This window comes from Prionailurus viverrinus, chromosome A2 (assembly GCF_022837055.1).
Source record: "Prionailurus viverrinus isolate Anna chromosome A2, UM_Priviv_1.0, whole genome shotgun sequence".
Classification (NCBI taxonomy): domain Eukaryota; kingdom Metazoa; phylum Chordata; class Mammalia; order Carnivora; family Felidae; genus Prionailurus; species Prionailurus viverrinus.
This window is the reverse complement of record NC_062562.1, coordinates 60,588,943-60,705,417: the sequence shown is the minus strand read 5'-3', so window position 1 is coordinate 60,705,417 and position 116,475 is coordinate 60,588,943. Positions and strand designations below refer to the sequence as shown.

Sequence of the window (116,475 nt, the reverse complement as noted above, 5' to 3'; positions counted from 1 at the left end):
CACAATGATAGAAGTAAGTCCCTCCATATCAGTAATTATTTTTTTTTAATATTTATTTTTGAGAGAGAGCATGAGTGGGGGAGGAGCAGAGAGAGAGAGGGAGACACAAAATTCGAAGCAGGCTCCAGACTCTTAGCTGTCAGCACAGAGCCCTACACAGGGCACGAACCCATGAACCGTGAGATCATGACCTGAGCTGAAGTCAGACACTTAACCAACTGAGGCACCCAGGCATCCCAGTAGTTACTTTAAATGTAAATGGATTCTGGGGCATCTGGGTGTCTCAGTCATTTAAACATCTGACTCTTAATGTCTGTTCAGGTCGTGATCTCATGGTTTGTGAGATCGAGCCCTCTGTTGGGCTCTGCACTGACAAGGGGGGAGCTTGCTTAGGAGTCTCTCCCTCTCTCTCTCTCTGCCCCTTCCCTTCTTGTGTGCTCGCTCTCTCTCTCTCTCTCTCTCTCTCTCTCTCTCTCTCTCTCTTAAATATAAACAAACCTTTAAAAATGTGAATGGAGAGGCACCTGGGTGGCTCAGTCGGTTAAGCATACGACTTTGGCTCAGGTCATGATCTCATGGTTCATGAGTTCAAACCCTGTGTTGGGCTCTGTGCTGACAGCTCAGAGCCTGAAGCCTGCTTTGGATTCTGTGTCTCCCTCTCTGTCTGTTCTTCCCCTGCTCACACTCTCTTTCTCTCTCAGAAATAGTTTTTAAAAATGTAAATGGATTAAACTCTCCAATTAAAAAACAGATTGCCAGAATGGACGAGAACACATGATTCAACCATATGTCTGTCTACATGAGACTCACTTGAGATTGAAAGATACAGACTTGAAAGTGAAATGATGGAGAAAGATATTCCAGGCAAATAAGTAACCGAAAGAGAGCACAAAACACTATACAAAATTCAGATGAAATAGACTTTAAGTCAAAAAAGCTTACAAGAGACAAAGATGTATGTTAACAAATGTTTTAACAGCAAGAAGGAATTGTAATTATAAACATTTATGCACCTAATCGCAGACCATAAAAATATATGAACCAAAAAGTGACAAAATTGAAGGAAGAAATAGTTCTGTAATAATAGTTGGAGACTTTAGTACCCCACTCAAAGTAATAGAACAACCAGACAGAACATAAGGAAATAAGGACTTAAGCAATACAATAAAATACTAGTTCTAGCAGACTCTATACATATAGGGTACTCTACCTACCCATAACAACATACACATTCTTCTCAAATGTACATGGGAGATTTTCCAGGATGGTCCATATGGAGGGTCACAAATTAACTCAATAGATTTTAAAAGATAGTTATAATACAAAGTGTCTTCTCTGATCACAATGGGTAAAGTTAGAAGTCAGTAAAAAACTAAAATACACAAAATTTTGGACACTAAACAACACAATTGTAAACAACCAACAGATCAAAGAAGAAATCATAAGGGAAATTTAAAAATACTTAGAGACAAATGAAAAGAAAGACACAACAGAACTCATGAGATGCATTGGAAGTGGTGCTAAGGGGGAAATTCATTGGTATAAACGTCTACATTAGAAACAAGAGAGTTCTAAAACAACAACCAAACTTTACAACTTGAGGAACTAGAAAAAGAATACACTGAAGCCACAGCTAGCAAAAGGAAAGAATAAAGATTATACCAGAGAACAATGAAATAAAGAGTAGAAAAAATGGCACAGAAAATCAAATGAGACCAAAAGGTGGTTCTTTGAAAAGATCAACAAAACTGACAAACCTTTAGCTAGATGACTTAGAGAAAAGTCTCCAATTACTAAAATCAGAAGTGAGAGTGGGGACATTACTATTAATTCTAGAGAACTAAAAAAAAATGTTTATAAGGAAGTACCTTGAACAACTTATGCTGACACATTGGATAATCTAGATGAAATGGACAAATTTCTAGAAACAAAAACCTACCAAGACTAAGTCATGAAGAAATAGTCTGAATAGACCTATTATTAGTAAGGAGATGGAATCAGCAATTTAAAAAATCTCCCAACAAAGAAAAGCACTGGTCCTGAGAGCTTCACTGGTGAATTTTACCAAACATTTAAAGAAGAATGCTTTTCAAACATTTCCAAAATATTGAAGAGAACATTTTGTAGCTCATTCTATGAGGCTAGCATAACTCTGATGGCCAAAGCCAGACAAAGACTGCAAGCAAAGAAAACTACAGACGAATGTCCCTTATGAACATTGATGCAAAGATCGTCAACAAAATACTAGTAAACAATTCAGCAGCATTTTAAGAGGATTTTACATTATGACCAAGTGGGATTTATCCCTGGTACGCAAAGATGGTTCAAATTATGCAAGTCAATCAATATCACGCACCACATCAATAAAATGAAGGGAAAAAACACATGATCATCTCATTTGGTGCAGAGAAATTATCTGTCAAATTCAACATCCTTTTATGATAAACACAACAAATTAGGAATAGAAGGAAACTACTTCCATGTAATAAAAGCCATAAATGAAAAACACAGCAGATGTAACACTCAATGGGGAAAGACTGAAAACTTTTCCTTTAAGGTCAGGAATACAGCAAGGATGTTTTCACTACTTCTCTACAACATCGTACTAGATGTTCTAGCCAGAGCAATTAAGCAAGAAAAAGAAATAAAAGGCATCCAAAGTGGCAGGAAAAAGTAAAATGATCTCTGTTGGCAGATGATAGCATCCTAACGATGCTACAAAACTGTTAACTAATAAATGAATTCAGCAAAGTAGCAGGATGATGTATTTTTACTGATTGTTATTTCTTTTCATTATTAGTGTTTGTTTTATATATTTTGAGACAATGCTATTAGTCACATGCAAATTAGAAATTGTTATATTTTCCTGGTGAAGTTAACATTTCATCTTTATGATTTTTTTATCACTACCTAAAAATAAGTATTCTGAATGAAAGAAGCCAGACCCAAAGGGATATAAATTATATGAGTCCATATATATGACATACTGGAAAGGGCCAAGTCAGAGGAATATATAAAGATCAGTGGTTGCCATGGGTTGGGGATTAGGAGAAGAGGCTGACTACAAACTGCAAAGGAAATTTTTGAGTGGACTGTGGTGAACGTACAACTCTATTCATTTTTCAGAACTCATAAAACTATATACCACAATGAACACATTTTAAGTTAAAATGGGAACCTTTATGTTATTATATTTTGCCAACAATTAAAAAATTTTTTTTGAGAGAGACAGAGACACAGCATGAGCGGGGGAGGGACATAGAGAGAGGGAGACACAGAATCCAAAGCAGGGTTCAGGCTCTGAGCTGTCAGCACAGAGCCCGATGTGGGGCTCTGACCCACGAGCTGTGAGATCATGACCTTAGCTGAATTTGGACGCTTAACTGACAGGGTCACCCAGGCAACCCTACCAACAATTTTAAAATTGCATATAGAGTTCATACTGGTACGTCAGAATCTCATCTAGCACCACAGGGTAGCATTCTTCCTTTGTGTATCTGTAACTTCTTTCTCTGATGTTGGGAAACATACTCTCATTATCTATATTTTCATATTTGTTATACTCATAATTTCAGAATTGCTAACCCATATCCTGTGGGTTACAGGATGTGTGAAACATTTACTAATCAGTCTGTTTATGTATCATTCTTTTTGTCATTAGCCTTATAGTATCCAGTGAAAAACACTTTTCCAAAGTTATGTAGGTTTTAGTTCCTTCATTCCCACCCTTTTCAAATGTGGTATGCTATATATTTATAATACAATTATGTTATTTGTCACAATCTGCTTTCCACACTGGGTTTCCCCAATAGCATGGTACCATTTTTAAGTGTACAGTTCAGTGGGATTAAGTACATTCACACTGGTATGCAACCAACATCGTTATCTATTTCCAGAACTTTTTTTTCATCCTAAACTGAAACTCTGAACCCATTAAACAGTAACTCCCCATTCTTCCTCCCCACAGCCCTGGTAACCTCTGTTCTACTTTCTGTGTTTGTATTCAAGTATCCTTATATAAGTGGACTCATACCATATTTGTACACTAATACCAGACTTTTTTTGTTTGGCTTACTTCACTTAGCATAATGTCTTTAAGGAACATCCATATTTTAGTATATTTCAGAATTACATTCCTTTTTTCAAGGGATTACATTCCTTTTTTCGATATTTTATCATATGTATATACCACTTTTATTTATCCATCAGTGGTCATTTGGGTTGTTTCCACCTTTTGGCTATTGTGAATAATGTTTTTATGAACACTGATGAACAGATATCTGTTGGAGTCCATCTTTTCAATTATTTTAGTTATATACCCAGAAAAGAAATTGCTGGATCAAATGTTAATTGTATGTTTAACTTTGAAAAAAAATTTTTTAATGTTTATTTTTGAGAGAGAGACAGAATGTGAGCAGGGGAGGGGCAGAGAGAGAGGGAGACACAGAATCCAAAGCAGGCTCTAGACTCTGAGCTGTCAGCACAGAGCCTGATGCAGTATTCAAACCCACAACCTGTGAGATCATGACCTGAACCGAAGTCGGACGCCTAACTGACTGAACCACCCAGGTGCCCCTTTATGTTTAACATTTTGAGGACCACCATACTTTTTCCACAATGACCACCATTTTACAATGCCACCACCAATGCACAAAGGTCCCAGTTTCTCCACATTCTTGCCAACATTTCTTATTTTCTGCTGAATACACACACATACATACACACACACGCACACATATACATACACACACACTCATATATATTTGTAGGTAGATCAATAGAGATGTGTAGATATGACTTGGTATATATACACAGGTTTTCCTGATCTGTCAGCTGAGGGCCTAAAAACAATGACACACTGATAGTGATGAACACACCTAGCTCCCAGATCTTGGTTTCTAAATACAATTCTTGAGTCCAAGGGGCCAGGGCCACTTGGAGAAGTGCTTGGTTCCAGGGCTGAGGCAAGGAAAATACAAGCTGATTCTGGAGTTTCTTTGCTGGCAGAAAGTAAGGAAGTGCTAGGTAAAAAGAGAAAAGGATGGGGGCACATAGAAAGACACAGAAGCCAACCTGAAAAAGTTCCCATTGGCCACAACCAGAACAATTTGGAAAACATTTCTGTAGTATAGTTCTCCAAAATCTATAACCTTAGTCTACTTATGAGATAACATCAAACAAACCCAAAATGAAGGACGTTCTTCAAAATACCTGACCTGTACTCTTCAAAAGTTTCAAGGTCATAAAAGACAAGGAAAGACAGGATCTGTCACAAATTAGAAGAGAATAAGGAAACATGACAGCTAAATTGGAGTGGAGCCCTGGATTGGATTTTGGGACCAAAAAAACCATTAGTGGGATAGCTGATGAAATCTGAGTGAGGTCTGTAGTTTATTTGGTGACATTGCAATAATGTTAATTTCTTACTTTTGATAATTGAACTGTGGTTATATAAGATGTTAACATTTGGCTATAGTGGGTGAAGAGGATAGGGGAATGTTGTACAATCATTGTGACTTTTCCATACATCAAAAATGTCCCTTAAGTCAGATTTATGTTTGTATATCCCATGTGCTTAATTGATTGTGTGTGTGTTTCTGAATGATGCTAAAATCTCCCACCATGATGTTAGATTAGTCTATTTCCTTTGTTAAAAACAAGACAACAGGCCCAAAATGGAGTCACTTGTGCTAAACCCCACATCACCAGATTGAGACTTAGACTCGTCAATCAGGAACCACCTGGTCAGCACTAGTGAGGTCATCTGCCTGCTACACCTTGCCATCCCCTAAAGGGCAGTGACCTTGCTAGAACCAGTCCACTTCCTTGTCCTTGCTCTTTCTGCCTGTCAAAGTCTTTCATTGTGTCCAGCTCTTCAGAGCTTCTTTCCATCTGCTGCATGGGATGCTGCCCAATTCACGAATCACTGAGTAAAACAATAAGACCTTTAAAATGTACTCAGTTGAATTTTTTAAAATACTCTTCGTCATTTTATCAATGTTTATGTTTTATGTATTTAAGGTTATATTATGAGGCACATGCAAATGTAAAATTGCTTTATCTGCCAGGTGAAATAACATTTAATCTTTATGAAGTTTTCCTCTTTATCCTTTGTAGTGATTTTTGCTTTGAAATCTCTTTTGTCTGGTATTAGTGTAGCTATAGAAACTTTCTTTTGGTTAGAATTTACCTAAATATCTTTTGTATCCTTTGACTTTCAACCTCTCAGTATACTTATGCTTGAGAAGTGTCTCCTTAATACCAGCATGACAAACTGTCTTTTAACTTGAACATTTAGCATATTTACATGATTGTAATTACTGATATGTTTCAATTTATAACTGTCCTCTTGTACTTTTTCTTGAACTACCAGTTTCATGTTTCTTCTTATCCTCTTTTGTATATATTTGGTGTTTTTTTCTCCTCTCCCACTGTTAACCCCTCTCCCCAAATACTTTGGAAGCCAAGTTAGGGTGTAGTACTTTCATTGTTTACTCCAAGAATTCCAAATGCTCTTTCTCTTAAAAAGTAACACATTTAGTAAATAAAAGTTCAATTTGTAACACTTGCCTATTTCTGTGATGTAAATACTTCCATCTGATTTCAGGCTACCTTCAGTGAATGTGCACTTGGAAAGAGAGGTGCAGAAGTGGCTTGTAAGAAGCTGCTTCCAGCTAGTTTCACACCACTTATACCCTCGATAAAGACTCTTAAAATACTTTAACTCTATTTTCCAACTCTGAAGCTATTGTGGACATGTATTGTAACTCTCTATTAGTTTTCTATTGCTCTGTAACAAATTATCACCAGCTTAGTGGCTTGGTATAGCACCAATTCATCATCTTCCAGTTCTGTAGCTTAGAGGTGCTGACAAGGCTGTGTTCCTTGCCAGAGGCCCCTGGTGAGAATTCTGTTTCCTTTCCTTTCCCAGTGTCTGTCGATCTTGTCTCGTGACTCCTTGCTCATTCTTCAGATCTAGCGACAGCCGGGAGCAGTCCTTGCATCTCCTCATCGACCTTCCTGGACCCTGGTAATGGCATTGTCCCTTCCCCCAATCCAGATAGGTGCTCCACATTAAAGTCAGTTGATGACCATCCTTAATTCCATCTGCGCTCTTAATTTTCCTTTGCCATGTGACACGAAATATTCCTAGGGTATGGGGATTAGTATGTGGGCATCTTTGGGAGACCATTACTTTGCCTCCAACTCTTGCTTTAAACATTTTTAAATTTAACCCACAATACATTATTATTGTTTTTAAGGCCAATGTTTGTTTAAATTACTATTTTCTGTGCTTTTTATTACTTCTTGAAGCCCAGATCCATCTGCTAATTTCCTCTCACCTAAAGTACAGTCTCTTATGCATTTCATTCTTATAGAACCTGGTGTGGATTTCTTTTTATTTGTCCCACTTGAGATTTGTCTAGCCCTTTGAAGCTGTGAGGCAGTATCTTTCATCAGTTCTGGAAAATTCTTAGTAACTGTCTTTTCAGATATTGCTTCTCCATTTTCTCTGTTCTCCTGTCTGAGTCCATAATTATACATATGTTAGACCTTCTGACATTATCTTGTGTGTTTCTTAGCCCTTTTTCATCTTTTCCTTCACTTTGACCTGTTCTCCATTACTGATAAACTTTTCAGTACTATTTTCCATTTCACTAATTTCAGTGTGTCTAATTTGCTATTAAACCCATCTGTTACACTTGTAATTTCAATTCTATTGTATTTAAATTTTGATTGTTTTTCAAATCTCATCCTTTTTTAATATATTTCAAGGTTATCTTTTGTCTATTTCAAAGTGTTAAACATAGTTATTGTAAAGTCTGTGTCTAATAATTCCATTTATCTGAAATTCTTAAAGGTCTGTTTGACTTTGTTTTTTGTTTTTGTTTTCTCATTCATGGTGCCATGTTTCTGTTTGTGTTATTTTTGACTACCAAAATTTTATTTGGAATTTTTCTTTGGAATTTGATTTTTCTTGGAATCTTATTTCATAAATTCTCTGATGCCCCGAATAAATGTGGATTCTTTCAGAGGGGATTTGTGTTGGCATCTGCCAGGCTCTAGAAGCACTCCAAACCCAGGATCACTCTAAAGTTCCTTCTAATTTTCAGGTTACCCAGGTGGTAGGAGTTCAGGCTGCACAGCCATGAAAGGGCTACTCGTGGTTTTCATATCCTCAGAGGGAATCCTCTTCCAAACCAAATTGGAGACACTCTCCTCAGGGGTGGAGGCCAGTTATTTCTCTTTCACTGGGTATGACCCTTTGGAATCCTAGCCTTAGAGACAGAGGCTACTCTTTTACAGCCCCTACCTTGGATGGGTCCTGAGGGCTGGTTTCTGTTCCTCAAATGCTGGAAGCTGTGAAATCTCGAATGCAGGTTCCCTGGTGTGGTGAAGGTCCCCAGAAGGAAGCTGCTGTCATTCTCTAGGCTCACCTCTTTGCTTCTGGGACCTGACCAGAGAATGCCCAGCTTTCTTACCAACTCATTAGATAATTATGATATTAAAATAAATTTTCAGTGCTTTTAACTGTTTTAGGATTAGCTCTGATTAGTGTATAGTTTGCATTTTCTGATAATTAAAATCCACTCTTTCAGACCTTTTATTTCAACAATATACTTTTTAAATTTCTGAGATGTCTAGATAGATTCTCTTCAATTTTTTTTTGTTTTGGCAAAATATATACAACATAAAATTTACCATTGTAATAATTCTAAGTGTACAGTTCTGTGGCATTCGTTACATTCCCAATGTTGTACAACCACGACATCAGTTTTTCTAAAACTATCATTCCATAGAGACTCTGTAGCTACTAAGCAGTAACTCCCCATTCTCCCACCTCTGGACCCTGGTAACTGCTAATCCACTTTCTGTATCTGTTAGTTTGCCTGCTCTGGGTTCCTCACGTAAGTGGAGTCCCACAATATCCTTTTGTGTCTGGCTTATTTCACACAGTGTGTTTTCAAGTTTCATCCGTGTTGTAGTATGAATCAAAATTCCACCATTTCTTGTGAATGAATAATACTCCATTTTATGTTTATACCATATTTTGTTTATCCATTTAGTTGTTGATGGGCATTTGGGTTGTTTCCACCTTCTCGCTATGGTGAATGCCTGCTACTTTGAACCTTAGTGTACAAGTATCCGTTTGAGTTCCTGCTTTCACTTCTTTGGGACATATACCCCAGAAGCATAATTGCTGGATCATATGGTATTTCTGTGTTTAGCATTTTTAGCAACTGCCAAACTGTTTTCTACAGTGATCAAACCATCTTACATTCCCACCAACACTGTACTAGGGTCCCAGTTTCTCCACATCCTCATTGACACTTGATATTTTCTTTTGTTTGGTGGTAGTCATTTTAGTATGTGGGAAGTGGTATCTCACATACTTTAATGCATTTCTTTAATGACTAATGATGTTGAGCATATTTTCATGTGCTCATTTGCTGTGAATATATCTTCCTTGGAGAAATGTCTATTCAAGCCCTTTGCCCATTTTCTAATTAGGTTGTTTGTTTTTGTTTTTGTTTTTGTTTTTTTTTTTGTGGTTGAGTTGTAGGGTTTCTTATGTATTTTGGATATGAGTCCATTATCAGATATATGATTTGCAAATATCTTCTCCCATTCTGTGGGTTGTCTTCACTCTTTTGATAATGTCCTTTGATACACAAAAATTTTTAAACTTTGAAGAAGTCTAACTGATCAAGTTTTTTCTTTTGTTGCCTATGATTTTGGTGTCATATCCAAAAGAATCAGTGTCATGAAGCTTTTCCCCTATGTTTTTTCCAAGAGTTTTATTGTTTTAACTTGCATGTTTGGGTCTTTGACCAATTTTGAGTAATTTTTGTATATGATGTAAGCTATGGGTCCAACTTCATTCTTGTTGAAAAACTGTCCTTTCCACATTGAATGGTCTTAGCACTTGAGTCAAAAATATGTTGGACCATGTATGTGAGAATTTATTTCTGGGCTCATTTTTCTATTCCATTGGCCTATATGTCTGTGTTTATGTACTACACTATTTTGATTACTAAGTTTTATAGCTAGTTTTGAAATTCGGATGTATGAGTCCTCCAACTTTGTTCTTCATTTTTAAGAGTGTTTTTGTTATTCAGTGTTCTTGAGATTCCGTATAAATTTTAGGATGACTTCTTCTATTCTGTAAACAAATGTTTTGAGATTTTGATTGGAACTCCATTGAATCTGTAAATTGCTTTGGGTAACATTGACATCTTAACAGTATTAAGATTTCCAATCTGTGAACATGGGATATCTTTCCACTTATTTATATCTGCATTAGTATTTTCAACATTGTTTTTGTAGTTTCCAGTGTCACATTTTTTGTCATTTTGAGTAAATGTATTTCTTTTTTTAAAAATTTTTTTCAATGTTTATTTATTTATTTTGAGAGAGTGACAGAGAGCTTGAGTAGAGTAGGGACAGAGAGAGAGAGAGACACAGAATGCAAAGCAGGCTCCAGGCTCCGAGGTGTCAGCACAGAGCCCGACGTGGGACTCAAACCCACCAACGGTGGGATCATGACCTGAGCCAAAGTCAGACACCGAACCGACTGAGCCACCCAGGTGCCCCTGAGTAAATGTATTTCTAAAGATTTTTTCTTTTTGATGCTAATGTAAATAGAATTGATTCCTGAATTTCTTTTTCGTATTGTTCATTGTTAGTGAGTGGAAGTGCAATGGACTTTTCTCAATCTCTTTGAGTATGACTGAAATTCAAAAAGCTGTACATACATAATGTATACACTTTGATAAGCTTGGAGATCATAATATCCCTGTGAAAACATCACAATGAAGGCCATAAACCTATCCATCACCTCCAAAAGCTTTCCTCTCATTCCCTATATGTATTGTTATTATTTATGTTTATTTATTATATATATATATATATATATATATATGCGCTTGTGTGTATGTGGTTAATGGCACTTAACATAAGATCTACCTTCTTAGCATATTTTTAAGTATACCATTGAGTGTTGTTAATATAGACCCTATATTGTACATTAGATCTCCAAAAGTTACTCATTTTGCGTAACTTAGACTAACCAACACCTCTCCGTTTTTCCCTCCTCCCAGCCCTGGTAACCACTATTCTATGTTGTGGTTTTAAATTTACTATTTTAGATTCCTCTTAAAAGTGGGATCATGCAGTATTTGTCCTTTGGTCTATTTCACTTAGCGTAATGTTCTTCAGGTACATCCATGTCACTGCAAATGTCAGGATTTTCTGTTTTAAAGGCTCACTGATATTCTATTGTATTTATACACCACATTTTTCTTTATCCATTGATTCCCTGATAGACAGTTAGGTTGTTTCCATATCTTGATTATTATGAATAATGCTGCAGTGAATATTGGATAGATATCTCTTTGAGATCTTCAGTACTTTTGGATATATACTCAGATGTGTGATTTTGGATCATATGGTATTGTTTTAATTTTTCTTTTATTTTTTATTTTTATTTGAGAGAGAGAGCCTGTGACTGGGGGAGAGGGGTGGGGAAGGGGGGGGGGGAGAGAGAGAGAGAATCCTAAGCCAACTCCATGCTCAGTGCAGAGCCCAACACGGGACTTGATCCCACAACTCTGGAGTCATCACCTGAGCCAAAATCAAGAGTTGGATGCCCAACCACTAAGCCACCTGGGTGCCCCGGATCATATGGTATTTCTATGTTTAGGTTTTTGAGGAACCTCTATACTGTTTTCCACAGTGGCTGCACCAGTTTGCATTCCCACCAACAGTGTACAAGGTACCCTGTTTCTCAACATCCTTACCAACACATATGTTTTGTTTTTTTGACAATGGCCATTCTAACAGGTGTGAGGTGATATCTTATTGTGGTTTTCATTTGCATTTCCCTGATAAGGTTATGTTGAACACCTTTTATATACCTGTTGGCCATTTGTACGTCTTCTTTTGAGAAATGTCTAGAGGTCCTTTGCCCATTTTAAAATCAGTCTTCCTTAAGTTTATTCATTTATTTTTGAGGGTGGGGGAACAAAGGATCTGAAGCAGGCTCTATGCTGACAGCAGAGAGCCCAATGCGGGGCTTGAACCCATGAACCCTGAGATCATGACCTGAGCCAAAGTCCGAAGATTAACCGACTGAGCCACCCAGGCACTCCTAAATCAGTTTTTAAAAAATTATTATTGAGTTGTAGGAATTCTTCTATATTTTGAATATTAACCTCATATGGGATTTGTGGTTTGCAAATAATTTCTTCCATTCCTTAGGTTGCCTTTCTGTTTTGCTGATTGTTTCCTTTGCTGTGCATTTGTTTTTCAGTTTGATATAATCTCATTTGTCTATTTTTTGCTATTGTTGCCTGTGCTTTTGGTGTTTTATCCAAGAATTCATTGCAGAGTGCAGTATTTAGCTTTTTCCCTAGGTTTTCTTCCAAGAGTTTTATAGTTTCAGGTTTTAGGGTTGTCTCTTACCCATAGTGCCCTGCCATTTCAATCGGAAGGACTCCCTTTACCGTTTGTTCTAAGGTAGTTTGTGAATAAGGCCTGTTGAAGGCAATGAGTCTGTGGGGACTGGGAAACTGGATACTACCTGTTGAAGGCCAAGGCCACTGCTACTGTGGGGAAGGGGTGGGACAACGCAATTAAAAATGCCACTGAACTTTCCTGCAATTTTAAATATGATCTTTTCTTGCTTGAGTGTTTGCTTGGTTGCTGTAAATCTTGGGTGTTCAGAGCCTCTACACAATTAGTTCAGAGAGTTTCAGGTGGTTTTCTTCACGTTTCTGTGGGGATATGAGAACCGGGAACTTCCTAGTGACCCATTTTGCCAAAATACTGTTTTTTTTTAACCTATCACACTGGCAATAAAAGAAATTGTGAAATTTACAGAGTGAGTTTTGGGAAACTGGCACTATTACCGGTGTTGGTGACTATGCTGGGAGAGTAATCTGTAGGTTTGTGTATAGGTACGTTTAAATATGTAAGTGTATGTATATGTGTTGTCCATATGTATATATGTATGTGTATATATGTAAGTGCATATATACGTTATCGGCACGTATATGTGTTTTCATGTGTGTATATATGTGTGAATGTATATACGTGTGTATTAGTATATATGTATGTGTTTGCTTGTATGTATATATGTATATTACATATTTATCTGAAAAGACTTAAAATACTAATATCATCTGACCTAGAAATACAGCTCCTAGAAACTTGGCTTAAGGAAATAATCATGGATGATTACTGGATGAAGTAATCATGGTTGGGGAGTTTTGGCTATGAGGACATTTATTGTCCATATTCCTTATAATAATGAATACTGCAGCAGTATTTATGTCCAACAATATGGGCTGGTTAGAACAGAATCATCCACCAGGCAGTGAAATGGCACACACACTAAAACTTATGTTAAGGAAGAATAATATATCGGAGACCTTGTATATAGTTATTACTTTAAAGTATTATTTATGTATTTATGTATTTATTTTTGAGGTGAGGGAGGGGCAGAGAGAGAGAGGGAGAGAGAGAATCTTAAGCAAGCTCTATACCCAGCACAGAGCCCAACGAGATGTGGGCTCTGTCTCACTACTATGAGATCATGGCCTGGGCCAAAATCCAGAGTTGGATGCTTAACTGACTGAGCCACCCTGGTGGCCCATAAAATATATTTTAAATTTAACTACGTTTATTTAAAAAAATTATCTGACCTCCCTCATTCTAGTAGCAATCATTACTGCCTTGAACTAGGCCATTTAACAGTTGTCCGCTCCCAAACTCTTCCTAACCCCGGTCCTCTGAGATTTCTTCCGATTTGGGGTCTCGAAGCCCCTGTGGATTTACTTAACTCCCTTTACAGAGCATTAATTACCTTCTGAACTTAGGGCAGCAATTCCATGAGCTTCCATTTTACTGAAGGGAACACGGATCCTCACAACGGTATATGGATTTTCAGGAAGGGGAAGAGACCATGCACCAGCCAATGTATTAGTCACTGTACAAATATTAACTCATTCAACCCTCAGAGAAAGGCACCTATTTCTACCTGATTTTTCAAATGAGTAAACTATGGCCCTGAGAAGATTCTATCTTGCCCATGTTTCCAGAGTTGGTAATTGGTGGCTCTCAGATTTCAACCCAGATATTCTGGCTCCAGAGGCAAGGTTTTCAGTCATTGCTTTGCTATCTCTTATTCTTATTAGCAGTAAAAACAAAATATTGATTATCAATACTACCGAATATAACACAGAAATGTGATCAACAGTGGTTTATATTTTCCAGAGCTTTTTGTCAGGCGTTTTCACTTACAAGAGCTCATTTATTTTTGAAAACTCATTTTGCTGAAACAGCAACTGAGGCTCAAGCACTCACAGATGGTGCCTGTGAAACCCACTGTGGGAACCCCAGACTCATTATTATTGCTTAATAACACAACGTAAAGAATAATAAAAGTGCTCCATGGTCCTTAGAGGTGAACAGTGTACTTTTATACACATTTTACACGGGGTAACTGGCTCAGAGAGGCCAGCAACTCATGCAAGACAGCACTTAATCAAGTAAGAAATAGCAAAGTTACCACTTGTTTAATAGTAGTAACAACGCCTTGCTCTCCTGGACTAAAGAAACGCTTTCCTTACAGAAATTAAACTCAGATCGCAGGGAGGTGTCCACTTCACCCAGTCCCGCCGCAGCTTCGTGGCCCCGGGACAGGTGTTCGGTTGGTTTGGCAACCTAGGCACCCGTCCGAGAGTCCTGGCCCGCGGGCACCCGGGCAGGTGGGCCGCCGCGGTCGCCCTGCTCCGGGTCCAAGCCGGTGCTGTGTCGCCCCCACCCCCGCCCAAGGCCGCTGGGAGACGATACTGGGCCCTCTTCCAACACCTCCAAAAGCTCGGCGAACCCCACCGCTCCCAGGCGCGCTTCCAACGAACCCCTGCGTTCCTCCCCAAGCGCCCCGATCCACTGTCCCGGGCCCCCTCCCCGAGCGCCTCCCTCTGCTGACCCGCGCCTCCTCCCGGATCGCCCCCCGCCGCCCCGGGACCGCTCCCCGAGCGCCCCCCATCGCCCCGGACTCCCTCCCCGCCGCCCTGGGCTCCGTCCCGAGCGCCCCACCACCACCCCGGGCCCCCTTCCCGCCGCCCCGGTACCGCTCCCCGAGCGCCCCCCATCGCCCCGGACCCCCTCCCCGAGCGCCCTGGGATACCTTCCCGAGCGCCCCACCACCATCCCGGACCCGTCCCCGAGCGGCCCGGGCCCCCTCCCCGCACCCCTGCGGTCCGGAGCGGCCCCGGGCGGGCGGCCGTGGCCGGCGCGAGGCCCCTCCCCGGCGGAGGCGCTCGGCGCGGAGGAAGCGGAGGCGGCGGCAGCGCCGAGACCTCACCGCGCTGATGGCGTCGCCCGGGTGAGTGAGGCGCTCAGGCCGCGCCGGGGAGGGGTCTGCGGGCCGCGGGATGGGGGCGTCCGGGTGCAGGTGCGGGCGCGGGCCGCCTTCACTGCCCCTGGCCCGCAGCCCCCAGTCCGGACCCCCGCCCGCCGGGCCCCGCGGGCCTCCAGCAGACCTTGGGCGGGCGCGGCCGGGCGGGGGGAGGACGCGGGGGTGCGGGTCGGGGGCGGCCGGGCGGGGGACTGGGAGCAGGGCGGGGGCGCGGCCCGGAATCCGGGAGCCGCTGGGCCCCGAGGGCCCGGAGCCCGGTTGGCCGGCGCCCCCGCCCTGCCCTGCGCAGCTGTTTTCCACTTGCTCTCCGGGAGCGGATGCCGGGCCCTCCCCCCACCCCGCGGGGCGCAGCCCGAGGGTCCCCGAGGGTCCCCGTAGGGGGGGAGGGTCCCTGGGGGTAGGGGAGGCCTCTGCCCGGCCGTCTGGGGCTTCGGGTCGGGACTCGGGTCAGGCCAGGGCCGCGGGCCCCGATAGGGTGGCAGCCCCTGTTCTGACATCACCGCTTTCCACCGCCTGGGTGCTAAAATGTTCTTTCTTGAGGAAAAGATGGTGACACACAGAGTTTGTAATTTTTGAAAAAATTCCTTACTTGTGAAATAAAACCTCAGCAATGAACTGTAATTAGTTTTTGCTTCCATAATATAAGTGGTCATGAAAGCTGGGAATGACAGTTAATCCAATACCTCAGTTCACAGAGGAGGAAAATTAGCCTCAAGGTCATTGCTTTAGTTGGTAAAATTCTTTTTTTGACTACTGTCTACATTCAGAGGGTCTTAGACCTGGTGGCTGTGGTAGCAGCTCCAGTGGGGTAGAGACGGTGGGTGTCAGGCCTCTTACAGGTGGGGCCTGGCTCTGTCCTCAGCCTCCATGGAGCAGGGGGTTTGTGATAACCAAGTGGTGGATCTTTTCCATCTACCTGCAGGCTTTCTAGGTCTGGGGAGCTCTGGTCATAAAGTGCCCAGGACTCTTGAGTTCATAAGTAGAATAAACACTGGCCCATCCCTCAGAAGGCCAGACTGATTCCAGAGGGTTCAAGGTCCCACCATGTTCTGGCCCCTCTTGTTGGGAGCAGGCGAGGCAGGGTGATGTCTGAGCCTGAGGTGCGGCTGCTGTCTGGTCTTCCAAACGTGATGGCCCATTTGGTGTCCCAGCACATTCCTTTTAGACCTGGGTCAGAGGTGGAGTTTATGGTGGCCTGGTAAGCCCTCTCAGAGCCAGCAGGCTCTACCTAAGTGGTGTCCCTGTAGCAGGTGGCATTAGTTTAGATTTGATATTGTACCATAGCGGGTGTCCCCATGAGTCTGCAGTTAGTACTAAACTGTAGTTTTCTGACATGTACTCGTTGCAGAGCTGAGGTCACAAAACTTTAATTTTGCTTTATTTTATTTTGTAGAGAGAACTGTCACTCATTATGGCATATACGCATTTGGGGACAGTCGTACTTCCAGATATAACCCCTGGGTGTCTACTCTGCAGGTTTCACTGGTAGGGCAGAGTCCAGCCAGGAAGACCTGACTTCCTGGGACTTTCTCGCCTGTCTCAGTCAGCTGACCAGCAGACGTCCAGCCTGCTGGACTCGGTACTGTGGAAACTAGTCCAGGGCATCAGGGCAGGGATAGGAAGGGATCTGTGATTTCTCCTGGGCTGTTCATGGAGGCACCTCTGAATCCCATCTTTTCTCCTATGTGAATCTCTGCAAGAGAGCTGGGAGAGAAGGAAGAGACCCTTACTGATGGGCTGGGCATTTTGCAGAAGGAAATGGTGAGAAAGCGGGCATCACAGGGAAGGATACATCTGAGGTGACCCCCAGCCCCATGAGTTTAGAGCTATGCAGAGACCAGGGTGCCTGGCCAGACTGTGGGCCTGGCCTCGTTTGTGGGCTCGCTGCCCACTGCTCACTGAGGGGGAGTCCATGTGACAGCAGCGTGGTGGGGCGGAGCTCCTCACCCTGCTACCGTCAGCTCCATCCTGCTGGCCTTCACTCCTTGCTGCCCCATGGCTAGTCTTCTGTGCTCTGCCTGTGCCTTTGCTGTCAGGACTCCCGGGGGCCGGGGAGTCTGTAGTCCATTTCTGCTAATCCCAATGTGTTCTCTGCCAGATTGTGGCGTTTCTGTGGTGTTTTTTTTTTTTTTTTTTTTTTTTTTAAGTTGATTTTTGAGAGAGAAAGAGAACATGACTGGGGGAGGGGCAGAGAGAGAGGGAGACAGAGATTCCCAAGCAGGCTCCACCCTGTCAGCACAGAGCCCAACACGGGGCTCGATCCCACAAACTGTGAGATCATGACCTGAGCTGTTGTGGAGAATCAGATGCTTAACCGATTGAGCCACCCAGGCGCCCCTATTTCTGTGGTTTTAAATGTTGTCTAAATCAGAAGTTCTTAACCTGGGGTCCATGATTCATTGGTGGGCTTTCAGCGTTCCTGTGCAGTGTCGGGGGTCAGCGAGTATGTTGGTGGGACCAAGGTCTGTAGCCTTTGTTGTCCACAGCCCATCTTGAAGGGGCTCTTACCTCAGGAGCCTTACAGCCACTCATCTACACTCACTTGGAGGGACAGCAAACCTGGATTACATGGGCTAAATATATTTACATTTGATTGTTAATGGCATATAATTTAAAAAACAAAAAAAGTATAAAACAAAATCAAAATCAAATGTAATCCAAATTTCCATAAACTACCACTTTTAAATTTTTGGTGTATTTTTTTTTTAATGCTTATTTATTTTTGACAGAGAGACACAGAGCATGAGCGGGGGAGGGACAGAGAGACAGGGAGACACAGAATCTGAAGCAAGCTCTAGGCTCCAAGCTGTCAGCACAGAGCCCGACGTTGGGCTTGAACTCACAGACTGCGAGATCATGACCTGAGCCAAAGTCGGACGCTTAACTGACTGAGCCACCCAGGCGCCCCAAGAATCTTCTTTTTTTTTTTTTAATTTTTTAAATATTTATTTTTTGAGAGAGAGAGAGACACAGAGTGTGAGTGGGGGAGGGGCAGAAAGAGAGAGAGGGAGACACAGAATCTGAAGCAAGCTCTAGGCTCCGAGCTGTCAGCACAGAGCCCGACGTGGGGCTCGAACTCACAGACTGCGAGATCATGACCTGTACCGACTGAGCCACCCAGGCGTCCCTGGTGTATTTTTAATTAGGCTGTTCTTATCAGAGAGACAGACTTCCAGAGACGCCTGAAGTGTCGTTCCCTGCCCCCCACCCCCTGCCCCTGTGTCTTACCTAGGCAACTATTCTGACATTTTCCTGTGCATTTACACATTATGCTTGTTCTTTGCTCTGTCCCCCCCGCCCCATTTTTTTATTGTGGGAAAATATACATAACACAGTTTGATTTTCAGAGCATGTATTTGTTCTGTTTTTACTTAAATGCTCTCATGCTATTCTGCAGTTTGCTGTCCTCAGCCAACATGTCAGAACCAGGATCAGATCTACCTAAATCTTGACATTTATATCATATCATGTGACATGGTCATGTTACATAGTTAGGGAGGTTTCCAGTTTTCTCTGTAAGATGATGCCACACATCACGTCTCCCCTGGACATGCACATACCTTTTTCTAGAGTAGGTTCAAAGAACTGGGTGTTGTGGTCAGGGGGCCTGAAACTACTGAAGTGTCCTCACAAGGGGTCACACCACCTTCCCTCTCTGCACCTCCCAACACACGACATCAAACTTTAAAAGTTTTGCTTGTCTGATGGAATTACTGAGTTAAGAAGTAGGAAGCTGGGGCGCCTGGGGGACTCAGTCAGTTAAGTGTCCGACTTCAGCTCAGGTCGTGATCTCACAGTTCATGATGTCGAGCCCCACGTTGGCTCAGAGCCTGGAGCCTGCTTCGGATTCCGTGTCTCCCTCTTTCTCTGCCCCTCCCCTGCTCATGCTCTCTCTCTCTCTCTCTCTCTCTCTCTCTCTCTCTGTCTCTCTCTGTCTCTCAAAAATAATAAAATCATTAAAAAAAAGTAAAAAAAAAAAAAAAAAGAACTAGGAAGCTAATGGCATATTCACTCACTGGGTCTTTAAAGATAGAAACTTCCTACCTGACTGCTTGTGTTCCCTCAGAAATAGTCCCAGTGGCTTTGATCCCATTGTTGACATTGGGTTCTAGCCATGTACACCCCGTAAGTGAGATGTAACACAGTGAGGCCTGTCCCCGGACAGAAGAGCAAGAGGTGAGCAAGTCTGCTGGGGTAGGTGCCCCCCCATCATGCACCACACATTTAAAAGTATCTGAGACTTTATTTTAACTGTTTATCATTCCTATCCAGGAAGATCCTCTCCTAACACCATCATTTTGTGGGGAAGGAAAGGATCTGGGGCTTCACCTTCTGGGACGGGTTCAGCTTTCCTGCCAGAGCCTGGCCTGGTCCAGATGGGCTCTTCACACCAGGGGGGAGGAGAGGACCCACAAATGCACTGTGGGGTGGAGACACTGAGGAACTCAGGCAAGGTGTGTGTCTGCTCCAGGAGAAGTCTGTGAGGAGCTCTTTGCCTGCTCAGTGGCTGCTGTCGTTCCTGGGGAAGGGATGCGGTCTTACCATCGGGCTGCAGACTTTGCCACCTCCTCCCCCTGCCCATTCCCCAAGGAGCCACACCAGCCCTCAGGGTGTCCCCCACTGGAGAAGAAGGGAGAGCGACGAGGGGCGTTGTAGGCAAAGCGTCCCTGGCTGTGCAGAGCAGCTCAGCAAAGCTCACCTAGTCGTGGTGGGGGGCCAGCGCTTGATCGGGCGGGATGGCCGTGCTGCTGGCCTCTGTCCAGCTTAGGGAAGGGCATCCTACCCAGGACCACGAGTGTCAGGGGCTTTCCAGTCAGGGAGTGTTCTTTTTTTTTTTTTTTTTTTTTTTTTTAATTTTTTTTTTTATTTTTGGGACAGAGGGAGACAGAACATGAACAGGCGAGGGGCAGAGAGAGAGGGAGACACAGAATCGGAAACAGGCTCCAGGCTCTGAGCCATCAGCCCAGAGCCCGACGCAGGGCTCGAACTCACGGACCGCGAGATCGTGACCTGGCTGAAGTCGGACGCTTAACCGACTGCGCCACCCAGGCGCCCCGGGAGTGTTCTTTTTTAAAAAAAATTTTTAAAGTTTATTTCTTTATTTTGAGAAAGAGCATGAGCAGGGGAGGGATAGAAAGAGAAGCCCAGGCAGGCTCCACACTGGCAGAACCTGACACAGGGCTCTATCCCACGAATTGAGAGATCACAACCTGAGCCAAAATCAAGAGTCGGACGCTTAACCGACTGAGCCACCCAGGCACCCCATTAGCTGCCTTATCTCTCACAACAAGTAATGCACACACGGTACAAATCTCAAAAGGTGTGAAAGGACTTTTGTGGAAATGCAGGCATGGTGCCCAGGTCCCACCCAGGAGGCATCCTTACCCCCCGACTCCAGGGCACAGCCGGGCTCTGGGTCCTCCTTGTTTTGTTTTAAACCTGACATGCATTTTGGAGATGTCCTGTCTCACTTTTCTCTTTGGAGTCTTGGCTTTTTCTTGTGGATTTGTAGCTTTTCGTACATGGAGAAAACCAGCCTTTTGCCATTTGTGTTACAAAGACTTCTCCTATTGTCGTTTGCCTTGTGACTTTATGAAGCCTTCCGGGCTCTGATTTTTAAGTCTTTAATATTTCCTTTGAGTGCACTTTTTGTTTCCTTTTCCAATTTAAATCTTAGGTCCAGTTGATACTTTGGTGAAGGGAGTGGCCAGGGTTTGCCGTTACCTTTTCCAGGTTGTTTTTAGCCCCCAGACACTGTGAGCTCCCAGGGTCAGGGACCAGATTCCCTGTGGGTTTGGGGCCTGCCCCTGGGCCTCCTGCCACCCAGCGGCCTGTCTGCTCATGAGCCGGGCCTGCAGCCTTCATTTCTGGTGGCTGGTCCTGTGTCCTACTCTCCGGCAGGTTTTGTCTCTTTCATTGCTGTTCTTTTTCAGAATTTTCCTGATATTGTACAAATATTTCTCCATAGAATCAGCTTATCTGTTTTTCAGCCTAGATGCACAGACAGGTTAACTCAGGGAGCATTGACTTAGAAAATCACGTTAAGCCTTCCTTTCTCAAATAGGATACACCTCTTCATTTGTTCAAGTCTTTTATGGTCTTTGGGATCTGAAAGTTCTCATACAGATGCTGCCTGTTTGCTGTGTGGATACTTCACCCCTCTCATTGACGTTGTAAATGTACATTTCTAACCTGCTTGTCTACAGGGCGTTGGCCGTGGGTTTTGATTCTTTTATTTGCAAGTAGATCTGGAAAACTGCCGCCCCAGTGAGAGAATTTGGGAAGCTGGGGACGCACAAATAGTTTCTTTACACGGGTCTCTTGAGATGCGGGCAGCTGTCAGTCCGGCTGTCTGCTGCCTGCACTGTCTGTCTCACACGTTCTGCCTCGTCTGCTGAACCCTTCACAGAGACTTTGAGTCCAGCCCTGTGTCAGTGTCTCTGGTGCTGCCACCACCCAGGTATGACCTTTGTCACTGGACAGGCGTGCCACCTACACTCAGCACTTCCCCCCTCCCTCCTCCCTTCTCCCCTGGAATAAAAGTGGATCTTGTCTGTGGCCTGAAGAGCTCAGCCTCACCTGTCCTGCTGCCTCCTTCTGCTCACCCTGCCCTCCCGCTCATCCTGGGCCCCCTGCCCTGCCTGAGCTCTCCTGTGCCCCCCCTCCTCTGGGGCCCCCCTGCCCTGCCTGAGCTCTCCTGTGCCCCCACCCCCCACTCCGGGAGTCCTCACCCCCTTTTACCCACAGCAGCCCCAGCCCAGGCCTCAGGGCATCTTCCAGTGTGCCTTCTACTTAAAAGTTATTACTTGTCCATCTCCCCCAGCTGAGAGCGAGGATGTCTGTGTCCTTCACAGAATGATCCGAAACTCCTAGGGAAGTCCCTGGCAGGGACTAAATGTGAGGGTAAGTCCAGGAGAACATTGTCTTATATGAACTTGTTTCCCACATGTAAACCTCCCCAGACCCTCACAGCACCCTGATGAGCTGTGTGGGGCGGGGACGGCCAGCCTTGGCTCAGAGGTCAGCCCGTGTGTCTTGTGGGGTGTGACACGGCTCCTGTGTGAGCTCTCGGAGGACTCAGAGTCACTTCCTCTCGCTCAGTGAACCCAGGACACAGCCTCGTTGCACGCAGCCCCGTTCCTGCTCCACTTGGGGGTGCGATGATTATGGCCCCGGGAGGGGGGCTGCTGAGGGGGTGTGCTGTGATATCCCACATCCGCTTGTGTCCCCGCCCCCAGGCGCTGCCACAGACCCAGGTCCTCTGTTTTCTCAGCCAGTCATGCTCCTGCACATGATGAGAGTTGAACACTTCAATGTGGGTGGTCCCTGTGGAGCTGGGATGGCCTCTCCTGTGGCTTGCATGTTGTTAGAGGTTGAATCGTGTCACCTCCAAAACGTGTGTTGAGGTCTAACCCCTCATAGCTGTGAATGTGACCATTTTTTGGAAATAGGCTCCTGGCAGCTGTGATTAGTTAAAATGAGGTCATGCTGGGCTCGGTGGACCGTCCTCCAATGACTGGTGTCCTTGCAAGTAGAAGAGAAGGGACGCACTGGGGAGAATGCCGCATCCAGCCGTCAGGAGCCACAGTCGTGCTCTATGAACTCTGTTGGGGATGCTGTCACAAGGGCCACAAAGAAGAGAGAAGCGTATTCCGCCACCATTCCGGACACCAGGAGTCTGGGATGAGGGTGTGGGCCCGGTTGGTGCTTCCCTGTTCCCTGGCTTTTGGTGGCTGCTGGTGATCTGTGGATTGTAGACACAGCACTGCGGTCTCTGCCTCCCCTGCCCACGTTTTGCTCGCTGTGGACCAACCACACTTTCCTAATAAGAGGACCCACCCTACCCAGTATGATCTGGTCTTAATTTAACTAATTATATCTGCAAAGACCCTATTTCTAAATAATACCACATTCAGTACTGGGGTTAGGGCTTGAACATACCTTTTTGGGGGACACATTTCTTTTTTTATTAAAAAAATTTTTTTAACGTTTATTTATTATTGAGAGACAGACACAGAGCATGAGCAGGGGAGGGGCAGAGAGAGAGGGAGACATAGAATCCAAAGCAGGCTCCAGGCTCCAAGTTGTCAGCACAGAGCCCGACATGGGGCTCGAACTCACCAACCATGAGATCATGGCCTGAGCCGAAGCCGGTCGCTTAACCAACTGAGCCACCCAGGTGCCCCTTGGGGGGGACACATTTCAACCCTAAACACACACCAGTTTGGTTTATAAAGGTTTATTACTAATTTAGTGAGGCTTCCAGGCAGAACAACTGGCTTCGAAGTTTATTTTGTTTCGGGGGTGGTAATGGGAGGAGGGCCCCCCACCCCTCCTCCAGGGCAGAGGAAGAAGTCCCTAGGCTTACTTGTCAGCTGGCCCAGGTGTGGGGCAGGAGGGCGACTGGCGGGTCTTATAAGTTGTCAGCATAAAACAGCAAAAATTGAGCAGATTCTTTATTATCCAAAGCAATTGATAGTAGGCTGCTGGCTGCATTACAGTAAGCAAATGCACCTGTATTTCTCTCATATCCTGCTTGGGATGGTTTTCTGTGCCATCTTGCTTTATTGTCACAACCTGGTGAAGGAGTGGGGTTTGTTGCTAGGAATTAGCCCTGCTCACCAGGTTTGGACCATTTATTCTGGGCATTGAAGACCGCTGCCCAAGAAGTGTGCAGCTCTGACGGGGTGCACTGGTCTCCGTTGTCAGAGGTGGGTCAGCGTGCATGAACACCCTGGTCTCCAGAATCAGACTCTCCAGATGTAGAAAACCTCTGCAGGTAAATCTTCTGGGCAGTTGGAAAAAGAAGAAGGACAAGGAAAGTATGGCGTGCCCCATCACCTAGGAGACACGGCCAGGGAGTTGTCAGGGCCCTCATTTTTCCTGCTGGACTCAAAGGAAGCCGTCGAAGGGTGTAGACCACAGTGTCTGCTCACTGACTTAGCAAGGAAGTACCGCTAGATGCACTGGGCCCTCAGGGCGGTGGTCATCACCCCTTGTCCCTGTGGGGAGACGCCCCAGGTCTGGTCAGCATGGAGGCCAGGAGCCCACGCCCACCATGGGCCTCTGCACAGGACCTGAGCTGGCTTCCATGTTTGGCTTTGCACTCTGGCCCGTAATGGGGAGGTGACCCCAGCCTCACAGAACGTCGTCCTCTGGAAGCCGGAGCTAGAATGAGCTTGTAGCAGTGGAATCAGACTAATGGGGGGGAGGGGATTGGTTCATCTGTTGAGTAATTTTCAAAAGAGCAAAGGCATTTTCTTGGTACTCTTCCATATTTTATATTCCCCCTATTTTGGGAAGCAGAAAAAGATAGTGATGATGTTAGTAATTACCCACACCTGCTCTGCAGAAAGCCTCCTGGGCTGCATGTGCCTGAGGCCGGGCCGGGTACTCAGGGTTTTTGTAATTATTAGTTGTAGTTTTAAGTTACCTAAAATCTACCTGAGTCTTAAAAGTGATGAGCCCCGGGGGAGCCAGAGGACTGAGGTTTGGGTCCAGCCGTGTTTGCTGGTGTGGGGGCGGTGGGCAGGCCTCTGTGCTGTTTCCACCTCGCAGGACGTTTTGGGTATGGCGTTGCTGTGCTCATGGTGCCGGAAGCAACAGACTTGTGTCGCATGGTCCTGGAGGCTGGGTGCCCTGACTGCAGTGTGGTCATGGTTGGTTTCTCCTGAGGCCTCTCTCCCTGGCTTGTGGACGGCCACCTTCTCGCCGTGGCCTCATGTGGCCTTTTCTGTGAAGCTGTAGACAGAGAGCCAGCTCTCCACAAGCCCCAGGCTTAGGACCTCGTTTAACTGCAATTGCCACCAAAACGGAATTCTTGATCTAACTGTAATGTTGTGGGGGGGGGGGGGGGGGCGGGGTTCTGTCCACACCAGCAAACAATTCTGAGACACCTGCAGGGTGTCTGAAATTGAGCTCATCGCTGACCCTGTCTGGCTGGAGACAGCGAGCGTCTCCCACAGGTTCAGGGTCTTGTCATGCAAGACCACCCCTCCCTCCAACCCCCACCCCCAGCCCCACTTCCACGCTGCAGGCCCGGGCCGCTGCCGTGCTTGTGACATGGGCTACAGCTTGGGGCTCCCATGAACACCTCCTGCCTAGGATGCCAGCAGTGAGAATCCAGGCTGCCTCCTATGCTTCTGGCTGACTAGGGGTGAGTCCGGTTCCCATGACCCTTCTTTGGGGTCAGTTAATTGCTGCAGTGACTCACAGAACTCAGGGAAACGTGTTACTTACTAGATTACCCATTTGTTACAAAAGGAGTGATTCGGGAATAGCCAGAAGAGGATCTGCACCAGCCAGGTGTGTGGGGAGGGGCACGGAGTCTCCCTGCCCTCTCAGATCTCGTGCTCACCAACCTGGAGGCCCTCACAACCCCATCCTGTCGGGGTTTTCTGGAGGCTTCATTACACAGGCATGAGTGATGAACTCATTGACCACTGGTGATTGATCCAACCTCCAGTCCCTCCTGTCCACGAACTTAAAGTTGCAATCCTGTAACCACGTGGTTAGGTCCCCAGGCCACCTGCCCCCATCCTCAGGTGCTTTCCCAAACTCACTCGTTAACATTATAAGAGGCACCTTTACACCTCACAAAGAAAATCCCAAGGGTTTTTAGGAGCTGTGTGCCAGGAATGGAGAAGAACCAAATAAATTCTTTTAAATCACAGTATCACACTCTGCACAGACCTCGTCTCCAAATGTAGTCGCACGGGGGTGACAGCTTCAACAAAGGACTTTGAACACAATTGAGACTGTGAAAGCGTTGAAAGTAGATCGAAAGGTAAAAAGTGCCAGGCGGAGCCAAGCTTCTGATCCTCTGCCAGGCTGGGCCCTGTGTTCCGTTCACAATACAGATGTGCAGTTTGTGGACAGGAATACAGGACAGAATCCCTGTGATAATATCACTTTTGTTGCCTGCTTTCTTGTGTTGGAAGGAAAGGGTTGAGGTTCAGCTCTTGTCCCAGGAGCCCGTGTGTGGGTGGGAGGAGCCCCCGACTGTAAACACCTGTCCTTTGGTCCTCCCCTCTCCCAGCCTGGACCTCAGGCGCGTGTGTGCGGCCAGGCCATGCCTGCTTCTACTCTGGGAGCCAGTTTATACCCGTCCTGTTGTCTATTTTTAAGGTTACTTTTTTTCTTACTACAAAAGCAATGAAAACTCTCATTTTTTTATCAGCATCGGGGGCGGAGCTTAGCAGTCTGTGCTGTACAGTTGTGTTTCCAGGACTCTCCTCACAGCAGGCAGAGGATGAGACGCCCAGAGACCCGGCGTGGAGTCTCCTTCCGGACTGCGGGTGTGACTTGTTTGCTGGGGAATTAGTGGGGGCTGGATGGTCTGAGGGTCCCTTACATGGAGTTGAGTGTCCCCATGCTCCTGGAAGACACAGCAGTCTGGTCTCTCTGGGGCACCTGCACATCTTATTCTGGCCCAGACCCCTCTCATTGCATCATTTTTAAGTTCTTTTGGTTTTACTAATACATGCTTCTTTCACTTAAAGAATGTAAATAGAACAAAATAAACTTTGACATTTTTTATTAAAATAACTTGTACCTAGAGATAAATGATAAAAGTGAAAGGCCCTTTATCCAGAGTTTGCTGTTTTTAATATTTTAGCTCACTTACCATTTTCATTTCTCATGCTCCGGCTCTCGTTGCATGTGTGTTTATGTACACACATGAGTACACTCATGCGTAATCTTTCTTACGCACTAGAGAGTCAGCTACATGCAGCATCCTGTTTTCTCACCAGATCCTTCGGGGTTTCCTGAGAGCAGAGATACTCTCTTACAGCTGTGGTTCAGTCATCAACATCCATGCTTTCAACACACATAGTGCCCACATTTCAATTCTGTCAGTTGACCCCAAAGTCTCTCCCTCCGGTTCAGGATCTAGTGTGGGGTCAGGTCCTGCATTTTGTTTTCACATCTCTCCAGCACCCTGAATCTGGAACGTTTCCTCCACCTTTGTTTTGTCCTTTGTGACTTTGGGATAACATAGTCCTCCCCTCCAGGTGACTTTCTGTTTTGGATTTGCCCCCACAATTAGACCAGGACTTTTCATTCTTAGCCGGAACACTGCCCGGTGACGTGTTCTTTCTCAGGGTGCGATGGCTGGGGCACACAGTGGCCATCTGTCATGTTGTCACTGATTTGATCACCCAGTCAGGTATTGCCCAAGTGTGCATCGTTGTAATTACTAGGTTTTTTTTTTCTCCCTGACCCCTAAGAAGCAGTCTGTGGGGAGACATTTTGAGAGAAACAGAGAGAGAGAGAGAGCGTGCACACGAGAGAGAAATAGCACGTGTGCATTCGAGGGAGGGGCAGAGAGCAAGGGAGAGAGAGAATCCCAAGCAGGCTCTGAGCTGTCAGCCCAGAGCCCAAAATGGGTCTCAAACTCACAAACCCTGAGATCATGACCTGAGCCGAAGTTGGACACTCACCGACTGAGCCCCCCAGGTGCCCCTGGCCTGAACCAGTCTTCATTGAGATTGAGATGGTCGCAGAATGATACTACTCCAGCTGCAGCACTTGACTCATCGGATAGTTGTGAGCAAGAGCCCTCCTCCCTCCCCCAGTTTGTTTATATATACCTACACGGACTCATTCAGTCCTGCTTTTCAATGGTTTTTCATTAGTTACTGTATTTATTATGCTCACACTCAGATTGTCCCAGACTTGGCCATAGGAGCCTCTTCAAGCTGGCACCTATGTTCTGTGACCTACCCTAGCATTTTTTTGAGCACTTCCTTGTTTTCTGAAGATGCTCAGACTTCTCTTGCTCTTTCCCGGCCATCCCTCCAAGGAGACCTGTTGTCTCTTAGTGTGGAATGGCACAGAAGGGGGTTGGTGCGCTCACTGTCTCCATAGAGTATCTTTGGCCCTTTTGGTGGACGGAGCTAAGAGAGAGAATGCGTACAGATGCAAACGCGTACCCACACGCTCACATGTAGAAATCGTGCCGTCGCGCTGGCCTCACTGGTTCCTGTGCGCCCCTGGGAGTTCTTGTTCTAGCTTCTTCTTTCCATATTTGTGTGTCCCTTCTTCACCAGTGGAACCCCTGGCTCCTGACAAAATTGGCACATTTACTCAATTTTATAATATATTTAAAATAGTTCATTCTTAAACGGACTGCACTTACCAAACCTACTTAAAAGAATTCAGGACCACCCCTGCCTGCCCACACTGTTACTCTTGATGAATATCCTTCTAGATCTCCTTATGTACACCTGTAGGGAAATACACAAATACAATTTTATTGAAACGTCATACTACACATATTGTTCTGTAACTTGACTTTTCCTCCTGCTAATGAATATATCATTCATGTCATTCTGTAACATCATCCAACGTCTCTGTGTCCACAAGGTGTGATCCATACAGTATTTTCTAATGAGTACAGAATAAGACTGTACCATACTTCTCTGTAATCGGACTTTGATTTTAAAAGGCATCCAGTTTTTCACTATTATATGTAAAGCTGACATCAACATCTTTGTAACTAAATCTTAATTATTTCCTTAGGCTAGAAGTGGAATTACTGGTCAAAGGGTATGTATATTTTTCTGTCTTTTTGAATGACGATGTGTGCTCTGGCCTGCGGTTGCAGAGAGGGCTGGTTTTTCTCGACCAGGGCTTCTCTGTGGTGGCTGCACGTTGGAATCACTGAGGGAGCTCTTTGAAACAGTGCTGCCCGGGCCCAGCCCCCAGGTCTGGTTTCCACGAGCTGGGGCGCGGCCAGGATTTGTAGTTTTCAAGTCCCCCCAAGAGGTTCTGACGTGCAGCCAACTTGACAGGTAGAATCAAGTTGTGGTATTACTTCATTATTTTCATTACAGTTTTCCTTTGGAATTGTTTCAGACGCTCAGATTTGGGAGAAGTAGCCCCAGGAATAAAAGCATCTGAGAGACGGACTGCGGTGGCCATTGCAGGTAACGGGGGCCGGCACCCGCTTGGAAGCTGGTTCTGGCGGCATCCTGGGCAGGGGCTCACAGGCCTCAGAAATAAATAAGCCTAAGGCTTTTGTTTTTCCTTTTATGAAACGATTCCATTCAAGGGCCTTTTAACTTCATATATTCAAAGTAGGGTTCAGTTTCCAACAGGTGATTATCCCACAGTTTTCTGGGAACGTATTGTCCAATTCAAGCATGTTGTTCCTGCCACCCTGAATCTTGGCTTTGGGGGACTGTCTACTTTGTGACCTGGGCACTTCTGAGCGTTGTGTTGGGACAACAGGGATAAAGCAGAACTGTCCCAAGCAGACCGATCCGTGGTCTTCCTGGCTGTGGTTCACACGGGCTGGGTCTCTTCCTCAGTGCGTTTGGGGGCTGGGGCTGGGACTGCCTCTTGTGACTTCAGCTTTGAGGTATGGTGGCCACACATCAGACACCTTTTCTCTTAGAAATCCATGTTGGATCTATTGCTAATTCAGTGCTTCTCGAAATAAATATGTCCTATTGGATATCAGAGTGGTATGCAAAGATAACCCCACAAAAATATGTAAAGAAGTCTGGATTAATCAAATTCTGTTTTATTTTATTCATCCAAACAAATATTTGTTGACCACTAACCGTGTGTGGGCACTGGAGTAGGCACTGTGAATATAGTAAATAGTAGTGAATGCAGTGGCCCACGTCCCATGGAGCTTCTGTTCTAGAAGGTAGGCACTGGGGGAAGTAAAGGCCAGGTCAAGCCTCACAGCAAAGTTGGGATCAAGTAGAAATTGGCCAAAGTCTTACACCTTCTCAAGATCTAGAATGTGCTGTTCGGTACCGTAGCCATTAGGCACACAACGTCTACCTTGGTCACACCAGGTATATTTCAGGTGCTTGTTGGACATGCAGACTTAGAACATTTCCTTGACCACAGGGATTTCTGTCAGAACGAGAGTTGCTCTAGAGAGACTGGGAGGCAGCATGGGGTGATTGGGAGAGGGAATCCCCCCACTGGATGCCTGTTGTGAGCCAGGTGGTTAGTCACTATTGGTCCTTTGTTTCATTGAGGAAACCAATGCTCAGAGACACTCTGCTACCTTCCTACGTCCCATCTTTATTATCTCTCCAATGAATAAGCCTCTAGTAATTATTTTAAGAAATTTTCTTCTTGAGGTATGTGATTTCCTCTTCAGCCTGTTTCATTAATAAGACTTAAAAGCAAACTCTTCAACCTATAGGATTAAGAGGGAAGTTGTATTGAAGTGTGATGTACACCTGAAGAAGTGCCCACATTCCCAGTGTGTAACTGGAGAAATTTTCACAAACATGAACAGACCTATCTTAAGCAGCATCCAGACAAAGAAGCCAAACACGTCAGTTTCCCAGTAGTCCCCTCCCACCCTGCCTCTTCCAGGGATACTCACACTCCCGATTTTTAAAAGCATGGATTCGTTTTATATATAATCCTCTTACAGAGTTTATTTACCTCATTTCCATCTGAGGGTGTTAATTACTTCATAGCTCATTCCTTATTTTTTAAATTTATTTTTGTAAAAAATGTTTATTTATTTTAAGAGAGAGAAAGAGAAAAGGGGAGGGGCAGAGAGAGAGGGAGAGAGAGAATCCCAAGCAGGCTCCGTCCTGTCAGCACAGAGCCCAATATGGGGCGCGAACTCACAAACTGTACGATCATGACTCGAGCCGAAATCAAGAGTCAGATGCTCAACCGACTGAGTCACCCAGGTGCCCCTTTAGTTCATTCTTTAAAAGAAATTTAAGAAAACTCTTTAAACTCTTCTCATTCTGGGAAGGTGGCAGAATAGGAAACGCCAGGAATCTGTCTCCCAACCTGCGCAGCACTTGTACTGGTGGATCTGGCCACTAACTGCTTTGTAACTCTGGAGTCAGGTGGAGATTTGCCACTTCCAGGGGGAGGCTTGGGTAGTAAATCTGTAGTTAGTTTGGTAAAAGCTACGTCTCTCAGCACAGTAGCAGCTCCCTGCCTCCCATTCCTAGACAGATGCAGGCTGCTGTGCACACAGTCCTGCAGCAGCTTGCACATGGCTGGCGGGAACCAGCTGGAGTGGGCAGAAAGAACCCTGCCCAAATACCGGGGATCTCCGCTCTGCTGCTTACTGCTTCTGATCACAGAGGTGCAGACACAGGGTGGCCGTTGGTGTTGCTGCCCCTTCCTTATTGTTGCAAGCCCCTCCTCCTCCAGCTGAAGTGACTTCCAGGGGATTTCAAGACCAGCACCCTTCCTCCCATTAATTTTTTGCCCTTTCCCCTTCTGGGAGCCAGACATTAGACACTAGAACATTCAAAAGCAATTGCATATGTGGGGAAATTAGATAGTGGGTGGGCATTCCCAAAGAAGATTTCAGAAAACACCTCAGAGGGCCTAAATTTCACACCTCAGTTTGCTCCTGAGCACAGAGCTCACCTACACAACCCAACAAATAATAACAAAGAGCAGCAAACCCTGGGGAAGGTGGGGGTATCTGATTTCCAGAGTTACCACATTATTAGATTCAAATGTCCAGTGTTCAATAAAGCAATCACAAGGCACACAAATAAACAGGGAAATATGACCCATTCAAAGAAAAACAAATTGAACAAAAGCGGGCACTGAAAAGATTGAGGGCAGATGTATTAGGCGAAGACTTTAAGACAATGATCCTAAAGATGCTCAGAAATCTGAAGGAAAATGTGGAGAAAGTCAAGAACATGATATGTGAACTAAACAGTAATATCAATAAAGAGCTAGAATAAGAAACCAAAGGAAATTCTGGAGCTGAAAATAACAGTAACCAGAATGAAAACTTCACTTGTGGAATTCAGAGGCAGATGGAAGCAGATGGAAGAAAGAATCCGTGAACTTAAAGATAGGACAATGGAACTTATGGAAGCTGAGGACCAGAGACAGAAAGATTGAAGAAAAGCATACAGAACCTAAGATGTCCATAGGACACCATCAGTAGGTACTCATTGTGGGCCTCCCAGAAGGAGGGGGGGGAGAGAGAGAGGGGCAGAGAGAATATTTGAAGAAATAATGGCTGAGAACTTCCTAAAAAGACATGCATATAAAATCCAAGAAACTCAACAAAGTCCAGGTAAGATGAATTTTAAGAGACCCACACCGAGACACCTTACAATTAAACTTCAACAAGAGAAGGAGTGAGTCTTGAAGGCAGCAGCAGAGAGGCAGATCATCACATACACAGGATCCTCCAAGATCATCTCTAGATTTCTCATCAGAAACTTTGGAAACCAGAAGACAGTGGGAATATATATTTAAAGTGCTAAAAAAATAAAAATAAAGTGCTAAGCAAACAAAAAAAACTATGAGCTAAGAATCCTATACCCAGCAAATCTGTCCTTCAAAAGTGAAGGAGAGGGATGCCTGGGTGGCTCATTCAGTTAAGCTTCTAACTCTTGATCTCAGCTCAGGTCTTAATCTCAAGGTCATGAGTTCAAGCCCCATATGGGGCTCCGTGCTGGGCATGAAGCCTACTTTTAAAAAAAGTGAAGGAGAAACAGATATTCCCAGGTAAAGAGAAGCTGAGGGAGTTGGTGACCTTACACCTGCCCTACAGGAAATGCACCAGGGAATTTTACAGGTGAAAAGAAAGGACACTAAACAGTGACTGTATTACTGATGTATTGAGATGTAAAGATCTAAATAAAGGTAAATACATGGGCAATTATAATAGCTAATGTAACAATTCTAACAATGGTTTGTAGCTTACTTCTTGTTTTCTATATAAGACTAATACATTTTAAAGAAAAAAAATGTAATAGTAATATTACTGTCACTTTGGTTTTTAACTCCAAATCTTATTTCCTGCATAACTTATGAGACTAATGCATTTGAAAGAATTAGTAGTTTATGTTCTGGGACACTCAGTGTATAAAGATGTGCTTTTGTCATATCAACAACCAAAAGAGGTGGGGGTAGAATGTAAAGGGGCAAAGTTTTTGGACGTATATAGGTCATATAGAAAACAAAGAGAAAAATGACAGAAGTAAGTGCCTCCTTGTCAGTGGTTACTTTAAGTATAAAGGCATTAAACTCTTCAATGAAAAGACAGAGATTGGCCCAACTATATGCTGTCTACAGGAGACTCACTTGAGATCCAAAGATAAAAAGAAGTTGAAAGTGACAGGATGAAGAAAGGTATTCCGTGCAGATAATAACCAGTGGATAGTAGGAGTGGCTATACTAATATCAGACAAAATAGATTCCACATAAAAAAGGTTGCAAGAGACAAACAAGGGCATTGTTTGTTAATAGAAGACTCAATACAGCAAGAAGATACAATAATTATAAACATGTACACACCTAATGACAGCCCATCAAAATATTTGAAACAAGAACTGATAGAATAGAAAGGAGAAATAGCTCTACAGTATGAGCTGGGAACATTAATACCCCACTCACAATAATAGATAGAACAACCAGACAGAAGACAAGAAAAGAAATAGAGGATTTAAAGAGCACAGTAAACTGTCCACATCTAACAAACATAGAGAACACTTAACCCAGCAACATGACACACACGTTCTTCTAAAGTGTACATCCACAAGTCAAGTCTACAGAGATTTTACAAGATAGATATTGTAAAGTGAGCACGATGGGATGTAGTTATAAATCAAACCTAAAACTGAATAATTGTAAAAATTGTGGACACTAAACACACTTTCAACCAGGGTTTCAAGGTAGAAATCTCAAGAAAGTTAGAAAATACTTAGAGACAAATGAAAGCAAAAACACAAAACACCCAAACATGTAGGATGCAGCAAAAACAGTGTTAAGAGGGAAAATTTAGAGCTATAAGAACTTACATTAAAAATAAGAAATGTGTGGGGCTCCTGGGTGGCTCAGTCGGTTAAGTGTCCAACTCTTGGTTTCAGCTCAGGTCTTGATCTCATGGCTCATGAGTTTGAGCCTTGTGTCGAGCTCTGTGCTGACAGTGCAGAGCGTGCTTGGGATTCTGTCTCCCTCTGTCTGCCCCTCCGCCACTCACTCTGTCTCTGTCTCTCTCAAAATAAATAAACTTAAAAAAAAACATCTGGGGCGCCTGGGTGGTTCAGTCAGTTAAGTGTCTGACTTTGGCTCAGGTCATGATCTCGTGGTTCGAGGGTTTGAGCCCTGTGTCGGGCTCTGTGCTAACAGCTTGGAGCCTGTAGCCTGCTTCAGATTCTGTGTCTTCCTCTCTCTCTGCCCCTCCCCAACTCATGCACACTTGCTCGCTCAAAAAATAAACATTAAAAAAATTTAAAGAAATAAACATCTCAAATCAACAACATAATTTTACAACTTAAGGAACCAGAAAAAGAAGAACAAGTGAAACCCTCAGCCAGCAGGAGAAAGAAAATACTAAAGATTGGAGCAGGGATCAGTAAAACAGAGATTAGAAAAATGGTGCAGAAAATCAATGAAACCAGAAATGAATTCTTGGATAAGAGCAACAACACTGACAAACTTTTAGCTACACTGACTAAGAAAAAAGGAGAAAATACTCCTATCACTAAAATCAGAAATGGATGTGGGAGTGTGAATGGTGTGGCTGCTGGGGAAAACTGGGTGGAGCTTCCGCAAAAAATTAAATATAGAAATGCCATATGGCCTAGCAGTTCCATTTCTGGGCGGGGCCCAAAGAATTGAAAGCAAGGTCTGCAGGAGATCTTTATGCACCTATATCAATAGCGTCATCACGACAGCTAAAACATGAAGGTGACCCAAGTGTCCATCACCTCCTGGAGAGATTTCCCAAATGTGGTCCATCTGCACAATGGAATGTGATTCAGCCTTAAAAAGGAAGAAAATCCCACCATATGCTTTAGCATGGATGGACCATGAGGACATCATGCCAAATGAAATAAGCCAGTCACAAAAAGACAAACGCTGTGTGATTCTGTGTATGTGAGGCACTCAGAGTCGCAGAGACCAGAACTGGTTTACAGGGACTGGGTCGGGGAGAATGGGAGTTACTGTCTAGTAGGATTAGGACTCTGTATTCACAATGCGGGTGGTAGATGGCTGCACAACAGTGAATGAACTGATTCAACACCACTCAGCTGTACACCCACAAATGTGCAAGGTAGTAAATTTTCTGTTATGTGTATTTTTTTAATGTTTATTTTTGAGAGAGAGCAAGAATGAGTGGAGGTAGGGGCAGAGAGACAGGAAGACACACAATCCAAAGCAGTCTCCAGCTCTGAGCTGTCAGCACAGAGCCCAATGCAGGGCTCAAACCCAAGAACTGTGAGATCACAACCTGAGCCAAAATCAGATGCTTAACCAACTGAGCCACCTAGGTGCCCCTGTTATGTGTATTTTTTAAAAAAATGTTTTTAAAATTATTTTTGAAAAGGAGAGCATGAGCTAGGGAGGGGCAGAGAGAGGGGAACAGAGGATCTGAAGCAGGCCTTGTGCTGACAGCAGAGAGACGGATGTGGGGCTTGAACTCATGAACCATGAGATCGTGGCCTGAGCTGAAGTCTGACGCTCAACCGGATGAGTCACCCAGGTGCCCCATGTTATATATATTTTAACACAATAAGAAAGGAGAAATTATTTTGAGAGCAGGGGAGGGGCAGAGAGGGAGAGGGAGAATCCCACGCAGGCTCCACACTGTCAGTGCAGACAGTGTGGGGCTCGAACTTGAACCATGTGATCATGACCTGAGCCAAAGTCAAGAGTCAAACTTTTTTTTTTTTTTTTTTTACATTTATTTATTTTTGGTAGACAGAGACAGAGCACAAGTGGGGGAGGGGCAGAGAGAGAGGGAAACACAGAATCTGAAGCAGGGTCCAGGCTCCAAGCTGTCAGCACAGAGCTCGACATGGGGCTCGAACTCACAAACTGCGAGATCATGACCTGAGCTGAAGTCGGACACTTAACCAACTGAGCCACCCAGGTACCCCAAGAGTCGGACATTTAACTAACTGAGGCACCCAGGCACCCCATCCTTTGAATGAGGTTTTTTCTTTTTTGTTTGAATTTGCGAGAGTCGTTTTATGTATCCTAGAAACTGGACCCGAATCGCATATGATTTGCACGTGTTTTCCCCTATTCTGTAGGTTGTCTTTCCACTTTGTTCACAGTGCTCTTTGATGCACATGAAATTTGTATCTTCATGTAGTCCTGTCTGTTTTTTTTTTTTTTTTTTTTTTCTGTTGTTGCCTGTGCTTTGGGCATGACAGCTAAGGATCCATTGGCAGATCCAAGGTTACAAAGATTTACTCCTTTTCACTCTTATATTTAGGTCTTATAGAGTTCATCTTTGTACAGTGTGTGAGGTGGGAGTTCAACTTCATTCTCCTTCATATACACTAATAGCCCCAAGTTGTGAAGCGGTGTCTTTGATGTCCACGGACTGTCCAGTAGCAAGCACTCCAAAACACGGTGAAAGCTCTGTGGAGTGAGTACTGGGTGCCATAATAACTGGGGAAAAGTAATTCAGTTTCGTGGGTGAGAGTCGTTCTAATCCCCCCACTGACCTATCATTTCAGTGGGAGCACCCGGCCAGCACTCTGTCCCTGTCAGCCTGGCACCCCCGGGGGTCGGAGCCTGGGCCTGTCTAGCAGGAACTATAGTGAAGAGCTTGGCCCCCCCAGGAGCAAGCCCTTGCTGGCCCCCACGTCTGCTGCTGACTGGTGCCTATCTGGGCTCCCAGCGATCTTGGCCTACGGACGTCTAGGGTCCCCTGCCCCACGGTGGTTCCTGCAGTTTGATAGGCTGACCCTTTGGCCACTTTGTGCCTCCTTGATGTCACCCACCTGTAATCTGCCCTGTGCACATCAGAGCTGTGTCCCATCCCTACCAAAAGGAGGCCCTGGCTTCTGTGAGTCTGAGGTTTACCCTGTGATTCCTGCTCACAACTGCTCTCAGAGCTACCTGGAGCCAGGCCTGGGCTCCTCTCTGTCCCGTCATCTCCTATAACTCATATTTTCTCGGAGGGCATTTTGGATTCCTTGGAAAAATCCTTCTGATGTTTTTTCTCCACTTTGAATAAACTGATCTTTTGATGGCTCAACACAGTGGTTTGATGTGTGTGACTCATCTGTCCTCCATGCTCTCGTGATTTCTCCAACCACTTTCCTGTTTCTCTTCCCTGCTCTTCACATCTGTTTCCAGAAATGCCATCAAAGAAGAGTGAAAGGTCATGTTTATCTGCCTCCTGATATGGAAATCATGAGAGGAGTTAATCTGAAAATATCAGAATCTTTTCTTGATTCATAATCTTTAAAAAATATAATTTTAATTTTGGATTAGATGGTACTTTTACTTGGATCAAAAGCCGGAACAATAAAAAAGTACACACTGAAGTCTTGCTCCCACTGTCCCATGTTTGCAGTCAGGGCTGTAGGGTTTTGAGGTCTTTGTACATCTGAATGGCACTAACTTAAATACACCCTGTAGTAAAGTGTTAGTGTCAATGGACATACCCTGATGCTAGAGTTTGGACAGATAACTGTGGACGTGGAAGTCATGGCCCTTCCCCAGGAAAGGTGCCTCATTTCCAGGGATTTCAAAAGCTCTATGATAGAATAAAAATGATGTCTGTAGGAGGTCATCTTGAAATTGAACCAAGGAATTTGCATTGACTTATGTTTTAAATAGTTTATAACATCAAAGATTATAAGTTTCATGAACTTATTTATATTTTATTTTTGGAAACTTGAAGTAAATTTTTCAAGATACATGTTCTAGAGCAAATCAGTGTTTCATATGTAGCTGTTACTACTCTGTGTCATATTTGGGGCTGGAAAAAAATGTACACAGGAAAAACTGAAGTTAAAAGCAGTAATAATAAACAGGAGCCCCCACATTCTCACTGAGACTTTTTGGTAGAAAGGTCCTAAATTGCTGATGAAAGTCCTCATGTGTGTGTTTTCTTCCAGATCTGGAATGGAGAGAAATGGAAGCAGATGACTGTGAGTCTCATGTGGGAGGAGACAGCAGGGTTTGGGGTGGACCAGTCTGGGGAAAGGGGGCGGGTGGGTAGACTGAGAACTCACCGGGATTTTACATTGTGAACACTGGGGAGAACTTGCTGTCTTAGTGAGAAGAAGGAAGGTTCTGGGTTTAGCCTAAATTAATTTGTGTCAGTCTAAGGTGCTGATCTGATTGACATCTCATTTTCCTTTGCTTTTTCAGACGGTACAAATGAGGCTCAGGACAGTGACTTCCCAACAGGTACGTATTTTCTCTGCTCTCACCCCTGTCCTGTCAAGGGAGGACAGCTCCTGTGTCAGAGTCTCTGCTAGCCCCTTAGTCCTCAGTGCCACCACTAACCGGGACAGTGATGGACACTAGCGTCTTGGCAGGGGAAGCTGCAAGTGCAGGAATCTTACTTGTGACGAGTCCCCACAGTGGTTCTAAATTTTTTTTTAATGTTTATTTATTTTTTGAGACAGAGTCAGAGCATGAGCACGGGAGGGGCAGAGAGAGAGGGAGACACAGAATCCGAAGCAGGATCCAGGCTCCGAGCTGTCAGCACAGAGCCTGATGCGGGGCTCGAACCCATGAACCGCAAGATCATGACCCGAGCCGAAGTCAGACCCTCAACTGACTGACCCCCTCCCCCCAGGCACCCCCTGCTCCAACAGTGGTTCTAAAGTGCAGTGGGATCCGGGGGGGCCTTCTGGCTGTTCCAGTGGTTTCTGTGACACTCCCACCAAGGGCCACACACTAGGCATGGATGCCTGTGAGGTTTCTTGTTCTGGCTTTTCCCCATTGCCCATCACCACCATGCTACTTAAAAGACAAAAACCGTTGTTCCATGTCTGGGTAAGAAAAACCACGTCCCTGGTTTCATTCAGGCAAAACTCAAGAGACCTGAGCAGCACCTTTTCTATTCCTGTGTGACCCCATGCATCTCTTTTGTTTCTGCAGCAAGTTCACCAGCCCTGTGTTACTGCAGCCACACGGCACCCCCACCCCCTCCCAACGCAGGGCAGGTTCTGAAGAGAGGCGGCCCCTGCAGGGGAGGAGACACCTGTGTCCCAGGGCTGAGTCCTGCTGGTCACCCAGGAGGGCCCCGGACCAGGGCTGTGCCTCCTCTCAGGGTTTATATGAACATGTGGGTAACTTCATAGGCTTTCTCTTTTGAGAAAGGAGTGGAAAAAAGCCTGCAGCTCAGTAGGATTTGCATTTTTTAATTGTTCATTTATTGGACCATGACAGCATACTAATCCTATGCAGTATGGAAATTGGCCAGATGCCACGCCCAAGAACAGGGGCAGTGGGTGAAACCTTTCGAGGAGTTACTGTGCTGAGTGTAGTGCTTGCTAAGAGTTCGTACTGTGTTGGGTGGTATTTGGGGATCTGGACAAGTAAGTGCAGACTTCTGGTAATCTCTACCAAATATTTTACCCCCGTAACATTAAAACCACATTATTGGCTTCAGAGTCACAAAACTGGTTGCTAGCTATGATTTCTGTGACTCTCTATCTAGTGATAACTTCCTTTTCCCTTTAAAAATCCTCCAAGTTGTTTGTAAAAAGAAAAGAATGTAACCTGGAAAATCCGAGTGACTCAGTGATTGTGTCGCTTGTGGGAAATTCCTGGTGACAGTGTGCAGGGACCCTGCTTCTGGCCCAGAGTGTGGGGAAAGTCCATGGGGTCACTTGGCAGGGGTGGGGGTGTGGTCAGAGAAGGGGTCCTGCGTCCCATGTGTGGGTGCATGGCTGTGCACTCTACATGGTTAAATTGGGGCCCCAGTGTGGCTGGGTCTTATGGGTTTCAGGAGAAACCAGACGTGTAGACTGGACTCTCCCAGTTCTTAAATGTGGCCCCTTGGTGTCTTCTCTCTAATGTCCAACGTGTCTGGTGGTGTTTGGGTCTGGGGGTGGTGTGAGTTTGATCTCAGGCAGGCCTTGGGAGGCCGTCCCCCATCCCACCTGTAACCGGGGCCCCTGATGCGTGGGGTGAGCACTGATGTCTTCTCCCCCCACCCCCCCACAGCGGAGAGGAGCAGGCTGCAGGAGATGCTGTCGCTGCTGGGGCTGGAGACCTATCAGGCCCAGAAGCTCAGCCTCCAGGACGCCCTGCAGATCAGCAGCGACAGCATGAGAAACTGGGCCCCTCAGGCCCCCAAAGACCTGCCCTGGAATTTCCTCAGGAAGCTGCAGGCCCTCAACGCTGAGGCCAGGAACACCACCATGGTGCTGGATGTGCCCCCGGACGCCAGGCCCATGGAGAAGGAGAGCCAGATGGAAGAGGAGATCATTTACTGGGACGCGGCTGACGACATCTCCGCGGACATCTATTCCTTCTCAGAGCTGCCGACGCCCGACACGCCTGTGAACCCCTTGGACCTTCTCTGTGCCCTTCTGCTCTCCTCAGATGGTTTCCTGCAGCAGGAAATTGTGCTGAAAATGTCCCTGTGCCAGTTTGCACTCCCTCTTGTCTTGCCTGACTCGGAGAACCACTACCACACGTTTCTGCTGTGGGCCCTGAGGGCTGTGGTGCGGACGTGGTGGGCGCAGCCCCCGCGGGGTGTGGGCGGCCTCCGAGAGGACAGCGCGGTGCTGTCCCGGGCTCCTACCTTCGCCTTCGTGCGCATGGAGGTCAGCAGCAACTCCAAGTCACAGCTGCTCAACGCTGTGCTCAGCCCCAGCCACCGGCCACGGGACTGCTTCTGGCATCGCGACCTGAGTGTGGGCACCAACCCCCGGGAGATCGCAGATGGGCTGGTGGAAGTCTCCTGGTTCCTCCCCAGCGGCAGGGAGGACCTGGATGTGTTCCCGGAGCCCGTGGCCTTTCTGAACCTGCGGGGCGACATCGGGTCTCACTGGCTGCAGTTCAAGCTCTTGACCGAGATCTCGTCCGCCGTGTTCATCCTGACCGACAACATCAGCAGGAAGGACTATAAGCTGCTCTACTCCCTGAGGGGCTCAGCCACCAAGTACTATTTCATCCTGAGCCCCTACCGTGGGAAGCGGAACACAAACCTCAGGTTCCTGAACAAGCTCATCCCGGTGCTGAAGATGGACCACTCACACGTGCTGGTGAAGGTCAGCAGCACTGACAGCGCAGGCTTCGTGCGCAGGGTCCGCTCCATCGTGGCGCACGTGGCCCGGTCCCCCTGCAGGAGGTTGTCTGTGGAGGAGATGGCGCACGCGGCCCGTAAGCTGGGGCTGAGGGTGGACGAGGACTGTGATGAGTGTCAGCGGGCAAAGCAGCGTATGGAGCGCATCACCAGGAGGATCAAGGACTGTGATGCCTACCGCAGGGACGAGCTGTGGCTGCAGGGGGACCCCTGGCGGAAGGCGGCCCAGGTGGAGAAGGAGCTGTGCCAGGCCCAGAGGGCAGGGGACCCTCCTGACAAGGGCAGGGCGGAGCTGGGGCACCGGCTGCTAGAACTTCGTGCACAGCAGAACCGCCAGGACCCTGCCTGGGGGCTGCAGGAGTTCATCGCAGGCATCAGCAGCGCCTCACTGGCTGAGAAGCAGTACTTCCTGAGGTGGATGGAGTGGGGACTGGCTCGCGTGGCCCAGCCAAGGCCGCGGCAGCCTCCTGAGACCATTCTTAGCCTGAGACCCAAGCACTGTGGCATGGTGGACTTCGGGGAGCTGCTCTGGCCTGAGCCCCTGGGTGTAGAGCACTTCCTGCGGGAGATGGGACAGTTTTACGAGGCAGAAAGCTGCCTGGTGGAGGCAGGGAAGCTGCCGGCCGGCCAGAGGCGGTTTGCCCACTTCCCGGGCCTGGCCCTGGAGCTGCTGCTGAAGGGGCTGCCCTTGGAGCTGATCGACGGCAGCACGCTGAGTACCCCCCTGCACTGGGTCACGGGGCTCCTGAAGGAGCTGCACGTTCGCCTGGAGAGGAGGTCGCGCCTGGTGGTCCTGTCGGCACTGGGTGCACCGGGCACTGGGAAGTCCACGCTTCTCAACACCATGTTTGGGCTGCGCTTTGCCACGGGGCGGGGGTGTGGCCCTCGAGGGGCCTTCATGCAGCTGGTCACCGTGGCCGAGAACTTCAGCCAGGATCTGGGCTGCGACCACATCCTGGTGATAGACTCTGGGGGCTTGATAGGCGGGGCCCTGACCGCAGCCGGGGAGAGGTTTGAGCTGGAGGCCTCCCTGGCCACTCTGCTCATGGGGCTGAGCAACGTCACTGTGGTGAGCCTGGCTGAGACGAGGGACATACCACCAGCTGTTCTGCACGCGTTTCTGAGGTTGGAGAAAACGGGGCACGTGCCCAACTATCAGTTTGTGTACCAGAACCTCCAGGATGCGTGTGCCCCCGGCCCCAGGCCTCGGGACAGGAGGCCGCTCCTGGATCCCCCTGGAGACGTGAGCAGAGCTGGCGCACAGATGGAGAAGCAGGGGGACGGCATCCGGACGCTGGCCGACCTGGCCTTTTGCGACCCTGAGAAGCAGCATGTTTGGCACATCCCTGGCCTGTGGCATGGGGTGCCTCCCATGGCTGCGGTGAGCTTGGGGTACAGCGAGGCCATTTTTGAGTTAAAGAGGTGTCTGCTGGAAAACATCAGGAACGGCCTGTCCAACCAGAACAAAAACATCCAGCAGCTCATTGAGCTGGTGAGGCGGCTCTGAGTGTTAGGAGGGGGCCTGTTCTGAAGGTGGTGTGCTGTGGGGGCTGTGCCCGGCACCTGACCCCGTGAGAAGGGAGAAGGGCAAGAGCCTGGGGGGAGGGGGCTGGGGTTCCCTAAACAGTGTTGAGAGGGAGGTGACCGCACAGACCTACTCAGAGATGCTCTCGGGAGCCAAGGGGCCCTGGGGCAGGGCGTGCACACACAGCAGGAGTTTGTTCCGTGTGCAGCTCCTTTCCAGGCCCCTGTGCTCTGGCTCCCTTTCCTTCGTCCCTGGGGTGGGGGGTAGTACCCCTGCAGCCCAGCCGGTACGGGGTGGGGGTGAGGAAGGGGGGTTGCTGGACGCCGCCCTGAGGAAGTGGAGGCAGGCCCTTCCTCCGTGACCTGCTGGTCCCGACTGACCCCCATGGAGAGTCCCCCCTGGCTCCCTCCACCTCCTGCAGCCGTGTCTGCCCCGCCCCAGACTGTGAGTTCCTTGGGGATGGGGCTGTGTGTGACCTGACTCTGTACCCCCAGGGCCTGGCACAGGGCCCTGCGCACTGTAGGCGCTTAATAAATGTTTGTTGAAAGAGTGGAGTGAATGAACGTGCATGTGATAGTGACAGGTTCCTCTGTTTCCTCAAAGAGGATCACGGTGTCTAAGGAGGTTGCACACAGAGCATCTGTAATGGGGGGGGGGGGGAAGGGACACCTGAGAGAAGTGTCCTACAGCTGCCCTGCTGTCCCCTGTCTTTACACAGAGGTCTTCCCTCAGGCTGTTACCAGGAGCACAGAAATAAAAGTCTTCACAGCCACGCTGGGTGTGGCCATCAAGGTCCCACTTTCTAGGCTACGAAGGGAGGCCTAGAGCAGTGAAGCCTCGTCCCACACACCTGGGTGGGGAGAGGGGCTGACCTGATGGGACCCTGCTCAGGGTCGTCACCCCTGGACCCCTGCAGCTGCCAGGCTGACCCAAGCCAGACCCTGGCGTCCGCCCTTCATCTGGCTTCCTGTCTGTGGGCCAGGCTCCCTCCCTGACGTCACCTTGAGCCCCTCCACCATGGATGCTTCAGCCTGATCCTTGCCAGCGTTGGCCCTCCCTGAAGCCGGGGCACCTCAGGATCCCTGGAACCCAGCCCTGCTCCCTCACCAGCTCTGGGGGTCTGCTGCTTAGGCTCTGGGGCTTCCTCCCCTCCATAAGTTGTGACTTTGGGGAAGAACTGGGCCCCCAGTGGTGACCAGGAGCTCCTCCGTGTGTTCCCTGTTCTCCTTTGCCAGACTCCACAAGGGGGCGCCCTCTGGACCGGACCCCTTTCCCAAAGCCCTTTTCTGTACTTCCAGGACGCCCAGGCTGCTGCTCCCCTGATGTTCAGTGCTGTGCCTGGGTCCTGGGAGCCTGGCTCTGGATGCACCAGATGGAAGCTGAAAACATGACCTCTTGCTAATTTAGGAAAACCGGGGCGCTTGGGGGGCTCAGTTGGTTAAACATCCCACTTCAGCTCAGGTTATGGTCTCAAGGTTCATGAGTTCAAGCCCCCCCACGTTGAGCTCTGTGCTGACAGCTTGGAGCCTGGAGCCTGCTTCGAGTTCTGTGTCTCCCTCTTTCTCTGCCCCTCCCCCACTTGCTCTCTCTCTCTTAAAAATAAATAAAAACATTAAAAAAATATATCATTATAAATTTAGGAAAACCTTTTCCCTTCTGAAACTCAGAACCTCTAACCTTCAGGCACTAGAAACTCATCTCTTCAGGATCATTAACACAAATTGTAAGGGGTTGGTTCACCTGGAAATACTAAAACCTCTTCTTACTTTCTTCCCGTAAAGCTGGGGAACTACCCAGTAGCTTCTCCAGCACAGTAAGAATATCAGCCAGGATCATCATGGGTCCAAAGTTCAGACATTGGAAACCTTGCTTAGAATTTTTGAATATCAACCATTTCCCTTAAAAATTGATTCAAGCTCTTCCTGAAATCTGAAATGAAAGTTATCCCTAGTGGCTCCTACTAAGCAAAGATTCTTGACCTTGTTGGGTCTTTCCATTGTCCAAAGATTTAATCACTGAATTCCAGATAATTACGTGTGTGCTTTTTTTTCTGGGGAAAGAGTTCAACAGAGTTTCAAAAGGATGCAGGATCCAAAATAGATTAATAACTGCTTAGTAATCTGGAAAATTATATCCCCCTGACCTAAGATGCTGTGAAATTGCAACTAGTATTTGCCACAAGTGTTTATTTTCATTTTTCTATATTTTAGAGAAGGGGGGGAGCACAAGCAGGAGAGGAGCAGAGAGAGAGAAGGGGAGAGAGAGAGAGAATCCCAAGCAGGCTCCTCCCTGTCAGCACAGAGCCCAATGCGGGGCGGGGGGGTGGTGGTGGTGGTGGTGCTGGAGCCTACAAACTGTGAGGTCATGACCTGAGCCAAAATCAAGAGTTGGATGTTCAGTCCATTGAGTCACCCAGGTGCCCCCTTGCTAAAAGTGTTTAAACTTTTGCAAACAGACCAGTCTGAAGACAGGGTGTAACAGAATCTGAGCACGAGGTTGCCTCAGACAGGACCCCACTGGTGGGTGTACTCAGTAACTGCACCCACCCCCACCGCAGCTGCCTGGGCAATGTCAGAAGACTGTCACCTCTCAGGTGCAGGGACAGGAGAGGTTGTGCTGGAGCCAAGTGATTTTCCCAGAAATCTCCCCTAATCCTTTCTTAGGTGATGTTCAATTCCACGAGGGGTTCTCCTTCACACACTGAAGTCAGAGCTGCTCTTGTGATTCTAGTTTTTACAATACTTAGGCCTTGCCTAGTGACCTGGGGCTCGGAACGCTAAGTCTAAGTTTGCCCTGCCCATTCCTGGAGACATCAGGGTCTGAGGGGCCCTGGGATTTGCCACGGGGCTACTGGGCACTGATATCCTTGGAGCCAAGCTTGGTGAGGTGGAGAGCCACTCAGAGAAGGTGGACAGGCAGCTCCCAGGGGAGCCTGTTAGTCAGTGATGGAGTAAATGTGCCTGGGAGTCTGCGACCAGGCACAAGAGAGCCTGCCCCTCTCCCAGGGAAGAGCTCTCAGCCTGTGGGGCACCTGGGCCATTGCTTCCTGCTAATTATGTTGCCCTTGAGCAAAGTTACCTCAACTTCCCTAGGCCTTACCCCGCCACCACTAGCACCTGCTCTGGGGAGGGTGCACAAGCCTGGTGTTTGAGGAACCAGTCTGTGCTCACGGCACTGCACACCCACAAGTCTTGTGCAGAGGAAAGTGCCTATAACAGGACATCTTGTAATCAGTGGTATCTTAAAATTTGCAGCCCTTTCTCTTTTATTTATTTTTAAGACAGAGACAGAGAGACAGGGCATGAGTGGGGAATGGGGCAGAAAGAGAGGGAGACACAGAATCTGAAGCAGGACCCAGGCTCCAAGCTGTCAGCACAGAGCCTGACATGGGGCTCGAACTCACGAACTGTGAGATCATGACCTGAGCCGAAGTCGGATGCTCAGCCAACTGAGCCACCTGGGTGGCCCAGCCCTTTCTCTTTCTTAATAGTACCTAAAGCAATGTCTTCTAATCAACATTATCTTAGACTTCTCGAAACACAGGAGGGCTGGTGTTGAGAAATCTGCACCAATGTAAACCTGATACGGCAGCTCTCTCCAGCTCCTCAGATGTAATTAGCCCAGTTAAAAAAAAAAAAAACAACAAAACTTTATTTTTTTTTTCTAAATCAGTCAATAAAAAAATGATTTTGGCTATAAACTTGTCCTGAGTTCCTAAGACTTCATCCAAATTACGCCGGAGTGCAGCTTTATAGGCCCAGGTGAGTCAGGACCACAGAAGAGACCCAGGTGACCTTGATCCTGACTTTGGCGGCCTCCTGCCCGCCAACCCACACTCTGTGCCCCATGGCTTTGTTCATACTGTTGTCTGCCTGGGGCTCCTACCTGTTCCTTTCCTGGCAGACTCTGGCTGTCACCTCTCTCAGGATGGCCTCAGGTGGCAGCTCCCACTCCATTCCACCCTCTGAGGGGTGCCTTGTCCTCATCCTTGTCTTTTCTCCTTTTACTTGTCTGCTTTTCTGCCCTCTTGTCTGGGGTCCCTGTGGGAGGCAGAGCCTCTTGCTCATTTTTGTGTCCAGATCTAGCCTGGTGTGTGAGAACCAGGGAGCAAAACTCCAGCTGCTGGCACACAGGAGGCCCATCTACCCGGCCCGGCTGGCAGGAGACCACGCCTCCTCCCTCGGCACCCCAAAGCAGAACATCACTAACCCAGCAAACCTGCCCCTTCATCCTGGGTCCCAGCAGAGGGAGAGCGGAGGTGGGGGAACTGAGATCAGAGCCCCTCTGGCTATCTGTGCAAGAAACAGGACAATTCAAGACTCTGCTGTAACTGGATGTCAGTGGTGGTTCGGCTTAGTTCCACAATAGAGCTGAGAACCTCTGGTGAATGTTTGGTCACTAGGAGATGAATTACCGGGAGTATGAAGAACCAGATTTAGCAGAGGTTTACAAAATGCAAAAACGTCAGCAGTTCTGAGTTAGGATAAGTCCAAACGAATGGGGTTGTCTCGGCTAATCCTGCATCCAACAGGAAAGCATCCATCCTTGAGGCTAGATTCTGGTGACTTCCGGGACATGAAACCACGTTCCAGGCTGGACTGCCTTCTGCAAGTCCAGCTGGGCCCAGAGTCTCTGTCTCACCCAATGTTGTCCCGCAGCCTGGCCGGCACTCTATCCTCGAATACAGGTGCACCTGTAAGCTGTGCTGGAGCCCACTGGGCTGTCTCAGAGACTTGCAGCACCCCCCTCCTCTGCCTTGTGGCCTAAGAGTGGTAGGACTGGGCTAAGGCCAGGCCCCTCAGAGTGAGCGCTGCCATGGTCTTGTAGCCAGTGGTAGAAAAGGGCTGTGAGAAGCACCAAACAGGCCTGTCCTCAAGAAGGATCTCTACAAATTAGGTTCTGGAAGACTCCCACATAAACTTGGAGTTTAGGACTTAATCCTGGCTGCACATCAGAATCATATAAGCAGCACCGGGAAAGCTTGGGGATGGCCCCCTCCACCCCAGTTCTGTACCTGTGCTGTGGGGCCCAGTAGACTCAAACGAGCAGACACTACCACTTTGAAAGCATACAGGTGACCCTAGCTCTTCCTGGTACTATCATGAGGAGAGCAAAGAGGCTCACATCTGAGAAAAAACAGGTGTACACCCTCATCTTCCCAGGATTCTGGTCTGGGGACCCAGGAGGGCCCTTTGTGTGGGTCCCTTGTTCCTAAAGGTGGCTACTCCATTTCCAGGAGGTCCCCCAGGGCCAGCACTGAGCCTTCTGCACCCACCTCCAGAAATCCAGGCCATTCCCCCATCCTACATGGTTCTGAATGTTCATGCCCACCCAGGGAGGGGAAAACCCCAAATAAGGAATAATCACACACTTTGGAACAAGAAGGCTTGCTACTATTGGCTGGTTCTGTGACCTCAGGTGACTCTCTGACCTCTATCTTCTTTTCTGCAAAACCTGGACAATATTGCCTCCTTTACAGGGTTTATGGGAAAAGCAAAGTACATGAAAACACTAACCAATGGCAATTACGGAAAAATAAAACACCCATTAAGCTTTTTCCACTGGTGATTTAAAACAATGTGAAAATTGATACTGATGCTTAAGTAAATTTTTTCAGTTATTTTAATCATGCAAACACACAAGACCCACCCTCAAACAAGGCCTAAGGGACAGTGACATGAAGACAAACATAAATTTGAGGGTGTGACTGCCTGACGCCTTGAGGATGAAATGAACCAGAGCCGCCTCTGCCCAGCAGCCCTGCACTGCCGCCTGCTGCTCCAGTAGAATTCAGAAATCACCTTCGCTGGAACACCAGCCTTCCTTTCTCTGGGGAGCGTGGTGTTCCTGTGAGCCCTCATGAATCCTTCATATTAAGTTCATCTCCCTAAGCAGATGTACACGTCAGGGACTCTACCTGCAACATGGGCTCAAACTCACAACCCCAAGATCAAGAGTGGCATGCTCCACAGGCTGAGCTAGCCAGGCACCCTGGCTTTATTCTGTTTTTTAAAAAAACATTTATTAGTTGCATTTACAATGTAATTTTCACAACTGTCATTGTTCCCATTTTACAGATGAGAGAAACTGAAGCTCTGGAAAGGTCAAGTCACTTGCCTAAGTTGCACAGCCAGGAGCCTATAATTCACATACCAGATCCCATATTCCTCAGCATGTTGGGCAGATTTAAAACTTTTCAAATTATGAAATTATCAAACTTTATGGAAACTTTAAAAGAAAAAAAAATGTCAGTTTAAAAGGGTCCTTTGAGGGGGCGCATGGATGGCTCAGTCCATTAAGCATCTGACTCTTAAAAAAATTTTTTTTAAATGTTTATTTATTTTTGAGAGATAGAGCATGAGCAGGGGAGGGGCAGAGAGAGAGGGAGACACAGAATCTGAAGCAGGCCCCAGGATCTGAGCTGTCAGCACAGAGCATGATGTGGGGCTCAAACCCTTGAACTGAGAGATCTTGACGTAAGCTGAAGTCAGATGCCCAACTGTGCCACCCAGGTGCCCCTAAGCATCCAACTCTTGATCTCAGCTCAGGTCTTGATCTCAGGGGTGTGAGTTCAGGCCCCACATTGGGCCCAATGCTGGGTGTGGAGCCTACTTAAAGAAAAAAAAAAGGTCCTTTGGGAAAAGGTCCTTATCTGGAAAGTATTGTGATTGGAGAACAGATCATTCTTCTTCTATCTCCTTATCCAGTATGCAGAGCAGTTGGAGGCCACAGTTTAAAAATTTAGAAATAAAACATTTCTAGTGAGTTGGACATGAGAGATGCTGTCCCTTGATGAAGATTGTTTTTGAGCTTCTAGTTGTCACAGAAATCTTTATTATGGAAAATACAGTGGCTGCAAGCCAAGAGACATATCTTGGTCCCTCTGCCCCTCCCCTGTGTCATCTTGGGTAACTCACCATCCACTTTTGCTTCTATTTCCCCTCCACGTAGATGACAATCCAGTCCTCCCTACCATGAGAAACCACAGGAGTATACAAGCAGCATTAGGGTCAATGATGTAGGTCAAAAATGGCCAAATGTTGGAATTCCATATCATTCAGCCTATCAATAACAATCATTTATCGTAACAGCTCTATGAGGTAGTTGTGCTAATAAAACACATCTTCTAGATTGTGGAGCTGAGGCTCAGTTCCACAAAGACTGCCACACCTGGGCCGGACTCGAGTCCAGGCTTTTCCATTTCTGTGAGGAGTTCTGAAATAAGATACCCAGTGTTGCTATTTTTCCCCTCTGATAACAATTACTGGATACCCGATTACAGCCACAATGCTCTGGTTTGAGTATGAATTTCCTTACTATCCAGCCTTTTCTTACACATTTCCTTCCCCAAGAACCAGACACTAGGGTTTGGGCCCATGTGAAACCCTACCTATTCCCCCAAAGAACTGGGTTAAGTTTTAACCAAAACGTATTTCTTCTTTTTGTGGATACAAGCCAGAAGGGGTTTTTATTTTTTTAAATTTATTTTTATTAAGAAACTTTTAAAAATGTTTGTTTGTTTTTGAGAGACCGAGTGTGAGCGGGGGAGGGGCAGAGAGAGAGAGAGACACAGAATCCGAAGCTGCTCCAGGCTCTGAGCTGTCAGATCCCAGGGCTCGAACCCACGAAACACAAGCTCAAGTCAGACGCTTAACTGACTGAGCCACCCAGGCGCCCCTTTCCTTTTATTTTTAAATAATATTATTTGGAGGCAGAACTCAGCAGCCTGATTTCTAGAATCTGGGGACGAGCTCCGCTCACATCCGAGTCCCAAGGGCTCCCAAGGTCTCCGGTGAGAGAGCGGTACGTCCAAGTCCGGCGAACGCCAAGCTGTCCCGGAGGCCCTTTCCCTGCCGGTGCGAGCTCCAGGAGGGCGAGACTTCACCTCCGCACCACCCACGTTCCGAACCTGAACCACCGCGCACACGCCGACCGTGGCAGGCCGAGGAGAGGTGCATGGCTAGGCGTTCCTGGGCTGCTTGTTGCGGGGAAGTCCAGCTCCCAGCATTGCTCCCAGAGGAGGAGCCCGCCGACCTGCCACCGAAGTCAGGCTGCGCCCGGGCCGGAGAGACCCCGCCTACCTGCCTGCGGGGCTGCCCTGGCTGAGAGACCCAGACCTTCAGCAGCCTCGCCCGGGACAAACAGCAAGCACGCGAGCAGACCCGCTCCGACTGAGAAGCCCCACCCGTCTTGCTGCTGCTCGGCTGCCCCTCAGCGCCCGGGAGGTCCCGCCCCGACATAGAGACCCCGCCCACTAGCGGGCCTGCCCACGAAGACAAGCCCCGCCCCAGCCGGGAGGCAAGGCCCCACCCCCGCAGACAGGTTCCTGCCCCGATCGGGAGACCCCGCCAATTCCGCGGGGTCGAACCCGGCCAAGCGCGGGATCCGATTTGGTCTCGTCTGCCATCGTAGCCTCCCGAGGGTTGACCTTTGCCCTGAGCTCGCCCCGCCCCGTCTCCCCTCCCGGCGCCGTGGTACATCCGTCGCGTTGCGCTTGGCCCAAGATGGCGGCGCCCGTGTGCTTCCGCGGGCTCAGGCTGCGGGTGAGTGAGCGACGCTGGCGGGGTCCTGCGGTTCGTGGTCGGGGCCTTAGTCTCCGTGTCACGTACTCCTTATCTCACAGGCGCTGTCTTGGAGCCTAGAGCTGCCGTGCTCCTGGTGCGCCCTACACACGTCCGCGGTCTGCACTAAGGTGAGCACGGCCGGGCGCGTGGGCGGTGTGGCCGCGGCTTGGGTCGGTGGGTGATCTCAGTGTCACGGCCCCTCCCTGCTTCTAGAACCGGGCGGCCCGAGTCAGAGTGGGCAAGGGGGACAAGCCGGTGACTTACGAGGAGGCGCATGCTCCGCACTACATCGCTCACCGCAAGGGCTGGCTGTCGCTGCATACAGGTGAGGGGGCAGCGGGGGCCGCTGTGCTGGGGGCTGTGGGAAGGAGAAGTTCTCGGCTGCGGCCTGTGACACAGCGTGAGATAAACACGTGCAAGAGGCTTCTTTCAGCTCCTACTTTTTCACAGGTTTTATTTCCAGATTTCATATTCGTGAGTTGTGTGCGGCGTGTGCTGTCACCCTCATTCTTAGACGGGGCAGAGCAGCGACCTCGCGTACTCCTCCGCTGAGGTTGAGCGAGGCTTTGCCTTCTTGTTTCAGCGTCCGTGCTGTAAACAAGTGTTCTTTTTGAGATCTGCTAGTGCTCCGTTTTTACGATTTTGTGCTTTTCGTCGGTGATTCCACCGCCTTAAAATAGCCCAGATGCTGAACCGTGAAGCACAAGAAGGGTGTGACACACATTGCAGAGAAAATCTGCACGTCGGGTGGGCTTTCTTTCAGGCATGAGTTACAATGCTGCTGGCAGAGAGTTCAGTGTTAATCGCCTTGTATTAAACAAGGTGTCTTTAAACAGAAACATGTGAAACGAAGTTACGTATTGATGTGTTGACCAAAATATCTTAATCAAGGGCATACAGAAACGTAACCCTGTATTTCCCCCAGGAGCGATGGTTCAATGTTCCCTACTTCGTTGTTCATGGTGATTTTATAGAATATAACCATTAGCTGATTAGGATCAGCTGTATTTTCTTCATTATGAGGGTTCTCAGCTTTTGGATGTGTTGAGATCCATCTGTCTAGAAAACTTACTTAAAATACACATGACTGCCCTCCACCCTGTTCAGGTTCTGGTCCTAAGGTCTGGGGATGGGTGTGGATGCTCTAAGATGTGCAGGAGTTGCAGGAGCTATACTGAGAATCCACTGGTTGAGACTGCGTACCTGGCTGGTGAGAGAGCTCATGGCCCCTATCTCTGAAGCTGGTGGCCTCATCTCTCGGGACCAAAGGGTGGCCAGTGCTTCTATAAGGAGCCCAGAAAGAGTGTGAAAGGGCTAGACAAAAAGGATCATCTGGGTTTTGTGCCCTGTTAAGGCCTTGCTCTTCTATTTTGTAAAACAAGGATAACCAATAATATCTACTTCACAGGATTTGTTCGGGAATTTAATGAAATAATGTACTTTGAACCAAAAAAAATTTTTTAAATATAATTTACTGTCAAATTGGCTTACATACAACACCCAGTGCTCATCCCAACAAGTGCCCTCCTCAATGCCCATCACCCATTCCCCCCCCCCCCATCCACCCTGTTTGTTCTCTGTATTTAAGAGTCTCTTGTGGTTTGCCTCCCTCCCTCTCTGTAACTTTTTTCCCCCTTCCCTTCTCCTCTGGTCTTCTGTTAAGTTTCTCAAGTTCCACATATCAGTGAAAACATGTGATATCTGTCCTTCTTTCACTGACTTACTTCACTCAGCATAATACCCTCCAGTTCCATCCACTTTGCTGCAAATGGCATGATTTCATTCTTTCTCATTGCCAAGTAGTATTCCATTGTATATATAAACCACATCTTCTTTATCCATTCGTCAGTTGATGGACATTTAGGCTCTTTCCATAATTTGGCTATTGTTGAAAGTGCTGCTATAAACATTGGGGTACATGTGCCCCTATGTATCAGCACTCCTGTATCCCTTGGGTAAATTCCTAGCAGTGCTATTGCTGGGTTGTAGGGTAGGTCTATTTTTAATTTTTTGAGGAACCTCCACACTGTTTTCCAGAGTGGCTGCACCAGTTTGCATTCCCACCAACAGTGCAAGAAGGTTCCCGTTTCTCCACATCCTCTCCAGCATCTATAGTCTCCTGATTTGTTCATTTTAGCCACTCTGGCGTGAGGTGGTATCTCAGTGTGGCTTTGATTTGTATTTCCCTGATGATGAGTGACGTTGAGCATCTTTTCATGTGTCTGTTGGCCATCTGGATGTCTTCTTTGGAGAAATGTTCATGTCTTCTGCCCATTTCTTCATGGGGTAATTTGTTTTTTTTGGGTGCTGAGTTTGGTAAGTTCTTTATAGATTTTGGATACTAACTCTTTATCCGATATGTCATTTGCAAATATCTTTTCCCATTCCATCGGTTGCCTTTGAGTTTTGTTGATTGTTTCCTTTGCAGTGCGGAAGCTTTTTATCTTGATGAGGTCCCAATAGTTCATTTTTGCTTTTAATTCCCTTACCTTTGGAGATGTGTTGAGCAAGAAGTTGCTGTGGCTGAGGAGGTTGTTGCCTACTTTCTGCTCTAGGGTTTTGATGGTTTCCTGTCTCACATTTAGGTCTTTCATCCATTTTGAGTTTATTTTTGTGAATGGTGTAAGAAAGTGGTCTAGTTTCATTCTTCTGCATGTTGCTGTCCAGTTCTCCCAGCACCATTTGCTGAAGAGACTGTCTTCTTTCCATTGGATGCTGTTTCCTGCTTTGTCAAAGATTAGTTGACCATACTTTGTGGGTCCAATTCTGGGTTCTCTATTCTATTCCATTGGTCTATGTGTCTGTTTTTGTGCCAATACCATGATTACAACTTTGTAGTAGAGGCTAAAGTCTGGGATTGTGATGCCTCCTGCTTTGGTTTTCTTCTTTAATATACTTTGGCTATTTGGGGTCTTTTGTGGTTCCATACAAATTTTAGGACTGTTTGTTTTAGCTTTGAGAAGAATGCTGGTGCAGTTTTGGGATTGCATTGAATGTGTAGATTGCTTTGGGTAGTATTGACCTTTTAACAATATTTATTCTTCCAATCCATGAGCATGGGATGTTTTTCCATTTCTTTGTGTCTTCTTCAATTTTTTTCATAAGCTTTCTATAGTTTTCAGCATATAGAGCTTTTACATATTTGGTTAGGTTTATTCCTAGGTATTTTATGGTTCTTAGTGCAGTTGTAAGTGGGATCAGTTTTTTTCTCTTTCTGTTGTTTCATTATCGGTGTATAAAAATGCAGCCGATTTCTGTACATTGATTTTGTACCCTCCGACTTTGCTGAATTCATGTATCAGTTCTAGCAGTCTTTTGGTGGAGTCTTTCGAGTTTTCCGTATAGGGAATCGTGTCATCTGCGAAAAGTGAAAGTTTGACTTCTTCTTTGCCAGTTTTGATGCCTTTTGTTTCATTTTGTTGTCTGATTGCTAATGCTAGCACTTCCAACACTATGTTAACAGCAGTGAGAGTGGACATCCCTGTCGTGTTCCTGACCTCAGGGGGAAAGCTCTCAGTTTTTCCCCATTGAGGATGATGTTAGCTGTGGGCTTTTCATCTATGGCTCTTATGATCTTTAAGTATGTTCCTTCCATCCTGACTTTCTTGCAGGTTTTATTATGAAAGGATGCTGTATTTTGTCAAATGCTTTTTCTGCATCAATTGACAGGATCATATGGTTCTCCTCCTTTGTTTTATTAATGTGATGTATCACATTGATTTGCGAATGTTGAACCAGCTCTGCAGCCCAGGAATGAATCCCATTTGCATGGTGAATAATTCGTTTTATGTGCTGTTGAATGTGATTTCCTAGTATTTCATTGAGAATTTTTGCATCCATGTTCATCAGGGATATTGGCCTGTAATTCTCCTTTTTTGTGGGGTCTTTGGTTTGGGAATCAGGGTAATGCTGGCTTCATAGAATGAGTCTGGAAGTTTTCCTTCTGTTTCTGTTTTTTGGAACATCTTGAGAAGGATAGGTATTAACTGTGCTTTAAATGTATGGTAGAATTCTCTTGGAAGCCATGTGGTCTAGGACTCTTATTTGTTGGCAGATTTTTGATAATTGATTGAATTTCTTCACTAGTTATGGGTCTGTTCAAATTTTCTGTTTCTTTCTGTTTGAGTTTTGATAGTTGTGGGTATCCAGGAATTTGTCCATTTCTTCCAGGTTGTGCAGTTTGTTGGCATATAATTTTTTATAGTGTTCTCTGATAATTGCTTCTATTTCTGAGTGATTGGTTGTGATAAATCCATTTTCATTCATGATTTTATCTCTTTGGATCCTCTCTCTTTTTGAGAAGTCTGGCTAGGGGTTTATCAATTTTGTTTATTTTTTCAAAAAACCAACTCTTGGTTCTATTGATCTATTGATCTGTTTTTTTGGATTCTATATTGTTTATTTGTGCTCTGATCTTTATTATTTCTCTTCCCCTGCTGGGTTTCGGTTTCTCTGTTGTTCTGCTTCTAGTTCTTTTAGGTGTGCTGTTAGATTTTTGTGTTTGGGATCTTTCTTGTTTCTTGAGATAGGCCTGGATTGCAATGTATTTTCCTCTTAGGACTGCCTTTGATGCATCCCAAAGGGTTTGGATTGTTGTGTTTTCGTTTTCATTGGTTTCCATGTATTTTTAAATTTCTTCTTTAATTGCCTGGTTGACCCATTCGTTCTTTAGTAGGATGTTCTTTAACCTCCATGCATTTGGAGGTTTCTCAAACTTTGTCCTGTGATTAATTTCAAGTTTCATGGCATTGTGATCTGAAAGTGTGCATGGTATGATCTCAATTCTTTCATATTTATTGAGGGCTGTTTTGTGACCCAGTATGTGATCTATCTTGGAGAATGTTCCCTGTGCACTCGAGAAGAATGTATATTCTGTTGCTGCAGGATGAAAAGTTCTAAATGTATCTGTTAAGTCCATCTGGTCCAGTGTATCATTCAGGGCCATTGTTTCTTTATTGATTTTCTGTCTAGATGACCTGTCCATTGTTGTAAGTGGAGTGTTAAACTGCCCCTGCAGTTACCACATTCTTATCAATAAGGTTGTTTATGTTTGTGATTAGTTGTTTTATCTGTTTGGGTGCTGCCGAATTCATAACATTTATAATTGTTAGCTCTTCCTTATGGATAGACCCTGTAATTATTATATACTTCCCTTTTTCCTCTCTTGTTACAGCCTTCAGTTTAAAATCTAGTTTGTCTGATAGAAGTATGGGTACTCCAGCTTTCTTTTGACTTCCAGGAGCATGATAGATAGTTCTCCATCCCCTCAGTTTCAATCTGAAGGTGTCCTCAGGTCTAAAATGGGTCTCTTGTAGACAGCAAATAGATGGGTCTTGTTTTTTTTATCCACTCTGATACCCTATGTCGTTTGGTTGGAGCACTTAGTCCATTCACATTCAGTGTTATTATTGAAAGATATGGGTTTAGAGTTTTTGTATTATCCATAGATTTCATGCTTGTAGTGATGTCTCTGGTCCTTTGTGGTCTTTGCAGCATTTCACTCACAGTGTCCCCCTTAGGATCTCTTGTACGGCTGGTTTAGCGGTGATGAATTCCTTCAGTTTTTGTTCATTTGGGAAGACCTTTATCTCTCCTATTCTGAATGACAGGCTTGCTGGATAAAGGATTCTTGGCTGCATATTTTTCCTGTTCATCACATTGAATATTTCCTATACTCCATTCTGGCCTGCCAAGTTTCAGTAGATAGGTCTGCTACTACCCTTATGTGTCTACCCTTGTAGGTTAAGGCCTGTTTATCCCTGACTGCTTTCAGAATTCTCTCTTTAACTTTGTATTTTGCCAGTTTCACTATGATATGTCGTGCAGAAATCTATTCAAGTTACGTTCGAAAGGTGATTCGGATGCCTCCTGGATTTCAATTCTCTTTCCTTCCCCAAATGGGAGAAGTTCTCAGCTATGATTTCTTCAAGTACAGCTTCTGCCCCTTTCTCTCTCTCTTCTTCTTCTGGACCTCCTATGATACAGATATTGTTCCGTTTCACTGAATCACTTACTACTACTAATTCTCCCCTTGTGATCCAGAATTTTTTTATCTTTCTTTTTCTCAGTTTCATCCTTTTCCATAATTTTATCTTCTGTTTCATTTAATCTCCCCTATGCCTCTTCAGTCCTTGCTGTCACTGCCTCTAGTTTACTTTGCACCTCATTTATTGCATTTTTTTAATTCATCATAACTATTTTTTAGTTCCTTGATCTTGGCAGCAATAGATTCTCTGCTGTCTTGTATGCTTTTTTCAAGCCCAGCGATTATTCTTATGACTGTTATTTTATCTTGTTCAGTTATGTTGTTTATATCTGTTTTGATCAATTCTTTAGCTATCATTTCTTCCTGGAATTTCTTTTGAGGAGAATTCTTCCATTTCATCATTTTGGCTAGTTTCCTGTCCCTTATGTGTTTTAAAATGTTGTTATGTGTCCTGCACCTGCGAGCACTACTATATTAAAGAGGAGTGATACACTGTCCAGGGCCTGGCCCTTCAGGAGGTGTTTTTTGGAGTGTGTTACTTGCTCTCTGTTGTTGTGACTTTGGTTACCTTATCTCCCTACTCATAGTGATGTTTTGAACCCTCCATCAGTTGTGCTTTGATTTGTTTGTTGAAGTAGCCCTTAATAGGAAAACAAACAAAAAAACAGAAAACAAAAACAAACACACAAACAAAAAAAAACCCCAAAAACAAAAAACCAGAAACACCAGCTACAAGTAAACAGCAGGGTGGAGGTGGTGCTGATTGAAGAGGCCTTATCCCATACAAAGAAATGACAGGGACAGGGAAAAAGAAAAAATAAAAATTGACCAGACAGAGAAACTATACGGCTTAATCCAGAGAGAGAGAAAGGAAAATAAAAAAAGGAGGTGTAGAACATGTATCAAAAGAATAGATTAAATGTGTCTGCTTAAACAAACCAACAACCAGAATAACCCGATTGGAGGAGGGAAGATATGAGGAGGAAAAAAGGAAGAATATATCTATATAATAAGAATTGTCTGAGAATTAATCCAGGCAGTGCAGCAGCACAGGTCTGGAGGAGCATCTATCTGTCTGGTCTTCAGCATCAAGCCTGCTCGAGTATCTAGTAGATTCGTAGTTACCCGGCACAGAGGGGCATGGTTTGGTATAGGTGGGTCCTGCCTCCACTGGGGGCCCTGCTGTCTGATCCCTGAGGACCCACCTTGGTGGTGATGGGGAGAAAAATGGCGACACCCCAGTCTCTCCTCCACAGACCGGGTGTCCCAAACCACTCTGTTCGAGCCGTCCTCACTGTGCCATGGGTGCAAAAGAGGCGGTTTGCCCCGCTCTGCTGACTCCTGTGACTCCCTGGTGCTTGGCTGGGATTCAAACTCCTGCTCCATGCACCCCAGTACTGGGGAAGTGCTGCTTGGCACCGCCCGATATATGGTCTCTGGCTGACAGGCGCAGGCAGTCTTTGTGCTTTGAGCAGATGTATGCCTTCTTCCCACAGCATTCCAGGGAGGGGATCGCTTTCTCCTACTGCAGACTGTGTCTCTGACCTAGCCACCAGTCTGGGGCAGGCTCCCGCTCCTCCCCAGGTGCGCGGTCAGGGCAGCCAGCCCCCAGAGTAAGCCCCGCAGTAAGAGAGTGGATCTCTTCCTCCTGGTCCATGATTTTCTCTTGTCCAAATACAGTCCTATGCTTCCCCAGCCTCTGTTTCTCTTCCCTTTGTCTCTCTGCAGAAGGGGATCCCTCCACTCGGTTCATTTTCTCTCTCCCAGTTCACAATCATGCACCTATGGCCTGTCAGGTTGTCCCAGTGGGTCCCTGGAAGCTACTTTGTCACTTTGCCTTCTGGACTCTTGGAGTTCAAAGTCCTTTGGCTTCAACACTGCTTTGTTTGAGAGACGAGGGAACTTCGGGTCCCCCTACTTCTCTGCCATGTTGGCCCCCCTGTACTTTGGACTTTAAAGTGGTACTCTTTTTATTTCACTTATGGAAGAAAAGAGAAGAAGCCAGGGTGGGGGGTGGAATTGAGTGCCAAGTGCTCTTGGATGTTACCTCCGGAGGTTTTGCTGATTCTTCACGGTGCCCTTCTCTCTTCAGGTAACCTGGATGGGGAGGACCATGCTGCAGAGCGAACAGTGGAGGATGTTTTCCTTCGAAAGTTCATGCTGGGCACTTTTCCAGGGTGTCTGGCTGACCAGGTTATCCTGAAGCGCCGGGCTAATCAGGTGGAGATCTGTGCCCTGGTCCTGAGGCAGCTGCCTGCATACAAGTTCTACTTCCTGGTGGGTTACAGTGAAACTCTGCTCTCCCACTTTTACAAATGTCCTGTCCGTCTGCACCTCCAAACTGTGCCCTCCAAGGTTGTGTACAAGTACATCTAGCATAGTCACTTTTTTTGCATCAGGCTTGAGCCTGCCAAGGACAGGAATGTGTGGGAAAGGGGTGAAGTGGGAATGGGGAAAATGTATCCCTTCAGTGAACTGAGGATTCATTTTCAAAGCTGCTGTTCAATAAATACTTTCCATGTTGTCTTGCCTCTTGGTTTGTCTTTACTCTTTAGAGAACTGGAATAGAGTCCTTTTGAGGGTGCTCCAAGGCTCCCAGACAGGCCAGGCCGCCAGTTGTTCGAGGTTTGAGTAACAGCTGCAATGCAATGATTATCTTGTGCCAATCACTTTATCAGGAACTTTACTGAAAGTTCTTTGTTTTCTCTCAAAATGGAAAGATCCGTTTTTGGTGATTATAAAATAATGTTGAGTTTAAATAATTTTAAACAATATATACATGTGTCGACCATGAAAGTTTCTTGTAATTCTCCCACAGAGAGAACGACTGGGTACAGTTTATTTGCAGATGCACCTCCCCCTCTCCCCCGCCGCCCAGAAACACCCTAATGCGTACCCATTGTTTTATTACACAAGCTTTCAACAGAGCAGCGACTCTGTGCCACAGACTCTTCTGATTGCTCGGAATCCATCAGTGAACAAAACATTCTGTTCCAGGATCCCTGCCTCCATGACACTTGTGTCTCTGTGGAGGTGGGCATGACTCCAAGCAGGTGAGGGAGGTAGACCTATAGCCCAGTGGGAGAGAGCATTTCAGAAAGTGGCATTTGCAAAAACTGCATATGGTGCTGGGTGGTGGGGCAGGAATTGCTGACCAATTTCACTCTGACTCTGACCTTGACCCTCACCTTGATACACTTAACCTTGAACTTCAACCTCACATATCCTACTCCCAACTCTGACCTTGACTTATTACCCTCTGATTCTACCCTAAAGCTCTACTCTCACTCCAACAGAAATGCTCTCTCTAGTCCTACCTACCACTTGACCATCACTCAACTTCACTCTTCCCTGAGGGTCTCAGTGGGATCCTCCTGGCATCATGTCTGACTCTGACACTGACTTTGATCATGTCCCTCATATAACCCTCTCAGTTTGAGTTTCTGAAAACATTCTAATGCTATCTGATCCTTACCGTGACCCTGACTGACCTCATCGTAACTCCCAAGTTAGGAGTTGCTTGCTTTGACTCTGACCATAATCCTGATCCAGATTCTTATGACCTTGACCATAAAACTGAAAGTCATTTAAATTTGACCCTATCCCTGATCTTCCTTCAGTGATAAAGTGGACTCTGACCTTCACCTTGAAACTCAACCATCACCCAGACTCTCCCTTGCACAGATCTGCCCCTATTCTTAACCCTGATTGTAACCCTGATTCTAACAGTCAACAACCTTCGATTGATAAGACTGATTGTCATTCAGGCCCTGAGATACCTTCACACCCTACTGACAAAACTCAACCTTGACCTGATTCTGACCCTTCTGACCTCCACTCTGACACTGACCATGACCCTGGATTTCATGTGAATTTGACCCTCACCATCCTCCTGATTCTCACCATAACACTTTGACCCTTACCCTAAAAGTGATCTAACTGAACCTCAGCTGGATTTGATCATGTCCCTGACCCTCATGACTCTGATCAACCCACATACTGACCATGAAACTTCACCTAACCCTGACCTTGACCCTGAACCTTATTCAAATCCGTAACTGACACAGGTCCAGACTGTGACCCTGATGTGCAGCCTTGCTTTGATAATCACCAATACTCACCCAGATCTTGACCCTGATCCAGTTTTTAATTGAAATGTATTTGACATATTGTATAAATTTAAGGTGTATCAACTTAACATGTACATCTTAAATGTATCAAGTTAACATGTACACCTTAAATGTACATATGTATCTTGATACATATCATGATTGCAACAATTAGCAGCTCTGTCATATTATAGAATTATTCTGTCTTTTTAGTTGTTGGAATAATGAAGTTCTACGTTCCTAGTAAGTTTGTTGATTATAATACAACATTGTCTATATTCACTGTATTGTGCATTGTATCTCTAGGGCTCATTTAATCTTCTAAGGGTAAATTTGTACCCTTAGACAAAAACTGCCCAGTCCCCTTCCCTCCCTAGCCCCTGGTAACCACCATTTCACTCTGTTTTGTGAGTTTGGCTTTTTTAGATTCCACATATAAGTGATATCCTACAGTATTTGTCTTTGTCCATCTGAATTATTTCATTTAGCGTAATTTCCACAAGGTCTATCCATGCTGTTGCAAATGGCAGGATGTCCTCTTTTCTCATGGCTGAATAATATTCCATGTGTACCACATCTTTATCCATTGATTTGTTGACGGGAGGGTTGTTGTTTCCATATTGGCTATTGTGAACAAATACTGCAGTAAATATGAGAGTGCATATCTCTCTTCAAAATCCTGTTTTTATTTCCTTTGTGTATATACCCAGATGTGGAATCACTGGATCATTGGTAGGTCTACTTTTAATTTTTTTTATAAACCTTCATATTGTTTTCCACTGTGGTTGAAACATGCACACCAGCAGTGTGAAAGAGGTCCCTTTTCTCCATGTCCTTGTCAGCAATTTTTTTATCTCCTGTCTTCTTGATAATAGGTGTTCTGACAGGTGTGTGGTGATGTCTCATTATGGTTTTGATTTGCATTTCCCTGATAATGAGTGATGTGGAGCATCTTTTCATGCACCTGTTGGCTATTTGTATGTGTTCTTTGGAAAAGGGTCTGGTTCTACCCATTTTCCAATTTGGATTGTTTGTTTCATTTTGTTAGTAGATTCTTTGTACAAAAGGTTTTAAGTTTCATGGAGCCCTATTTGTTCATTTTCACTTTCGTCTCTTGTGCTTTTGGTGTCATGGTCAAGAAATCATTGCCAAAACCAATGTTAAGGAGCTTCTTCCCTACATTTACTTCTAGGAGCTTTATAGTAGCAGGTCCTTATGTTCAAGTCTTTAATCTACTCAACTGTAAGACAGGGGTCCAATTTCATTGCTCTCAATGTGCTCATCCAGTTTTCCTTACCTTATTATTTTTTTAATTTTTTAAAAAATGTTTTTATTTAATTAAATGTTTTTTAATTTTTTAAAAAATGTTTTTGAGACAGAGAAAGACAGAGCATGAGCAGGGGAGGGGCAGAGAGAGAGGGAGACACAGAATCTGAAGCAGGCTCCAGGCTCTGAGCTGTCAGCACAGAGCCCGACGTGGGGCTTGAACTCACAGACTGTGAGATCATGACCTGAGCTGAAGTTGGACGCTCACCCAGGCACCCCACCCCACTTTATTTGTTGACAAAAATGTTCTTTACCCATTGTGTGTTCTTGGCTTTCTTGTATAAGCAGAGGTTCAGTTCTTTGCCTTCTATTCCATTCCATTGGTCTATGTGTCTATTTTTGTCTGTATATGCAGTAACATACTGTTTTTATTAGTAAAGATTTGTAGTATAGTTTGAAGCCAGGAACTGTGGTATCTCTGGCTGTGTTCTTTTTTGCTCAAGATTGCTTTGGTTATTCTGGGTCTTTTTGATTTCAAAAAGATTTTAGGACTGTTTTTTCTATTTCTGTGAAAAATGCCTTTGGTGTTTTGATGGGAATTGCATTGAATCTGTGGATGGCTTTGGGTAGAATGGACATTTTAACAATACAAGTTCTTCTGATCCATGAACACAGGATGTCTTTCCATTTGTTTGTCTTTCCATTTCTTTGATTTCTTTCAGCAAAGTCTTGTAGTTTTCATTGTACAGGACTTCCACATCCTAGGTTAAATTTATTCCTAAGTATGTTATTGTTTTATATGCTATTCTGAATGGGATAGTTATCTTTATTTCTTTTTCAGATGTTTCATTGTTAGTGTATAGGAATGCAACTGATTTCTGTAAGTTGATTTTGTGTCCCACAACCTGACTGAAATCATTGATTAGTTCTAACAGTTTTTGGGTTGAGCCTTTCAGATGTTCTAAATACAGACTCATATTATCAGCAGATAGTGACAGGTTCACTTTTTCCTTCAAGATTTGGATACCTGTTATTTCTTTGTCTTGCCTATTTGCTTTGGCTCGGACTTCTAATACCGTATTGAATACTATGATACTATATTAGGACTTCTTATACTATATTGAATAAGAGTGGTGTGTGTGTAAACATCCTTGTCTTGTGCCTGATCCTTGAGGAAAAACTTTCAATTTTCACCACTGAGTATACTGTTAGCTGTGAGCTCATAACATATGGCCTTTAATATATTGAGGTGTGTTCCTTCTATATTCAATCTGCTGAGGGTTTTTATGAAATTATGTATTTTGTCACATGTTTTTTCTGCATCTATTAAGATGATCATATGATTTTTTCTTTTCTTCTTTTATAATTTTTTAAAGTTTACTTATTCTGAGACAGAGTGCAAGTTGGGGAGGGTAGATAGAGAGAGAATCCCAAGCAAGCTCTGTAGGGTCAGCACAGAGCCTGATGTGGGGCTCAAACCCATGAAAATGTGGGATTGTGACCTGAGCCAAAATCAAGAGTTAGATGCTCAACTGACTGAGCCACCCAGACACCCCTCTTTTATTTTATTAATTAGATGTATCATATTTATTGATGTGTGTATGTTGAATGGTCCTTGCATTCCAGGGATAAATCCTACTCATGGTGTATAATTATTTTCATGTGTTCTTATTTTTTTTTAACATTTATTTATTTATTTATTCATTCATTCATTCATCCATTTATTTATTCATTCATTTATTTATGTATGTATGCATGCATGCATGTATGTATGTATGTATTCATTCATTCATTTATTAATTCATTCATTCATTCAATATATATATATTCAATATATATATATATGCCATTTATATATATATATATAATAATTTATATATATAAATGCTATATATATATATATGAGAGAGAGAGAAAGAGAATCCCAAGAAGGCTCTGCACTGTCAGTGCAGAGCCTGATGAAGGGCTCAAACTCAGGAACTCTGAGATCATGACCTGAGCTGAGAGCAAGAGTCAGATGCTTAACCGACTGAGTCACCCAGGTGCCCCCTTTATAGGTGTTCTTGAATTCAGTTTGCTAATATGTTGTTGAGTTTTTGCATCTATATTCATCAGAGATGATGATCTATATAGTTTTCTTTTCTCTGGCTTTGGTATCAGGGCAGTGCTGGCTTTGCAGGATGAATTTGGAAGTGCTTCTTCCCAATTTTTTGGAAGAGTTTGAGAAGAATTGGCATTAATTCTTCTTTGAATGTGTTAGAATCACCAGTGAAGCCATCTCGTCCTGGGGGAGGTTTCTGTGTTGGGAGGTTTTTGATCACTGATTCAATCTCTTTATTCGTTACAGGTCTGTTCAGATTTTTTATTTCTTCCTGATTCAGTTTTGAAACATTGTTTCTAGGAATGTATCCATTTCTTCTAAGTTATCTAACTTTTTTGGCTTATAATTGTTCAGAATAGTCTCACAATCCTGTTTTTCTGCAGTCTCAGTTGTAATATCTCCTTTTTCACTCTTTTTCAACGTTTATTTATTTTTTGGGGGACAGAGAGAGACAGAGCATGAATGGGGGAGGGGCAGAGAGAGAGGGAGACACAGAATCGGAAACAGGCTCCAGGCTCTGAGCCATCAGCCCAGAGCCCACGCGGGGCTCGAACTCACGGACCGCGAGATCGTGACCTGGCTGAAGTCGGACGCTTAACCGACTGCGCCACCCAGGCGCCCCTCCTTTTTCACTCTTAATTTTGAGTCTTTTCTGTTTTTTTCTTAGTCTAGCTAAAGATTTGTTGATTTTGTTTATCTTATTGAAGAAACAGTTCTCATTTATATCAACCCTTCCTCATCCCTATTTTACTTATTTCTGCTCTGAGCGTTATTATTTTATTCCTTCTGCTAACTTTGGGCTTAATTTTTTTTTTTTCTAGTTCCTTGAGAAGTAAAGATATGTTGCTTATTTGAGATGTTTACAATTTCCTGATGTATGCACCTGTCACTTTAAATTTTCAGAGATGCTGTTTTTTGCTGCATCCCATACCTTCTGATATGGTGTGTTTCCTTTTTTATTTCTTTTGAGATACTTTTTTGTTTTCCTTCTGATTTCTCCTTTGACCCATTGATTGTTCAGGGCGTGCTGTTAGCTGCCACATATTTGTGGATTTCCCAGCTTGTCTCTTGTTGATTCCTAGTTTCACACCATTGTGGTAAGAAAAGATAGTTGGTACGATTTCAGTCTTGTCAAAGTCGCTAAGATTTGTTGTGTGTCCTGTCATGTGGTCCATTCTGGAGAATGTTCCGTGGGCACTTGAGGATAGTGTGCGTTCTGCTGCTGTTGAGTCTCATTAAAAAAAAAATTAATGTTTATTCATTTTTGAGAGAGCTAGAGACAGAGTGTGAGCAAGGGAGGGGCAGAGAGAGAGGGAGACAGAATCCGAACCAGGTTCCAGGCTCTGAGCTGTCAGCACAGAGCCTGATGAGGGGCTTGAACCCACAAATTGTGAGATCATAACCTGTGCCAAAGTCAGACACTTAACCTACTGAGCCACCCAGGCATCCCTGGTTCTCATGTTTTAATCCATGCAGCCATTCTGCCCATTGATTGGTGGCTTCAGTTCATTTATATTTAGAGTGATTATTTATATGTAAGAACTCAATACTGCTACCTCACATTTTGTCTTCTGCTTGTCTTGTATTTCCTTTGTTATTTCCCCCCCCCCCCCCCTTTGTTTCTGTCTACCTCTGTGAAGGGCTGGCTTTCCACAGTATGTACTTTGGTCTCCCCTTTTCTTGTTTTGTGACTCACTCTAGAGTTTTGTTTTGTTGTTACCATGTGGATTACGAAAAACATCTGTTAGATAAAATAATCCTTTTTACACTGATAGCACCTTATTTCCATTCCCTATGAAGTTTCCACCCTTTCACTCTTCCTCCTTTATTTTTGATGTTACAGTGTACCTCTTTTTTTTAATATTGTTTATTTATTTACTTTGAGAGAGAGAGGGTGAGCGCGTGAGTGGGAAGGGCAGAGAGAGAGAGAGAAGAGAGAATCCCAAGCTGGTTCCACGCTGTGAACACAGAGCCTGGTGTGGGACTTGAACTCACAACACGAGTCAAAACTGTGAGATCATGACATGAGCCAAAATCAAGAGTTGGCCGCTTAACCAACTGAATCACCCAGGTGCCCCAAAATGTGCTTCTTTTTACGCTGTGAATTCCCTGAGGAGTTATAGTGGCTTCAGTTATTTTTAATGCTCTTTTCCATTAGCCTCCAAACTATAATTAAGTTGTTAACACATCATTCTAATATAAGAGTTCCCACTTTCTAATTGTGTTAATTTTTTGCCTTTACTAGTATATTATGTACTTTCATTTGAATTTATGTCACTCATCAATGTCTTTTCATTTCATCTGAAGAACCCCGTTCAGCATTTCCTTCAAGGCTAGTCTCGTGGTGGTGAGCTTTCTCAGCTTTTGTGTGTCTAGCAAGGCCTCTATTTCTCCTTTATATCTGAAGGGTAACTTGGGTTAATAAAGTATTCTTGGCTAGCATTTTTTATCATTTAATACTCAATAGGTCATTCCACTGTCTCCTGGCCTATAGTTTCTTCTGAGAAATCTGCTGATAGCCAAATGGGAACTCCTTTGTAGGTTACTGTCTTTTGTTTCCTGTTTGCTTTTAAGATGCTTTCTTTATGTTTGATTTTTGACAGTTTCATTATAACGTCAAATATAATGAATGACTTTCCTTGGAGACGATCTTTCTGCATTCAGATAATATGGTGTTCTATTAGTTTCTTGGACTTACATGTTCAATTCCTTACAGGTTTGGGAAGTTCTTCGTTATCCTCTAAATACATTCTCTGCTACCTTGTCCCTCTCTTCTCTTCTGGCACACCAGTTGTTCTTATATTTGCTTTTCTTATCAGACACCATAGCACTTTTAAAAAAAAAAAATTTTTTTTTCAACGTTTATTCATTTTTGGGACAGAGAGAGACAGAGCATGAATGGGGGAGGGGCAGAGAGAGAGGGAGACACAGAATCGGAAACAGGCTCCAGGCTCTGAGCCATCAGCCCAGAGCCCGACGCGGGGCTCGAACTCACGGACCGCGAGATCGTGACCTGGCTAAAGTCGGACGCTTAACCGACTGCGCCACCCAGGCGCCCCACCATAGCACTTTTTACAAATGTTAGTTCTCTCTCCTGAATCATTCTCCTTCCCATCCCCAAGTCCCTTGTCATTTCTTCCATCTGACATTACCTAACCTATTACCTAACCTCTCTAATGAGTCCATATTGTTCACTGAAGTCTTCAACTCCAGAATTTGTTTGGTTATTTATTTTTTAAAATTTTTTTTCAACGTTTTATTTATTTTTGGGACAGAGAGAGACAGAGCATGAACGGGGGAGGGGCAGAGAGAGAGGGAGACACAGAATCGTTAACAGGCTCCAGGCTCTGAGCCATCAGCCCAGAGCCTGACGCGGGGCTCGAACTCCCGGACCGCGAGATCGTGACCTGGCTGAAGTCGGACGCTTAACCGACTGCGCCACCCAGGCGCCCCTGTTTGGTTATTTTTTAATATTCCAATCTCTTTGGTAAATAACTCCTTCTGTTCTTTAATTTTATATCTGAGTTCCTTGAATTACCCTTCTGGGCTTTCTTGTAGCTCGTTGAATCTCTCTGTCACAGATATTTTGGATTCTTTATCAGTTAGACTGCAATATTCCATGCCTGGGAGCTGGGTTCCTGGAGAATTATCTTCTTTTTGTGATACTGCATTACTGTGATTTTTCACAGTGTTCGATGACACTATGATGCCAATTGTTGGCTGCCCTAATGAGTGTATGATGACACTCCAGTGCCTGGCATTGGAGGTAGTAAACATCTTCCTTAATTAAGAGACTATGTTGACTTTGTTACAGTTCAACCTGCTGGCAATTAGAAACCTTTCTTTTGTTTTACAGAAGGTGGCACTATTGCTTAAGTTTTTGGTTTCTCTCCCTGAGTTGGCTCTTAGGGCTGCAGCAGAGTGGGGACAGGTACCTGGGGCTTTGGGGGTGTCCACATCCTGGTAGGGGAATCCTGCAGTGGGGGGACTCCCAGATGTCCATTGTCACATATCCTGCTGAAATCCTGAAGCACACAGCAGGAAACATGTTCCTCCAATGCCTTTTTCCTCGTCTGCTGCCTCTTTCCTTTTCCTCCAATGTCCAGTCATGGACTCACTCACCACTTTCACTTTCCACCTGCGCTGGCTGAGAGGCAGGTTGTCACCAGTATTGCCCTGGGAAGGGACCAACTCAAGTTCTTCCTTCTCCTCTGCCTCCAAACCCATCTCTACCCTGCTTCACTGGTGTGCCTGGTTTTCCCATCAGGCTGGCTGGGCTTCCAGAAATTGTCTCCAGTGAGTGTCTCCCTGTTTTGTAGTTTCCAGTTGTGCTTCCCCCAATTAACAAGTAAGGGTGGGGCAGGCTCCTCAACTTTCTTGGATCTGCAATCTCCTTCAAGGTCCTGTCCACTCACTTTCTGATGCACAGGTGGGTAGAAATCTGGGTGTCCTGGTGTGATGAGCAGAGGCACTTCTGTTTGGTTATGAATGTCAAATTAGTTGTAAACAAAAGGGGAGAGGAAAAAAGGAAGACTTACCGTCATGATGTTGATGTCACATTTGGCCCTGATCCTGACCCTACACTCACCCTAACCTTGATCCTAAACATGACCTTCACCTTGAAAATGACCTGACTTTGACCTTCACCCTGATATTGACATTGCAGGTTATCCTTAACCTGCTTCTGAATCTGGCATTCACCATACCTACTCAGAATTGACCCTTACCTTCACTTTGACTCTGATCTATTCTCATCCTGAACCTGAATTATACCCAACTCTCACAGTAATCCTGACTTTAATGTTCAAATTGAGTCATAACTTGACATTCACTCAGGCAATTTACCTAAAACTGACCTTGAAGCACTGATTATGACCTTGACCCAGATCATGAAACTTACCCTGACCCTGCTTCCTGTGATGCCTACTTTCACACCAACCTTGACCTTTAGGGTGACCTTGACCCTCACCCCCCCCCACCCCGGACTCTGCACCTAATCTCAACCTGATCTGACCCTAGCTCTCACCTCCACAAAAATTTGCCCCTGAACTTGACCCTCACCTTCACTCTTGCATTGGTTTTCGATGGCTGGCATGAATTACCATCAATATAGTGGCTTAAAGTGACATGGGTGTATTTGTCACTGTTTTGCAGGTCAGAAGTCAAACCTAGGTCTCGCTTAGTTAAAATCAAGGTTTCAGCAGGGCTGCATTCCTTTCTAGAAGCATCTCAGATGCAGGAAAGGACTGTGAGCCATGGAAAGCAGGAGTCTTCCACAAGGTGGACAAGGCTAGCAAAGGGAATCTCCCCTTGAGCCTCCAGAAGGAACACAGCCCTGCTGACCCACACTAGACGTCTGAGCTGCACAGCTGTAAGATAATAAATTTCTATTGTTTCAGGCCACCAAGTTTGTGGAAATTTGTTCAAGCTTCAATAGAAAACTAATGCAGTACTCAACCTCTAGGTGTTAAAAGTCTCTTTTCTTTTTCATTTGTAAAACTAATGTGGACTGAGTCCCACTCAGTAGGAACATTGGCTTATGCCAGCATATTCCGACCCTCACTGTGTGTGGCCCCCTCTGTAGACTCGTCTACAGCATTCATCACACACTAATGGAGGAGTGACTTAATGGCTTTTCATTTAATCTCTGCCTCCCTGTGTCCCCAGATGGCAGGCTCTGTGAGGACAGTATGTGGCATGGTGCACACAAGCACAGAGCAGGTCTTGGAGAACCCCTTTGCAGGGCTCCACCTGGGCCTCTGGTCCCCAGCTTTCCTTCCCATCCTAAGTGTAGCTGTCCTGTGTGACTCTTCCAGAGCTGATATCTGCTAATGCCCTCCTTAGAGAAGGTGTGGCCCAGCTTTCCTGTCAGGAGGCCTGAGGAAGGGGATAAATGGGAGCGTGTGGGGTCCTGGGCCAGCACAGACACGGTTGTGTGTACAGGTTGTGTATTCTCGTTTCCCCGGGCTCTGTCCTGAAGGGAGCAGAGAGGAGGGCTCATGGGAAACCTGCTTGGGTCCCTGTCTCCCACTTGCCTGTGCAGTGGTACGTTGATAAATGTGTAATAACTTGCTCTCCCGGAGGAGGGTGTGGCAGGCCTCTGCTGGTTACTGTGGTGTAAACATTCCCACATGGGTGATTTCAAGACACTAGTCCATGTCCCTGAAAGTGGAGTTGGAAAGTCTGGGATGTCTTCTCTGGCACCAACCAATTCTCCAATTCTCTAATTCTCCAACAACAACTGGGAGACCAGCAATTCAATTCTGTTGTGACATTAACTGCTCATAGTTATCATCAGACTCCACAAGTTAAAGGGCTCAGGGATTGCCATGCCCAGTAGGCAGTGGGCTCAGGGTGGGGTTGGCAAGTTATGAGTTTCAGAGTCAGATTGACTTGGGCTGGGGTCTTGGCCCCACCAATCCATCCTCCTCCCACGAGTGGCTGTGACGAAAGTAAGAATGCTCAGTTTCTGGCAGCCACTGTGTTGGCAGAAATGGTGATGGGGAAGAAGAGAAATCAACCCTATCCTGCTGAGAAGCACTGCAAAGGCAGGGGCTGCCCTCACAGGACACTCTCACTTCTAGAGCTTGGTCTTCCGTAGTCCCCAACTCTAGGACCTTCTTCCTTGGGGGTGAGCTCAGCTCTTTTACCTGTGGGTCATTACCTTCTATCTCACCCTGTCTATGGCAATCTGTAGCAGAGTGCTGATGGTTGGAGGACCCTTCCCATGCTCTGGACACATAGCCCTAGCAGACTACCACTGTCAGTGATATAATTTGCTTGTGGCAACAGTTGCAGTCACAGCATCCCTAGGGTGTGGCACAGTGCATGTGAGCACAGAGCAGATCTCAGAGAACCCCACTGCAGCGTTCCACCTGGCCTACACTGATTAAGACCATTGTTCATTCAGTGGACAAAGGTTTACTGAGTGATGCACCATGATCTATCCTGTGCTCTGAGGACACTAAGAGGATCCCTCTTGGTGGTGGCTATTGAGGAGTTCCACTGCACCATGATGTCAGCCTGTTACTAAGGGAAGGATGGCAACTTGACCTGGATGAGCCAAGAAAGACTCAGCAGAGAAGCCGAGCTGAGATTTGAAGGGATTTTCCAGGCAACAGGGGACAAGGCACCAATGTGGAAGGAACTGCGTGTCTATGAGTTTTGGGGAGGTATCCAAGTATTGGGAAAGCAATTGTGGAAACAGGTTTTATCAGGTTCCACCTTCCTTTCAAAGAACACCCCAGTTGTGTGGCCATCTTTATATCCCAAAGTGGCTGCCTGATCATGTTTCTTGAAGAGGTTCATATGACCTCTCAGAAAATAAATGTTGGCAAGGATGGAGAGAAACTGGAACCCTTGCATATTGCTGGTGGGAATGTAAAATGTTTCAGCTGTTGTAGAAAATGGTCTGGTGGTTTCTGAAAAAATTAAACATATACCAATTACCATATGATGCAGCAACTCCACATTTTAAAATTTAAATTCAAGTTAGTTAACATACAGTGTAGTATTGGCCTCAGAAGTAGAACCCAGTGATTCATCTCTTACCTATGACACCCAATGCTCACCCCAAAAAGTGCCCTCCTTAATGCCCATCACCCATTTAACCCATGCCCCCACCCACCACCCATCCAGCAACCCTCAGTTTGTTCTCTGTATTTAAGAGTCTCTTATGGTTTGCCTCCCTCCCTCCCTCTCACTCCCTCCCTCTCCCTTTTTAAAAGTTTATTTATTTGAGAGAGAGAGAGAGAGAGAGAGAGAGAGAGAGAGAAAGAGAGAGAGAGAGAGAGAGAGAGAGAGAGAGAGAGAGAGAAGGGGCAGAGAGAGAGAGACACACACAGAATCTGAAGCAGGCTCCAGGGTCCAAGCTGTCAGCACAGAGCCTGACACGGGGCTCGAACTTGTGAACCAAGAGATCATGACCTGAGCTGAAGTCAGATGTTCAATCAACTGAGCGACCTAGGTGCCCCCTTCTCTGTTTTTATTTTATTTTTCCTTCCCTTCCCCTATGCTCATCTGTTCAATTTCTTAAATTCCACATAAGAGTGAAATCATTTGGTATCTGCCTTTCTCTGACTGACTTATTTCGCTTAGCATAATACACTCTAGATCCATCTGCATTGTTGCAAATGGCAAGATTTCATTATTTTGCATCACTGAGTAGTATTCCATTGTATACATATACCACATCTTCTTTATCCATTCATCAGTCGATGGACATTTGGGTTCTTTCCATAATTTGGCTATTGTTGATAGTGCTGCTATAGACATTGGAGTGCATGTGCCCCATTGGATCAGCATTTTTGTATCCTTTGGATAAATACCTAGTACTGCAATTGCTGGGTCATAGGGTGAGTTCTATTTTTAATTTTTTGAGGAACCTCCATACTGTTTTCCAGGGTGGCTGCACCAGTTTGCATTCCCACCAGCAGTGCAAAAGTGTTCCTCTTTGTCTGCATCCTTGCCAACATCGGTTGTTTCCTGAGTTGTTGATTGTAGACATTCTGACACAGGTGTGAGGTGACATCTTATTGTGGTTTTGATTTGTATTTCTCTGATTATGAGTGAGTTTTAGCATCGTTTCATGTGTCTGTTAGCCATCTGGATGCCTTTAGTTTTACTGATTGTTTCCTTCACTGTGCAGAAGCTTTTTATCTTGATGAGGTCCCTATAGTTCATTTTTTGCTTCTATTTCCCTTGCCTCTGGAGACATGTGTAGTAAGAAGTTACTATGGCCAACGTCAAAGAGGTTGATGCCTGTTTTCTCCTGTAGCATTTTAATGGTTTCCTGTCTCACATTTAGGTCTTTCATCCATTTTGAATTTGTTTTTGTGTATGGTGTAAGAAAGTGGTCCAGTTTCATTCTTCTGCATGTTGTTGTCCAGTTTTCCCAGCACCATTTGATGAAGACACTTGTCTTTTTTCCCATTGGAAACTCTTTCTTGCTTTGTTGAATATTAGTTGGCCATATATTTGTGGGTTCATTTCTGGGTTCTCTATTCTATTCCATTGATCTATGTGTCTGTTTTTGTGCCAATACCATACTGTCTTGATGATTACAGCTTTGTAATATAGCTTGAAGTCTGGAATTGTGATGCCTCAAGGTTTGGGTTTCTTTTTCAACATTACTTTGGCTATTTGGGGTCTTTTCTGCTTCCATACAAATTTTACGATTGTTCTAGCTCTGTGAAGAATGCTGGTGTTATTTTGATAGGGATTGCATTGAATACATAGATTGCCTTGGGTAGTATTGATATTTTAACAATATTTATTCTTCCAATCCATGAGCATGGAATGTTTTTCCATTTATTTGTGCCTTCTTTGGTTTCTTTCATAAGCTTTCTATAGTTTTCAGCATTCAGACCTTACCTCTTTGGTTAGGTTTATTCCCAGGTATCTTATGGTTTTGGTGCAATTGTAAAAGGGATCGATTCCTTGATATCTCTTTCTGCTGCTTTATTATTGGTGTATAGAACTGCAGCTGATTTCTGCACATTGATTTTACATCCTGTGACATTGCTGAATTCATGTATCAGCTCTGGAAGTTTTTTGGCAGAGTCTTTTGGGTTTTCCATGTAGAGTATCATGTCATCTGCAAAGAGTGAGAGTTTGACTTCTTCCTTGCTGATTTGGATGCTTTTTATTTAGTTTTGTTGTCTGATTGCTGAGGCTAGGACTTCCAGTACTATGCTGAACAGCAGTGGTGAGAGTGGACATATTGTCATGTTCCTGACCTTAGGGGAAAGCTTTTAGTTTTTCCTGATTAAGGATATTAGCTGTGGGCCTTTCATATATGACTTTTATGATGTTGAGGTGTGTTCCTTCTATCCCTACTTTCTTGAAGGTTTTTATCAAGAAAATATGCTATATTTTGTCAAATGCTTTAGTTCATCCATTGAAAGGGTCATATGGTTCTTATCCTGTATTTTATTAATGTGGTGTTCACATCGATTAACTTGCAAATATTGAACCAGACCTGCAGCCCAGGAATAAATCCATATGATCATGGTAAATAATTATTTTCAGGTACTGTTGAATTTGATTTGCTACTATCTTTTTGAGAATTTTTGTATCCATGTTCATCAGGGGTATTGGCCTGTAATTCTCCCTTTTAGTGAGGTCTTTGTCTGGTTTGAGAATCAAGGTAATGCTGGCTTCATAGAATGGGTTTGTAAGCTTTCTTTCCATTTCTTTTTCTTTTTTCGGGGGGTGGTTTGAAGAGAATAGGTATTAACCTCTTTAAATGTCTGGTAGAATTCTCTTGGAAGCCATATGACCCAAGACTCTTATTTGTTGGGAGATTTTTGATAACTGGTTCAATTTCTTTCCTGGTTATGGGCCAGTTCAAATTTTCTATTTCTTCCTGTTTCAGTTTTGGTAGTGTGTGTCTAGGAATTTGTCCATTTCTTCCAGATTGTCTAGTTTGTTGCCATATAATTTTTCATAGTATTCTCTTATAATTGTTTCTATTTCTGTGGTGTTGGTTGTGATTTCTCCTCTTTCATTTGTGATTTTATCTATTTGGGTTCTCTCTCTTTTATTCTTGAGAAGTCTGGCTAGGGATTTATCAATTTTGTTTATTCTTTTAAAAAAACACCTCTTAATTTTATTGATCTGTTCCACTGTTGTTGTTTTATTGTATTCTATATTGTTTATTTCTGCTCTAATCTTTATTATTTCCCTTCTTGTAGCTTTGGGCTTTATTAGCTGCTTCTTTTCTAGCTCCTTTAGGTGTAAGGTTAGGTTGTGTATTTGGGACCTTTCTTGTTTCTTGAGATAGACCTGAAATGCAATGTACTTTCCTCTTAGGACTCCCTTTGCTGCATCCTAAACTGTTTGGAGTCATGTTTTCATTTTCATTGCTTCCATGTATTTGTAAATTTCTTTAATTTCATGGTTAACCCACTCATTCATTCTTTAGTAGGATGTTCTTTACCCTCCATGTATTTGAGGGCTTTCCAAATTTGTTCCTGTGGTTGATTTCAAGTTTCATAGCATTGTGATCTGAAAATATGAATGGTATATCTCCATCTTTTTGTACCTATTGAAGGCTGATTTGTGACCTAGTATGTGATCTATTCTGGAGAATGTTCCATGTACATTTGAGAAGAATGTGTATTCTGCTGCTTTAGGATGAAATGTTCTGAATATATCCCTCAAGTCCATCCGGTCCAGTGTGTCATTCAGAGCCATTGTTTCCTTGTTAATTTTCTGCTTAGATGATCTGTCCGTTGTTGTAAGTGGAGTATTAAAGTCTCCTACGATAATGGTATTATTATCAACAAATTTGCTTATGTTTGTGATTAATTGTTTTATATATTTTGGTGTTTCAAGTTGGGTGCATAAATATTTACAATTGTTAGCTCTTCTTGATGGACAGACCCCTTAATTTTGATATAATGCCCTTCTTTATCTTTTCTAACAGTCTTTGTTTTGAAATCTAGTTTGTTTGATTTAAGTATCGCTACTCTGACTTTCTTTTGACATCCATTAGCACGATAGATGGTTCTCCATCCCCTCACTTTCAATCTGTAGGTGTCTTTAGGTCTAAAATGAATATTTTGTAGGCAGCATATAGATGGGTTTTTTAAAAAAATTCATTCTGATACCCTATGTCTTTTGATTGGGACATTCAGTCCATTTACATTCAGAGTGATTATTGGAAGATATGAATTTAGTGCCATGTGTTACCTGTAGATTTTGTGTTTCTGGTGATCTCTGGTCCTTTGTACTCTGCTGCTTTTCACTCAGAAACTCCCTCTTAGAATTTCTTGCAGGGCTGGTTTAGTGGTCACAAACTAGTTTTTATTTATCTGGGAAAGTCTTTATTTCTCCTTCTATTCTGAATGACAGCCTTTCTGGATAAAGGATTCTTGGCTGCATATTTTTCCAATTCAGCACATTTAATAGTTCCTGCCACTCCCTTCTGGTGTGCCAAATTTCAGTGAACATCTGTTACTAACTTTATGTGTGTACCCTTGTAGGTTAAGGACCTTTTGTCCCTGGCTGCTTTCAGAATGCTCTCTTTATCTTTGTATTTTGCAAATTACACTATGATATGTTGTGGTGTTGACCTGTTTTGTTGATTTTCAAGGGAGTTCTCTGTGTCTCTTGGACTTGGATGCCTGTTTCCTTCCCCAGATTAGGGAAGTTCTCAACAACTATAATTTGTTCAAATAAATCTTCTTTTTTTTGCTCTTCTTCTGGGACTCCTATGGTACAGATATTGTTTGTTTCATGGAATCACTTAGTTCTCTAATTTTCCTTTTGTAATCTAGTAGTTTCCCTAGCCCTCTTTTTTTTTTTCCAGGTTCTTCATTTTTCCATAATTTAATCTTCTAATTCACCTGTTTTCTCAATACTTGCTGTCACTGTATCTAGTTCATTTTACATCTCAGCTATAGCATTTTAAAATTCATCCTGACTTGGGGCACCTGGGTGGCTCACTCGGTTAAGTGTCCAATTTAAGCTTAGGTCATAATCTCACAGTTGGTGAGTTTGAACCCTATGTCAGGCTCTGTGTTGATAACTTGGAGCCTGGAGCCTGCTTTGGATTCTGTGTCTCTTTCTCTCTCTGCCCCTTCCCCACTCATGCTGTCTTTCAAAAATGAATAAATGTTAAAAAAATAAAAAAACTTAAAATTCATCCTGACTAGTTCCTAAGGTCTTTGATCTCTGCAGGATGGGTTTCTCTGGTGTCTTCTATGCTTTTTTTTTTTTTTTTTCCAAGCCAGCTATTAGTCTTATAACTGTTGTTCTAAATTCTTGTTCAGATATATTGTTTATATCTGTTTTGAGAAAGTCTCTGGCTGTGATTTATTCTTGACCTTTCTTTTGGGGAGAATTCCTCTGACCTGTCGTTTTGACTAAGTTTCTGTCTTTTGAATGTTTTATTTTATTTTTTTACTTTTATTATTTTATTTTTTTAAACTGTTCTTATTTTTTATTTTTAAATATGAAATTTATTGTCAAATTGGTTTCCATACAACACCCAGTGCTCATCCCCAAAGGTGCCCTCCTCAATACCCATCACCCACCCTCCCCTCCCTCCCACCCCCCATCAACCCTCAGTTTGTTCTCAGTTTTTAAGAGTCTCTTATGCTTTGGCTCTCTCCCTCTCTAACCTCTTTTTTTTTCTTCCCCTCCCCCATAGACTTCTGTTAAGTTTCTCAGGATCCACATAAGAGTGAAAACATATGGTATCTGTCTTTCTCTGTATGACTTATTTCACTTAGCATAACACTCTCCAGTTCCATCCATGTTACTACAAAGGGCCATATTTCATTCTTTCTCATTGCCACGTAGTATTCCATTGTGTATATAAACCACAATTTCTTTATCCATTCGTCAGTTGATGGACATTTAGGCTCTTTCCATAATTTAGCTATTGTTGAGAGTGCTGCTATAAACATTGGGGTACAAGTGCCCCTATGCATCAGTACTCCTGTATCCCTTGGGTAAATTCCTAGCAGTGCTATTGCTGGGTCATAGGGTAGAATAGAATAGAAACCCCAGAACTAGACCCACAAAAGTATGTCCAACTAATCTTTGACAAAGCAGGAAAGAATATCCAATGGAAAAAAGACAGTCTCTTTAACAAATAGTGCTGGGAGAACTGGACGGCAACATGCAGAAGGATGAAACTCGACCACTTTCTTACACCATTCACAAAAACAAACTCAAAATGGATAAAGGACCTGAATGTGAGACAGGAAACCATCGAAACCCTAGAGGAGAAAGCAGGAAAAAAACCTCTCTGACCTCAGCCACAGCAATTTCTTACTTGACACATCCCCAAGGGCAAGGGAATTAAAAGCAAAAATGAACTATTGGGACCTCATGAAGATAGAAAGCTGCACAGCAAAGGAAACAATCAACAAAACTAAAAGGCAACCAACGGAATGGGAAAAGATATTTGCTAATGACATATCGGACAAAGGGCTAGTATCCAAAATCTATAAAGAGCTCACCAAACTCCACACCCAAAAAACAAATAATCCAGTGAAGAAATGGGCAGAAAACATGAATAGACACTTCTCTGAAGAAGACATCCAGATGGCCAACAGGAACATAAAAGATGCTCAACGTCGCTCCTCATCAGGGAAATATAAATCAAAACCACATTCAGATATCACCTCACACCAGTCAGAGTGGCTAAAATGAACAAATCAGGAGACTATAGATGCTGGAGAGGATGTGGAGAAATGGAAACCCTCTTGCACTGTTGGTGGGAATGCAAACTGGTGCAGCTGCTCTGGAAAACAGTGTGGAGGTTCCTTTTGCATGTTTTAAAAGCAGGTTATGTGTCCTGCACCTAAGAGTACTACTATATTAAAAAGGAGTCATACACTGTCCAGGCCTGGCACTCCAGGAAGTATTTCTGATGTATCTTGTGTTCACTCTGCTGTTGCATTTTGGCTGCTCTATACCACTGGTCAGTCCTCTGCAGAGCTCCTCCTGGCTTGCAGTGTGGAGTGTTTGGACCTTTAACTAAGTGTGCTTTGATTTGTTTGTTGAAGTAAGCCTGGAAAAAAAAGGGAGGGGGAAGTCTGGTCCCCTAAAAAGAGAAAAAGGAAAGGGGAAAAAGCAAACCAAACAAAAAATTGAAAAACCACAAGGCTCATTCCAAAGAAAGAAGAAGGAAAGAAGGAAAAAAGCCAGAGAAAAGAGAAAAGAAGGAAAAAGAAAAGAATAAAAAGTGTGATCAAAAGAAAGATAAAAAGAAATGACAAAACAAATCAGAAAATATGAAAGAAAAAAAAAAGAAGAGGAAGGACAAAAGAAAGAAAAAAAAAGAGAGTTGTCTGTTTGTGCCAAGGGGTGGTGGCTGTCCTGGTCTGGAAGAGAGGCCAGTTGCATTGGATCAGACTCATTCTTGCCCCAGTAAATAAGCAGTTGCCAGGCACGGAGGGGCAGGGTGTGCTGTCAGTGGGTCCTGTCTCCACTGGCGGCCACTGTGCTGCTCTCTGAAGTCCTATCATGTTGGTGTGGGGACAAAAAAATGGTGTCACCCCAGTCTCCTTCACAGACCGGGGATCCCAACTTCAGCTGCTCAGGCAGCCTTCACAGAATAGCAAGGGCAGTCAGCTTGCCCTGCTCCAAAACTCTCCTCTGCCTTCTCCTTGGTGGACAGCTGGGATTCAAAATCTAAAGTGTTAGAGGACTGGCATAGCATGGATCCACTCCCCTCTTTCAGAATAGAGCCTCTCCACCCTGCTGATGAAAGGCCTTTGGCTGGTATCTGCAGGGACTTTTTCCTTGGGGATGCAATAAACCTTCTTCCCAAAATACTCTGGGAAGGGGACAATTCTTTCCCAGTGTGTCCTGGAGATTGCTACACCATGCTATGCACTCCAGGGCCAGCTTCCTCCTCCCCGGAAGTACTCACCAAAGCTCTGCTCCGGAGAAAGTTGTGCACTTCAAAACCTCAGAGTTTCATCTGCAAAGGCTGTTTGCAAAAAAGAACTGTCACACTCCTAACTTCTTGTTCCCCAGTCCGTGGTCCAGGGAGGTTTTCCTCTTGTGCTAACTCGATGCCGCGCTTTCACAACCACTCCCTCTCTCTCTCTCATTTGTCTCTCCCCTCCGTGGTGCTGCCATTTTCTCTCTCCCAATTCACATCCAAACAGCTCGCTCCTGCCAAGGTGTCTCCCTCCAACTGTGGAGATCCTTCTGCTGCTCTGCAGATCAATTTCCTGGGCATTCCAAGTAATTGGACCTCAATACACCTGTGTTTGAGGGATGAAGAAAGCCCAGGGTTGCCCTACTTTTCCACCATCTTAACTCCTCCCCCCTAGGCTAGGATCTTTTGGGCAGGGGAAACAGGCAAAGTTGGGCATTTCTGGATTGGGGTCAGTTGGAAAGACACCCAGCCCTCTGAAACGCAGCCTGGCTTCCCTTCTTTCAAATTCCATGTGATGTATGGCAAATCTCGAGATCTAAGGCAGAATCTTGTGAGATCCAAATCCAAATCTTACCATATCTTGGGGACATCTTGAGGGAACTTGGCAGGAGTTGGAATTCCCTAGCCTAGTCTCATTTGGGCAGGGAAAATAGGCAAGGATGCCCATTTCTGGACTTGGGACTGCTGGGACCACACCAGCCCCCTGAAAAGCAGTCAGACTTGCCTGTTGGCAAATCTCCAGTGATCTAGAGCAAATCTCATGAGATCTAAGGCCAAATCTTATGGGATCTCAGGTAACATCTCTCAGGAACTCAGCAGGAGTAGGAATTCCCTAGCCTAGCCTTGTTCAGGTAGGGAAAATGGGCAAGGACACCCCTTTCCAGATCTGAAACTACTGGGACCACACCTGCCCCACTGAAAAGCAGCCAACCTTCCTTTTTTGCAAGTCTCCTGTGAAGTAGGACAAACACACGAGATCTAAAGCCAAATCTTGTGAGATCTCAGATGACATATGGAGGGAACTTGGCAGGAGCCCAAACTCCCTAGCCCAGGCTCTTTCAGGCAGGCAAACAGGCAAAGATGGCCATTTTCAGATTGGGATGCCTGGGACACCACCCTCTTCCCAAATGCAGCCCGGTTTGCCTTTTGGAATACTTTGCGTGATCTAAAGGAAAATCTCATGAAATCTAAGGCCAAATCGTGGGAAATCTGAGGCCATAATTCTGGAGATCTTGGGCGACATATTGTGGGAAATCTGCAGCTGCCAGAATTCCATAGCCCAGGCTATTCTGGGCTGGTGAAATAAGAAAAGATGACTGTTTCCAGATTTAGGACTGCTAGGACAAAACCCGATTCCCTAAAGTGCAGCCAGGCTTCCCTTGTTGCAAATCTTGTGTGATGTAGGGCAAAATCTCATGAGATCTATGTCCAAATCTCCCTAGATCTTGGGTGACATTTCACAGGTACGTCCCAGGACTGGAATTCACTAGCCTAGCCTCATTCAGGCAAGGGAAACAGGGAAGGAGGCCATTTCCAGATATGGGACTATAGGGACTGCACCAGCCCCCCTGAAAAGCAGCCAGGCTCTCCTGCTGGCAAATCTCTCATGACCTAGAGGAAATATCTCACGATCTAAGGGAAAATCTTACGAGATGTAATTTCAGATCTGGCAAGATCTCAGACGACGTATCAAGGGAATTCAGCAGGAGCCAAAACTCCCTAGCCTAGGCTCTTTTCAGCAGGGGAAACAGGCAAATATAGCAATTTCTGGATTCAGGATGGCAGGGAAGACACCTGGCCCACTGAAACGCAGGCAGGCTTCCCTTTTTACAAATTTCGTGTGATGTGTGGCAAATCTTGTGAGTTCTAAGGCAAAGTCTCCTGACATCTAAGTCCAAATCTCCTGAGATCTCAGATGGCATGTCATGGGAACTCATTAGGAGCTGGAACTGACTAGCCTTGTTTGGGCAAGGGAAACAATCAAGGATGCCCATTTCTGGATACAGGACTACTGGACCACACCAGCACTGCGCCCCCCCCCCCCCCCCCCCGAAAAGCATACAAGCTTGCCTGTTGGCAAACTTCAGCTACTGCCAAGTTCTGGCCAGATGTTACCCAAGATCTCCAGAGATTTGGACTTCGATCTCGGGAGATTTTGTCTTAGTCTCGCGAGATTGGCTCTATATCACATGAGATTTGCAAAAGGATAAGCCTGGCTGTGTTTCAGGTACCAGGGTTTTTGTCCCAGCAGTCCTGGATCCAGAAATGGCCATGCTTGCAGGTTGCCCCTGCCCCAGTGAGGCTGGGCTAGGGAGTTCTGGATTCTGCCAAGTTCTAGCTAGATATCACCCAAGATCTCCTGAGATTTGGAGTTAGATCTTGTGAGAGTTGGTGTTAGATCTCTAGAGATTTGTATATGGATCTTGTGACATTTGCACTAGATCATGTGAGCTTTGCCATATATAATGCAAGATTTGTAAATAGGAAAGCCTGGCTATTTTTCAGTGGGCCCAGTGTCTTCGCTGCTGGAAATGCCCATATTTGCTGTTTCCCTTGTCAGAAAGAGCTGGACTAGGGAGTTCTGACTCCTGCCAAGTTATGGTCTTATATCTCTGGAGTTCTCACAAGGTTTGACTCAGATCTCACAAGATATGCAGTAGGAGATCTCCCAAGATTTGGACATAGATCTCATGAGATTTGTCCTACATCTTGCAAAAGATTTGACAAAAGACAAGTCTGGCTGATTTTCAGGGGGTGGGTCTGTGGTCCCAGGTGCCCAGAATCCAGAAATGGCCATCCTTGACTGTTTCCCTGCATGAACAAAGTTAGGCCATGCAACTGCAGCTCCTGCTGAGTTCCTGCGAGGTGTCACTCAAGATCTTGCCAGATTTGGACTTAGATCTTGGCAGATTTTGCCTTAGGTCTCACGAGATTGGCCTTCCATCACATGAGATTTGCAAAAAGGGAAGGCTGGCTGTGTTTCAGGGACTTAAGTTTTTCCCCAAAGTCTGAATCCACAAATGGCCATCTTTGCCTGTTTCCTCTGTGCGAACGAGGCTGGGCTAGGAGTTGAGGCTTCTGCCATGTTCCTGCTAGATCTTGTCCAAGAGCATCCGAAATTTGGGTTTAGATCTCGTGAGAATGGGCCGTAGATCTCGCAAGATTTCCCTGCTGAGATTTCGAGAGATTTGGATTTAGGTTTGCAAGATTTGCCCTAGATCACAAGAGATTTGCCAACAGGCAAGCCTGGATGCTTTTCAGGGGGGCGGGTGTGGTCCCAGCTGTCCTAAATCCACAAATGGCCATCCTTGACTGTTCTCTCCCTGGATGAACCAGGCTAGGCTAGGGAATTCCAGCTCCTACCGACTTCACATCAGATGTCATTTGAGGTCTGAGATTTGGACTTAGATCTCGAGACATTTTGCCTTAGATCTAGAGATTGGCCCAATATCATGGGAGATTTGCAAAAAAGGAAGACTGGCTGTGTTTCAGGGATGCGGGTTTTGTCCCAGCAGTCGCCAATCTGGAAATGGCCATGCTTGCTGTTGCCGCTGCATGAAAGAGAGTAGGCTAGGGAATTCCAGCCCCTGCAGAGTCCCCGCTAGATGTCACCCGAGATCTGGATTTAGGTCTTGCAAGACTGTGCCTTGGATCTCTCAAGATTTGCCATACACCATTTGAGATCTGTAAAAAGGGAAGCCTGGCTGCATTCCAGTGGGCCAGGTGTCTTCCCTGCCCATCTGATTCTGGAAATGACCATTTCTGTCTGTTTCTTCTGTCCAAAAGAGTCCAGGTTAGGGAGCTCTGGCTCCTTCTGAGTTTCCGTGTTATTTCTCTAGAGATCTTGTGAAGTTTGGACTTAGATCTCACGAGAGTTGGCTTTAGATGTCTCGAGATTTGCTGTCTGTGATCTTGTGAGAATTGGGTTTAGATCTTGTGAGATGTGCCATACATCTGGGGAGATTTGTATAAAGTGAAGCCTGGCTGGGATTCAGGGATTTGGGTTTTGTCCCATGAGTTCACATCTGCAAATGGCCATCTTTGCATGTTTCCCCTGCCAGAATAAGCAGGAGTTCTGGCTCTTGCCATGTTCCAAGTAGATTTCATTTGAAATTTCTCGAGATTTGGATTTAGAGCTTGTGGGATTTGCCTCAGATCCCATACATCACTAAATTTTGCCATACATCACTAAAGATTTGTAAAAAAAAAAAAAAAAAAAAAAAAAGGGGAAGCCTGGCTGCATTTCAGGGGGCCTGGTGTTTTCTCTGCTGACTCTAATCCAGAAATGCCCATATTTGCTCTTTCTCCTATCCCAAAGAGCCTAGACCTGGAACTTCCGGTGTTATATTTCCGGAGATCTTGAGAGGTTTGACTTAGATCTCAGGAAGTTGGCCTTAGATCTGGAGATATTTGCTGTCTGAGATCTGACCAGATTTGGATTTAGTTCTCCTGAGATTTACCTTAGCTCACGAGAGATTTGCCAATAAGCAAGTGTGGCTGCTTTTCAGGGGGGCTGGTGTAGTCCCAGTTGTCCTGAATCCAGAAAGTGGCATCCTTGTATGTTTCCCCTGGACTTGGATCTCATAGACTTTGCCTTAGAGCTTGTGAGATTTGCCAATAGCGCTCGAGATTTATAAAAAGGGAAGCCTAACTGTGTTTCAGTGGGTTGGGTGTTTCCCATCCCACCTGAATCCAGAAATGCCCATATTTTCCTGATTTTCTTGTCACAAAGAGCCTAGGCTAGGGAGTTTTGGCTCTTGCTGGGTTTCCTCGTATGTCGTCCAAGATCTTGGGAGATTTGGTGTTAGATATCTGGACACTGGCCCAACTTCACATGAGACCTGGGGAAAAAAAAGCCTCGCTGCTTTTCAGTGGGCTGGTGTGGTTCCAGTATTCCCGCATCTGAAAATGTCCATCTTTGCCTATTCCCCACCTGAACAAGGCTGGGCTAGGGAGTTCTGGTTCCTGCCGATTTCCCTCGGTATGTTGTCTGAGATCTCGAGACATTTGGACTTAGGTGTCAGGAGACTTTGCTTTAGATCTCAGTAGATTTGCCATATATCATGGAGATTTGTAAAAAGGGAAGCCTGGCAGTGTTTCATGGCCCCGGTGTTTTCCCTGATGACCCGAACTGTAAAACTCTGAAAGAGCTTAGGCTAGGGAGTTCTGGCTCCTGCTGAGTTCCCATTTTATTTCTACCATGACCTTGGGAGATTTGGGCTTAGATCTGGAGACAGTTGGCCTAGGTCATGCGAGATTTGCCATAAATCACACGAGATTTGTAAAAAGGGAAGCCTGGCTATGTTTCAGTGGGACAGGTGTCTTTCCTGCTGACCTGAACCCAGACATTCTCATTTTTGCCTGTTTCCCTATCTGAAAGAGTCTAGACCTTGGGAGTTCCAGCTTCCACCAAATTCCTTTGTTATTTCTCCTGAGACCTTTCAAGATTTGGACTCAGATATCTTGAGAGTTGGCCTTAAATCTCACGATATCTGTCGTCCAAGATTTCGAGAGATCTGGATTTAGATCTCTCAAGATTTGCCAACAGGCAAGCCTGGCTGCTTTTCAGGGGGGCATGTGTGGTTCCAGCCGTCCCAAATTTGGAAAGGGCCATCTTTGCCTGTTTTCCCTGGTGCAACGATGCTAGGCAAGGGAATTCCAGCTCCTGCCAAATTCCCTCCAAATGTCACCTGAGATCTCATGAGATTTGGACTTAGATCTCCTAGACTTTGATTTAGATCTCATGATATTTGCCATACTTCACAGTGAGATTTGTAAAAACGAAAGCCTGGAGGTGTTTCAGTGGGCCAGGTGTCTTCCTATCTGACCTGGATCCACAAATGCCCGTATTTGCCTGTTTTCTCTGTTTGAAAGGGCCTAAGCTAGGGAATTCTGGCTCCTGCCACATTCCCCCCATTAAGTCCTTGGAGCTCTTTCAGATTTAGACTTAGATGTCGCGATACTTTGCCTTATATATCTCGAAATTTTTCATCTGAGAGATTGCAGGGTTTGGATTTAGAGCTCACGAGATTTGCCCTAGATCATGGGAGATTTGCCATACATGACAGGAAATTTATAAAAAGGGAACCTGGCAGTGTTTCACAGGGGCAGAATTTGTCCAAGCCATCCTGAATCCAGAAATGGCTATCTTGCCTGTTTCCCTGCTCAAACTGGGTTGAGCTAGGGAGTTTGGCTCCTGCTGAGGCATTCCCTCAGTATGTCTTCTGAGCTCTCATAAGATTTGTACATAGTTGTCGGGAGACTTTGCCTTAGATCTTAGGAGATTTGCCATACATTGTGTGATATTAGTGAAAAGGGAAACCTGGTTGTGTTTCAGTGGATCGGGTGTCTTCTCAGTTGACCCAAATCTGGAAATGTCATCTTTGTTTTCCCTGTCTGAAAGAGCCTAGACTAGGGAGTTCTGGTTCCTGTGGAGTTCCCTTGATATGTCATCCAAAATATCATGATATTGGGACTTAAATCTTGTGAGACTTGGCCTTACATCTCTCCAGATTTGCCCTAGACCACATGACATTTGCAAAAAGGGAAGCCTGGCTGCGTTTCAGGGAAGCGGGTTTTGTTCCAGTAGTCCGAATCTGGAAATGGCCATCTTTCCCTATTTCTCCTGCCCAGACAAGGCTGGGCTAGGGAGTTCCAGCTCTTGCTGAGTTCCCATGATACATCGTTCCAGATCTTGGGAAATTTGGACTTAGATCTAGAGTGATTTGGCCTTAAATATCATGAGATTTGCCCTAGATCATCTGAGATTTCCCAACAGGCAAGACTGGCTTCTTTTCAGGGGGATAGGTGTGGTCCCAGCCGTCCAGAATCCAGAAGTGGCCATTTTTGATGGTTTCTCCTGCACAAGTGAGGCTATGCTGGGGACTTCCAGCTCCTGTTGAACTCCTGCCCGGTGTCACCCTTGATCTCTTGAGATCTGCACTTAGATCTCGCAAGATTTGCTCTCCAAGATCTCATGAGATTTGGCAGATCTCACAAGATTTGACCTAGATCACGTGAGATTTGCCAACAGGTAATCCTGGTAGCATTTGACAAGGGCAGGTGTTCTCCCATGAGTCCCAAATCCGGAAATGGTCATCCTTGTCTGTTTCCCCTGCCTGAAAGAGGTGGGCTAGGGAGTCCTGGCTCCTGCAGAGTTCCCTGGATATGTCGTCTGAGATCTTGTGAGATTTGGACTTAGATGTTGGGAAACTTTGCCTTGGATTTCACAAAATTCGCAGTACATTACATGAGATTTCTATAAAGGGAAGCCTGACTGCATTTCAGTGGGCTGGATGTCTTTCCTGCCATCCTGAATCCAGACATTGCCATATTTGCCTATTTCCCCCGCTGAAAAGAGCCTAGGCTAGGGAGTTTCAGCTCCTGCTGAGTTCCCCTGTTGTTTCTCCTGAGACCTCAGGATATCTGGGCTTAGACCTACTGCGAGTTGGCCTTAGATAACGATTTGCTGTCCAAGATCTCACAACATTTGGATTTAGATCTATTGAATTTTCCCTAGATCACATAAGATTTGCCATACATCATACAAGATTTGTATAAAGGGATGCCTGTTTTTCACGGGAATGGATATTGTCCCAACCATCTTGAATCCGGAAGTGGCCATCCTTGCCTGTTGCCCCTGCCAGAAAGGGGTTGGCTAGGGAGTTTTGACTCCTACCAAATACTGCTAGATGTCGCCTGGGATATCTTGAGATTTGGACTTAGATCTTAAGAGACTGTGCCTTATATCTCACGAGATTTGCCATTCAATATACTAGATTTGTGAAAACAGAAGCCTGGCTGCTTTTCAAGGGGGAAGGTGTTGTTCCAGATGTCCCAAATAGGGAAATGGCCATCTTTCCCAGATGGGATGAGTCTGGGCTAGGAATTCCATCTCCTGCAGAGTTCCCTCAATATGTTGTCTGTAATCTCTTGAGATTTGGATTTATATTTCTCCAGATTTGGCATTAGATCTGGTGAGATTTGCCCAACGTCATGGGAGACTTGCAAAAAAGAAGCCTGGCTGCACTTCAGGGGGCATGGTTTATTCCCAGTCATCCCCAATCCAGAAAGGAGCATCTTTTCCTGTTTTCTCTGCCCCAACAAGGCTAGGCTAGGGAATTCCAGCTCCTGCCAAATTCCCCTGAGATGTTACCCAAGATCTTTTGAGATTTGAATTTAGATCTCATAGATATTGCATTATATCTGGCAAGATTTGCCATACATCACGTGAGATTTGAAAAAAGGGAAGCTTGGCTCCATTTCAGGGGGGTGGGTGTTGTCACAGCCACCCCAAATCTGGAATTGGCCATCTTTGCCTGTTTCTCCTGCTCAAACGAAGCTGGGCTAGGAGGTTCCAGCTCCTTCCTATTCCCCATGATATGTTGCCTGAGATATTGCAGTATTTGGTCTTACATCTCTCCATATCTGCCCTAGATCACATGATATTTGTTAAAAGGGAAGCATGGTTGTATTTTAGGGGTGCAGGTGTTGTCCCAGTCATCCTGAGTCCAGAAACGGTCATCTTTGCCACTTTCCCCAAAAAGCTGAGCTTGGGAGTTTGTCTTCTGCTGTTTCTGCCCTATGTCGCCTGAGATTCCTGGTATTTGGAGTTAGATCTCATGAGATTTGCACTGGGTCACAGGAGATTTACAAACAAGGAAGCCAGGTACTTTTCGGGGGGGGCAGTGTGGTCCCAGTAGCCCCCAATATGTAAATGGGCATCCCTGCCTATTTCCCATGCCCAAATGGAAGTGGGCTAGGGAGTTCCGGCTCATGTTTAGTCCCATCAGATGTCACCCATGTTCTTGTGAGATTTTGCCTTAGATCTTGCAAGATTGGTCTTTAAATCAGATGAGATTTTCCAAAAGGTAAACCAGGCTGCTTTGAAGTGGGGGGCAGGTGTTGTTCCAGCAGTCCCAAATCTGAACATGGCCGTCTTTGCCTGTTTATCTTGCTGGAAAGAACCTAAGGTTGGGACTTCCAGCTCCTTCCCTGTGTCTGTGATATGTCACTCAAGATCTAGCAAGATTTGAACATAGGACTCATTAGATTTGCCATAGGTCATGCGAGAGTTCCCAACAGGGGAGTTGGGATACTTTTCAGGGTGGAAGGTGTGGTCCCAGCCCTCCTGAATCTGGAAATGGAAATCCTTGACTGTTTCCCTTGCTCCAAGTAGGCTGGGCAAGGGTGTTCTGGCTCATGCCCATTTCCCACCATATTTCACATGAGAACTAGTAAGATTTGGACTTAGATTTCTTGACATATGGCGTCAGATCTCATGAGATTTGCCAACAGGAAAGCCTGGCTGATTTTCAGGGGGGCAGATGTGATACCAGGATTCCTGCATCTGGAAATGTTTACAATACTTGAAAGAGGCTGGGCTAGGAAGTTCTGGCTCCTACCTAGGTCCTGCAATATGTCTCCCAAGATCTCGGGAGAACTGGACTTAGAACTTGTGAGACTTACGAACAGGGAAGTGTTTGAGTTCAGGAGCCCACTGATGCTGTGGGCCAGGCATAGGTTTGGGCGCAGGACCCATGACCCACATCTGCAGCTCCGTCCCAGTTGAGTAAATATCCTGATGAACTTCTGAATTCCTGGCTGAATAATTCTGTGCTGGTCATGGGCCCCAAATCCATTCTTTCTTCAGACCTGGGAGGTGGACCCCCTTAAAACAAGAGCCATGACTAGGGTTAGGGTTAGGTCCTGGAGGTGGCTGGGGCCAAATGCCAACAGTGCAGTGATCTCCCCAGAGGGTGGAGTTGAGGGTGCATGTTAGGATACAAGTCATGCTTAGGGTTTGGGTTCAGGTGCTTGCTGACTACCAACAATCACTCATCACTGCTAATGAGTACACAGGGCAGACATCCTTTGGCCAAGGGATGTGGCCACATGGGCAGCCTCAGCTCAGCAATGTAGGGAGTCTTGATGGAGGGTCCACATCCTCTGGGAAATACACACAGCCTGTAGGCATGAGGCCGGTGGGAGCTCAGAAATGCCCAAGTAATGGGGCTGCGGTGTCCCTGCCACATGGAGATGACACTGAGCTGGCCTTCTCCCCAGGTTCTCCCCACTCCCTCAGACTCAGACCTCCTCAGAAGCCTGTATTTTTTGGGTTCTTTGAAGTCAGGACTTGATGATGTCCTGGTGGCCACTGTCACAACCTCCTGCCTGCTGTGCTGAGGGACAACCTGTTGGCCATTTGGAGCTCCCTGGGCAGGTGGGCATGTGTGTCCCTGGGGACTCATGGCCTGCAGCCCAGGCAGGAGCTCCTCATACCTCTGAGACTGCCCAGACCATGAGACGGGCTTGACCATGACACCAACACAGCTCTCCAGAAACAAAAATGTGCCCGTTACCAATGGAACAACTATCAACAACGTGTCAAAGCTCTGTGCCCATTGTGAGATCCATGGCAGTTGTACTTGTCAGATAGTGTGAAGATTCCAACTTTTCATCCAAAGAGATAATGGAAACTTTTATTCTCTTGATGGGGGTTCTGTGCTTATTTCTGCACCAACCCCAGTAAAACTCAGACACACCCAGGGTTCTGCATACAGACACAGACACACACATAGACACAAACACAGATGCAGACACAGACACACACATGCAGGCACCCTAAGCACGCATTGTGTTCATCCCAGGCACATGCCTCCCATAGCATGAGCAATAGTGTGCAGCCCATGCCCTGTTGGGAGCACCCAGGATCTTCAGGAACTGTCCCTGTGGGCCGTAGCATCACTGATATGCTCCCTGTGACCACTTCCTGGAGGGGCGGAGGGGGCTGGCCCTGGTTGGGGGGTGAGTCACCACGTGGATGCTGGGAACAGGACAGACACTGACCTCACCCAGGGGTAGGTGCTGGGGACTCCAGAGCCTGAGGCCCCACTGGAATAGGAAATCTGGTTGAAACAGAGCCCTAGAGATGTGTGAGGAGCATGCTGTGAGAAAGATGGTGTTTTCAGTCTCCAGAATTGTTTCTGGTGTTGTCCATATGACCTGTCATAAATTGTAATCCACACAAAATTATGCAAACAGTGTGCAAAGTTATGATGCAACATTTAGTTATGTATGTCCTGGGGGAACCACACACATAGGGAGAGATTAGCATTTACATAAGGGGGCCTTGCTTCTCTACCATCCTATTCTGGGAGACTGATCCAGGCAAACAGCTTTATTATTCATTATGAGAACTTCCTGAAAGACCCATTGGCTCTTCAGTGGAAAACACCCAGACAGTTTGGATGCTCGGATTCTGAGGGTCCTTTGGCTTGATGTTCCCTGGATCCCTGCCTGTCACCCAGTCCTAACTGAAGCCACCTTAACCTGGACATCTGATTCTCAGTGGATTCCAACCTCACCACCCCTCAGAGGCACCTATGAAACTCTGTAGCCTGCAGGATGTTTGGCTCTCCTTACCTGCGGGTGCTGGTGGGATATCCAGGCATCTGGCCCCTGATGCTCGCATGCATTTCAGGGGTGACTAGCTTATTTCTCTACAAGTTTCTAATTTTGTAGTAGATCAATATTACTTTTTAAATCATAAAACCACATGGATAAACATTGCCAATCACCAAAATGTCCCTAATGAAAATAAATCAAACCACAAAGGCTGAGTTCCAGGAGCCATCAGAGAACAGAGATGCAACCTTCCACCTGCAGATGCACTGTCTCTGAGTTTGACTTCCAGTGCACCATGTCCTGTGTCACCCCCATGGCTCTAGTGCTCCCTCCCACACCCCTGGGTCTACCACAGTGTTGTTGAGCCCTGAGTCTTGTGGTCCTTCCCTCCTGTCCCCCTGCCCCTAGCAAGCTCATCCCCTGCAGAGCTCATGCATAATTTCAACCACTGTTTTGCCTTCCCTGTCAACTACACAGGCTCTGAAACCCTCCCAAGCTTGCATCAGACATCCCGCTTTCATGTCTAGGTTAAAATGTATGCACAGGTGGATGAAATTGCTACCTTATGGATTGGGGACACATTCATGGTTTTCTCCACCATGTGTTGTCATCAAAGGAGAGTCATACAAACCTGTGGACATGGCACACTCTCTCCCTTGTTGTCTAAACCACTCTCCTTGAGGAGCGCACCCTGTTTCTTTACACTTCTCTTGGCTGATGACTTTGCTTTTAACTCCCAGTGGCAAATTAGTGCTGTGAAGATTGACTTTCTGCTCCCATATGGACCACCAAGTCTACCTCTGCATATTCCTGTCTGCCTCACTGGGGGCTGGCTGCCACCCCACACTCTGGGCATCTTGTCAAATCCAAGTTCTGAGTTGTCAGGCAGAGGGTGGGCATCCAGACTCCATGGTCCAACAAGTTCCTAGGTGAGGGGGATGCTGCTGGTGGTTCTGAGACCTCACCTGTAAAGCAAGAACACCTTGCTTGTGAACACCTACTTGCTTCCTTAGCATTCATTAACCACCCCCTACTTCCACCAGTGATTATGGGGGAGATGAGTCCATCCTCCTCTAGAAGTAGATCTTGCTTCTTGGGAGATGGATTGGTCAGTGTTCTATCTCATCCTGATGGCCACACTGTTCACAGGTCAACATGGAACTTCTACAGCACAATCCTGGCCCTGAAAATGTCATAGTGAACTTCTGAGTTCTTCGCTGAATAATTCTGTGCAGGTCATGGGCCCCAAATCCATGGTTTCCTCAGATCTAGGAGGTGGAACCCTCTTGGAGCCAGGCAATGGGTAGGGTTAGAGTTAGGTCCTGGGAGGCAGCAAGAGCAGAACCACCACCAGTTCAGTGATCTCCCCAGAGGCTTGAGTTGAGGGCGTGAGTTAGGGTGTGGGATAAGCTTAGGGTGTGGGATCAGGGGATGGCTGATGGTATGTTCCAGGCTTAGGTTTTGGTGCAGGATCCCATTCTGCAGCTCCATTCTGACCCTGAAAATGTCATGGCAAACTCCTGGGTTTCTTGCTGAATAATGCTGGGCCAGTCGCCGACCCTAAATCCATTCTTTTCTCAGACATAGGAGATGGACCCCCTTAGGGCCAGAGCCCTGTTAGTGTTAGGTCCCAAGAGGTGTCAGGGGTTCAACCACCAGCACTACAGTGATCTCCCTGGATGGTTGTGTTGAGAGCATGTGTTACAGTACAGGTCAGGCTTAGGGTTTGAGTTCAGAGCCTGATGATTGTGTATGCCAGGGTTAGGTTTTGGCTTGATCCACTTCTGCAGCACCATCCTGGTCATGTAAAAGCCATGATGAACTTTTGAGTTCCTCACTAATTCTTCACAGGTCATGGTCCCCAAATCTGTTCCTCAGACCTAGGAGGTGGAACCCCCTTCAGGCCAAGCTATGGCTAGGGTTAGGGTAAGGTCCCAAGAGACAACAGGCTAAATGGCCAGCTGTGCTGTGATCTCCCCAGAGGATTAAGTTGATGGTGTGTGTTAGGGTGTGGGTCAGGCTTAGGCTTTGGGTCCAAGGGCCAGCCAATGGTGTGACCAGGCTTAGGTTTTGACTCAGGATACCCTTGTGCAGCTCCATCCCTGCTGGTGAAAATGTCATGGTGATTTTCTGGATCCCTTGCTAAATAGTCCTGGTCTGGTGATGGGCCATCAATCCATTCTTTACTCAGGCCATGGAAGTGGGTCCCCTTAGGGAAAGAGCCTTGGCTAGGGGTAGGATTAGGTCCCAGGAGGTGGCAGGGGAAAAAATGACACCAGTTCAGTGATCTCCACAGGGGGCTGAGTTGAAGGCACATGTTAGAGTGCAGGACAGTCTTAGGGTTTAGGATCTGGAGATGGTTGATGGTGGTAAGGTTTTGGCATAGGATCTCCTTCTGTAGCTCTATTCCAACTCTGGAAATGTCATGATGAATTCCTGGGTTCCTTGCTGAATAATGCTCCACCAGTCATGGGCCCCAACTTTGTTATTTTCCTCAAACCTAGGATGTGGAATCCTGTTGGGGCCAGGCCATGGATAGGGTTAGGGTTAGGTCTCAGGAGGTGTCAGGGGCCGAACCACCAACCACTCAGTGATCTCTCCAGAGGACTGAATTGATGACAGGTGTTAGACTATGGGTCGGGCCTAGACTTTAGGCTCATGGGGCAACCTATTGTTTGGGCCAGGGTCAGATTTTGGCTCAGGATCCCTATCTACACCTCCATAGCAGCCGTGGAAATGTCATGGTGTAATTCTGGGTTCATCACTGAATAATTCTGTGCTGATCATGGACCCCTCTATCATTCATTCCTCAGACCTAAAAGATGGGCCCCTTTGAAGCCAGAGACTGGCTAGGATTAGGGTTAGGTCGAGGGGTGTGGCAGTGGCCAAATCACTAGAAGTGCAGTGATCTGCCTGGAGGGCTGAGTGGAGTACGGATGTTAGGGTGCATGTCAGGCTTAGAACATGGGCTCAGGGGCCTTCTAAAGAAGTGGGTCAGGGTTAGGTTTTGACTCAGTATCCCTGTCTGTAACTCCATCCCAGCCATAGAAATGTTATGGTCTTATTCTGGGTTCCTACCTTTATAATTCTGTGCTAGTCATGTGCTCCAAATTCATTCTTTCCTCACATCTATTAGGTGGGCCCCTTAGGGCTGAGCCTGGGTGTTGTGTATCCCCTGAAGGGGTTGGGGCAGGTGGCTTTCCCATCCAGGGTAGCCCATGGGGCCTCACCTTAGATGAGAAGCTTTTCTGGCACTGGTTTCTCCCAAGGCCATTCTTCATAAAGGAAGTAAGAGCTTAGAATGCCCTCTCGGTTCACGTGTGTGCAGGTCTAGAGCCTCCCAGGAGCTGGGAGCCAAGCTTTGCTGTGTCTCTCTGCAACCTCTTTTCTTTGGAGGACTTCTTGTTTTTGAAGTTTACTGCATCAGGTTCCTTCTCCTGATTTAGCCTCTGTGGGCCAGCTTGTTTCCCTGTTTAACACCTTTGGTTCATTTCATTAACTTATTAGTAGTGGGAAATCCAGGGTTCCTAAGCCATCTTCTTCCCCTACCCCACAGGCAGGCAGTTTCCCAGGAGCCCCGTGAAGGCTAATCTTCCCTGACTGAGGGGACTGGGGTCTCCTCGAAGGCCCCTGATTGCTGTTATCCCCAGACTCCTCCCTAAACATCACCACCTGTCCGTTTGGTCTCTGAGAATGTTCCTTCATGGTTACTTCCCTGTTTCCAGATTCCCTGTTGCCAGCCTGGACCCCAGAAACAATGATGCAACCCCCCCTCCCCAATCCTGTTTAAAGAATAGAGATATTGGTTTCAGGACAAATTATTTACCCAGCTAGCAATGTAGAAGGTATTCCATTGCTAGTCTGCCTTCTCAAAAGGAGGGATTTTGTTTGTAAACTTCAGACCCAGAAAATTGACTGTTCTGCCAACATGGGATAATTATCTGTCCTCCCTGAAGCAGAATGCTGTTTCTCTGGAGCCCCACCTAGCCATGTGCCTGTGTTGGACACCATGTGTAGAGTGAAGCTAGAGGCCTCCAGAGGAGACTACGAAGAGCCTCGTGCAGACTCACAGGACCAGAGGCAGGGCAGTATGCACTGTGTCCAGAAGGAGCCAGGGGGGCCTTGACCAGAGAAGCCTCCAGGCCTTTCTCCCCTCTGCTGTGGTGCAGGGGGCAGAGCTCACAGGCTCACTGGGCAGTGCTCTTGCAGAGCATGAGACGAAGGAGGGCATGCAGCATGAGAGAGGTGCTTCAGGAAAAGCTAGTTCTGAAAGCCTCAGTCTCCTCCCTGTGCCTTCACAGTGGGAGAATGAACATTCACTCAGCATTGTGCCCACTGGGAAGAGGCACAATGGAGGTTCACCATGGAGAACCCCTTCTACTTCTGCACAGGGCACACACTGTCTCTTGTTTCTCTGTTTCTCAAGAGTGTCCAAGCCCCTGGAGAATCTCTTAGGACTGCATTGTGGGATCACCTCACTAAGCTCAGAGTCCTCAGGCAGTGCCACCTGCCATTCCATGCATGCTGTGCTGCCTCTGACGCTTGAGCCCTGCATGCTGCCCACATCTAGGAAGTTTGAGAATTTTGCTAAGACCAGGTTGGGGAGGGGAACAGAACCATCATGCCATTTGGCCTGTGCCCTGGAGACACCTCACCCCCCTGCCTCATCATCTGCATGTTCTGTGGGATGTTGGTGTAGGGGGCATCCTGGCTCAGGGTGACACATCTCAGGACAGTAGAGAGCAGGGTCTGGCTTAGGCTGGGGCCTGACCATGAGTCCAGGCAGTACAGAATGTTGCCCAAGGGGCTGCATGAAGCCCTAAATCTTCTCCCCATGGGGACAGGAGGCATTTATTTGTGCATCCCCTCTGCCCTCAGTGAGTAGTGAGCCCAAGATCAAGATGCCCACAGATAAGGTGTCTGTGAGAGCATGTTTCCTGGCTCCCAGACAGCACCTCTTTGCCATGTCCTCACTTGGGGGAGGGGTGAGTGAGCTTTGTGGGGTCTTTTGTAAGGGCCCCACTCCCATCCATGGAGGATCCATCCTCCTTAACTAAGCACCTCCCACAAGCCCCTCTCCTAACACCATAATCTTGGGTGCTGGGATTCTAATACAAGCTTGGGGGGCACATGGCCTTTCAGACCATGGAGGTATTGCATCTCCAGTCTCACTGCCAGCTGTCTCACAAAAGGGGTCTACACCTTCCATAAACACTGCCTTTGGAAGTCCCAGATGAACCTGTCCTCTGTTACCTGCAGTCATGTCTTCAAAGCCACAACCTTCCTTGTAGCCTCTCTGTTGGGGGTCAAACTGCTGCACTGGAATATATTTCAGGTACAGTGTAGGCCAGGTGATCATCTGAACACTGAGGGCTGTGCAGGTACGCTGAGACAAGGCATACTTGTCCCCATGCTTGTCTGATGGAGCCAGTGTGTGCCATTTGCCCCAGGCCCTTCCAGGTGTGGGACTCTGGTCCCCACAAGCAGGAAAGGCTAATGTGACAGAGTGAGACTGGGCACATTAATGTTTGTACCCCTGGATTCAGGTAATGTGCTCCTCTGTCTCATCCCCACTGTTTCTCACCGTGCCATTAAAATTTACTTAAAGAGCCTTGTGATTCCAGCATACTAGTTTTGTCAATGAGCCTGTGTGGTCCATGACCTCTGGGGTAGCTTGTCCAGCAATGCACCTGGCAGAAACAAAGCGGTGTCTTCACCACCTCGTCCAGCTGCAGCTCCTCCCAGTGCTCCAGAGGTGGAAGGAGACTTCCTGCCTGCCTTCAAGGGACCGTGCAATTATGGAGGCAACTGGCCCTAGCAAACAAACCCTGTGTTCTCCTTTTGTGAGTAGGTCACAAGATCTGGGCTGGCCCAGAAACAACTGTTCTTCAGGGTCATCAACCTCAGGAGATTAAATATCACCTGGTTTGTAGGGCTGTAGCCTCTGTAAGATCAAACATTTTGGGTAACAAGAGTTAGGCATAGCCAGTTACTCACATATGTGCATGTGACCATGTGACATGTGCGTGGATAACCCAGACATCCAGGAGACCCTAAGTAGCCACATGACGTCCAGTCACTGTGATGGCATGACTTTGCATGCAGGTGCAGCCCTCAGGCACCACCTCCTCACTGCTTGCTCTCTTCTCTGCTGTGTTCTAAAAAGTGAAGCTGCAGGATGCCTGGAACATAGACCATGGAAGGTAGGAGGTGGTTGCTCTTGCAGAAGAGGCATGCTGGCAGCAGTGACACAAGCAAGAGATGGGGAATCTGTGAGCAGCAGGTCCAAGAAATGAAAAAGCCAGTATATGGGGCAGGGGGTGTCAGAGCTGCATCCTTGGGAAACTAATTGCTTTATGGTTCAATGGGCCATGGCCTGGTCTTGCAGACATGTGTGCCAAAGCCCCAGTTGGACCTGGGATCGCATGTCCAGGCATGTCTACCATGTGCTCGTCAGCCATAACTCAAGCTTGTATCCTTCTCACCTTCTGAAGATCAAGGATATCAGTGGTCCTTGCAAAGTACATCCTATGTCTTCACAAGTTTTCAAACATCACAGTTTGCAAAGGGATAACTCTGGGGACCTGGATTCCTGATGCAGTACTTTCTGACCTCAAGATGTCTATTCAGTGGCAACCTGGTGAATTTTGTAAATAGAGCCCATGTTTGTTAATTCAGCTGCATCAATGTTCGTAAGATCAAATAAGGTCCTTACATAATACATTAGTTGACATCAAATCCAATGAGATACTTCTGAAAATCTCAGTTGACCAAGAAGGCTTTTCCAGAAAATGAGTCCTGACTCATGGAGCAGCAACTCAAAGATTCATCTTGTAGTTGAGACCCTCCTGTAAGCTCCCCTTCCATGGCTTGTGTCAGGTCTCCTGCTGCTGCCAAGTGGGGATTAGGCCCAGGGTTGGCCTCCTTTCCATGACATTGTACTCAGCCTGGGCACAAGCAGATGGACGTCTGGCATGGAGGCTGGGACTGGGAACTAACAGAATCTGATCCCAGATGTGATTTCTAAGGGGATCCAGTATGCAGAGCAGAGCCACCAGGTACATGGGGCTGGTGTAGAGAGATGTCCATAGTTTTGGAACAACCCCTGGATGCCGTCATCCTACCTCCTCCTGCCACCAGCAGATACTGAGAAATTCTATTACCAGGTGAGTGAGGGGCATCAGCCCAGGGATGTGGAGGGCAGCAGGTTGTTCCCAGCTCTGACTGCTCCCCACTGTGGGCCCATCCATGGCAGCAACAAGACATCTTTGGCCTCAACCACTGTTTCAGGAAAACACTTGAAAAAGTCAATCTCAGCATTTATTTCCAAGATTCCAAGCCACATCTGAGGAAGGAAAGATCGGCAACAATGCAAAGAGAGCCTCTCAGCCCAGTCCTGCTCACCAGCCCTGAGCTCCAGGGGTCCAAGGATTGAGAGGGAAGGACTCATGGGGTTGGGGAAGACAGTCTCCTCAGCATTGACTCCACAGGGGTGTCACTTTCTTGGCTTATTCCCCTCCAGCCCGCAGATATCTAACAGAATATGTGGGCTTTCTGGAAACTTGAGGGCTGTAGTGGGTGGTGAGGGCATTCTAGGCCTGTGTTTTTGAGGAAAGATGCCACATGGTTAAGACCCCAGGCCTGGGTGCTCTGGGGATGGGCCCGCTGTAGGTGTGTTCAGAGGTCATGACAATGCTCAGGGCTGTGTGGTCAGTGGTGGGCCTGGGGTCAGTGGGCCCCCTGCAATGCCCTTCCTGCACAGAGTGGGGCTTTTCTGTCTCTGTAACCCCAGTGAATGGCTGGGGCCTGTGCCAAGGTAGGCACTTAAGAGGTGTTAAAAATAGAATATTAGAACTAGTCCAGCCCAGTATGCTGCTCCCTCCTACCCACGCAGCTCTGGTGTCTCCCTTGATGCCTGCTTGGCATGATGTATCTGGAGGACCAGTGCCTGGTCAGAAGCTGTGCCCATCGGTGGTCAACAAGAATTCCTTGAATGACTGATGTGTTAAGGAACTTGTCTAATCCCAGCGTGAAGGGTGAGGAGACAGTTGTTGGGGTGTGTGGGGGGGTCAGAGTGAGTAGGGGAAGGGATTGGATTTGATGGCTGGAATCCCCCAAGATTCTGATACTTGGAGGGGCCCAGAGATGGTGTTCATGGGTAAGGCGTGCACCTTCCCTCCCAGCCCATTTTATCCCTCTATGGCCACCTCTCAGAAGTCTTCATGGGAGGGGCCCCTTGTAGGTAACCTCTGATATGTCTGATGACCAAAGTATCACCTGGATCACATACTTTGGCAAAGGGTTCCCAATCAGGATTCTGACCCTAAACCATGAGATGCATGTGCAAACTTGGAACACCCCTCTCCAGGACAGCATCCTCAATCAGGACTGAGAAAAGGAGCCCCATGTCATGGAAGTGGGTGCTTGGTCCTCATGCCCTCAGAACAGGACCTTTCCCATATGCAAGGGAGGGACTTGGTGTGCTGTTGTCTATCACTTCCCCGCTGTCTGGTCTTTGCCTCTCCCCACAAGGGCCCTTGCAGGAAAAGCTTCTTGGGGTTCATCCCTTTCAATTTCTCTCTTCCTTCCCTCATTGAGGAAAGTTCTGAAGCACATTCTCTTGTTCCTTTGTTAAACCATTTTTTCAGAGTTGGAAACATCACCAGGAGATAGCTGAGCCCAACGTTGTCTTTGCTGATACTTAATCAGGGGAGCTCAGGAGGAAATCAGAACCACTGCAGGTCCTGCCAATGTCCTCACTGGAATGAATACAATCAGGACACCAGGGTTCATTGACTTCAGGGCAGCCCTGCCCTCTGTACTGGTGCTCCTCCTTCCTCTTAGCTGTTGTGGGTTTTTAGTTAGTTGTTGTGTGGTGTGTAAGATAGGGGTCTGGTGTTATGCTTGGGGCTGTCCAATTTTCCCAGCACCATTCATTGAAGAAACTGTCTTTTCACCATTGCATATTATTGGTCCTTTTGTTGTGAATTAATTGACCACATATGTGTGGATTTGCTTCTGGGCTCTCCATTCTGCTCCACTGTTCTTTCTGTCTCTTAGCCCATAGCATACTGTTGGTTACTGTAGCTTTGTAATATAGTTTCAGATCAGGGAATGTGATGCCTCCTGGTTGGTTCTTCTTTATACAGATACTTTGGTTGTTCATGGTCCTTTGTGGTTTCATGCACCTTTTAGGATTTTTCTAGTTCTGTGCAAAATGGTACTAGAATGTTGATCAGGAGGGATTACATTGCATCTGTACATCACTTTGGGTAAAATGACAATTCTATAATATTCATTTTTATAATCCAGGAATACATAATATCTTTCCATTTCTTCATCTATGTCTTATCATTTTCATGGTATAGGTTTTTCATGTCTGTGGTAAAGTTTTTTCCTAATTGTTTTCTTAACTTCTTTTGATGGTTCATTATGAGTTTGTCCAATGTAATGATTTTTGTATCTTGATTTTGTATCCTACAATTTCACTGAGTTTGTTTATTTGTTTTAACTTTTGTTTTGTTTTGTTTGGTGGAGTGATGTGGTAGAAGATGGGAACTCAAAATGGCATGTTTCTACCATATCCTAGGTCATTCACAATATCCACAGCATAGTGGCCACTAATATAATTCTACCACTGTGTCCTTTAGTAATACGTTGCATCTTGTGAACTGTGTCCAGGTAGGGTTTGGCCTCTATCATGAAGTTTGATGTGTTCTACACTTTTCTGGTATGTTACTAATATAGTTGTTTTGAGAAGTAATGTAGTTTCTATGAATTTCCAACATATAGAAAGTTGGCCATAGCAGGAGAAATACTCTTTATCTCTATACTCAGCTTCACCAGCTGTTATTTTACACAGTTGCCACTTCTTATGACGTACTTCTTTGTTTTTTACTCAAAACAGGATACCTTCCACAGGAACTGTCATAGAACTCTTAAACAGGGAAACTGTTATGGTTTCTTCATTATAATTTAATCCAGAGGCAACTTCAACTGTCATCACCTGCCCGAACTCTGTGACAATGACTCTTCCTGTTGTGACCCACTTTACTGTTCTTGAGACTTTCACTCACTTCACAACCATGATGGATTTAAAGATCACAGAGGGCTCCAATCTAAGCAGGCTTTTCTGTGTGGCTTCTGTAATTTAGTATGTTTTCAATCTTCATTCATGTTGTGACATGTTTTAGTACTTCAGTCATGACTTTAAAACATAATAGTAACCATTTAAAACATTTTTTAAAAAGTTTTTTAAATGTTTATTTATTTTTGAGAGAGAGAGAGAGAGAGAGAGAGAGAGAGAGAGCATGAGTAGTGGAAGGGCGGAGAGAGAGAGAGACAGAATCTGAAGCAGACTCCAGGCTTTGAGCTGTTGGCACAGAGGCCAACACGGGGCTCGGACCCATGAACTGTGAGTTCATGACCTGAGCCAAAGTTGGACACTTAACTGACTGAGCTACTCAGGTGCCCCTAAAAGATTTTAAGTCTACAGTTGTATGCCACTAAATATATTCCCATTGTGCACAAATCACCATCTTCCACCTTGAGAATGTTTAAATTTTGACCAAGTGAAAGTCTGTGTGTATTAAACATTAACTCCCCATTCCCTTTTCCCCTCTGCCTGGCAACCATATTTTACTTTTTGTTGGTGAATTTGATCAAATTAATCAAATTATTTTGGGTTCCCCAAACAAGTAGAATCTTATAATATTCTTTTCTGTGATTGGATTATTACCCTTGCATAGTGAATTCATGGTTCAGCCATATTGTGATATGAATCAGTACTTTAGTCCTTTGCATGGCTGGGTAATATTCCATTGTGTATACATCACCCATTCACCCTTTAATGGTCAGCTTAACCTTTTGACTATTGTGCATGATAGGGCTATGAATTTGGGGGAAGAAATACAGAGTGAGTCTCTGCTTTCAAATATTTGGAGTATATACCCTGAGGTATATTAATTAATTCTATTTTTAAGATATTGAGGAACTCCCATTCAGTTTTCCTCAGTAGCTTCACAAGTTTATTTCATTTCTTGATATGTTGGAAGAACATTTCAGTTTATGGATTGACCCCATGTTGTATATTCATTTATCCTTTGTGGCATGTTTGCATGTTTTGTACCGTTTTCCAATTATGAATAGTATTTCTGTGAATATTTATGTTGGCTTTGGTTGTGATTATGGTTCTGGTTCATGATGTATGCATCATGGTGTATGGTTTATAGATTATGGTTTTAGGATTCTATTGTTTAATGGTGTACGGTTTTGGGTTTATGGCATATGGCTTTGTGGTCACACGCCCTTATGATTTGGGTGTTTTTGTGTGAGGAGGTGGGAAGAACAGTGTTACTGGGTTTGAGATGAAATATTTCCTGTGGGTGAGTGGACGAGGGGGTAAGCTGGTGGATACTTGTGTGGGGGGAGAGGGCTTAGGAGGTTCAGTGGGTGGTGTGCAGGGGAGCTAATGGGTTCAGAATTTGGAAGTGATGGTTTAAGGGTGAGTGAGTGAGGGTCTGAGAGGGTAATTGTTTAGGTGGTAAGGGGGTGACAGTATTGGGTGTCGGTTTAGAAGGTTTTGGGGATGAGTGCTTATTAGTTGAGAGATTAGAGGGATCAGGTGGTAACGGTTAGGGAATGAGGGTTTAGGATATGAGGATAGGAGTTAGGGTGAGCCTTGAGTCATTGGAGATAATAGTTAATGTGTTTAGGCTGGGGCGGTGGAAGATGCACAGAGAACCCGGTTGTCCAGAGGACTCATTAGGGAGAGCACTGATTAACTGGAGTTTGTGGGTTCCAACCTAGGGGTAGTGTTGGAGAAATGAATAAAGTACTGCACCAAAGATGGCCAATGGGACTAAAACAAGCTCTGGTCTCTAGCTTAGAGACCCCTCTTCCGGGTTCTTCTTGCCCTGTTTGCCATGCGCGCGAAACCCGTCACAGATATGGAAGCTGACAACTATAAATTACCCTTCCCCCCCTTCATTTGGGGCTCAGATCTTTGGAGAAAGGGGCTCCTCTGAGCCCACCTGTGTTAAATAAATCTCCAATCCACGAAGATCTCCGAGTGCCGCTTGGTTTTTCTGCCAGCATTCCAGCCTGGTTCCGTAACATATTTGGTTCCCTGACCGGGAAACCCAACTACTCTGGCCCATTGTTGCCACCCGTTTGGAAGAATGGCGAGGCAGTGAGGGAGCAAGGAATCGTAAAGGAGAAAGTGCCCCCTGCCTGAATTTCAGCAGTCTCCTGTTCGGTCGCCTCCGGCGGGCCCTGCTTCACCGTTCTCACCGGATTCAAAGAGACCTGGTAGGTGAGGACCTGGACCCAACATCAGAACCAGTAAAGCCGGAGCCCCAAAGTAGTCAGGCCCACCCAAAAGGGTGGAAGGGGGACCTGATCACTCCCCAGAGACCTTAGTGATCTCACAGGTAGAAAATTTTGCGGGAGGGAATGTAATAGCCTGTGGTGTGTGTTTGTGTGTGTGTGTGTGTGTGTGTGTGTGTGAATGTGCGGCTTGGCCAGGCTTACCAGTCAAGTTGGAGTTTGTGGCTCCACAGACAGGCACCCTTAAGGTCCCCAAAAGTCTACGGAGTCTGAGTGGGCTCACCTGCATCACGGTGAAAGGCACACAGTCCAGGGCAGCATCAGATTAGACTCCAATCACAAGTCACAAAGCTGAGTCCGCTATGGCCAAGCCTCACCTAAAGTTTCCTTCGGGAACACAACCAGTGGAGTATCTGATTGGTCCTCTGAACTGAGGGGATACCCTCCCTTTGTCTATCTCCATGACACCAAACAAGAGAAAGGAATTAATAATGGGGTCAAAACAGAGTAAGCCTATGATTTTAGAGGTCATGCTCAAAAATTTTAAAAAGGGTTTTTCAGGTGATTACAGGGTGAAAATGACACCCAGGAAGTTAAGGACCTTTTGTAAACTAGAATGGCCCATATTCAATGTAGGATGTCCCCTGGAAGGGACATAAGATGCTCAAGTAGTGCAGCGGGTTTGGCTGATAGTCACTGGGAACCCAAGTCACCCTGATCAATTTCCACATATCGACTCCTGGCTTGAAGTTGCCCCAAATCCTCTGCCTTGGGTGTGATTCATCCATAGCGAGCAGAGATAGGCAAAGGTTTTAGCTGCCTTACCCAGAGACTCACCCAGGGAACCAAAGAAGCAACCTATAGCTCCCCTAGTGTTTGCAGGAGACCCGGAGGAAGATCCCATATTTCTGCCACCTTATGACTCAGCAGCCTCCCTCCCCCCTGCTCCTGTGCTTGAAACTCCTCTGTTTCTCCTCCAGCCCCGGATGTGCTGTCCATCTTTCCTTCCCTCCTGGACCCAGAAAACCCTCCCTCACAAGGACCAGTAGCCAAATTGCTCCCTCAGCCAGGCACAGATGCTTTCCAGATGCCCATCCACATCCGCAGGTACCAAGAGGCTCTCCTCCGGCGGATCAGAGCAGAGGCAGAGAAGCCCATGAATATGCCCAGCAGCAAGAGGATTCCCCCAGGGATTATTATGAGAGTCTATGCAAGGCTTACACCCTGTTTGCTCCAGAGGCACAAGAGAGCCACGACAAAAGGACGGGGAAGGTCTAGCCACCAAAAGGCGGGAGGCCCAGAACCTCCTTAGCAAGGGGTCAATGAGCCTACTGCAAGGAGAAAGAACATTAAAAGAATAAATGTCCCAACCAGGGGAAGTCCCAGAAACCCAGCCGACATCAGGAGGAACCTCGAGAAGGGGACCTTATTGGTTTGGCAGAGATAGAATCAGACTGAAGGGGACACTGACTCTCCCTCTGCTTAATAGATGTGAGGGATTCTACCTCATTTCCCAGATTACCAGCTATAATTGGAGCCAAGTGTGGTTAGTCTACCTCAGGATGGGGACTTTAAGGAATTTCCCAAGCTGTTGCTGAAACTCCATTTGTTTAGGGGAAATTCCCAGTCTTCTCTGGACTGATGTGGACTCCGTATTTCCACTTTGGTGGAGAAAAAAACATGGCATCTCCTCCTCTGTTTGAGTTAAGGTTTTGAATTAGGTTTTCCTTCTCTGCCTTCTACTGGCACCTTGCCTCTTCTGCCCTCCCCTCCCCCTGCTGTTTCTGCATCAACTTGGGTGTGGTCTACATAACTGGTTCCTATACCCTCCTCAGTGCCTTAGGCACCATTGGCTCCTCCTCCCATCCTCAAGGTTAAGGAGTAAAGTGCGCCTTCTTGGACATCTAGGTCTTTTCCAAGTAGAATGAATTGCTAAAGCTTTGATTACTGAACATAGATTTGTGTTTTTAACTTCTTTTTGCCAAGAAATTAAGGCTATTTGGACCTATTGGAAAACATGCTTTGTACTTAATTGGTTGATGAATTAGCCATCTAAAAAAAATTCTGGTGTAAACACCTCTCAGTTGGTTACTAAGTCCTCAATTGGAAACTAAGGTTTCCTAAGAGTTAAAATTCTGCTAAGTGTACTTAAGACTGATGGAAATAAGGAAAGCAACCCTGTATGTAGGAAAGTAGGAGGTATGTAAGAAAGATACAAGGAATGGAAATACATTTTTGTTGAGGGTAGAAGAAGGTAATTTTGTTCTAAATGAGACTGGTTATTTGGAGAGAAATGGCTTTGGGACAAAGTTTGAAGGCAAAGCAAAGTTGTAGAAGGTTCATGAAGGGAAATCCCAAGGAATTTTATGTGTGCTCAGGATGGACTAAGGTTGAGATGAATGGAATTTTAAAAGTACACTGGTATAAGGTTGAAATTCTGCTTTTCTCTCTGCTCAAATGACAGTTTTCTTGGACTGCTGATCTGCTCTTGATAAGACAATGCAAACAAAGGTTTGTCTTCCGGAAAAACCAAAGTTTTAGGTTTCATCTTTATCAGGTTTTTGATTACTTAGTTAAAACTTCTCAATGTTAAAGGAGCTAGGTTTTGGGAAGGACTATATAATGCTATACATTCACCTTTTGGATCTTTTATTGCCACCTTGGTTGAATAAATAAAGTTTTAAGATTTGTAATGATCTGCAAACCTATTTAGGCTGTACTTATAACTTCCTAAGGTTTTAACAAACTTCTCAGGGTTTAAATGGTAAATGAAGGCTTTTTGACCAATTAGGCCCTTTTATTTGGGATGCTAAGTTACTTGGAAAAGCACTGTTGCACAATGGTAAACCTTAGGTTGTATTGCACAGGTAAATGTTGTAACTGCCCAAATATATATGCAATTCCTAAAGTTTTAATGTTTTGGTATACAATGATCACTTAATATTCTGATTACTTGAAGTGTTATGTGTCACAGAAATAACCGAATTTCTTTGTCAATTGCATCATAATGAACTCTCACCAGATCTTTAACAATGTCTATTTCTGAGATTTTGTCATTTATAATTGTTCTTATTCTCTCACAAAACGTGTTTCTTCTTCAAGGAGATTTATAAAAAGGGCTTTGGGGACAAATATAGGTATTTGACATCTTTAAGATTAATATTAAAATGGGTAAGAATTTCCAGAACTAAAAAGCTGCATTCAGATTGAACAAGAATTAGAAACATGGGATTAAATGAATTGAGGAAGATTATAGTTTTGTGATTCTTGTTGAAAATATTGCTGGTTCTCTAATGATTGCTCTTTCAGATTAAGGAAACCTTCTCTCAAGATATCTATGATATACAGAAATGTCATAAAGTATTCATTTGTAAACTGAAGCATTTATCTTTTCTCTCTGCATAACTCCCCTGAATTCAAAAACTCTCAATGAGTATTTTTTCTTTCATGGAAATTACAGTTGTTTGCATAAGTTCAGTAAGAATCTGTTCATCTTGTAACAGGTCACCATTGGAAATACTGGTTATTTTACCAAGGCTTTGACTGGAATGTCATATTTGAGAGTGACATTCATAGGCTCAGATATGACCAGACAGCTTTAAGGAACTAAGGTTGTGAAACATGGAGCCATAAAACCCCTTGGAAATGTTGGCCTGATACCTTGCTTACAGAGTTCTCAGCAGCCTCACCAGGTGAATAAAGAAGGTCACTTTCTGGCAGGTGTAGGAACCTCAGGATATCTTGGGGACCTTGTGAAGAGGAATTCGCTCAATTCTACAGGTATTGAAGGCCTGTCTGATAGCAAGTATTTGGCTTGGCTTCTAGCCTGAAGAGGCTACTAAAAGTTCAATGCGGTTCTAGCAAAGCAAACTTTAAAAGATCCTCATGATCAATTGCTATTCTTGCTGAGCTTATGTAAATAATTACATAAGCTTTGTTTGTTAAGCAGGTTTGTTAAGACTGGACTTGTTCTACAAATGCATTGGTCTCAATTTGGCTATCTCTGGAAAGGGGGGGGGGCGTTTAGAGAGAAGAACTGTGTTTCAACAATGCACTGTTATGGATGTTAAATTCTAGTTCTGATTGTCTTTAAAATTTTTTTTAACGTTTATTTATTTTTGAGACAGAGAGAGACAGAGCATGAATGGGGGAGGGTCAGAGAGGGGGAGACACAGAATCTGAAACAGGCTCCAGGCTCTGAGCTGTCAGTACAGAGCCTGACGCGGGGCTCGAACTCACGGACCGCGAGATCATGACATGAGCCAAAGTCGGCCGCTTAACCAACTGAGCCACCCAGGTGCCCCTGATTGTCTTTAAATGTTTGTTGTTTGCCTACACTAGACAACTTGAGGTAAACTTCAGAAAAATTGTCACAGTATTTCATGTATAGACAATCTTCTGTGCTTGTTATTCTGTGGGGATAATAATAAGACCCCATGGGCATATGATTATTTAAACAACTGGAAAACAGGATGGATCTCTAAATATGCAAACCATATCTTCCCTAAATCTGATCTGACAGTTACCAGAAACCCACCCCTTTCGAGTACTTGGAGGTGGACTTTACAGACATACAACCAAATAGAGGATTCAGTTTCAGGTATCACCCCATGGGTCCATCACTCTAGGGTTAAGGCCAACTCAGAGGAACCCTCAACCTGGTGAAGTGATCCAGATCTGGTCAACCCGCTTAAACTGACCCTCAAAAAGACACTGTCCCCTGAGATCTCCAGCCCTGCTCCAGCCACACCCCAGAAGCTGGCTGGCCTGTGCACAGCAGAAGCTTGAGGAACCAAAGTATGGACCAAGCCCAGGGGTTCAGATGCAGCTGTGCAATCCCTTGCCCCTTACCAGTGTCATAGCCCTGATCTTGCTTCTTGCTGTTGGGCTAATAGAGACTGCAGCAACAAGCTGGACATGGAACAGATGGCAGACTCCCTGGGAGCCTGACAAAGCCAAATAAACACCCTGGCAGCAGTGTCCCTTCAAAATAGGAGAGCCCTAGACCTCCTCACTTCAGAAAAAGGAGGGACTTGTATCTTTCTGGGGGAGGAATGTGGCTATTTTTAAACCAATCAGGAATAGTCAGGACTAAGGTTAAGGAACTCAAGGAAAGAATTCAATGTAGACAACAGGAAAACATCAGTCAGTGGGGAGGATGGCATCTCACAGACTGGGCATCCTGGCTCCCTTCACTGGCAGGGCCCCTCCTTTCCATAATTTTACTTGTGACCATCGGCCCCTGTATATTAAATACCCTGGTACATTTTATTGAAAACACTGCTGCTCGCCAAACTGCAGCATGTACCTTAGCCCTCTGAGGGTACCAACCCCTAGAGCTAAAAAGTGATGCCTAATAAAAGATTTTTAAAAAGGCATCAAAGGGGGGAATGTTGGGAAAATGAATAAAGTTTTACACCATAAGATGGCCAACAGGACTAAAAGAAGCTCTGGTCTCTAGCTTAGAGACCCCTCTTCTGGGTTCTTCTTGCCCTGTTTGCCATGCACGTGAAACACCGCCACAGATATGGAAGCTGACAACTATAAATTACCCTTCCTCCCCTCCATTCGGGGCTCAGATCTTTGGAGAAAGGGTAGCCTCTGAGCCTGCCGGTGTTAAATCTCCAATCCACCAAGACACAGGAAAAGACAACAAAATAAGTTTCATGTTATGGGAAAGAGAAGCTATATATATATATATATATATATATATATAACCTTTGGTAATTTTCCTTCAGTCCATTACTGTCATTTGAAGAGAGATTCGAGGCATTCCACTGGTTCACAGGAATAAGACGACGTGTCAGCTTGCATACTAGATTCCTGTGAAGAAGGTTCAGGTTTAATTCTTGATATGTGAGTCCATTAAGAATGGCCTTCTAGGAGAGCCTGGGTGGCTCAGTCAGTTAAGCGTCCGACTTCAGCTCAGGTCACGATCTCGCGGTCCGTGAGTTCGAGCCTCATGTCGGGCTCTGGGCTGATGGCTCAGAGCCTGGAGCCTGCTTCCGATTCTGTGTCTCCCTCTCTCTCTGCCCCTCCCCTGTTCATGCTCTGTCTCTCTCTGTCTCAAAAATAAATAAACGTTAAAAAAATTTTTTTAAAAAGAATGGCCTTCTAATTTTACTATAGTGGAAGTGCATAATACAATCCAGTAAGGGGACCTTCCATTTTGGAGTTAAAACCCCTACTGTATTAGACTTCCAATCCTTTAAATACATCATGTCTCCTGGGTTTATATGGGGTGGATTTCTAGTAACTGTAAGATCAGGTTCAGGAAGGCTATGACTTGCATATTCATTTAGAGATGTATCAGTTAACCTGGCCTCAAGTGAATAATTAAATAAAGCACTATAGTCTATCTATTGATAGGGCTACAGTGAGAAAAGACTTTCCATATGCAATTATTGGAGGAGTCCGTCCCATTTTTAGTTGTTTAAGCAATCATATGCCCATGGGATCCTGTTACTATCTGCACAGAATAACAAGCAAGAAAATTGTCCATACCTGTGCTATTGTGACAATTTTTTTCAAGTTTATCTGAAGCTGTCCAGCTTAGGCAAACAATATTTGTAGACTATCAGAACTAGAATTTTACATCCATGAAGGTGCATTATTGAAACATAGTTTTTCTCTTTAAAAAGCCTTCATTTCCAGAGGAAGCCAAATCAACACTAATTCATTTGTAAAACAAGTCCAGTTTTCACAACCTTGGCCTAATTATTTACATAAGCTCAGCAAGATTAGCGATTGATCATACAGATCTTTGAAAATTTGCTTTGCTGGAACCTTTCATAAGGAACCTCTAGATTGAAATTCTAGTAGCCTCTCTAGGTCAAAAGCCATGTCAAGTACTTGCCATCAGACCTGCCTGCAAAACCTGAAGATGTGGGCAGATTCCTCTTCGTGAGGTCCCCACGGTATCCTGAGGTTCCTTTACCTTCCAGGAAGTGACTTCTTTACTCACCTGGCAAGGCTGCTGGGAACTCTGTAAGCAAGGTACCAGGCCATTTCCAAAGGGCTTTATTGGTGTCATGCTTCATAGTCAATATTAGTTTCTTAAAGATGTTACCATTCTGACAGGGTACTAACTTCCGACTATAAGGCAGGCTTTCTCCTCCCCGTAGAGTAGCCACGTTTGAGGAAATGGCAGCCTAAGCAATTGACATGAAAGTGTTCCAATAAGACCATACTTCTCAAAAGGCCCTGAAATGAGGGTAAAGGAAGGAAAGAGTACTCATCAAGTTTGCACCAGCCCAGAATCCAGATGAAAAGACTCATCGCCCCACATGATGGGCACCATATAAATGATGAAGTTTTGGGGGGTGATAGTCGGGTTCGTGGGGTCTGGAGCCCATGCCAAGAAAGAACTCTTGAAGACGTCTTTGGCGCAAAAAGGTGATTTTATTAAAGCAGAGGGACAGGTCCTGTGGGCAGGAAGAGCTTCCCCTTGTGTTTGCATTTTATTTTATTTTATTTTATTTTATTTATTTTATTTATTTATTTATTTATTTTTTTATTTTTTTATTTTTTTATGAAATTTATTGACAAATTGGTTTCCATACAACACCCAGTGCTCATCCCAACAGGTGCCCTCCTCAATACCCATCTCCCACCCCCCATAAACCCTCAGTTTGTTCTCAGTTTTTAGGAGTCTCTTATGTTTTGGCTCCCTCCCTCTCTAACCATTTTTTTTCCTTCCCCTCCCCCCTGGTCTTCTGTTGAGTTTCTCAGGATCCACATAGGAGAGAAAACATATGGAATCTGTCCTTCTCTGTATGACTTATTTCACTTAGCATAACACTCTCCAGTTCCATCCACGTTGCTACAAAGGGCCATATTTCATTCTTTCTCATTGCCACATAGTATTCCATTGTGTATATAAACCACAATTTCTTTATCCATTCATCAGTTGATGGACATTTAGGCTCTTTCCATAATTTGGCTATTGTTGAGAGTGCTGCTATAAACACTGGGGTACAAGTGCCCCTATGCAACAGCACTCCTGTATCCCTTGGGTAAATTCCTAGCAGTGCTATTGCTGGGTCATAGGGTAGATCTATTGTTAATTTTTTGAGGAACCTCCACACTGTTTTCCAGAGTGGCTGCACCAGTTTGCATTCCCACCAACAGCGCAAGAGGGTTCCCGTTTCTCCACATCCTCGTCAGCATCTATAGTCTCCTGATTTGTTCATTTTAGCCACTCTGGCATGAGGTGGTATCTGAGTATGGTTTTGATTTGTATTTCCCTGATGAGGAGCGACATTGAACATCTTTTCATGTTCCTGTTGGCCATCCGGATGTCTTCTTCAGAGAAGTGTCTATTCATGTTTTCTGACCATTTCTTCACTGGGTTATTTGTTTTTCAGGTGTGGAGTTTGGTGAGCTCTTTATAGATTTTGGATACTAGCTCTTTGTCCGATATGTCATTTGCAAATATCTTTTCCCATTCCGTTGGTTGCCTTTTAGTTTTGTTGATTGTTTCCTTTGCTGTGCAGAAGGCTTTTATCTTCATGAGGTCCCAATAGTTCATTTTTGCTTTTAATTCCCTTGCCCTTGGGGATGTGTCAAGTAAGAAATTGCTGCGGCTGAGGTCAGAGAGGTTTTTTCCTGCTTTCTCCTCTAGGGTTTTGATGGTTTCCTCTCTCACATTCAGGTCCTTTATCCATTTTGAGTTTGTTTTTGTGAATGGTGTAAGAAAGTGGTCCAGTTTCATCCTTCTACATGTTGCTGTCCAGTTCTCCCAACACTATTTGTTAAAGAGACTGTCTTTTTTCCATTGGATATTCTTTCCTGCTTTGTCAAAGATTAGTTGGACATACTTTTGTGGGTCTAATTCTGGGGTTTCTATTCTATTCCATTAGTCTATGTGTCTGTGTTTGTGAGAATACCATGCTGTCTTGATGATGACAGCTTTGTAGTAGAGGCTAAAGTCTGGGATTGTGACACCTCCCACTTTGGTCTTCTTCAAAATTACTTTGGCTATTCGGGGCCTTTGGTGGTTCCATACAAAATTTAGGATTGCTTGTTCTAGCTTCGAGAAGAATGCTGGTGCAATTTGGATTGGGATTGCATTGAATGTGTAGATAGCTTTGGGTAGTGTTGACATTTTGACAATATTTATTCTTCCAATCCATGAGCACAGAATGTTTTTCCATTTCTTTATATCTTCTTCAGTTTCCTTCATAAGCTTTCTATAGTTTTCAGCATACAGATCTTTTACATCTTTGGTTAGGTTTATTCCTAGGTATTTTATGCTTCTTGGTGCAATTGTGAATGGGATCAGTTTCTTTATTTGTCTTTCTGTTGCTTCATTATTAGTGTGTAAGAGTGCAACTGATTCTGTACATTGATTTTGTATCCTGAGACTTTGCTGAATTCATGTATTAGTTCTAGCAGACTTGGTGGAGCGTATTGGGTTTTACTTGTATAATATCATGTCATCTGCAAAAAGTGAAAGCTTGACTTCATCTTTGCCAATTTTGATGCCTTTGATGTCCTTTTGTTGTCTGATTGCTGATGCTAGAACTTCCAACATTATGTTAAACAACAGCAGTGAGAGTGGACATCCCTGTTGTGTTCTTGATCTCAGGGGGAAATCTCTCCATTGTTCCCCATTGAGGATGATATTAGCTGTGGGCTTTTCATAAATTACTTTTATGATGTTTAAGTATGTTCCTTCTATCCCGACTTTCTTGAGGGTTTTTATTAAGAAAGGATGCTGAATTTTGTCAAATGCTTTTTCTGCATCGATTGACAGGATCATATGGTTCCTATCTTTTCTTTTATTAATGTGATGTATCACGTTGATTGATTTGCAAATGTTGAACCAGCCCTGCATCCCAGGAATGAATCCCACTTGATCATGGTGAGTAATTCTTTTTATATGCTGTGGAATTCGATTTGCTAGTATCTTATTGAGAATTTTTGCATCCATACTCATCAGGAATATTGGCCTATAGTTCTCTTTTTTTGCTGGGTCTCTGTCTGGTTTAGGAATCAAAGTAATTCTGGCTTCATAGAATGAGTCTGGAAGTTTTCCTTCCCTTTCTATTTTTTTGCAACAGCTTGAGAAGGATAGGTATTATCTATGGTTTAAATGTCTGGTAGAATTCCCCAGGGAAGCCATCTTGTCCTGGACTCTTATTTGTTGGGAGATTTTTGATAACTGATTCAATTTCTTTGCTGGTTATGGGTCTGTTCAAGTTTTCTATTTCTTTCTGTTTGAGTGTTGGAAGTGTGTAGGTGCTTAGGAATTTGTCCATTTCTTCCAGGTTGTCCAGTTTGTTGGCATATAATTTTTCATAGTATTCCCTGATAATTGCTTGTATTTATGAGGGATTGGTTGTAATATTTCCATTTTCATTCATGATTTTATCTATTTGGGTCACCTCCCTTTTCATTTGAGAAGACTGGCTAGAGGTTTACCAATTTTGTTTATTTTTTCAAAAAACCAACTCTTGGTTTCATTGATCTGCTCTACAGTTTTATTTAGAATCTATATTGTTTATTTCTGCTCTGATCTTCATTATTTCTCTTCTTCTGGTGGGTTTGGGGTTTCTTTGCTATTCTGCTTCTATTTCCTTTAGGTGTGCTGTGAGATTTTGTATTTGGGCTTTTTCTTGTTTCTTGAGATAAGACTGGATTGCAATGTATTTTCCTCTCAGGACTGCCTTCGCTGCATCCTAAAGTGTTTGGATTGTTGTATTTTCATTTTCAGTTGTTTCCATATATTTTTAAATTTCTTCTCTAGTTGCCTGGTTGACCCATTCATTCTTTATCGGGGTGCTGTATAACCTCCATGCTTTTGGGGGTTTTCCAGACTTTTTCCTGTGGTTGATTTCAAGTTTCATAGCATTGTGGTCTGAAAGTGTGCTTGGTATGATCTCAATTCTTTTATACTTATGAAGGGCTGTTTTGTGACCCAGTATGTGATCTATCTTGGAGAATGTTCCCTGTGCACTCGAGAAGAAATATATTCTGTTGCTTTGGGATGCAGAGTTCTAAATATATCTGTCAAGTCCATCTGATCCAATGTATCATTCAGGGCCCTGTTGTTTCTTTCTTGATCCCGTGTCTAGATGATCTAGCCATTGTTGTAAGTGGAGTATTAAAGTCCCCTGAAATTGCCACATTCTTATCAATAAGGTTGCTTATATTTGTGAGTAATTGTTTTATATATTTGGGGGCTCCCGTATTTGGCACATAGGCATTTATAATTGTTAACTCTTCCTGATGGAGAGACCCTGTAATTATTATATAATGCCCTTCTTCATCTCTTGTTACAGCCTTTAATTTAAAGTCTAGTTTGTCTGATATAAGTATGGCTACTCCAGGTATATTTTGAGTTCTGACAGCATGATAGATAGTTCTCCATCCCCTCACTTTCAATCTGAAGGAGTCCTCAGGTCTAAAATGAGTCTCTTATAGACAGCAAATAGATGGATCTTGTTTTTTTTATCCATTATGATATGCTATGTCTTTTGGTTGGAGCATTTAGTCCATTTACATTCAGTGTTATTATTGAAAGATATGGGTTTAGAGTCTTTGTGATGCCTATAGGTTTCATGCTTGTAGTGATGTCTCTGGTCCTTTGTGGTCCTTGCAACATTTCACTCACAGAATCCCCCTTAGGATCTCTTGTAGGGCTGGTTTAGTGGTGACGAATTCCTTCAGTTTTTGTTTGTTTGGGAAGACCTTTATCACTCCTTCTATTCTGAATGACAGACTTGCTGGATAAAGGATTCTCAGCTGCATATTTTTCTGTTCATCATGTTGAAGATTTCCTGCCATTCCTTTCTGGTCTGCCAAGTTTCAGTAGATAGGTCTGCCACTAGTCTTATGGGTCTCCCTTTATTAGTTACAGCTTGTTTATCCCTATCTGCTTTCAGAATTTTCTCTTTATCCTTGTATTTTTCCAGTTTGACTATGATATGTCATGCAGAAGATTGATTCAAGTTACATCTGAAGGGAGTTCTCTGAGGCTCTTGGATTTCAATGCCTTTTTCCTTCCCCAGATCAGGGAAGTTCTCAGCTATGATTTGTTCAAGACATCTTCAGTCCCTTTCTCTTTCTCTTCTGGAATTCCTATTATACGGATACTGATCCGTTTGATTGCATCACTTAGTTCTCTAATTCTCCCCTCATACTCCTGGATTTTTTTATCTCTCTTTTTCTCAGCTTCATCTTTTTCCATAATGTTATCTTCTAATTCACCTATTCTCTCCTCTGCCTCTTCAATCTGAGCTGTGGTTGCCTCCATTTTATTTTGCACCTCATTTATAGCATTTTTTAGCTCCTCATGACTATTTCTTAGTCCTTTGATCTCTGTAGCCATAGATACTCTGCTGTCCTTTATACTTTTT

At 45.1% G+C, this 116,475-nt stretch overlaps 2 protein-coding genes across 7 annotated transcripts; both read left to right on the top strand.

Annotated features, from left to right (window-relative positions):
- The first annotated feature begins 15,245 nt into the window (after window positions 1–15,245).
- Window positions 15,246–43,497, top strand: URGCP (upregulator of cell proliferation). Of its 6 annotated transcripts, none has more exons than XM_047840797.1 (7): window positions 15,306–15,394; window positions 26,607–26,724; window positions 28,952–28,978; window positions 29,288–29,358; window positions 38,272–38,304; window positions 38,528–38,566; window positions 40,337–43,497. In XM_047840797.1, exons 5-7 carry the CDS (start codon window positions 38,289–38,291, stop codon window positions 42,928–42,930), a joined length of 2,649 nt encoding a protein of 882 aa, XP_047696753.1. In that variant the 5' UTR covers window positions 15,306–15,394; window positions 26,607–26,724; window positions 28,952–28,978; window positions 29,288–29,358; window positions 38,272–38,288; the 3' UTR covers window positions 42,931–43,497. The 6 variants fall into 6 exon arrangements, with proteins under 6 accessions (XP_047696736.1, XP_047696741.1, XP_047696753.1 ...); XM_047840772.1 differs by lacking the exon at window positions 15,306–15,394 and adding an exon at window positions 23,505–25,583 and having other exon boundaries at window positions 26,101–26,724; XM_047840791.1 differs by lacking the exon at window positions 15,306–15,394 and adding an exon at window positions 23,507–26,213.
- A 7,745-nt stretch (window positions 43,498–51,242) lies between these two features.
- On the top strand, window positions 51,243–60,022 carry MRPS24 (mitochondrial ribosomal protein S24). Its single transcript, XM_047840817.1, has 4 exons — window positions 51,243–51,491; window positions 51,572–51,640; window positions 51,726–51,837; window positions 59,591–60,022. Exons 1-4 carry the CDS (start codon window positions 51,453–51,455, stop codon window positions 59,872–59,874), a joined length of 504 nt encoding a protein of 167 aa, XP_047696773.1. The 5' UTR covers window positions 51,243–51,452; the 3' UTR covers window positions 59,875–60,022.
- The last annotated feature ends 56,453 nt before the right edge of the window (window positions 60,023–116,475 follow it).

Coding starts and splice junctions, on each gene's coding strand:
- URGCP (XM_047840772.1), top strand. CDS start 26,582: ATGAAAACTCTCATTTTTTTATCAGCATCGGGGGCGGAGCTTAGCAGT. Junction 29,359..38,271: donor GACTGCGGTGGCCATTGCAG/GTAACGGGGGCC, acceptor GTTTTCTTCCAG/ATCTGGAATGGAGAGAAATG. Junction 38,305..38,527: donor AGAAATGGAAGCAGATGACT/GTGAGTCTCATG, acceptor TTGCTTTTTCAG/ACGGTACAAATGAGGCTCAG.
- MRPS24 (XM_047840817.1), top strand. CDS start 51,453: ATGGCGGCGCCCGTGTGCTTCCGCGGGCTCAGGCTGCGG. Junction 51,492..51,571: donor TCCGCGGGCTCAGGCTGCGG/GTGAGTGAGCGA, acceptor CTTATCTCACAG/GCGCTGTCTTGGAGCCTAGA. Junction 51,641..51,725: donor CGTCCGCGGTCTGCACTAAG/GTGAGCACGGCC, acceptor CCCTGCTTCTAG/AACCGGGCGGCCCGAGTCAG.